The sequence below is a fragment of the Pongo abelii genome, chromosome 7 (genome assembly GCF_028885655.2).
Source record: "Pongo abelii isolate AG06213 chromosome 7, NHGRI_mPonAbe1-v2.0_pri, whole genome shotgun sequence".
NCBI classification, from domain to species: Eukaryota; Metazoa; Chordata; class Mammalia; order Primates; family Hominidae; genus Pongo; species Pongo abelii.
In genome coordinates, this window is record NC_071992.2 from 110,709,566 (window position 1) to 110,852,462 (window position 142,897).

At 41.8% G+C, this 142,897-nt stretch overlaps 4 protein-coding genes, 1 non-coding gene and 1 pseudogene across 23 annotated transcripts; 3 read left to right on the forward strand and 3 right to left on the reverse strand.

The window, feature by feature from the left end:
* The first annotated feature begins 8,429 nt into the window (after positions 1-8,429).
* Positions 8,430-65,616, forward strand: INTS8 (integrator complex subunit 8). Of its 4 annotated transcripts, none has more exons than XM_009243963.4 (27): positions 8,430-8,748; positions 10,099-10,273; positions 12,493-12,633; positions 12,952-13,023; positions 14,204-14,255; positions 17,244-17,426; positions 21,776-21,883; positions 23,704-23,859; positions 26,733-26,833; positions 27,550-27,691; positions 34,680-34,750; positions 35,145-35,320; positions 36,798-36,931; positions 39,045-39,155; positions 42,019-42,220; positions 44,766-44,887; positions 50,767-50,951; positions 51,414-51,447; positions 52,385-52,441; positions 52,524-52,585; positions 57,149-57,267; positions 58,651-58,754; positions 59,835-59,885; positions 61,370-61,443; positions 61,517-61,581; positions 61,737-61,780; positions 65,420-65,616. In XM_009243963.4, exons 1-27 carry the CDS (start codon positions 8,619-8,621, stop codon positions 65,534-65,536), a joined length of 2,988 nt encoding a protein of 995 aa, XP_009242238.2. In that variant the 5' UTR covers positions 8,430-8,618; the 3' UTR covers positions 65,537-65,616. The 4 variants fall into 4 exon arrangements, 3 of the variants coding, with proteins under 3 accessions (XP_009242238.2, XP_063582801.1, XP_063582802.1); XM_063726732.1 differs by having other exon boundaries at positions 8,457-8,488; XM_063726731.1 differs by lacking the exons at positions 50,767-50,951; positions 51,414-51,447 and having other exon boundaries at positions 8,447-8,748.
* On the reverse strand, positions 65,531-81,987 carry CCNE2 (cyclin E2). 15 transcript variants are annotated; one of them, XM_054518681.2, is made up of 13 exons: positions 81,741-81,987; positions 79,494-79,533; positions 79,309-79,405; positions 79,177-79,230; positions 78,988-79,053; positions 78,101-78,252; positions 75,703-75,838; positions 73,243-73,389; positions 70,776-70,871; positions 70,384-70,518; positions 68,092-68,203; positions 67,444-67,601; positions 65,531-67,055 (listed from the first exon to the last, which is right to left on the reverse strand). In XM_054518681.2, exons 2-13 carry the CDS (start codon positions 79,505-79,507, stop codon positions 66,942-66,944), a joined length of 1,281 nt encoding a protein of 426 aa, XP_054374656.1. In that variant the 5' UTR covers positions 79,508-79,533; positions 81,741-81,987; the 3' UTR covers positions 65,531-66,941. The 15 variants fall into 15 exon arrangements, with proteins under 15 accessions (XP_054374656.1, XP_054374655.1, XP_024106575.1 ...); XM_054518680.2 differs by lacking the exon at positions 81,741-81,987 and adding an exon at positions 81,399-81,556; XM_024250807.3 differs by lacking the exon at positions 81,741-81,987 and adding an exon at positions 80,458-80,554.
* Positions 75,834-78,107, forward strand: LOC129047486 (large ribosomal subunit protein uL22-like; annotated as a pseudogene).
* LOC134761815 (uncharacterized) lies at positions 80,256-87,576 on the forward strand. Its single transcript, XM_063726389.1, has 4 exons — positions 80,256-80,399; positions 80,575-80,721; positions 80,983-81,216; positions 81,697-87,576. The coding sequence occupies exons 1-4, from the start codon at positions 80,256-80,258 to the stop codon at positions 82,312-82,314; spliced, it is 1,143 nt and encodes a 380-aa protein (XP_063582459.1). The 3' UTR covers positions 82,315-87,576.
* Positions 87,577-91,267: 3,691 nt separating this feature from the next.
* LOC112134824 (small nucleolar RNA U13) lies at positions 91,268-91,370 on the reverse strand. Its single transcript, XR_002916174.1, has one exon. It is a non-coding gene; the product is annotated as a small nucleolar RNA U13 (small nucleolar RNA).
* Positions 91,371-111,292: 19,922 nt separating this feature from the next.
* On the reverse strand, positions 111,293-134,798 carry TP53INP1 (tumor protein p53 inducible nuclear protein 1). 2 transcript variants are annotated; one of them, XM_002819295.4, is made up of 4 exons: positions 134,566-134,798; positions 126,244-126,505; positions 125,285-125,645; positions 111,293-116,095 (listed from the first exon to the last, which is right to left on the reverse strand). In XM_002819295.4, exons 2-4 carry the CDS (start codon positions 126,353-126,355, stop codon positions 115,846-115,848), a joined length of 723 nt encoding a protein of 240 aa, XP_002819341.1. In that variant the 5' UTR covers positions 126,356-126,505; positions 134,566-134,798; the 3' UTR covers positions 111,293-115,845. The 2 variants fall into 2 exon arrangements, with proteins under 2 accessions (XP_002819341.1, XP_009242239.1); XM_009243964.3 differs by lacking the exon at positions 134,566-134,798 and adding an exon at positions 117,470-117,507 and having other exon boundaries at positions 115,936-116,095.
* Positions 134,799-142,897: the final 8,099 nt, after the last annotated feature.

Genomic DNA, 142,897 nt, shown 5'->3' on the forward strand with positions numbered 1-142,897 from the left:
CCTCCAAAATTCATGTGTTGGAGACGTAATTATTCTTATGCAACAGTATTGGGAGGTGAGGCCTTTTGGGAGGTGTTTAGGTTGTGAGGACTCTGCCCTTATAAAGTATGAATGCTGCTATAAAAAAGGGCTTGCAGCAGTGGTTAGTTCTCCCTTGTTCTTCTGCCTTTCTGCTGTGTGAGGACACAGCAGTCCTCTCTGTAGGATGCAGCAACAAGGTGACATCTCAGAACCAGAGGCTAAACCTTGATCTTGGACTTCCCAGCCTCTAGAAATGTGAGAAATAAATTTCTGTTCCTTAGAAATTACCCAGTCTCAGGTATTCCATTATAGCAGCACAAAATGGACTAAGACAGTTGGTCACTCTACCCAGTATACAAGGAAGTAGGGAGCTGTTGTGGAGAGAGCGTGAGAGGAAGTATGGTAAAATATTAACAATTGACACATTTGGGTGAAGGGGATAGCAGAGTTCTTTATACTGTTCTTAATTTTTTCATGTATTTACAACTATTTTTAAAAATGAACAAAAAAACCGGCTGGACACAGTGGCTCTTGCCTGTAATCCCAGCACTTTGGGAGGCCAAGGAGGGCGGATGACCTGAGGTTAGGAGCTTGAGACTAGCCTGTCCAACATGGTGAAACCCCATCTCTACTCAAAATACAAAAATTAGCCGGGCATGGTGGTTAGTCCCAGCTACTTGGGAGGCTGAGGCAGTAGAATTGCTTGAACCTGGGAGGCAGAGTTTGCAGTGAGCCGAGATTATGCCACTGCACTCCAGCCTGGGTGACAGAGCAAGACTCTGTCTTAAAAAAATAATAAATAAGTAAATAAACAAATAGCATACAAATTTGATGGAACTTTTATTATCATTTCACTGAATCTGTAGATAAATTTGAGAATACAGTAATCAGCCTCCCTCTCTAGGAGCAGAATTTTTCTCTCCATTTATTTAGATCCTTCATGTTTTTGAATAACATTTTTATTATTTTCTCCATATAGGTCTTCCACATGCGATCTTGCCCTCATGATCTAATCACTTCCCAAAGGAGGCCCCTCCCTTCTAACCTTGGGGGTTAGTTTTCTTTCCTTTTTCTTTTCTTTTTTTTGAGATGGAATCTCACTCTTGTCGCCCAGGCAAGAGTGCAGTGGTGCGATTTCGGCTCACTGCAATGTCCGCCTCCTGGGTTCAAGCGATTCTTATTACTCAGCCTCCCAAGTAGCTGGGATTACAGGCGCCCGCGCCCACGCCCACGCCTGGCTGATAGTTGTATTTTTAGTAGACAGGGTTTCACCATGTTGGCCAGGCTGGTCTCGAACTCCTTACCTCAGGTGATCCACCCGCCTCGGCCTCCCAAAGTGCTGGGATTACAGGCGTGAGCCACCACGCACGGTCTAGTTTTCAACACATGAATTTGGGGGGGACACAAACATTCAGACCATAGCAGTGGTTCAATTTAACGAAGGTCATATCAGGGACCAAACCCTGGTTCTAACATTTATTCTCTGGGAGACTTTGAGGAAGCTACTTATCTACTTATTCTTCTCCTAGATAAGGAGTCTCATTACTGTATTATCAAATTTATCTATAGATTTGGTGCAATTATAATAAAAGTTCCACCAAATTTGTGTGCTATTGATTTTTTGTTTTTTAAATAGTTGTAAATCCACAGAAAAAAAATTAAGAACAATAACTTCTCTGATCCTCAGCTTCTTCAGCTGTAAGGTGAGCTCATAATGCCTACTTTCTAGGATGTTGAAAGATCAAATGAGAAAACGAGAATATAAAGGCCCTAATTTGGGTCATGGTATGTAACAAATGCTCCATAATAGTTTGTTTCTATGAGCCCATAGAATTTTTCATGGGTTTTGAGGAAATATCAGGGACTTTAAAAGCATCAATATATGGCTGGGCACAGTGGCTTACACCTGTAATTCCAGCACTTTGGGAGGCCAACGTGGGAGGATCACTGGAGCCCAGGAGCTCCAGATCAGCCTGGGTGGGCAACATAGCAAGACCCTATCTCTGCAAAAAAATAAATAAATTAGCTGGGCATGGTGTATTCGTCTGTGGTCCCAGCTACTCAGGAGGCTGAGGCAGAAGGATCATTTGACCCAGGATGTCAAGGAGGCAGTGAGCTAAATGCCACTGCACTCCAGCCTGGGCAACAGAAAGAGACCATCACAAAAAAAACAAAAACAAAAACAAACCAAAAAACCAGAACGGGGTGCGGTGGCTCACGCCTGTAATCCCAGCACTTTGGGAGGCTGAGGCGGGTAGATCACCTGAGGTCAGGAGTTCGAGACCAGCCCGGTCAACATAGTGAAATCTGTCTCTACTAAAAATACAAAAATTAGCCAGGCATGGTGGCATGCCTGTAATCCCAGCTACTCTGGAGGCTGAGGTAGGAGAATCACTTGAACCTGGGAGGTGGAGGTTGCAGTGAGCCAAGATCACACCATTGCACTCCAGCACGGGCAACAGAGTGAGACTCTGTCTCAAAAAAAAAAAAAAAAATACAGATAAAGTTGAAGTACCTGTGACCCCCTCCCCCACTCCTTCCCCCCATTCACCTCTCCTCTCCCCTTCCCTAACCTACCCCTGTTGTATCCTCCTTCCCCCTTCTCTTCAGAGCCAAACACAGAAGGATTTTGATGTGCATGCCTCAATAAAATAGTTTCTCAGACTTTTTAGTCTCAGGGCCCTATTACACCAAAAAATTATTAAGCACTTAAAAGAGTCTTTGTTTATATTTACCATATTGAAAATTAACACTGAGAAGTTTTAAAAATATTTATTTAAATTAAAATAAAATAATCATATAAAAATAAAAATAACAATCCTATTACATGCTGACAAATACAATTTTATATAAAATAACTATTTTCATTTTAAAAACTAGAAGAGTGGCATTGCTCACGTAGATGAGTAGTTAAAAAAAGTATTTCATATCTTTTCAGATAATTATGGATTTTCTTCACCAAAACCTGAGAAAGTGGTTGTTTCTTAAAGATTAGTTACAATTTGAAATCTGAAATCATACCAATTAACTTTTCAAATTCCGTTCCATTACAATTCATCAGTCTGTCTTGAAATTTTTTGTTTTGTTTTGTTTTGAGATGGAGTCTTGCTCTGTCGCCCAGGCTGGAGTACAGTGATGCGATTTCTGCTCACTGCAACCTCTGCCTCCCGGGTTCAAGCTATTCTCCTGCTTCAGACTCCTGAATAGCTAGGATTACAGGCACCTGCCACCATGCCAGCTAATTTTTGTATTTTTAGTAGAGACGGGGTTTGACCATGTTGGCCAGGCTGGTTCAAACTCCTGACCTCGTGATCCGCCCACCTCGGCCTCCCAAAGTGCTGGGATTACAGGCAAGAGCCACCTTGCCCAGCCGAAATTTTTTATTTATTTACTTTTAAGAGGTAGGGTCTCGCTCTGTCACCCAGACTGGAGTACAGTGGCATGATCATAGCTTGCTGCAGTCTCCAACTCCTGGCTTCAAGTGATCATCCTGCCCCTGCCTCTCAAAGTGTTGGGATTACAGGCATGAGCCACTGTGCTCGGCTTGTCTTGGAATTTAAATAAATCTTTTAGCCATATATTAGGAAAATATTGATTGGTTTGTTAAGTTGTGATGATCATCTGAAAGTTGACACATTTAAATATACAACATTTGTTAATATCGCCATTGGTGTCATCAGAAAAGTCTTGTCAAGTATTGGGAAGCTGCCAAGTTTACAGTTTTCTAAAGTTCTAATTTTACTTAAAAAGTTGAATGTTGGCCAGGAGCGGTGGCTCATGTCTGTAATCCCAGCACTTTGGGAGGCTGAGGTGGGAGGATCACTTGAGGTCAGGAGTTCAAGACCAGTCTGGCCAACATGGTGAAACCCCATCTCTACTAAAAATACAAAAATTAGCTGGGTGTGGTGGTGGCAGTGCCTGTAATCCCAGCTATTCGGGAGGCTGAGGCAGGAGAATCGCTTGAACCCGAGAGGTGGAGGTTGCAGTGAGCGGTGATAGCACCATTGCACTCCAGCCTGGGCAGCAAGAGCGAAACTCCATCTCAAAAAAAAAAAAAAAATTTGAATGTTATTATTGGCCACAAATGGTGTTAGTTGTTTTCCATAAAGTGACATGACAGGCTCACTTTGTTCAAGAAAGTGTTTGCTAAATACCCAAGTCTGAATGACCACAGTCTGTTCTCATTCTTTCTTTCTTTCTTTTTTTTTTTTTTGAGACAGGGTCTCACTCTGTCACCCACCTGAGTGCAGTGGTGCAATCTCGGCTCACTGTAGCCACATCCTCTTGGGCTCAAGCAATCCTCTCACCTCAGTTTCCCACATAGCCAGGACTACAGACACACACCACCATCCCTGGCTTACTTTTTATTTTGATTTTTTTGTAGAGACAGAAGTCTCACTATGTCCCCCAGATACGTCTTGAATTCCTGGACTCTCCCACCTCAGCCTCCCAAAGTGCTGGGATTACAGGTGTGAGCCACTGCACCCAGCCAGCTTCTGTTGTTTTAAACCACAAAGTTTGTGGTAATTTGTTACAGCAGCCACTTGAAACAGATACAATGAGTATGTCACATTTTGTTTGTCTATTCACCAGGTGATAGACCTTGGTTTCTACTTTTAGGCTACTGTAGATACTGCTGTTCTAAACATTCAAGTCTTTGTGTGGGTACATTTTCTCCTTTCTCTTGGATACATACCTAGAAGGGGAATTGCTGAGTCGTCTGGTAAGCCTATTTTTAATATATATATTTTTTTGAGACAGAGTTTTGTTCTTGTCGCCCAGGCTGGAGTGCAATGGCGCGATCTCGGCTCACCACAACCTCCGCCTCCCAGGTTCAAGCGATTCTCCTGCCTCAGCCTCCCGAGTAGCTGGGATTACAGGCATGTGCCACCACGCCTGGCTAATTTTGTATTTTTTAGTAGAGACAGGGTTTCTCCATGTTGGTCAGGCTGGTCTCGAACTCCCGACCTCAGGTGATCCGCCCGCCTTGGCCTCCCAAAGTGCTGGGATTACAGGCGTGAGCCACCGTGCCCGGCCTATTTTTAACATTTTGAGAAACTGCCAAACTGGTTTCAAAAGTGGCTGTAGCATTTTACATTTGACATGTATGGAGGTTCTAATTTCATATCATCACCAATACTTATTATTTTTGTCTTTTTGATCATAGCCATTTTAGTGGGTGTGAAATGGTATTTCACACAGTTTTGTTTTGCTTTATTTATTTATGTATTTATTTGAGACAAAGTCTCGCTCTGTCACCCAGCCCAGAGTGCAGTGGCATAATCATAGCTCACTGCAGCCTGCTTCCCAGGCTCAAGCCATCCTCCCACCTCAGTCCCCCAGGGTAGCTGGGACCACAGGCATGTATCGCCGTGCCTGGCTAATTTTTGTGTTTTTTTGTAGAGATGGGGTCTCACGTTGTTGCCAAGGCTAGTGATTTGCATTTCTTTTCTTTTCTTTCCTTTTTTTTTGAGACAGTCTCACTCTGTCACCCAGGCTGGAGTGCAATGGCACGATCTCAGCTCATTGCAACCTCCACCTCCTGGGTTCAAGTGATTCTCTGTCTCAGCCTCCCGAGTAGCTGGGATTACAGATGCATCACCGCCACGCCCGGCTAATTTTTGTATTTTTAGTAGAGACAGGGTTTCACCATCTTGGCCAGGCTGGTCTTGAACTCCTGACCTTGTGATCCACCCACCTCGGCCTCCTAAAGTGATGGGATCACAGGCGTGAGCCACCGCACCTGGCCGATGATTTGTGTTTCTTTAACGACTAATGATATTGAGCATTTTCATGTGCATATTGCCCATTTGTAATATCTTCTTTGGAGAATGATCAATTCAAATCCTTTTTTTGCTTTTTGTTTTTTTTTGAGATGGAGTCTCCGTTTGTCGGAGTCTCACTCTGTCGCCCAGGCTGGAGTGCAGTGGCACAATCTCAGCTCACTGCAACCTCTGCCTCGTGGGTTCAAGCAATTCTCCTGCCTCAGCCTCTCAAGTAGCTGCGATTACAGGTGCCCGCCACCATGCCAGGCTAATTTTTGTATTTTTAGTAGAGATGAGGTTTCACCATGTTGGCCAGGCTAGTCTTGAACTCCTGACCTCAGGTGATCCGCCCACCTCGGCCTCCCAAAGTGCTGGGATTACAGGTGTGAGCCACCGCACCTGGCCAATTCAAATCCTTTACTCACTGTGTTGTTGCTGGGTTGTAAGAGTTCTTTACGTATTCTGGATGTAAATCCCTTATCAGACACATGATTTGCAAATATTTTCTTCTAGTCTGTGGGTTGTCATTCCACTTTCCTGATGGTATCTTTCCAAGTGTATTATTTTTTAAATCAAAATTTTAAATATTTCTTTGCCTCTGTTGTTTCTGAGAGCCAAAGACATAGTAAGTTGAAGAAGCCTTGGCTTTCTGACATTCTGGGACACCTTTCAAGAATGCTCAACCCACACCAGGATTGTCACACTGACAGGGAAAGATGTGTCACTCCAGACCCAGGCAAGCAAACTTGGCCACAGCTGGGATATGTGTCTTGCATCAAAGCAGAAGCAACTGGTAGTTTTGAGGGTCTTCTGACAGACACCCTACAAACATACTGCTCAGAAGTGAGGTAGGAGGTGAGATGCGACCCTGGAGTCAGGGTTTGGACACCGGACCAAACTAAGGACTAGCTAAAACAGGGATGGGGCGGAAGCAGCTTTCCATAAGACATGCTCAACGGTATGCCATGTCAGTTTACCATTGCCATGGCAACACCTGGGCATTGCCACCCCATTCCATGGTAATGACCCGATGACCCAGAAGTTACCACCCTTTTCCTAGAAATTTCTGCATAAACTTCCCCTTAATCTGCATGCAATTAAAAATGGGTGTAAATATGCCTGCAGAACCACCCTGAGCTGGTATTCTCAGCGCACTGCCTGTGGGGTAGCCCTGCTCTGCAGGGGCAGTCACAGAGCTGTAACACTGCCACTTCAGTAAAGCTGTTCTCTTCTACCACTGGTTCACACTTGAATACTTTCCTGGACAAAGCAAAGAACTCTCTGGGGCGAAGTTCCAATTTGTGGTCACCTGCCCTGCATTAGCGGGACAAGAGTCCCTGGCTGGAAGCTTGAGTTCATTAGACTCTTCCAATGTTGATGAAGTCTTAAGTTATGACTCCCTCTAAGAGATGGTCTCTAAGTTTAATAAACTTCAAGATCTCTGTCAACCTTCAAGTATTCAATTACCCACTCTGAAAAGGGGAGTTCAGTGCTGTAACACTTTTTTTTTTTAACCTGTAACACTTTTATGGCAAGACATTTTTGAGTCTAAATAAAACACCTTGGGACTTGAAATATATAATGTTGTTATTGTATTAGATGATAGTGGAATAATGAACTCTTCCTTAATTAAAACTTATTTTTACATATGTAATACAAATGTCAAAAAAAATGTCAAAAAAAATTTCCTTTTTTTTCTTTTTTTTTTTTTCTCGTTGTGAGACAGGGTCTCACTCTGTTGCCCAGGCTGGAGTGTAGTGGTACAATCACAGCTCACTGCAACCTCAATCTCTTAGGCTTAGGTGATCCTCCCGCCTCAGCTTCCTGAGTAGCTGGGACCACAGGTGTGTGTCACCACACCCGGCTAATTAAATTTTTTTTTTTTTGAGACGGAGTTTCGCTCTGTTGCCCAGGCTGGAGTGCAATGGAGCGATCTCGGTTCACTGCAACCTCCGCCTCGCGGGTTCAAGCGATTCTCCTGCCTCAGCCTCCAGAGTAGCTGGGATTACAGGCCCCTGCCACCAAGCCGGGCTAATTTTTGTATTTTTAGTAGAGACGGGGTTTCATCATATTGGTCAGGCTGACCTTGTATTCACGATCTATGAATGCATCTTTTTTCAGTTTTAATCGTTAATGAAAAATACAAGAACATCACAGAACGGAGGTAAATGTATAGGGTTAACAGAGCCTCTAGCGGGGATATCGAAAGGATCAACTAGGCTCTAAGTATCGGGAGCTAGCAGCAAGGGCTGCTCACCGTATGCTGCCATCCGTCCAGGAAGCGGGTGGGAAGCTGGTGTTCTCGGCAGGACGGCGGGAGCATCTGAGGAGAGGACCCAGGTGCCAGGAAATCTCAGAAATGGGAACAGGGAAATTGAAAGCACAGGAGATAAACTTTGCTTGGGTCACAACTAGAACCCTTCGCTTCGCCTTTACGAAAATATTGAGGCCCGTTGCAACCCTAGATGAGGTTGTCTCATTTTCTCGCTGGAGAACTATCAGGGAACAGGGAAAACCCACCCGCGACCCGGCTTCATGCGGCGCCGTCTCCTATGGCAACCGGGAGGAGGCGTGGTTCGAAGGTTAGTCACGCCCCTTTCCTTCCAACCCGAACAACGATTGGTCCGAAGGCGCGGCTGTGGCGCGGGGAGGCGGATCCAGGATCGCAGCTCCGGCTGGCTCGCGCCGCCATTTTGGATTGTGTGAGTTTCCGGGACGTTCCGAGCGTGGCCTCTCTCCCACCGGGTTCCGCATACCCCAGGCCCCGGCCCGCATCCAAGTGTCAGGTTGGAGCCAGGAAGCGGCCCTGGTGGTAGCGGCGGCGGGGGCAGGATGAGCGCGGAGGCGGCGGACCGGGAGGCGGCCACCTCCAGCCGGCCCTGCACCCCGCCGCAGACCTGCTGGTTTGAGTTCCTGCTGGAGGAGTCACTGTTGGAGAAACATCTGCGCAAGCCCTGTCCGGGTGAGCGCGGCGCCTGCACCTGGGGAGCGGGACACCGCCACCGGCGCTGTCCGCCCGGCTTCCCTCCGCTCCCCGCCTTCTCGGTCACCGAAGCTGCGGCCTGGGAGGCGCGCACAGGAGCCCAGCTCCGACCGGGCTCCTCGCTTGCCTTAAACATGCCCGGGTGGAGGGTCAAAGAAAAGCTCGAAACAAAGGCTCTCCTACCCCCGGAGGGGAGGGCTTGGTGCTGTCATCCCAAACCCTTTGGTCCTTTTTACGATTTACCTTTTTACTGTTGGGGTTTTAGAGGCTGCGAGGCGGGTCTTGTGGTTGCTTGGGTCGGGGAGGCTGACCAGACCCCTCCTTCAACCCCAAGCTGAATAAATTCAGGGAGCTGGGGAGAAACCAGCTGTTGGGTGTTGATCCTGACGCTAGTTATTATCTTAGGTTTTATTTAAACATTTTGTTATTCAGTGAGGGAATTTTATTGACTCTTATTCCAAAGTTGGGCTGTAAGTTAAAATCTTTGAAAGCAGGAACTGCTGCACATTTGCAAGATGGCTTTGTATAGTGATGATAATGATTAATAGCCCAGTTAAATGGGTGTGATTGAGGGGGGAGGAGGAAAACTCCAGGCATTCTCAAAAAAGGTATTGGCACAAAAAGGTAAGTTCCTCGGATAGCATTTCTCGAAATTCAAATCTATATATGGCTTGTTCAGTCTCATAGACTGGCCTTAACTGATAGAGACCACTGTGTAAGAAGTTAGTGTACTTAGGCAGTTTTGGCACCTGTATAATGTCCTTAATTCATTCCTTTTGAAAGATAATTTGTTGAGTGCTTTCCGGGTGCCATGCACTGTGCTTAATTGTTCACATCTGTTACCTCCTTTAATTTAATCTTCATAATGATCCTGTGAGGTAGGTGATATTATCGTCTATTTTGCATTGGAGGAAACAGGTGCAGAGAGGTCACTTGATGGAGGTCCCCCTAATTAAGTGTCAAAATAATAGTTTTAATGTTTGTATCTCATTCTTCTAATTGGCAGTGGTTATTTGCAGAACCAGAAATCTATGACTGTTATGTTCTTCCCCGTAAGGTGTTTTTTTTTTTGCTTTCTTCCACTCTAATCTGTTACCCTTCCTCCTTACCACTCTTCCGCATCTCCTTTAACTCCCAGGCACACTTCTTACATACGTATTCCTTAGTCATCATTTTAACAGCACAGCTGTTTGGATTCCTTTTGTGGCAAAAAAAACCCAACCCCCCCCCCCCCCCCCGCAAAAAGAAAAAAACAAACCAATAGTGAATCCTTTTGTATCTTCAGAATTAAAACTTAAATTTAAGAATTTATTTTCTTTTAAACCCTAGATCCTGCACCAGTTCAACTTATAGTTCAGTTTTTGGAACAGGCTTCCAAACCTTCAGTTAATGAACAAAACCAAGTTCAACCTCCGCCTGATAACAAGAGAAATCGTATTTTAAAACTACTTGCTCTTAAAGTTGCTGCACATTTGAAGTGGGACTTAGACATATTAGAGAAAAGGTATCCAAGATTTCAGTGAAATTTCATTTGAAGTACTATTTAGATATCTTGGTTTATTTCTATATATGCCTTTATGATATCGGCTCTTAAAAATTACGTGCTGGGCGCCGTGGCTCACGCCTATAATAATCCCGGCACTTTGGGAGGCCAAGGCTGGCAGATTACTTGAGGTCAGGAGTTTGAGACCAGCCTGGCCATCATGGTGAAACCTCATCTCTAGCCGGGCATGGTGGCGGGCGCCTGTAATTTCAGTTACTTGGAAGGCTGAGGCATGAGAATCGCTTGAACCCGGGAGGCTGAGGTTGCAGTGAGCCGAGATGGGGCTACTGCGTTCCAGCCTGGGCGATAGAGTAAGACTCGGAAAAAAAAAAAAATAAAATAAATATTATATATTCTTGATAAAATATGCAAATATAACATTACTTTTGATGTGGTAACTAGAGAAAATCCACACCTAAACTGTTGTAAATTTCTCAAGTGACTTTTACATATCTGAAGAAAATGAATAAAAATTAATGATAGATGTTGTGTAATATTATGGATGATTTGCTATTGAATAATTGAGTTGATTTTACTGGTCATACATCACTATCTCCTATTAAAACAGCTGATTAGAGTCAGTGCTTATTTGCTTAAATATAAATACTTTCAAGGCTGTTATTAGAAAATGATTTATTATCATCCCCTTCTTATCACAATTTTAAAAATCCCTTATAGGAAGTTGGGAAAAATTAAAAAAATAGGAAATAATTGGGGAGGAGAGAGTATTTTTTTGACATTTTCATGTAATTTTCGTTCTTTGTTCTCCATAGGCTTAAAGTTGTGATCATACCCTATGTACTGTTTTGATTTCTGGTTTTTTCACCTAGCAGTATCATGAACATTTCCCCTTTTTTATTTTTTTGGAGAGAATTCCATTGTATGGATAATTTATTAACTGTTCCTTAATTGACAGTCATTTAGTTTATTTCTAGTTTTTCACTGATATAAATCACAGGGCCTTAAATATCTTTGCTCATAAAATAAATTTATCTGTATTTTGAGTTGTATTCTTAGGATAGCTCCTTAAATTGCTGGATCATGCAGTATAAACATTGTTAAGACACATGAATATTGCCGGATTGCATTCCAAAAAAGTTTGTACTCTCACCAGTAGTATTCAAAAACCCTCTTTCTAACCACATTCTTCAGCATTAAATATTAGAATTTTTAAAGTGTATTTTTTTTTTTTTGAGACGGAGTCTCGCTCTGTCACCCAGGCTGGAGTGCAGAGGCGTGATAGCCGCTCACTGCAAGCTCCGCCTCCTTGACAGGAGAATGGTTGACGCCGTTCTCCTGCCTCAGCCTCCCGAATAGCTGGGACTACAGGCGCCCGCCACCATAAAGTGTGTTTTTAATCTGAGCAGGGGAAGCTGTACGTTATAGACTGAAGAGACATCTACAGATAGCAATGGGTACAAAGAAGTATGACATATATGAGGCAGCTGGAAAATTGAACACTGATAGGCTGTTTGACAGTAAGCAACTCTAAATTCTTTAGATGTGAAATTAATATTGTGATTATGTTGAGTTAATTTTTTGAGATATATTCTGAAATATTTATGGACGAAATGATTTGGGAAGTGGGGAAGAATAGAGATGAAGTAAGATTGGCCATCAGATGATAATTGCTAGATGATGGTACATAGGGGTTCATTATATCCTGTCTACTTTTATGTTTTACGTTTTTTCATAATAAAAAGTTTTAAAAATCTTTTCGCATTTAGGCCGGGCACGGTGGCTCACGCCTGTAATCCCAGCACTGTGGGAGGCCGAGGCAGGCAGATCACAAGGTCAGGAGATCGAGACCATCCTGGCTAACACGGTGAAACCCCATCTCTACTAAAAACACAAAAAATTAGCCAGGTGTGGTGGCAGGCGCCTGTAGTCCCAGCTACTTGGGAAGCTGAGGCAGGAGAATGGCATGAACCCGGGAGGTGGAGATTGCAGTGAGCCCAGATCGTGCCACTGCACTCCAGCCTGGGCGACAGAGCGAGACTCCATCTCAAAAAAAAAAAAAAAAAAAAAAAAAAAAAAAAATCTTTTCGCATTTGATAGCTAAACCCAGAGATGTGGTTCCTTTACAATGTAGGTATTTTCAGCGAGGATACGGAATTTTGTATGTATTTTGTGTTTCTTTCACAATTAATGTGCAAACATATACGTTTTGCTTCTTCAAGTTTGTCTGTTCCAGTGTTGAATATGCTACTAAATGAACTACTCTGCATCAGTAAAGTTCCTCCTGGAACAAAGCATGTAGACATGGATCTGGCCACTTTACCTCCGACCACTGCCATGGCTGTACTTCTCTATAATAGATGGTAAATGTTTTCATAAACTCAGAATGCGTTGGGCAACCTCTGTTTTATTGCACTGTGGCTTTCAAGGATATGCTTTTAATGGACCCATTCTGCTGCAGGGATTTTTCAAGTCTTGGGAACTGTGAGTCTGATGGTGGAGAAAATTTGTGACTGCATAGATGAAAAGCAATCTGATAAAAATGTGGATGACTTATGCAGGATTTACCACGTGTCAATTAATGCTTCATATAATTTATATAAACCTAAGGAGTACTTGAAAAAATAATTGAGATGACATTTATAATGTATGAAATTTTCTTTTTCCTGTCTTTTCTTCAGGGCAATTAGGACAATTGTTCAAAGTAGTTTTCCAGTCAAACAGGCAAAACCTGGACCCCCTCAGTTAAGTGTGTAAGTTGGTGGCTATGACCTTTACTTGGCTTTTTTTTCATTAGAGTTTTAAAAATGTTTGCAAGTTTTTAATAACCTCTGTTATAGAAGAAGTAGAGCAGGAATAGGAGGGCAGAAGGCCTGTGTGAAGGTTTGTTTGAAGGAGTTAGAGGGGCTGGAGAGTCAGGTAATGTGCTAGATACAGAGTTCTAAGAAGGGAAGTGCTTTGGGAATTGTGCCATTTATCTGAAAGCAGTCATTTTTTTTTTGTTTTTTTTTTGAGATGGAGACTCACTCTGTCGCCCAGGCTGGAATGCAGTGGTGTGATCTCGGCTCACTGCAGCCTCCACCTCCTGGGTTCAAGTGATTCTCCCACCTCAGCCTCCCAAGTAGCTGGGATTGCAGGTGTGTGCCACCACGCCCGGCTAATTTTTGCATTTTTTAGTAGAGACAGGGTTTCACCATGTAGGCCAGGCTGGTGTCGAACTCCTGACCTCAAGTGATCCACCCACCTTGGTCTTCCAAAGTGCTGAGATTACAGGTGTGAGCCACGGCACCCAGCCTGATATTTTTTTCATTTAATTAAATTGTCTTGAAAAAGATTTGCATGTGGGGAAATTAATATATGTCAATATTAAAGTACAATATGAAAGTTGATCGTATCTGGAGGTTTTCTTTTTTTAAATTTTTTATTTTTAAGGCTTGTCAAGTGAAGCAGCAGGAGTGGAGGATGGAGTTTTAAACCTAATTCTTAATTTCCACATGGCAGCGTACCCAAATTTGGAGCTAGAAATCATAGTTTCTAACTTGATACAAATGAGCTTTTGTTGTAAGTTTTGCTCTTCAGTTGAGTAAATGAGGCTGGGTGCTGTGGCTCACACCTGTAATCCTAACACTTTGGGAGATTGAGGTGGGAGGATTACTTGAAGCCAGGAGGTTGAGGCTGCCACTGCACTCCAATCTGGGTGACAGGTTTTCTCAAAAACAAACAAAAAACCCAAACAAAGTAAATGAGAAAATACTGGTACGTTAATAAGCATCATAATAGTTGAGGGTTTTGTTTTTTCAAACATGAAAATAAATAACATTAAAAACACTCTTAAATTGAACCTGACTTTCAAGAATGATGCTCTTAAGTTTTGAATTTTTTGGTCTTGAGAGTAACTTTTGATACCTTTGTTTTCAATTGTTTCTCTTTTAGTATGAATCAAATGCAACAGGAAAAAGAGCTAACAGAAAACATTTTGAAAGTGGTAAGTATTGGCATCAGTTACACAGTAACATTTCAGGAACAACTTTAGAGCAGCAGTTCCCAAGGTTTTTGGCACCAGGGACTGGTTTTGTGGAAGGCAATTTCCAGGAAACTGGATGTGGTGTGGGGGGCGGGGGGCAAGGATGGTTTCAGGATGATTCAAGCACGTTACATTTATTGTGTACTTTATTTCCATTATTATTACATTGTAATATATATGGAAATAATTATCCAACTCACCATAATTTAGAATCAACCGGAGCCCTGAGCTTGTTTTCCTGCAACTAGATGGTCCCATTTGGGGGTGATGAGAGACAGTGACAGATCATCAGGCATTAATTCTCACAAGGAGGACACAACATGGATCCCTTGCGTGTGTAGTTCACGATAGGGTTTGCGCTCCTATGTGAATCTAATGCCCCCATTGATGTGACAGGAGGTGGAGCTCAGGCCATAATGCGAGCGATGGGGAGCGGCTGTAAATACAGATGAAGCTTCTTTTGCTCACCTGCTGCTCACTTCCTGCTGTGCAGCCTGGTTCCTGGTACCAGTCCATGGCCTGGGGGTTGGGGACCCCTGCCTTTATAGCATGTATAGATGTGTCTTCTAATCTTGGGGACATGAGAGTTGTGAAGGTCTAAGTGCCGTGACATTAAGGTTTTTACTGTTAGGATATAGGTAATATTCTAAATCACACATAGTCTTTCAGTTTTAATAGTAGAGTACTTTACTACTGATTGATTCTATTTTTGACTATTTCATGATATATTAGTAGATATGAGAAACTGATTTTACAGGTGATGTCTTTATATTTTGTGTTTTCCAAAAACTCTATGACAAACATGTATAGTTTATATTTTAAAATTTCTTCTATAATTACAGCAGTTTATTTTTTATTTTTTATTTTTTTGAGACAGAGTCTTGCTCTGTTGCCCAGGCCGGAGTGCAGTGGCATGATCTCAGCTCACTGCAACCTCGCCTCCCGGCTTCAAGCAATTTTCCTGCCTCAGCCTCCTGAATAGCTGGGATTACAGGCGCTTGCCACCAGGCCCAGCTAATTTTTTTGTATTTTTAGTAGAGACGGGTTTCACCGTGTCGGCCAGGCTGGTCTCGAACTCCTGACCTCAAGTGATCCACCCACCTTGGCCTTCCAAAGTGCTGGGATGACAGGTGTGAGCCACTGTGCCTGGCCTAGCAGTTATTTTTTAATTGATCTACATAATGGAAAATTAGAAACCTGACAGTTTCTGTAATTTAGAAATGATTTCTGTAATTAACACCTACAATGTTCCATATTACCATGTGAGGTGTAGGGGCTGGGTGAGGAGAGAAAAAGGTAAGAAACGATCTGTATCTCACTATAGCAAATACGCTGTAGTATTTTGAATGTGGAAGCCAAAGCCTGCATCATTTCATTGTTGTTATCTAGTTCCTAATAAAATGGCTGGCACATTGAAGTATACAGATATTTCTTGAATAAATCAAGTGGAACAGTGCAAATTTTTTCTTTTTTAGACAGGGTCTGACTCTGTTGCCCAGGCTACAGTGCAGTAGCCTGATCTTGGCTCATTGCAGCCTCCACCTCCCAGCCTCAAGCGATCCTCCCACCTCAGTGTTGCCAGTAGCTGGGACTACAGACATGTGCCACCACATTTAGGCTAATTTTTGTATTTTTTGTAGAGATGGGATTTTGCCTGTTGTTCAGTCTGGTCTTGAACTTCTGGACTCAAGTGATCCACCCACTTCAGACCCCCAAAGTGCTGGTATTACATACATGAGTCACTGTGTCCAGCTAAATCTTTTTTTTTTTTTTTTTGAGATGGAGTCTTGCTCTGTTGCCCAGGCTGGAGTGCAATGGTGTGATCTCAGCTCACTGCAACCTCCGCCTCCCGGGTTCAAGCGATTGTTCTGCCTCAGTCTCCCAGGTAGCTGGGATTATAGGCGTGCTCCATCATGCCTGGCTAATTTTTGTATTTTTAGTAGAGACGGGGTTTCACCATGTTGGTCAAGCTGGTCTCGAACTCCTGACCTCGTGATCTGCCCATCTCAGCCTCCTAAAGTGCTGGGATTACAGGTGTGAGCCACCGTGCCCGGCCACCAGCTACATCTTTAAAGCATTAACTTTTCTTTTTTAGACAATATTATTCTGTCACCCAGGCTGGAGTGCAGTGGCATGATCTCAGTTCACTGCAACCTCTGTCTCCTAGGTTCAAGCAATTCTTGTGCCTCAGCCTCCCGAGTAGCTGGGATTACAAGTGTATGCTACCATGGCCAGCTAATTTTTGTAGTTTTAGTAGAAACAGGATTTCTCCACGTTGGCCAGGCAGGTCTCGAACCCCTGGCCGCAGAAGATCCTCCAGCCTCGCTTGTCCTCCCAGTGTTGGGATTACGGTTGTGAGCCACTGCCCCTGGCCTAAAGTATCAACTTTTCTACAGAAAAAAGATACCAGTCTTTCCTGTTTTTTGTATTGTCTTTTTCTTTTTTCTTTTTTTTTCTTGAGATGGAGTTTTGCTCTGTCATCCAGGCCGGAGTGCAGTGGCACGATCTTGGCTCACTGCAACCTCCACCTCCCGTGTTCAAGCAAGTCTCCTGCCTCAGCTTCCTGAGTAGCTGGGATTACAGGCGTGTGCCACCATGCCCGGCTAATTTTTGTATTTTTAGCAGAGATGAGGTTTCACCCTGTTGGTCAGGCTGGTCTCAAACTCCTGATCTCGTGATCTGCCCGCCTCGGCCTCCCAAAGTGCTGAGATTATAGGCGTGAGCCACCATGCCTGGCCCTCCTGTTTTTCATATTTTCTAACCTCACAATAGGAACTTATTTTCTTTCATTTAAGGTAACTTTATTTCAACAAATTTAATTGTACTCTTGCTGTGTTAAAAATTTTTTTAATAGCTTAGTGTACTGAGTTACTAAATAGACTGTAAGTATTTTTGGTTATTATAATCAGTTGCTATTTTTGTATTTTTTTTGTTTATTGATTTCTGTAGCTCAAAGAACAAGCTGCTGATTCTATTTTGGTACTAGAAGCAGCCCTAAAATTAAACAAGGATCTTTATGTCCATACGATGAGAACTCTAGATTTATTGGCCATGGAACCAGGCATGGTAAATGGAGAAACTGAGAGTTCTACTGCTGGACTGAAAGTCAAAACTGAAGAAATGCAGTGCCAGGTATTCATTTGATACTTAATTTACGTAGGGCAATTTTTTGGAAAATCTTAATATGAGATCATCCTCCTATTTTTAATTAGAATTTATTTCTGCCTTTGTCTCTTAAGATGCTATTAAAACTGCATTGTATTTAATTTATACATTTTTAAGATTTGACATTTTTCTAAAAGAAATGGAAGAAATTTTATGTCATCTGTTGTCTCTGAAATAGTTTCCAGATTGTATTTAGGAGACAGTTTAAGTACTGAGAATACAGTTATATGTAATTGATTTACAGTTCTTTCATATTACTACAAATCTGATCAGACCAAAAGAAAATAAAAACTAATATTGTGCTAGACTTTGAAAAATCTAGACCTCAAGAGAGAGTGTCTAGCTTTTCAGGGATCTTAAGTTTGCCCTCTTTCTGTAACTCTGGGCCCCTCGTTCCTTTCACAGCTTTCAGTTGCTGCTTGTTGTCAGGTATTGTTTTTGTTTTGTTTTTTTTTTTTTTTGAGACGGAGTCTCACTCTGTCACCCAGGCTGGAGTGCAGTGGCGCGATCTCGGCTCACTGCAAGCTCTGCCTCCCGGGTTCATGCCATTCTCCTGCCTGAGCCTCCCGAGTAGCTGGGACTACAGGTGCTTGCCACCACACCCGGCTAATTTTTTGTATTTTTAGTAGAGACGGGGTTTCACCGTGTTGGCCAGGATGGTCTAGATCTCCTGACCTGGTGATCCGCCCGCCTCGGCCTCCCAAAGTGCTGGGATTACAGGTGTGAGCCACCACACCCGGCCATTGTCAGATATTATTTTATGTGTTTATGTCTTCTTTTTCCCTACTGGATTATAAACTCTTTGATGTCTCTCTTTTTTTTTTTTTTTAAATATGTTCTGCGTCTTACTTTCCAGAATAGGACCTTGAGTAAAATAGAAATTTTAAAGTATTCAGCGATTGTCTAGAGAGGGCTACTAGGATTGTACCTTCTAAACTGTGTTGTCTTTCCTTATTCGTATGAGTTGGCATGGCTTCTTTTATCACTAATTCCTTTTCTGGAAAGGGATAAAAATAGTTATGACAGTTTTGGAAAGGTGCCTTTTCAGATTAGCTGTTTCCAGAGCTGAAGGTAATCATTTATTCAAGGCCTGATGAGCTGGAGTTTGCAGCAGGAGTAGGAGTTAATGAAGTATTGATACTTGGTAACCCTTTTTTTAAAAAAAAAAAATTTAATTTTTTTTTTTTTATAGAGACAGGGTCTCCCTATGTTGCCCAGGCTGGTCTCGGAACTCCTGGGCTCAAGGGATCCTCCCACCTTGGCCTCCCAAAGTGCTGGGATTACAGGATACTTGTTAACATTTTAAAATCACTGATGAAACTTGCATATAGGAGTGTTACTGGTATGTAGTATCTCATAATCTTTCAGAACCCGTCTAAAAGTTGTTGATGACACTTCTGATTTTCGCAATATGGTGGATGATACAACCTTAAAACAAAACTCCTGTAAAACATCTGTATGTGCTAGGCAAACTATCAAATGTTCTTTTACTTACATAGCTGAGTGACAATTCCTGTTTTTTGAAAGGCAAATTAGTGGTAACACTCATTTCCTGTCATGACAGTGTTTTTCTTTTTTGAGACAGAGTTTTGCTCTTGTTGCCCAGGCTAGAGTGCAATGTCGTGATCTCAGCTCACTGCAACCTCCGCCTCCCGGGTTCAAGCGATTCTCCTGCCTCAGCCTCCCAAGTAGCTGGGATTACAGGCATGCACCACCTCACCTGGCTAATTTTTGTATTTTTAGTAGAGATGGGGTTTCTCCATGTTGGTCAGGCTGGTCTCAAACTCCCGACTTCCAGTGATCCGCCCGCCTCGGCCTCCCAAAGTGCTGGGATTACAGGTGTGAACCACCAGATCATATCTAAAGTAGGTTCTTTACATTACTAAAATTTACCTTAGACTTGAAAAATTGTTATTTTTTTCCGCAATAAAACCAGGCCTTAATGCGCTTCAGGGCAGCTTCATTATCAGGCTTTTTTGTTTTTACAGTAAATCTGTTGACCACCTCTTAACCTCTAAACTCATTGTAATGGCTAGTCAGTTGCTAGAATAATACTTGAAAATATCTTTTTGGTATTTTGCTGTCTATCTTTGCCTAGAAAGGAGAATTATATATAACTGTAGTAAGTATGCATATATGTGCATGGGGGTGTGTGTGTGTGTGTGTGTGTGTGTGTGTGTGTGTGTGTATGTTTTGCTCTTTTAGTATCCCTTTACTCCAGATAGGAGGAACTCTCTAGAATGAGAATCAGCCAAGGGAGGCCGAGATGAGCAGATCACCTGAGGTCAGAAGTTCTAGACCAGCCTGGCTAACGTGGCAAAATCCTGTTTCTACGAAAAACACAAAAATTATCTAGGCATTGTGGCAGGTGCCTGTGATCCCAGCTACTCGGGAGGCTGAGGCAGGAGAATCGCTTGAACCCGGAAGAGGAGATTGCAGTGAGCCGAGATCACACCATTGCATTCCAGCCTGGGCGACAGGAGTGAAACTCCATCTCAAAAAAAAAAAAAAAAAAAGTCAACCAAACATGTAGTGTGGACTAAATAGTGCAAAGCAATGTTGTAGAGGCTAAGGAGAATTAACCTGGATTCTTTGAATTGGACAGAACCATATTTATAAAGCTTATCAGTGAAGAGTGGTTTCATGTTGAATACCAGGCATGATTATAGCTTAGGAGTTTGGAAGAGGAATAAGTATCTGTTGCCAAAGGTTGGTTTGGTGGTATAAAAGTAGTAAGGGGTGTGGAATGAAGCATATTTCTAGGATCTCATGTGAATGGGGCTTGAGAAGACTGGTGTGATTAAAATAGAGCACAGTGGAGAGGTTTGGAAAGAGAGATTAGGCCACAGTCTGAGATCCTTACAGATCAGGCCAAGGAGTTTGAACTTTCTTCTGTTTTGGGGAATAATTGAAGACTTCTTGAGTCAGTCAGATCAAGAAGACTTGATCTGTCAGCCATGTGTAGAATAAATTTGAGTCAGAATATTATGAGCTTAGGAATCTGAATTCAAACTTTGGCTCTGCCACTACTTGGTTATATGCTTTTCATGTCACTTTCTGGGCGTTTGTATTCTTATCCATAAAATGACCAAGTTGAACTAAATAATCTGAGTCTTTTTTGAGTTTTGCCTTTAGTAATTCCAGGTGTCAATATAAGCTTTTTGAAAAACATACAAATTATTTTCTTTTTTGCCTAGTGTCCACATCTTACATACAAATTCTGTCATAGAAACATACTACTGGAAACGTTTTATAGTTAGCATACATTTCTCACTTAGGTAGACGTGCACCACCTTCACTTTTGAGGGGCTCCCCAGCGTTTTTTCCCTCTCCTGTGTTAGAAGAATTCCCGATCTTTTCAGACTTGTAGGAGGCAGAGCCTGCTGCTGCTTTTTTTTTTTTTTGAGACAGAGTCTCACCCTGTCACCCAGGTTGGAATGCAGTGGTGCATTCTTGGCTCACTGCAACCTCTGCCTCCGGGTTCAAGCACTTCTCCTGCCCCAGCCTCCCAAGTAGCTGGGATTACAGGCACGCGCCACTACGCCTAGCTAATTTTTGTATTTTTAGTAGAGACGGGGTTTCACTATGTTGGTCAGGCTGGTCTCGAACTCTTGACCTCGTGATCCGCCCGCCTCAGCCTCCCAAAGTGCTGGGATTACAGGTGTGAGCCACCGCGCCCAGCCAGCCTTCTTCTTATAGAATAAACTAAAAACTCCCAATACTAGCTTTCTCTAGCCTTATCTGGCTTGAGGGCAGGCATATCACGTAAGTTTTACAGATAGGTATGCTTCTTTTAGACTGAATCACGAGCTAGTCCTAGTAAGTCATAGCATTGAGGGTGTTGGAGAATCCATTGTGGTGGTGGGTAGTGGCAACAGCGACAGTAAAATCTAGTTTCCAGGGACAGCACTTGCAGGAGTGTAGCTGCTGCTTTCAGGGTCTGGTCCTGGTCCTGGTGGCTACGGGTGACAGGAGCTGTGGAATCTACTGTTGAGATTCTTTCACTAGACTAGTGTTGGCTCTCATCCTGACTGCATGCCTCCTTTGCCCTTTTTTCTAGTCAAATTCTTTAGCCTTTTTAATAATTCTGTAGGTGACCTAAACTCTACTCAGTAAATCAGTATTCTGCTTAAATTGACCAGAGTTGATTTATGTTGCTTGTGACTAAGAACACTGGTGGTAGCACCGCTCCTTGGAATATGTGTTTTTTTATATCTTTTTTTCTGTGTTTTCCTGAGATAAAGACAGTTTTCATTCTGTCAGCTCTTAAGTACCTGAGAAATTGTTAAGCAAATTGGTGTTCATTATTATTTCAGGTGTGCTATGATTTGGGCGCAGCATACTTCCAGCAAGGCTCCACAAATTCAGCTGTCTATGAAAATGCCAGGGAAAAATTTTTTAGAACCAAAGAACTAATTGCAGAGGTAAATCCAGTCATAATAGGAACTTAATATTCAGTTCTTTAAAACATCTATACATTTTTTGGCTTTGATTTTTCTGATGATAAAAACGTGTTCATTATTATAAATGTGTGATGTTCAAGAAAGTACCAAAACTGGTTTTTAAAAATCTGTAGTAATATAACCTGGAAATATAACCCCTTTTATAAATCTAGTAAATTTTCTTCCAGTTTTTTTCTCTATGTTTTTATACAGTTAAGCTCATATTGTAAATACTCTGTATCTTGCTTAAATCTTTGCCTAGGCATTATAAATGTATCATATTATGTGGAAGTACTCTGATTTACTTCATTTCCCTTATGTTTGGGCATTTAGGTTTATTATACAGCTGCAATATTTGTATCTGCAAGCCTAAATTTTTCTTCAGATTTCAGATATGTTTAAGTTCCTACAATTATTACCATGTCAATGGTTATGTATTTTTCTGAGGCTATAATTTGTCAAACCACATTACTTTCCAGGTACATTTCTCACAGAGCACTTCAGTTAGCAGTGAGTGTTTAACAATTTTTTTTTTTTTTTTTTTTTGCTAACTTGATGGGTGAAATATAGTATCTTTTATAAACTTGGCTTTCATTAATTCCTAATATGGGTAAACATTTTTACTGTGTTTATCATTTGCATTTTTCTTTTTATGATTCATATGACTGAATTGTAAAGTATATCTATAACTAGGTTTTTGTATGGCTGGTGCCTGGAAAAATTCCCACTTCAATCTGCTGTCCTTAGTAGAGATATTGATTAAATGCCCTAGAGGTTTAAATGCTCTGGCTATTCCAGATAGACTCATTAGAAATATTCATTTTACTTTGCTAGGAAATTAATCTGGTTTCTAATTTTATGGTATTTCAGGTATAGTAATTTAAAACAAATATTTTTTCAAACTTTTTTTTTTTTTAAATCCTATTTGGGTAGAAGCATTTCTATTCTTTCCAATTGAGTGATGATTATGCTGTTTGCTCTCTCCTTTAAATCTCTGCTGGTATGTGTCTTTTAAAACCTTTAAGTTTGTTTTTCATTTTAACACTGTTTGCTCTTTGTTAATGTCTTGTCATACATATTTGGTATGATAATGATGTCCACCTTTTGTATGTTGGCCTGAAAACTCTAAGCTTCAGCAAACTTTCTTTGTAAAGGGCCAGTTAGCAAATATTCTAGGCTTTCTGGGCCACATTCACTCTCTATTGCATATTCTTACCATTTTTTTGGTCCCCTTTGCGTAGTTTACAGCCCACAAAAATTGTCCTTAGCTCAAGGGACAAACAAAAACAGACCATAGGCTGGATCTGGCATATGAGCAATAGTTTTTTGACACCCCTGTTCTAATTTTAACCTTTTTGTTTTTTGATTCCTCCAGTTTTAAATTTTTCTTTTCTTTTTTTTCCGGAGACGGAGTCTTGCTTTGTCACCCAGGCTGGAGTGCAGTGGCGCCATCTCGGCTCACTGCAACCTCCACCTCCCCTCCCGGGCTCAAGCCATTCTCCTGCCTCAGCCTCCCGAGTAGCTGGGACTACAGGTGTCTGCCACCACGCCTGGCTAATTTTTGTATTTTTAGTAGATACAGGGTTTCACCATCTTGGCCAGGCTGGTCTCGAACTCCTGACCTTGTGATCTGCCAGTCTCGGCCTCCCAAAGTGCTGGGATTACAGGCGTGAACCACTGTGCCCAGCCCAGCTTGAATTTTTCAGTAGCATTTCCTTGTACTGTTAAAACATGCTAAGGGGGTGCTAGACTATTGTTTATATTACATGAATGGATAATGGTGTATACCTCTTACTTTACAGATAGGTTCATTATCTCTTCATTGTACCATAGATGAGAAGCGGTTAGCTGGCTATTGTCAAGCATGTGATGTTCTTGTACCTTCTTCTGATAGTACATCTCAACAGTTGACTCCATACAGTCAAGTCCATATTTGTTTGAGATCTGGCAACTATCAGGTAAGGTGTATGAGGGGGATGCAGTGAAGTTTTGGAAGCCAGACAAAACTAAGTTCAAATCCTTGCACCTTCCATTTACCAGTTACGCGTTTTGGGGCAAGTCATTTACACTGTCATACTGGCCTGTAACATAATGGTAATAATTATCCCATTTCCTAAGATTCTTACGAGAATCTAGTGAGAACTTATAGTGCACAAATTCTAAGGCAAAGCATTATACAGATGTTACTTCATCATTGCTGTTATCTTAAAGGTATAGAGTTGGCCTATCTTAAATAAATTTTGTAAGAAATGTTTGTAAGCAGAACTTTTAACATTTAAAAATTGCAGGTAGACAGCTTTTAGTTGTGTGTGTGTGCATTTGTTTAGCAGCTGGGATTATTGGCTGCTGAGATATTCATAGCTTTTAGTTTTACAAAACATTAAGTCTTATGTCTTTTGGATGTGTGGCTTGTAGCCCAGCTTTATTAGCCCTTCCAAATAGTAAGACTGAAGGAGAAAGGGAGCACAGTGAACACGGCAGTTGTTCTGGTGGGTTTGGATGGTCTGTTAGAAACAGAGCCCACCTGCTCTTGAGCCTGCTTACCATCTTGGTTTGGTTCATGAAAACGCCTTAGTGAGTCTCTTGAGACTTTTATTGTGTATGCCCCTGCCCCCCCCACCAACACACACACACCTCTGGATGTTTATCTTCAGTTTTGTTATGAAAATAACTGGAAATTAGAATTGTGCTTTTAAGGTCTTTATTGGAAAGCCTCCATTCTAGAGAATAAACAGTGCATTCATTCATGTTTAACTCAAAATAGGAATCATGAAATGATAAAGCCATAACTTAGTTTTTGTGTCTCCAATTGGGTATTATTCCAGCTTTATAGTTCTCTTACCTAGGGGTTTTTTTGTTTTTCACAGAAAATAGATGAAGAGAGGAAACAAGATGGCACTTCTTTCCCCTATCTTTGGCCCTTTTTAAAAGTATTGCTTTGTCCTAGGAAAGAAAATTAAACTTTCTTGAAGTTTAATTACCGATACAGGTGAATTTAATAAAGACTAGAGCTCTCTCAGTTATAGCTCCCTAGTAAAGGTTTATGAAGGGTGAGATCAATTATCATAAAATACAGATTCTTTAACAAGTTGGCTGGGCATGGTGGCTCACACCTGTAATCCCAGCACTTGGGAGGCCAAGATGGGAGGATCGCTTGAGCCCAGGAGTTCAAGGTTGCAGTGAGCTATGATAGCACTGCTGCACTCCAACTTGGGTGACAGAGCAAGACCCTGCCTCAAAAACAAAAAAACCCAAAAAACGAAAAAACCTCTCTGGAGTGGTAAGACCTGTGCCAACAAGACCTTAGGAATATCACCCAGAGACAAGTACATGTTACTGTGACTGTAATAAAGTTCCAAAATACGAAAATCAGAAAATAGTGTAATGGGTAGCTAAGAAGGGGAAAATAGTAATTTTGTTGCATCTTTGAGATTCATTACTTATACATGCAGGGCTATCTTAGAAATTGTATTTCTTCGAATGGGATTGTGTTTTTATGAACTATGTGGGTTTTGTTTAGTGCTGATGAAGTAGGAGTTGAGCAGCTGTAACAGGTGTGTCTTCTCACACTTGGGAAGCTGCTGTGTTGCTCCTGTGGAGCCCTGCCTTGCTCATGTTTTGTTATGGAGGTGAAGCTAGTGGTTGCTCCATATTTTTGAAACCACTTATGTCAGTACTTTTCTGGTAGTGGCTGATTAGTTTAATTTTCAGAAATCTCCTTTCCCCCTCCTCTCACTAACACCCTTTCTTTCTTTCCTGCTCTTCCATTCTTGAGAAGTAGCTAAGAAAAAGTCTGTATGTAATAATCTGGGTATTTTTTGTAGTTCACAGATAATATATTTTAAATCATTTAAATTTATTATAATCACTTGTTAGCATGTTTTTTCAGCTGAATTTTTTAATTAGTTTTTTTTTTTTTGAGACGGAGTCTCACTCTGTTGCCCAGGCTGGAGTGCAGTGGCGCGATCTTGGTTCACTGTAACCTCTGCTCCCCGGGTCCAAGCGATTCTCTTGCCTCAGCCTCCCGAGTAGCTGGGATTACAGGCGCCTGCCAATGTGCCTGGCTAATTTTTGTAGTTTTTAGTAGAGACGGCGTTTCACTGTCTTGACCAGACTGGTCTTGAATTCCTGACCTCGTGATCCACCTGCCTTGGCCTTCCAAAGTGCTGGGATTACAGGCATGAGCCACCGTGTCTGGCCATTTAATTAGTATTTTTTTAGTTTGTTTTATGAACTTGTGTTCAGAGAGAATAATAATTTTTTTTTTTTTTTGAGATGGAGCATCGCTCTGTCGCCCAGGCTGGAGTGCAGTGGCGCCATCTCGGCTCAAAGCAACCTCTGCCTCCTGAGTTCAAGCAGTTCTCCTTCCTCAGCCTCTCCAGTAGCTGGGATTACATGCAAGCGCCATGATACCTGGCTAATTTTTGTATTTTTAGTAGAGACGGGATTTCACCATGTTGGCCAGGCTGGTCTTAAATTCCCTACCTCATGATCCACCTGCCTTGGCCTCCCAAAGTCCTGGGATTACAAGTGTGAGCCACCACGCCTGGCCTAAAATTTTTTTCTAATAACGTAGCTGGATTGCTTCTCATTGATTGATTCCTTTCTTACCTCTCATTTTTGGTCTGTGATCTTCAATTTTAAAAAAGGGGTAGCGGGGCTGTTTTTGCCCTTAATCAAATTTTAGAATTTTAGGAAAAAAAGGTTTTCATAGTAAGATATTTTTGTGATTTTTTTCAACTTGTATTTTCCATTATAGAAAGACTTGTTTAAAGTAAAAAAACTTTACCATGATTTTTGAAATGGGTGCAACTTTATGTGTGTGTTCTAGGAGGTAATACAGATTTTCATTGAAGACAACTTAACCTTGAGTTTACCTGTCCAGTTCCGACAATCAGTCCTAAGAGAACTCTTTCAGAAAGCTCAACAGGGGTAAGTAAGTTGAAAAATTACTTTTTGATTTTTGAATAAAACAGCAAGTGCATTCTGGTTTATCAAAACCACATTTTCAAATTACCTGTGGCTCTGTGACATTATTTTCATATTGTTAATATAAGGGAAATTAACATAGAACACTCTGGTGTTCCTCCGTCTAGTCTGTTTTAAAAGTGCTTGCAGGGCTGGGCGAGGTGGCGCAGGGCTGGGCGAGGTGGCTCATGCCTGTAATCCCAGCACTTTGAGAGGCTGAGGTGGGTGGATCACTTGAGGTCAGGAGTTTGAGACTAGTCTGGCCGACATGGTGAAACCCCATCTCTACCAAAAAATAGAAAAATTAGCTGGGCGTGGTGGTGCACACCTGTAGTCCCAGCCACTCAGGAGGCTGAGGCACGAGAATCGCTTGAACCCAGGAGGTGGAGGTTGCAGTGAGCCGAGATTGCGCCACTGTACTCCAGCCTGAGTGACAAAGCAAGACTCCGTCTCAAAAAAAAAAAAAAAAACAACTCCTTGGGGGAAAAATTATACATAGCAAAATTTTATTCTGTTGTCTAATGTGTAACTAAATTGTCCCTTGATAAATTCAAAACCTATTCTGCTTTCTTTCTCCCCATGATTTGGTATATATTTATTGGTATGCTTGAATATTCTAAAATCTTACCTCTTAAGAACAGAAAAAATAACATTAGTTGATCTACTTTTGTATTCTACAGAAATGAAGCTCTAGATGAAATCTGTTTTAAAGTTTGTGCCTGTAATACAGTCCGTGATATACTGGAAGGCAGAACAATTAGTGTTCAATTTAACCAGCTATTTCTTAGACCAAATAAAGAGAAAATAGACTTTCTTCTTGAGGTATGACATGTTTTTCTTTCCTCTTTTGATTTATAATTTGCTTTAAGCTTACCAGTGACCTCTTAATTGCCAAATCCAGTTCCTTTTTTCCTGTCTGCCTTGCCTTTCTGTGCCTGACAATTGGCGCTTTTGACAGACTATGCCCTTCTGCCTGGTCTTCTGCTGTAGCTCTTTTTCTGGTTCTCCACCATGTTTCTTCAGCATCTTTATTGGATTCTCCTTAGTCCTTCATTGACTTCTCTGTTGCTCTTCCTTTAGTATTTCTGTTTATAGAACTTTTGTCCTTGGCTCACTCATCATTTTTTATTTACTTCCAAAGCTTCACTCATCTGTTTCATCACCTGTTTACTAAGAACTCCCAAATCAAACCTCTTGTCTGTCATGTGTGCTGTGGAATCTGTGTTTCTACTGGATCACTCTACTTCTTTCTTAACAGTCTTAATGTTAGAGACATTGAGAGAAGTACATAAAGCACAGATAATACCACTTACTTCCAAAAATACAACATTGCCAGCACTCTAGAAGCCTTTGTTGTGGTCTTTACAACCTCTTCTACCTTCCCTTGAGGTAGCTACTGCCCCGGCTTTTGTGATCATAATTTTCTTGCTTTCTTTTATATTTGTATCACCTCTGTATGCATCCTTAAAGAACATTCTTTAATTTGCCTATTTTGAACTTCATATAAATGGAATCATACAATATGTATTCATCATCTTCTTTCACTAAAGAGATTTATTTGTGAGATTTATTCAAGTTGTATATAAATAACAATTTTTTTCATTGCTTTAAGGTGTTAGAGGCTGGGTGCAGTGGCTCACACCTGTAATATCAGCACTTTGGGAGGCCAAGGCGAGTGGATCACAAGGTCAGGAGTTCAAGACCAGCCTGGTCAACATAGTGAAACCCCGTCTCTACTAAAAATACAAAAAATTAGCTGAGCGTGCTGGCAAGCGCCTGTAATCCCAGCTACTTGGGAGGCTGAGGCAGGAGAATCGCTTGAACCTGGGAGGCAGAGGTTTCAGTGAGTGGAGATCACGCCACTGCACTCCAGCCTGGGCAACAGTGAGAGACTCCATCTCAAAAAAAAAAAAAAGTTAGAATATTATATGGACCACGCCACAATTTCTTCAGTCTTATGATGGGGGACATTTGTGTTTTGTATAGTTTTTGGCTATATATACATATGATGAGGGACATTTGTGTTGTTTATAGTTTTTGCCACTTGGAACATACTTGTACATATATCTAGGTGTGCATACATACCAGTTTATGTTATATATCTAGGGAATAACATATCTGCAACGTTAATTTTTAAAAACCAAGTGGCTTATAACCACCAGCATGCCTGAGTGTTCTCATCAGTCAATATCCTTGTTAACATTTAATATTGTCAGATCGCCTGTGAGGTGGTTGTATAACAGTACCTCATTGAGGTTTTCATTTCTACAACTCTTCATTTAATTTTTACTCATGGATTTTGTTTTTTGAGTTATCTTTTCCAAGTGTTATGCCTCTTTTTTTTTTTTTTTGAGATGGAGTTCTGCTTTTTTATTTTTATTTTTTTATTTTTTGAGATGGGGCCCCCTCTGTTGCCTGGCCAGGCTTTAGTGCAGTGGCGTGATCTTGGCTCACTGCAACCTTCGCCTCCCAGGTTCAAGCAATTCTCTTGCCTCAGCCTCCTGAGTAGCTGGGACTACAGGCGTGCACTACCACGCCTGGCTAATTTTTCTATTTTTAGTAGAGACAGGGTTTTGTCATGTTGGCCTGGCTGGGCTCAAACTCCTGACCTCAGGTTATCTGCCTGCCTTGGCCTTCCGAAGTGACAGGATTACAGGTGTGAGCCACCGTGTCCGGCCAGAGTTCTGCTCTTGTCGCCCAGGCTGGAGTGCAGTGGTACAATCTCAGCTCACTGCAACCTCTGCCTCCCAGTTTCAAGTGATTCTCCAGCCTCAGCCTCCGGAGTAGCTGGGATTACAGGTGCCCACCACTATGCCCTGCTAATTTTTGTATTTTTAGTAGAGACGGGGTTTTGCCATTTTGGCCAGGCTGGTCTTGAACTCCTGACCTCAAGTGATCCACCCACTTTGGCCTCCCAAAGTCCTGGGATTACAGGCATGAGCCATGCCCGGCCATGTTATGTCTCATTTTTCTATTATATTGTCTGTTCTTTGGAAGGAGCTTTCTTTTTTGTAGGAGATCTGTATATGTTCTCTTTTTTACCAATTTTAAATATTGCAGATATCTTCACTGAGTTTGACTTTTAGTTTTTCTTTTTTTTTTGTTTGAGATGGGTCTCACTCTGTCACCCAGGTTGGAGTGCAGTGCTGTGATCTCAGCTCACTGTAACCTCCACCTCCTGGGTTCAAGCCATCCTCCCACCTCAGCCTCCTGAGTAGCTGGGACTACAGGCACGTGCCACCACGCCTGGCTAATTTTTTTTATTTTTGGTAAAGATGGGGTTTTGTCATGTTGTCCAGGCTGGTCTCGAACTGTTGAGCTCAGGTGATCCACTCACCTCGGCTTCCCAAAGTGCTGTGATTACAGGCATGAGCCACCACGCCAAGCTTAATTTTCTTTATATTGTTCCAAAGCTCCTAAATTTAATATCAAATTTACCGATTTTTTCCATTGTAGTGATTTCTGTGTGTTGTTTAAGAAAGCTTTTTCCTATTGTGTCATGAAGATATTCTTCTATTATATCTTCTAAAAGCTTTATAGCATAGCCTTCCTTTCACGTTTAGGTCTTTGATCAACCTACAGTTGATTTTTGTGTGAAGTAGGAAGTGTGCCAGCACCATTTACTGAAAGGTTAATTTTTTTCCCACCAATCTCTAGGGCCACCTCTATTGTATGCCGGGTGTTTATACATGTATGGGCCTGTTTCTGAGCCATTTTATACCACTTCTCTATTTGTCTATCCATACCTCATTATGTCCATGTCCTGATACCATCGAGAGAAAGTTCTACCTTGTTTTCAAGGTTGTATTGGTTATTCTTGTCCCTCATTCTGTTGCCCAGGCTGGAGTGCAGTGGCACAATCTTGGCTCACTGCAACCTCCGCCTCCTGCGTTCAAGCGACTCTTCTTTGTCAGCCTCCCGAGTAGCTGGGACTACAGGCACGCGCCACCATGCCTGGCATATTTTTGTATTTTTAGTAGAGACGGGGTTTTACCATATTGGCCAGGCTGGTCTCAAACTCCTGACCTCATGATCTGCCCGCCTCGGCCTCCCAAAGTGCTGGGATTACAGGTGTGAGCTACCACGCCCGGCAGTCCTTTGCATTTTTATGTGTAAACATTAGACTCAGATTGTCAAGTTCCACAAATCTGTTGGATTTTTGTTTGGAATTACATTAAATTTAGAAGCCAGTTTAGAAAGAAATTATGTCTCTTTTCTTTATTAGAAAAAAATTTATGGGCAGCCTCCTAAGCCAAAGTATGCTTAGGGAGACCCCTAAGAATTTACATGTTTACATTATTGGGTGTCCTAATCCATGAACGGGTATGATGGCTCTTGATTTCTTTAGGCAGTCTTTAGTGTCCTTTAGAACTTCCTAATTTTTCCATAGAAGTCTTAAATTTTTATATAGTTCTTAAAATGTAGACTTGAAAATAGTTTATGCATTGATACAGAGGTATAATTTAACTTTCTAATAATTTTGTATCCAACAACTTTGGATACAAAACTTTGCTTAGCTTTTAAAAATTCTATTCATATTTTTTCCCATTTTTCTATGTATGCAGTCATCTGTGAAGAATGCATTTTGTTTATTCCTTTTCTGATCTTTTAATTTTGATTTACTTTTACTTTTTTTTTTTTGAGATGGAGTTTCTTTCTCGTTGCCCAGGCTGGAGTGCAATGGCGTGATCTCTGCTTAGCGCAACCTCTGCATCCCAGGTTCAAGTAATTCTCCTGCCTCAGCCTCCTGAGTAGCTGGGACTACAGGCATGTGCCACCACGCCCGGCTAATTTTGTATTTTTAGTAGAGATGGGGTTTCTCCATGTTGGTCAGGCAGGTCTCAAACTCCTGACCCCAGGTGATCCACCCGCCTCGGCCTCCCAAATTACTGGGATTGCAGGTGTGAGCCACCGTGCCCGGCCTCTTTTTACTTATTCTTAATGTGCTGGCTATTACCTCCAGTACAGTGTTCAGTAGAAGTGGGAATAGAGAACTGCCTCGTCTCACTCCCAGTCTCAGAAAGCAAGCTTGCACTGTTTCACCATTTAGAATTATGTTTATTGTAGGTTTTTGTTGCTATTCCTTATCTGATTAAGGAAGTTCCCTTCTCTCCTTAGTTCACTGAAGGTCCTGTTTTTAAAATAATGAATTATTTTTAGATTGTATTAAATGCTTCTGTGTCTGTTGAAATGATCACATAATTTCTCTCCTTACCTGTTCATGTGATAAAGTATAATTGATTTTCAAGTGTTAAACCACCTTTGCATGTCTGGAATAGACCCAACTAGGTCATGATATTTTTTTAATAGAAATTGCTGAACTTGGTTTGCCAATATATGAAGATTTTTTTTTTCTACATTCATGTATGAGATTGATGCACATATTTTTATTTTTTTTTTTTTTGAGACGAAGTCTTACTGTGTCAGCCAAACTGGAGTGCAGTGGCACAATCTTGGCTCACCGCAACTTCTCTCTCTGGGTTCAAGTGATTCTCCTGCCTCAGCCTCCACAGTAGCTGAGATTACAGGCACCCGCCACCATGCCCAGCTAATTTTTTTGTATTTTTAATAGAGACGGGGTTTTACCATGTTGGCTGGGCTGGTTTCAAACTCCTGACCTCAAGTGATCCTCCCACTTCTGCCTCCCAAAGTGCCTGGATTACAGGTGTGAGCCATGACACCCGGCCGATGCACGCATTTTTTTTTTTTCTTGTCCTGCCTTTGATTTTCGTGTCAAGGTCATGCTTGCCTTATAAATAAGTTGAGGCATCTGTCTTTTTTATTGTCTGGAAAAGTTTATGTAAAAATGAAGTCATTGCTTCTTTTAGTGTTGGGTAGAATTTACCAGTAAAGTCTGGGCCTGGGTAATTTTTTTGTGGGAAGGTTTTTGATCAGTGATCATAGAACTATATTCTCGTTTTTCTACAGTTCGTTATAAGAAGTTATTTTCTAAGGATTTGTCCATTTCATCTTAAGTTTATTAGTATTAAAATTTATTATTTTAATATTAAAGCATCTACAGAGATGCCCACTAGTTTGAGTTTTTCTTTTTTTAAATTGAAGTGCATGAAATTCACATAACATGATCTGTTAGGTTTGCTTATCAGAAGTTACATGTTCCCTACATTGTTCCATGACACATGTACAAAGCTTCTCACTATGTGAATAAATAATCTGTTGTAAAAGGAGACTCAGATATTTATTACTCACCATAAGATATTTACATATGGCAGCAAAGAAACAAAGTTATTAGAATGTAAGTGTATAATACATACTCCAAGATGCTCAGATGTTATTTACTGATAGGTTAATTTGTTAATCAGAAAATGGTATTTGAACATAGTACTTTTAAAACACTGCTTTTTTTTTTTTTTTTTTTTGAGATGGAGTCTCTCTCTGTTGCCCAGGCTGGAGGGCAGTGGCCTGATCTCCACTCACTGCAACCTCTGCCTCCTGGGTTGAAGTGATTCTCCTGCCTCAGCCTCCCCAAGTAGCTGGGACTACAGGCCCGCACCACCATGCCCACGTAATTTTTTTTGTATTTTTAGTAGAGACGAGGTTTCACCATGTTGGCCAGGCTGATCTCGAACTCTTGACCTCAGGTGATCCACCTGTCTCAGTCTTCCAAAGTGCTGGGATTAGAGGCAGGAGCCACTGCACCCAGCCTGTTTTTTTAATAACAGTTTCATCAACATATAATTCACATACCATACAGTTCATGCATTTAAAGTGTATAAGTCAGTGCGTTTTAGTGTATTCCTAGAGTTGTGCAACTATCACTTCACTTCCTTTTTTCACCCCAAAAAGATAATCTCTTATTCATTACCTGTCACTCTTCATTTTCCCTCAATCTCGCACCACCTGAGGCAACTACTAATCTACTTTCTCTATAGATTTATCTGTTCTGGATATTTTATGTAAATGGAACTATGAAATAGGTGATCTTTTGTAACTGGCTTCTTAGCACGTTTTCAATATTGTAGCAAGTATCAGTACTTCACTTTTTATGGCTGAATAATACTTAATGGATATATACTGTATTTTGTGTGTTTATTCATCAGTTGGTAGACTGCAGGTTACTTCCACTTTTCGGCTACTGTGATTAATACTACTATGAACATTCTATTTTTTGCATGTGTCAATGTAAAAAATATTTAGCAATTTCTTGAGATTATGGACTTTTACACTAGTTATATTTTATTTTGGCTTCTTATAAATAATATATGAGGAGGAACCCTAATCTAATGAATAAATTCAACATAATATGAAAATATTATTTGTAGATAACTAATATGACCATAACTAGTTTCTATTCTTTGTTTGCATTGTTTACTTTTTAAACCTTGGTTACCTTTTTAACTATTCATGAATAGCTCATGAATATAGAACCATTAGTTCTATATTCGTGACAAATCAGTTATTCTTTTCAATTATTTTCTTTTTGGTTTTAAAATTTTTTTATTTTTTTAACTCTTTTCTGACAGGAGCTATTGATTTCTATGGTTTATCACTTAATATAATTTGGCAACATACTTGATAAATTCTGTGAGAACTGTATAGCATGGTAACTAAGTTATTCTTTGCTACATGTATACACCTGCACTTATTAAAATGGTCACATTCCATTCCCTCTTTGTGATGGATTGTTATTCCTTGGTCTGGTCTCTTCTGTTAAGTTACTTAACTAAATCTGTGATTGGTACATTGTTGAAAAAGGAAAATTCAGTTGTTTTTAAATCCAACCTTTTCAAATTATAATTTACATTTTTATAAGTACCCATATTCAAATGAAAATTACTCAAATTCCTAGGTATGTTCAAGATCAGTAAATTTAGAAAAAGCTTCAGAGTCTTTGAAAGGAAACATGGCTGCTTTTCTAAAGTAAGTACCTTTCTTTTCTTTTTTCTTTCCTTTTTTTTTTTTTTTTTAACTTTGAACTTAGTCCTGTGAACAAAATATCTGTATTATCTTTTATTTTTGTCTTGGGTATCTTTTAACCAGGCAGTAACTGGTGTTTGAGAACCCATTAAGTTCAAATTTGTATAGCCACGTGAGACGTTAGGATTATATAGTTACCTTTTTTTAATATTGTGGCATTGACATCACAATTTTAAATAAGGACCAAAGGGAAATTTTAAAATCTATTTTAAAATATCATTATACAGTTTATGTAATGGTGACTTTTTAAATGGCTTATTAAAATTGGTTGATATGATTGTTTTTCTCAAACTAAATTATACACTTTCTTGTTTTACAATATTTCTTACTGATCTAGGAATGTGTGTCTGGGGTTGGAAGATCTGCAGTATGTTTTCATGATTTCTTCACATGAGCTTTTCATTACATTGTTGAAAGATGAAGAACGAAAGCTACTTGTTGATCAGATGAGGAAGAGATCCCCTAGAGTAAATCTGTGCATTAAACCTGTAACTTCATTTTATGATATCCCAGGTTAGCTCTCTAGTCTGCCAGCCAAAATGTTGGCATGTTTTGCCCCTCTATTCAAATTAACCTTGAAATATATTTGAGGATTCTCTCTTACTTGTTTTAATTAACACTTATGTTGGTAATTAATAGAAATTCACCTGTCTTCTGTATCAGATTTCTGTATAAGCAGTTATGCTCTAGAGCTCTGCCAAGCCAATGATTAGTGCAGATTCAGGCCTAGATACATGAAAGATTTTAGCTGGGGAAGGCCGGGCGCGGTGGCTCACGCCTGTAATCCCAGCACTTTGGGAGGCCGAGACGGGCGGATCTCGAGGTCAGCAGATAGAGACCGTCCTGGCTAACACGGTGAAACTCCGCCTCTACTAAAAATACAAAAAATTAGCCAGGCATGGTGGTGGGTGCCTGTAGTCTCAGCTACTCCGGAGGCTGAGGCAGGAGAATGGCGTGAACCGGGGAGGCGGAGCTTGCAGTGAGCCAAGATCACGCCACTGCACTCCAGCCTGGGTGACACAGCGAGACTCCGACTCAAAAAAAAAAAAAAAAAAGATTTTCGCTGGAGAAATAGACCAAGGTAACACTGCTGCCAATTTGTTCATGGAGGTAAAAACAGAAAGGGGGAGAGGAGTAGTGAGAGATGCTGGGACCAAAAAGAGGACAGATTTTCATGCGTGTCAGTCTATATCACTGTGCTAGTATCTGCTGACTGAACAGCTTTGGCAGTATTGCCATTTTTGCCTTGTTTGATTTTTTTTTCCATTTTTGCCCTTACAAATATAAGTAGAAAATACAATGCTGTTTTTAAATAAGAAACATAAACTTCAACGTTTAATATAGATGAGAGAGAATTCAATTGGTTTAACAAAAGCAAACTTTTAGCTTCTTTGACCTTCACTAGATTTAAACTGGTTGAATGTGCAGTTGTAAAGGAAAAGGGTAAGGTTAACACAGAAATGCTGGAAATGCATTATTGAAGACTGTATCTGATATCTGAGCTGTAATTAGGGATTTTGGTAATCATTTTTGGTTCTCTGGGAAGAGCATGCCCCCTTCTCTCATAAAACACGTGCTTAATGTTTATTACTCAAAATTAACATTTTATATATGCTTCTGTTAACACATTATATTCAAAAGTAGTGTATAAGTTAAGTAGTATATAAGTCTGTGTGTAAGTTAATTATTTTCATATATTCCACATAGTTCTTTGCATGAAATAAATATTGATTTTTATCTCGTTTATATTTTCATTATCTTTATTTTTAAAATGCATTCATTTATTAAATGTAGATATAGTAAAATTTTGTTAGGTTTTCTGTGTGAGGATGAAGTTAATGTGTAATTTATACAATGTTGAATGAATCAGTTCTCAAGATGATAGCAGCTTTTAATTTATAGATATAATACAAAATACATAATTTTAAGTAAATTGTCATTCTCGTGTATATCTTTGAATTAAATCATTGAAATGTAAATCTTTTTTTAGCTTCAGCAAGTGTCAACATTGGTCAGTTAGAGCATCAACTTATATTGTCAGTGGATCCTTGGAGGATTAGACAAATTTTAATTGAATTACATGGTATGACTTCAGAGCGCCAATTCTGGACAGTGTCTAATAAGGTAAACCCTATGTCAAGAACAGATAAGAAAATTGCCCTTGTTTTCTGAGGTAATTTAATAGAAAAGCTGTTCCCTGACCTTTTTGATAATAAGGACTTCTTAACAGTTTTAAGACCTTCATATGATCATAATTGCATTTTTAACATCCATTGACAGAGAAAATAGGAAATGTCAGAAACAAAAAGATACCATTAAATGAGTAACATCTAAAAATGAGTTTTTCCATTTGTTGACAAAATATATGCATTTTATTTCATTTATTTATTTTTTGAGACAGAATCTCACTCTGTCACTCAGGCTGGAGTGCAGTGGTGCAATCTTGGTTCACTGCAACCTCTGCCTCCCAGATTCAGGTGATTCTCCTGCCTCAGCCTCCCTGGTAGCTGGGATTACAGGTACCTGTCACCATGCCCGGCTAATTTTTGTATTTTTAGTAGAGATGGGGTTTCACCATGTTGGCCAGGATGGTCTCGAACTCCTGACCACAAGTGATCTACCCGCCTCTGCCTCCCCAAGTGTTGGGATTACAGGTGTGAGCCACCACGTCTGGCTGCATTTTAAATGTAGTTGTAAATATATGTAAATGGTATATTATTTATGCATTCTGTAGCATAATACTTCATTATGGAACATTTTTGGCTTTAAATGTTCCTTTAAAAACTCCAGCTAATACATTTACCTGTTTCTGAGTCTATCTATTAGAAAGGTTTCCTGCATAGAAAGTGCAAATGAAAATAGCTTTTAAAACACCATTTCAGTGGAATGTAGCTTAGAGATCCAAGGGAAGTAATCAACAGATACAGGAGAAATTAAAGCAATATGGTAATGCTCCTAACTACCTACATACTTACTCCTCCCCTGTTGAAGATGTAGTAAAAAGGCAGCCAGAAATGTATGGTGTGTTTTTTTTTTTTTGCGACGGAGTTTCACTATTGTTGCCCAGGCTGGAGTGCAATGGTGCGATCTTGGCTCACTGCAACCTCCGCCTCCCGGGTTCAAGCGATTCTCCTGCCTCAGCCTCCCGAGTAGCTGGGATTACAGGCATGCCCCACCATGCCTGACGAATTTTGTATTTTTAATAGAGACGGGTTTCTCCATGTTGTTCTCCATGTTGGTCAGGCTGGTCTCGAACTCCTGACCTCCTGACCTCAGGTGATCTGCCTGCCTCAGCCTCCCAAAGTGCTGGGATTATAGGCATGAGCCACTGCACCCGACCTGTATTTTTAAAAATTGGGTTTAAACATACTAGTAGAGAGAAAAGAAAAAATTGCTCTAAAAATTAGTTGGGCTTTTTTTTTTTTAGCATTGATGCTATTTATTAGTGTGAATTTTTAAGATGAAGGCCAGGTGCAGTGGCTCATGCCTGTAATCCCGCACTTTGGGGAGCTGAGGTGGGTGGATCACTTGAGGCCAGGAGTTCAAGACCAGCCTAGCTAACATAGTGAAACCCTGTCTCTACTAAAAATACAAAAATTAGCCGGGCATGGTGGCATGCACCTGTATTTCCAGCTACTCGGGAGGCTGAGGCAGGAGAATCACTTGAATGTGGGAGGCAGAGATTGCAGTGAGCAGAGATCACGCCACTGCACTCCAGCCTGGGCGATGGAGCGAGACTCTATCTCAAAAATCAAGAACAAACCAAAAATTTTTAAGATGAACAAGTATAGCATAATAGTTATGATAGGGGATTCTGGGACTAACCGCCTGCTTGAACTTGAATGCCAGCTTCATACTTAAATAGCCGTATAATCTTGAACAAGTTATTTAACTTTGTGTTGCAGTTTTCTCATTTGCAAAATGACAGTAGTAGCATAATAGTACTTACCCTGATATTGTTGTGAGGATTACCTGAATTAATATATATAAAACTCCTAGTCTTTGTGTGCCTTTTTTTCCTAATAGTAATCCCGGTCCATTATTTATTACTTGTTGATTGTAGCAAATGTGTTCATTTTCGTTAGTGTTATATTATGGCTGTCATTTTCCTTTCTCTTTAAGAGACGACCTGTGAATTATTTTTTTAAATGCGATTGAAGATTATTGAAAGATTCTTATCTGGATTTGGCTTCCTCTATGTGTGCATATATATATATGTATTTTTTGTTTCTTTTAGTGGGAAGTACCTTCTGTCTATAGTGGTGTTATCTTGGGAATTAAAGACAATTTAACAAGAGATTTGGTTTATATTCTTATGGCCAAAGGTTTGCACTGCAGTACTGTTAAGGTGAGTAAAAGTGTGTATCAAACACTTGTTAAGAATATGCTTTATGGTCAGGTGCCGTGGCTCACACCTGTAATCCCAGCACTTTGGGGGTCTGAGGTGGGCAGATCAACTGAGGTCAAGACCAGCCAGGCCAACATGGTGAAACCTTCTCTCTACTAAAAATACAAAAATTAGCTGGGTGGCTGTAATCTCAGCTACTCTGGAGTCTGAGGCAGGAGAATCTCATGGGAGGTGGAGGTTGGAGTGAGCTGAAATTGCATCATTGCACTCCAGCCTGGGTGACAGAGTGATAGTCCATCTCGAAAAAAAAAAAAAAAAAAGAATATGCTTTACTAATTTTAGCAGGAAGTCAGGGACCAGAACTTACCTTTTCCTAATCTTTAAAGTCACAGTCATAGGCCTAAAAGGATATTTGAAAAGGCATTTTGGTTTGTTCTTTTTGCTTTACCGTTGTTATTATACTAAAATGGTCTTGATCAAATGAATACTGCTCTGTGCCTTTTTAAAAGTTTAGAGAACATGCAAAGATATTGTTTGTATTCTTTAGGATTCAGCTAGTAAAGATTGTGTACCAAGATTAAAAAACAAACTTTTAAAAAATATACTACTTTTGTAGTGTATTTTACATGAGTTTGCAGTCTGGGATGTTGAGACATAAGTGGAATGTTAAATCACATAAGATAGTGCAGTTGCATGACTGATCATACTCTGAGTTCTTTAGGAAGGTTAAAGGCAGCATTTGGAAGGCAGAAATGAACTAAAATTGAGGCTTAAATAAGTTAACTACATCCCCACACCAGCATCTGTGACATTTGGGAACTTTTTGTTTGAGACAGGGTGTTGCTGTGTCACCCATACCGGGGTGCAGTGGCGTGATCATGGCTCACTGCAGCCTCGACTTCCTGGGCTCAAGCAGTTCTCCCATCTCAGCCCCCTAAGTAGCTGGAACCACAGGCATGTGCCACCATGCCTAGCTTATTTGAAAGAATTTTTTTTTTTTTTTTTTTGCAGAGACAGCATCTCCTTATATTGCCCAGGCTGATCTTAACTCCTGGGCTCAAACAATCCTTCCACATCAGCCTCCCAAAGTGCTGGCATTACAGGCATGAGCCACTGCATGTGGCTGGAACTTGCTGGAAATAAAAATTCTGGGGCTCTGTCCTAGACCTAATGGATCAGAAATTCTGGGTTGGGGCCCAACATCTTTTTAAGTAAGCCCTCAAAGTAATTCTGTTGCATTCTAAAGTTGGAGAACTGCTGCTCTAGACCATCATTGTCCAGTGGAAACATAGTGTAGGCCACATATGTAATCTGTAATTTCATAAAAAAGTGTAGTTGATTGAAATGATTTATTTAACTCAATATGTCTAATTTCAATGTGTAATCGATATAAAAAGTTGGGATGTTTTGCATTCTTTTGAAAATGTATGTGCTAAGTCTTCAAAATCTGGTAGATATTTTATAGAATCTCTCAATTTGGACTAGTCACATTTCACATGCTCAGTAGCCACATCTTATCTAGTGGCTGCCATATTAGACAATGCATCTTGAGAAAATTGTAAGCCATTGAAAAGTTTTAATAGGAGGAATGTAGTTAGTAGCCTTATCTCCTTCTACACCTAACATAACATTTACTGGGCACAGAGACTGTTCTGAAATTTCATATACATTTATTGTTTCATTTATTCACAAAAAGTTTGTGGAAGGTATTATCTCATCTTTAAAGGTATTAAATTGTCCAAGGGCACACAGCTAGTAAGTGTCACAAGTGTTACAAGGGATAGAGAGAAGAGAACATATTAGAGAAATATTTAGGAGGTAAAATCTGGAAGCAGTTGGCAACTGACTTAATGTGGAAGGCAAGAGAGGGAGAAAGAATTGAACACGATGCTCAGACTTCTGGTTTGAGAGTCAGAGAACAAGTGGCAATACCAGCAAATGAATGTGCAGAAACACATTTTTGCAGGGCAGATTATGAGTTTATTTTTACAATTTTAATTTGAAGCTACAGTTGGAAACAGCCTAAAGCTTGGAGAATGGTCTGGACTGGAGTTACAGATTTGGGAATTACCAAAATCACCCAGAGAGAACATAAAGAGCGTGAGACCCTAGGGAATGCAATACTAGGTCCAAGAAATAGTGGTGTGATGGGTGTGAGGACCAGACAAATGTAGAAGGTGTAATAGCTAGGGGAAAAGAAAATGTCAAGAAAAGGGCAATACATAGCACTGAGTTGCAGCCCCTAATTCCTGTAAGATAACAGTGTTCAGTAGATTGGACAATTAAAAGATCTTTGGCTTGTGAGAGCTATTTCTTTGTAATGATGGGGGTAGAAGCCAGATTATGGGGGTAAATGAAATATGTGGGGCAATAGAATATAGTCTTTAGAAACATAAGCGATGCATAGGAAAGGACTTGGATCATAGCTGATTTATTTCATTTTATTTGTTAGCCAATTTTATTGTCTAGTATGGTGGTGTGCAAAGATTTTGGAATGTGTAACCCTTGAATGGTCTAAGGTCTAATTCTGAATATGTTGGATGGAGGAGGGTGCTTGTAATAGAATTTTACACCTGTGTAATACAGAAGTTTTCGGTTATTTTATAACTTTTATAAAAGTTGCATAATAATATATAGGTATTTTATATTGTTTATTGGATTTTTTAAAATTACAAAGGTATTAAATATTTTTTGGAATAAATCAACAATACAGAGATGAAAAGACTATCTAGCCTCACTCCCTGAGAAAAGCAACGTTAACCATTTGAACTAATCCTTCTCCTCTTTGCTCTGTCAACATAAAGGCACACATTTTTTGGCGCCAAAGGAAAGGTGACCCAGGCTATTCTTTTTCTTTTCACAGGACTTTTCCCATGCTAAACAGCTCTTTGCTGCTTGTTTGGAGTTGGTAACAGAGTTCTCACCGAAGCTTCGTCAGGTCATGCTGAATGAGATGTTGCTTTTGGATATTCATACACATGAAGCTGGGACAGGGCAGGCAGGAGAGAGACCGCCATCCGACCTTATAAGTAGGGTACGAGGCTATCTGGAAATGAGGCTTCCTGGTAAGACTGGTTCACAAAGACAAATTTCAGAAACTCAGTACTGAGATAATTGTGAGAAAATTTAAAAGCAGATTTATTTGAGTTTGTAATCATCTTTTTTTTTTGAGATGGAGTGTGGCTCTGTCACCCAGGCTGGAGTGTAATGGCGCGATCTCGGCCCACTGCAGTCTCTGCCTCCCGGGTTAAAGTGACTCTCCTGCCTCAGCCTCCTCAGTTGCTGGGATTACAGGAACCCACCGTCATGCCCGGCTAATTTTTGTATTTTTGTAGAGTTGGGGTTTCACTATGTTGGCCAGGCTGGTTTTGAACTCCTGACCTCAGGTGATCCACCCTCCTCGCCCTCCCAAAGTGCTGGGATTAGAGGCATGAGCCACCATGCCTGGCTGAGTTCTTATCATCTTTGAAAAAAGTTATTTCACTCCTAAAACAGAATTTGGGTTTGGTGTTCACTTGAGAACATTGGGAAAAATGAAGGAAACTGTTCGTTTCTGGGATTTCTGTAACAAGGTACCACAAACTGGGTGACTTAAAACAATAGAAATATATTATCTCCCAGTTCTGGAGGCCGGATGTCTGAAGTCAGGATGTCTGCAGGGCTGTGCTGCCCCCAAAGGCTCCAAGACTCTTTCCTTGCGTCTTCCTAGCTTCTGGTGACCCAGCAATCTTTGGCTTGTGGCTGCATTGCTCCAGTCTCTGCTGCTATCTTCACATGGCCTTCCCCCGTGTATGTCTGTGTTCTCTTCTTCCAAGGACGCCAGTCATTGGATCTAAGTTCTGCCCTAATCCAGCTGACTTCATCATAGCTAATTACATCTACAAAGACTGTTTCCAAATAAGGTCACGTTCTCAGGTTCCAGATACACATGGATTTTAGGGGATACTTCTACACACTAGAGAAACTATATTGCAATTTTCAGGTGTTTGAAAGAATCAAAATGTCCTTGAGTGTACAGATTGAAGTTTTATTTCCTTGTTACAGCCATAAAATGCCTTCACACTGATTGCCAGTGGGCTAGAAATTCACTTGTGGCTACTTTAGGAACAGATCTTGACTGTTTAATTCTAATTGTAAATGTCTTACTATGAAAAGGGGCTTACCATATAAATGATCATCTATGACACATATAAATCTTTCTTAGTTAAAGCAGTTTCTTATTTTTCTGCTTTAGAAGTATTTAGAGCAATTAAATCATACTGTACACATTTAGTAGTATAAACAGTGGAATTGCATTATAAAGGAAGGTGATAGTAATGTGTCAGAACAGAAGCAAGTGCTACCGTCTTGAGTCCTATGGGTTAATTTAATTTCTAATTAAAGTCTAATTTCCAGCAGGGGCATGCAGTTATAGATCATAACTTTTTAGTACCCTATAGAGAGAATGCCTTTGAGCTTTAACACATCATTGCTCTTAAATATTGTAATGTCTTCATGAGGATTGATCTAATAATATGCTGGCACTAAAGGATGCATGCTGCTGTATACATGTTTACTTTTTAAAAGTGAGAGGTAGGTTTTCCATACATGGTTTTCTAAAATGAGAAAGAATGTTTAAACCCTAATGTTTATTGAGTGCTAACTGCGTGTCAGGCATTGTTCTATGCTTCAGGTGCATAACTCATTTAGTCCTCATAGCAGCTCTGTGAAGTAGCTACTGTTTCCTTATCCCCATTTTGTAACTAAGAAACCGAGGTGCAGAGAGGTTGAGGAATTTGCCCACAGTCACACAGGAAGAGACAGAGTTCTGTCCAGCTTCAAAGCCTGTGCTTTTTTTTACTCCAGCCCAGCTTCAAAGCCTGTGCTCTTACTCTTTGAAATGGGTGAAAGTTCCTTTAAATCATTAGTCTCTTTGGGCTACGTTTTTGGCTTAACAGTTTGTAGTTCACATCACTTTTTTGGGGATAGGGAGGGTAAAGGACTGATAGCTCTGCATATAATTTTTGTAAACTCCTAACTTATTAAATGTTCAGCAACTTGTCCTATAGCTTGTGCTTATAAACAGTATTTAAAATAAGAAGGAGGCTGGGCATGGTGGCTCATGCCTATAATCCCAGCACTTTGGGAGGCCGAGGCAGGCAGATCACTGGAGTCCAGGAGTTCGGGACCAGCCTGGACAACATAGTGAGACCCCATCTCTACAAAAATGCAAAAATTGGCCAGGTGTGGTAGCATTAGCCAGGTGTGGTGGGACCTGTGGTCCCAGCTACTTGGGGAGGTTGAGGTGGAAGGATCGCTTGAGCCTGGGAGCTCAAGGCTGCAGTGAGCCATGATCACACCACTGCACTCTATCCTGGGTGACAGAGCGAGACCCTGTCTCTACAAAATTTTATTTTTGAGACAAGGTCTCACTCTTTTGCCCAGGCTGGTCTCGAACTCCTGGCCTCAAGTGATCCTCCTGCCTTGGCCTCCCAAAGTGTTGGGATTATAGGTGTGAGCCACCATACCCGTCCTGTTTTTTTATTCAATTGAAATCTGAGCAAGTATTTGCTTTGTTCTTATTTTAATGTTTTGATGGTAATTCCAACTGTTTTCTGCTTTGCTTTTTAGATATTCCTCTTCGTCAAGTTATAGCTGAGGAATGTGTTGCCTTTATGTTAAACTGGAGGGAAAATGAATACCTTACACTCCAAGTTCCTGCATTTTTGCTTCAGAGTAATCCATATGTAAAGGTAGTTAATGTTTAAATAAAAGGATTGTTAGGATGGTATTATTATACTTGTTTCTTTAACTTTATACTACTTTGGGAACTTGTCTAATTTCTGTGATACAAATGTTTGGACAAATGCTTGTTGATTTATAGTTAAAGGATAGTTTTTGATAATTCATGCACTTGACATTGTTCTAATATTTCTTTCTAATGCCCTATAATTCATGAGCATGTAGTCACAGATTATTTAGTTAACAGATAACACATTGGTGTAATCCTAAGTAATGAGAGATTTGCTTTCTTTGCTTTGGTTGCTCTAATCACACTCTAGAACTGATGGAGTCCGTCAGGGATGCACTTCTCCTTGTTTCCATTTGAACACTTTATTCTTCTTTAGAATTTTACCCTTCTAAGTTTGCTGTGTCTGAATCTCTAATAGGTTTGCTATTAGTAATTATTCCCCTAGTGAAAGAATTTATTCAGTAAATTGGCAGTAAGTTATTTTGTTGTCTTAATTATATCCTTTGCAACCTAAAATGCTTCTGAGTACAGAAAATATCAAAACTAATAAGAAACTGGAGGTTTTTTCTAAGATTATATCTTTCGTGTGTTAATATTATACACACTCTGAGTAAGTAGTGGGTTTTTCTCACTTTCTGGTCTTACAGTTAAAAAAAAAAAACAAAGTAGGCTGGGCGCGGTGGCTCACGCCTGTAATCCCAGCACTTTTGGGAGGCCAAGACATGTGGATCACAAGGTCAGGAGTTCCAGACCAGCCTGGCCAATATGGTGAAACCCTGTCTCTACTAAAAATACAAAAATTGGCCGGGTGTGATGGCAGGCCCCTGTAGTCCTAGCTACTCAGGAGGCTTAGGCAGGAGAATAGCTTGAACCCGGGAGGCAGAGTTTGCCGTGAGCTGAGATGGCGCCATTGCACTCCAGGCTGGGCAACAAGAGCGAAACTCCATCTCAAAAAAAAAAAAAGAAAACCCAAAAAACAAAGTAAAACATGTAGTGATTTAACATTATAAGTCCCTGTCTCCTTTTTGGGTATATTTGGTGCTTCAGATTTTCTCATTATTTTTAATTGTTGCTATTACCTTTTGTTATTCTTTGTTTGTCCTAACTTGTCTTTAGTAATACAAATCCTTTAAATCGGCTGGGTGCAGTGGCTCACGCCTGTAATCCCAGCACTTTGGGAGGCCGAGACGGGCAGATCACGAGGTCAGGAGATCGAGACCATCCTGGCTAACACGGTGAAACCCCGTCCTTACTAAAAATACAAAAAAAATTAGCCGGGCGTAGTGGCGGGCGCCTGTAGTCCCAGCTACTCGGGAGGCTGAGGCAGGAGAATGGCGTGAACCCGGGAGGCGGAGCTTGCAGTGAGCGGAGATAGCGCCACTTGCCCTCCAGCCTGGGCGACAGAGCGAGACTCTGTCTCAAAAAAAAAAAAAAAAAAATCCTTTAAATCTGTGTTTATCTGGGAACTCTTGTGAAACTGTGCCACTTTGTAACATTTGTGTTTGGTTACTTGTTTCTTCCTTCATATTTCATGTATGTCCTTTTAAAAACTGAGCTCATTTCATTTTAACCCTTTCAGGATTTATTGAGAGTCTATTGATTTCTTCAGTTTTTCCCCCCTTTTTGTTATCTTTTTTTTTTTTTTTTTTTTTTTTTGAGACGAAGTCTTGCTCTGTCGCCCAGGCTGGAGTTCAGTGGCGCGATCTCAGCTCACTGCAAGCTCCGCCTCCTGGGTTCACACCATTCTCCTGCCTCAGCCTCCCGAGTAGCTGGGACTACAGGCGCCCACCACCACACCCGGCTAATTTTTTGTATTTTTAGTGTAGACGGGGTTTCACCGTGTTAGCCAGGATGGTCTCAATCTCCTGACCTCGTGATCTGCCCGCCTCGGCCTCCCAAAGTGCTGGGATTACAGGCGTGAGCCATTGAGCCCAGCCCTTTTTTTTTTTTTGAGATGGAGTTTCGCTCTTGTTGCCCAGGCTGGCGTGCAGTGGCACAATCTCGGCTCACCGCAACCTCCGCCTCCCGGATTCAAGCAATTCTCCTGCCTCAGCCCCCCGAGTAGCTGGGATTACAGGCACGCACCACCACGCCTGGCTAATTTTGTATTTTTAGTAGAGATGAGGTTTCTCCATGTTAGTCAGGGGGTCTCAACTCCCGACCTCAGGTGATCCGCCCACCTCGGCCTCCCAAAGTGCTGGGATTACAGGCATGAGCCACCGCTCCCGGCCCTTTTTGTTATCTTTACACTTGCTCGTGAAAATTGCCATACTTGAATTATCCTTTTCTTTGAAATTTCAGACATTGAATCGTATCTATCTTCTTTTTTTTTGGAGACTGAGTCCCCCTCTTTCGCCCAGGCTGGAGTGCAGTGGCACAATCTCGGCTCATTGCAATCTCTCCCTCCCAGTTTCAACCCATTCTTGTGCCTCAGCCTCCCAAGTAGCTGGGATTACAGGCGTGCACCACCACACCCGGGTAGTTTTTTTTTTGTTTTGTATTTTTAATAGAGACGGGGTTTTGCCATGGCTAGTCTAGAACTCCTGACCTCAGGTGCTCCACCCGCCTAGGCCTCCCAAAGTGCTGGGATTACAGGCATAAGCCATCGCACCCGGCCTGAATCATTTCTGTCTCTTTAGTGAACTTTCTGGCATGTGAGTTCTTAATATATTGGGCACTTGTCTCATTATGCACACCAGTATTTTCTTAGCCTTTAAGAAAATCAGATGAGGGAACCATTGTGTTCCAAGGTTACTGTCATTTACACTTAGAATCATAGCTTTGTCACTGAGTGCAAAGACAGCATAGTAACTCTTCTCTTTACCTCTGGCAGTGAATTCTGTGGAGCTGTGCACCAGGAGAGATAGGCATGTGTTTGTGTAATGAATGCTTGAGGGTCTGCAATGTGTAAGGACACAGGAAATTGTTTTGTTGGTTGCCTAACTCTGGGAGAGGCTGTCTCACTGCTTCCTGCAGTTCCCCTGATCTGGTCCAAAAGGAGAAAGGATGTGTGGTGACTTTGCGAAAGAATTGTCACTTGGGTGTCTCCTCATATGTCATCTGGTGGTTAGGGTTTTGTGTGCCACCTTCCATACATAATCGGCTTCTCACTGCCTTGTTAATGTCAAGGAAAAAAGAATTAGAGAAAGAAGTTTAGAATGAAGGATTGTGTTTTGAAAAAAATACAATCTGAATCAGTTTCCACACTTCCAATCTGGTGTGGAATACACCACACACACACATGCACACACGTGTAGGAAAAAGTCTGAAAGGATATTAATAGCCATTATCTCTGGATAATGGGATATTAGGTGATTTTAATGTTTTCTCTTCTGTTACATAGGAACATATTTTCCTACTCTCATATTACGTAATCACAAATAGGAACAGAAAATTCTTAAGCATGTCACTAAAATATACCCTTTTGCAATAATATAAAACTGTCTAGTCTGCCCCTTGGATCAGAGTGGGTGGCAATGTCACATAATGGAAAGGGCACAGGTTATAGGCACTTGGATGATAAGAGCCTAGGTAGTGGGGGGGGGGGGGTTGGCAGCCACAGTGGTGCTAGTATAGGCTAAAACCTTACGTTGTTATGTGGCCTACCAGGCTTCTTAAGGTGTGCATGCTTCTCCTCCTCCAGGAGCAGCTCCCCTGCCCCTTGGCATTCCAGCCCTGTGCTGGCAGCACCAGCGTGCCCACGCCATATTTCCATTCTGCACCTGTGCACACGCTGTTTGTCACATTAGCCAGGATGTCCTTCCCAGCTTTGCGTGTTTGCGTGATTTCTCTGATGCTTTCCCATATTCTTTTCTCTGTAAATGAGTAAATCACTTCCTCTTCCTGCTTCCTTTGTACTGTTGTACTGATCCTGCTACTGTTGTACTGTTGACTTACTTCTTTTGTTGTGTTTATGCTGAATAATAAGTTATTTATCTACTTGTCTTCTCTATAAGACAATGAACTGCTTCAGGGCAGTTAATTTTTATGTTGTGCTTTCCATGATGCCCACCACATAGTAGGTGCTCAAGAATGTTTGTGGAATTCAATTGATTTGAGGCCTTAGACTTTGAAAATTTTTAAAATTAAATTTATGTAATAAATTCAGTGACCTAAAGCATATGATCCCTGACAACAGAAGATGAATTTGAGCTAAGAGCTACAGTAGCCCTGGCATTACACTGCAGTGAATAGCTGCATGTATTGTGATTCCATTTGTCAGAGAAGAGTATTTTAGGTAAGCTTGCAGGATGAAATATCCTGCTAGGCCATTGGTCCATGTCCATTCACCTAGTATAGGTAGGGTTTTTATGTTATTCTCACGAGCTTTGGAAAGCCACAGTACTCTTGTTAATTTTCCTAGGCATGATCGCAGAGTTGTGGTTATGGAGAAGAATGTCATCGCCCTTAGAAGATGTATGTAGAAGTATTTAGGGATGAAATATTGTGTCTAACTTAGTTTAATATGGTTTAACAAAACAATTTATGTAGATATATAAAGCAAACATGGCAGAATAGTCACAATGTGTCAGGTATTTATTGAACTATTTTTTTATTTTTCTGTTTGAAATTTTTCGTAACAAAAAAATGTAGAGAAAAACCACCAATTTTTGTCTTTGTCACAATCTTGCCATCTCCTTAAAAAAGCCGCCTTAAGCAGTAGGGACCCCTAGAAAATTGTCTAGGTCTATTTTAAGTAGAAACCAGGGGTTCCTGATGGATTTGAAATTATCCTTGCTACTGCACCCTCTACAAGAGCCATGGAGTATAAAAGTTAATATGAACAAGGATAAAGGGGCCCAGTTCTGAATTTGGCCAGATGCTGTGGCTCACGCCTGTAATCTCAGCACTTTGGGACGCCAAGGCAGATAGATCACTTGAGGCCAGGAGTTCGAGACCAGCCTGGCCAACATGGTGAAACCCCATCTCTACTAAAAATACAGAAATTAGCCGGGCATGGTGACACATGCCTGTAATTCCAGCTACTCAGGAGGCTGAGGCACAAGAATCATTTGAGCCTGGGAGGCGGAGGTTGCAGTGAGCCAAGATTACACCACTGCACTCCAGCCTGGGTGCAGAGCAAGACCCTGCCTCCAAAAAGAAAAGAAATTCTGAATTTATTGTAAGTCACTCTTTCTCTGTCTTTTGCTTTTAGCTTTTCCACTCTTTATTTCTGGGTCCTCCCTACATCTTAGGTCATTGAGGCTGCTTTTATTCATACCAGTCACTTTGTGTAACCTGTCCTGCCTTAATTCTACCTCCTCAGATGAGCAGTAGCTCCATTCCCAGTTGCTACCAATTTTCGAGAAAAATTGCTTTAAATCTGTATCCCTTAATTCTGCCAACTTCAGTTTCCTTATTCCTTTCCTTATTTTTTTCATTGAAACAATTTTTTTTTTTTAGTGATTAAAAGTTGTATGTGTGTGTATGTGCACGAGGGAGAGAGAGAAATCTGAGCGCTATTTTAATCTCACCCCCTGGGCTTTTACTACAGTTAATATCTTGGTGTATGCCTTCCATTACACTTTTTTTTTCCCTATGTAACGTGGGATCATACTATGTGTATTTAGCAACTCGGTTTTTTTTCCACTTAATAAATCACCTGTCTCTGCGTTGTCTCATTTTCGTTTTCACTAGACTATAATTGTTCAGAGACAAAGTTCATATGCTCGAACCAGAGGATCTTTCTCAGATTCAGATCTGTCAGTACACAATGAGCCCTAAATTCCTCAAAGGTTGTACAGAGTGCACAGCATAAAATAACTGTGCTTAGTATGTTTCGGCAGTCATTCCATCTTTCCTCCAGTGTGCCTTGATAATAGAACTAATGTGCACGACATTACAGATTATCTTTTGTGTATTTTGTTTTTCATGTTATAGCTTGGACAGCTTTTAGCAGCTACATGCAAAGAACTTCCAGGCCCTAAAGAAAGTAGACGGACTGCCAAAGACCTTTGGGAAGTTGTTGTTCAAATCTGTAGTGTGTCCAGTCAGCACAAACGAGGAAATGATGGCAGAGTTAGTTTAATAAAACAGAGGGAATCTACGTTAGGTATCATGTATCGGTATGTATTGGTATGTTTCTGTCAGTTGTGTTTGAGTTCTTAATATTTATCCTATTTATACTATTAACCTATTAAAGGTTGATTTCAAGAACATCAGCTTTTATTCTGTATATCATAAAGTTGGACAGTCTTACAAGTTCTGTAGTACTCATCTGTGATGAACCTGTCTGCCTTGGCCACCTTTGGAAAGATCTTTTGTTTATATGTCATTTTAAGAAACTATTAATCATTTAATCAGCTGGAATTCAAAATCAGTAGTATTTAAGGTTGGATAGTATTGAAGATTTCACATGTGATTAAAACAGGGAAGAAATGTTATTAGGTTAGTATAACAATAGAATATTACTTTCCTTTTCACACTTGCAGAATTGGAGCATTAAGAATAAACCTTCACCTATAATTTACTTTCTTTATTTTTTATTTCTAATATTAAATGTGTATTCAAAAATTTTTGTTTTGTAGGAGTGAACTGCTTTCTTTTATCAAAAAATTACGAGTAAGTTTATTAAAAATTGCTCTAATTACTATTGCTGGTTTTTGTAGAATATGACTTAAAATTATTGGGTACTTCAAATACTGACTAAATTATTATTTGTTTTTTAAGGGACAGGGTCTTGATCTGTCACCCAAGCTGGAGTGCTGAGGTGTGATTGTAACTCACTGCATCTTCTAATTGAGGTTAAGCAGTCCTCCTGCCTCAGCTTTCTGAGGAACTGGGACTACAGGCACATGTCACCATGCCCAGCTAATTTTTTGTAGAGATGAGGTCTCCTCTTGTTGCCCAGGCTAGTTTCTAACTCCTGGTCTCAAATTATCCTCCCTTCTTGGCCCCTCACAGTGCTGGGATTACAGGTGTTAGCCACCTTGCCTGGCCTCTGGTTAAATTATTGAAGTGACCTGTTAATGTGCTTTTCTTCAGTGATCATTATTGGTGGGTGGGATATTCTGATTGGAAAAGTTTGTTTTGCATTTACTTTACCATGTTTTAGTGAATGGAGCAGGTATTTCTTTAAATTGTAAAGAAGTCTTCATAATAGGGGCTAGATGTGTGAAGCCTGGCTTTAATTTTTGCTTAGTAGGATCAATGTCATATTTATTTATTGGACATAACCTAGGTTTCACTCTTTGAACATTATTTTAAGGGATAAAAAGTTACTTGAGAGTCATGTGAGGAGTTGAGCTTGGAGATAGCACCATAAGCCAAACATTTATGCTAATTTTATGTAAATTATGTGCTATGGTCCACGCCCTGCCCCCACATGCGATTAAAAACTTGATTTTTAGTGTGCTAAAGCACATGCTAAAACAGATGCTAAATTTTAAAAAGGCAAGGGTCTTTTAAAATGCTTGATGTCTGTGAGGTTGACAGGAGAAATATTAAATAAATAAAAATACACACACTGTTTAAGGATTCTGTGTTTTCTTTCTCATAGGAACCACTCGTTTTGACTATTATTTTATCACTCTTTGTGAAACTTCACAATGTTCGGGTAAGTATTTCATAATTTCATTTAGAAAAATTTAAAAGAAATTTCTTTGTAAATCACACCTTTTTTCTTTTTCTTTTTAAAGGAGGACATTGTGAATGATATTACAGCTGAACACATTTCTATTTGGCCATCTTCCATTCCCAAGTAAGTAGTGGTATAGCTTTTATTTTATTAATTGAGTTATGTATTTGGAAACCATTCTGACTAGTATAGATACCCTTAGATAATTTTATTAAAGGGCCAGAAATCTAAGATTCTATAGTCTTTGTGTTTCTCTATTATGATAATGATAATTATCTTCCTATAAATTGTGGATAAGGCGTAACCCTTTTTTTTTTTTTTTTTTTTTTTTTGAGGCAGAGTCTCACTCTGTTGCCCAGGCTGGAATGCAGTGGTACAGTCTCTGCTCACTGCAACCTCTGCCTCTCAGGTTCAAGCGATTCTCATGCCTCAGCCTCCCAAATAGCTGGGATTACAGGCACCTGCCACCATGCCTGTCTAATTTTTGTATTTTCAGTAGAGACGTGGTTTTGCCATGTTGGCCAGGCTGGTCCCGAACTCCTGACCTCAAGTGATCTGCTTGCCTCAGCCTCCCAAAGTGCTGGCATTACAGGCAGGAGCTACCACACCTGGCCCAGCATAACTCTTAAGTAGGAGTTAAGATTTATCAGCCTTGGAACAGAAGATATAAGTGGTCCTGATTGTCAGTAGAATTGGAAAATTGGGACCAATGAAAGAATGACTTTCTATCAGGTTTCCAGCATCTTATTTCTTTTACAAGTATCCATTTGAAAGTGATTTGTTTTTTCATAATTTTTTGTATGTCTCATCTAATGCTGCAGTTATCAAAAGGCTCCCAATCTCTTTTAGTTGCTGTAGGAACTAAACTAAACTTCTTTAATTACTTTGAGAAATATTCCCTTTTGCATGCACTACCTGAGAATCACAATAAGATGATGGGGACTTTTTTTAGGGGAGGAAAAAGGGTTCATTTACTTGAAGAAATCATGTACATTTTTCTTTTCCCACACATAGCAACTTCTCATGTGGGGGAATCCACTTGTTTCCTCACAAATGTTTTTCCTCCCTGCCCTCCCTCTCAGTCTTCTTAGTTTGTGCTTTTCCAAGCCTTATGTTATTGCTTTTAGTGGCATCTTTGAAGAAGGAAAGATTTCGGTACATAGGCAAGCTGATAATAGAATAATAGTAAAGAATTTGTTTCCATCTCAATCTTAGAGATTGGAAAAGCTCTCTGTCTCATCCAGGGATTTGGAGGGTCAGAGCAGGTGAGTGCCCCTGCCCTCCACTTACTGAGGCTTGTTTCCCAAGGGAGCACCATGCTGCATGAAGCACATGTGCATGCTCCACAGCATTTGAACTGCAGAGTCCGTCATCCTGTGTTTCTGATTTTTATATAAAATCTGTTGTTAGATACCAATTCAAGAATCAGGTAGAGACAGTTTTTCTTTTCTTTTCTCTTTTTTTTAGACATCGCGTTGCTTTGTCGCCCAGGCTGGAGTGCAGTGGCGAGGTCTCAGCTTATTGCAACCTACGCCTGCAAGGTCCAAGCGATTCTCATGCCTCAGCCTCCCAAGTATCTGGGATTACAGGTGCATGCCACCACCTCTAGCTATTTATTTGTATTTTTAGTAGAGATGGGGTTTCACCATGTTTCCCAGGCTGGTCTTGAACCCCTAGCCTCTAGAGGTCCGCCCACCTTGGCCTCCTAGAGCTCTGGAATTATAGGCGTGAGCCACCATGCCCACCCAGTTTTGGATTTTTTTTTTTTTTGAGGCAGAGTTTCACTTTTGTTGCCCAGGCTGGAGTGCAGTGGCGCAATCTTGGCTCACCACAACCTCTGCCTCCCCGGTTCAAGCGATTCTCCTGCCTCAGGCTCCCAAGTACCTGGGATTACAGGCATGTGCCACCACACTCAGTGAATTTTGTATTTTTAGTAGAGACGGATTTCTCCATGTTGGTCAGGCTGGTCCCAAACTCCTGACCTCAGGTGATCTGCACACCTCAGCCTCCCAAAGTGCTAGGATTACAGGCGTGAGCCACTGTGGCCAGCCCAGTTTTGCATTTTTTAATTGGTGGTTTCAGTGGTTGTGTTTTTGTTTTTTTGGGGTTTTTTTTTGAGACAAAGTCTCACTCTGTCACCCAAGCTGGAGTGCAGTGGTACGATCTCGGCTTACTGCAACCTCCACCTTCTGGGTTTGAGCAGTTCTCCAGCCTTAGCCTCCTGAGTGGCTGGGACTACAGGCATGTGCCACCACACCTGGCTAATTTTTATTTTTATTTATTTATTTATTTATTTTTATTTTTATTTTTTGAGACGGAGTCTCGCTCTGTTGCCCAGGCTGGAGTACAGCGGCATGATCTCAGCTCACTGCAACCTCCGCCTCCCGGGTTCAAGCAATTCTCCTGCCTCAGCCTCCTGAGTAGCTGGGATTACAGGCACGTGCCACCACACACAGCTAATTTTTGTATTTTTAGTAGAGATGAGGTTTCACCATGTTGGTCAGGCTGGTCTCAAACTCCTGACCTTGTGATCTGCCTGCCTCGGCCTCCCAAAGTGCTGGGTTTACAGGCATGAGCCACTGCGCCCCACCTAATGGTTGTGTTTTTTAGCCTCTGTAGTATTACCTCTGTGGCCTAAGTTTAGACTGTAATGATTGGTTTCCAGTGTGTTTATAAATGAGGCAAAAGAATTGTTTACCCTAGGGGCTCTCGGTCAGACTCACGGGGTTTGAGCCCCAGCCTTTTCACTTAGAGGTATATGACCTTCAATAAGTTGCTTTCTGTGCCATGTTTCCCATCTCTAAAATAGTACCTGCCTCAGAATTGTGAGGATGAAATAATATATTTTTATTTATTTATTTATTTTTTTTTGAGGTGGAGTCTTGCTATGTCACCCAGGCTGGAGTGCAGTAGCGCGATCTTGGCTCACTGCAAGCTCTACCTCCCGGGTTCATGCCATTCTCCTGCCTTAGCCTCCTGAGTAGCTGGGACTACAGGCGCCCACCACCATGCCCGGCTACTTTTTGTATTTTTAGTAGAGATGGGGTTTCACCATGTTAGCCAGGATGATCTTGATCTCCTGACCTCGTGATCCGCCCGCCTCGGCCTACCAAAGTACTTGTATTACAGGCGTGAGCCACTGCACCTGGCCTGAAATAATACATTTTCTAAGCTAGATATTTAGAATAAAGACTGGTACATAGTAGGCTTAACTATTATCTTCATGATGAAAATACTTTAAATTGACCCAGAGAAAACAAAATATGACTAAATGTTTGACTAGAGAAAAGTATTTCTCCTGAGTGGGACTCTTTATTGATTCCAAGAATAGTGGGAATGGCACTGGATTGAAGATTATGTTTTTAAAACCAACTACTTGATATATAGAATTCTTACACTTGTAACATTTTGTAAATGTCTGTAAAATTGTAAGCCAATCTAACTTATATAACTATTTAAGTTTAAATAAATAATTGACTATTTGCTAATAATCCCACAATTCGTTTTCCACTGTACTGGGCACTGGTGAGTTAGGGTAAACTGTAACCCCTCAGGACAACAGAAGTACCTTGTCTAAATTCACCTTGTAAATGATAGAGCCATGTGTCTGAATCCACAGCCTGTATTCTTTACCCTTGTGCTTTACTGCTCTTAGGAGGTGGGAGCAGTTAGCAGTTTTTTGGGTGCCGGCCTCGCTTTTCTCTTCACAGTTCCATCTTCTGACTCTGGACCTGAAGGTGTCCACATTTAGCCAGGCTCACAATACTCTTTTCTTGATTCTTGGGGGCTGCCAGATACACTGATGTGATATACTTGGACATCCAGCCCCTGACCCCATTAGGCCCCTGAAATATCTTGAGGGGAGTCAGTAACTCTTGGAAGAAGGCTTAAGGTGGATGTAAGGCCACATGGCAACATTGTCAGTATCTGAGTCCTTGATTTTTATGTAACTTCTCATAGGTAACAGAACTTAAAAATCATTTGGGGGCCAGGTGCGGTGGCTCAGGACTGTAATCCCCAGCACGGGGAGGCTGAGATGGGCAGATCGGCTGAGGCCAGGAGTTTGAGACCAGCCTGGCCAACATGGTGAAACCCCGTCTCTACTAAAAATACAAAAAAAAAAAAGAATTAGCTGGGTGTGGTGGTGAGCGCCTGTAATCCCAGCTACTCAAGAGGCCGAGGCAGAGGAGTCGCTTGAACCCGGGAGGCGGAGGTTGCAGTGAGCTGAGATCGTGCCACCGCACTCCAACCTGGGCGACAGAGTGAGACTCTGTCTCAAAAAAAAAATGATAATAATAATTTGGGGTAATTTTATGAGTCTCTTTCGTTGCCCATAAATTGTGCTAAAAGCAGAGGTAAGGGTTTTATCTTACTACTTCTATATGTTTTAAACATTTGTAAAAGAGGCAAATACACTTTCTTGGTGCAGCCTTGTCTACCTTTGACATTTTGAAGAAAAGAGAACAAAAATCAGATTGTTTTCAACCCCTGATAAAAAGTTAACCCATCACACTTTCTTAGACTTAGTTGTGTTGATAGTTCTTATAATACATTTACTCCTAGTATTTAGCATTATATTTATGTTCACCTAAATCTTGGCTGAGTTTTTGTTTTTAATAAATACATGCATGGAATTTAAAGTTGACTTTTAAAATAGAGATTAATGTTATGTGTCTTTCCTTTTAGCCTCCAGTCTGTGGACTTTGAAGCTGTGGCAATCACAGTGAAAGAGCTAGTTCGATATACACTCAGTATAAATCCAAATAACCATTCCTGGTTAATTATCCAGGCAGATATTTACTTTGGTAAGTGAGATGTTTGGTTGCTTTGTGTTTTGTTTTTATAGCACTTTTTGAAGTGAAAGTAAATATATAACCTATTTTATTTCAATACTTGCTAAGTTTTGTTGAGATTTACTTGTCTTTAGTAAAATTAAAGCAGTAAAAGTATTTGTACTTTTTTTTAGTGTAGAACCTTTGGTTCAGATGCTTTTAACTTTATGTTGACTACCTTTATTCTCGTTTTTAAAAAAATAGTGAATTTTTTTTGTGTGTGTGATGGAGTCTTGTTCTGTTGCCCAGGCTGGAGTGAAGTGGCACGATCTTGGCTCACTGCGACCTCCGCCTCCCGGGTTCAAGCGATTCTCCTGCCTCAGCCTCCCAAGTAGCTGGGATTATAGGCACCCACCACCACGCGTGGCTAATTTTTGTATTTTTAGTAGATACGGGTTTTCGCCATGTTGGCCAGGCTGATCTTGAACTCCTGACCTCAGGTGATCTGCCCGCCTTGGCCTCCCAAAGTGTTAGGATTACAAGCGTGAGCCCCTGTGCCCAGCATGAATTTTTAAAATCTAATTAATTGGTAAAACATCTTTAAGGAGAATGAGGTTTTCTTTTTAAAATGCTTTTTAAAGATTCTAAAATCTCTGCAGGTATAGTTGATCATTATTTTTATTCTTGGAGATAGATCCTAACTCTCCCCATTACTCATCTGCTGGGTTATATGTGATAAGGTTTTCCGACATGATACGAAACTTTCAATGCTTCTATTACTCTACAGATCGAATAAAATTTCTGACTAGAATCATTTCAGAATCTGTGTTTTAGGAGTTGGTTTTTAATTTTTAAGATTTTTTCCTATCATGCTTGTTTCCTAATGAGTTGAATTTTTTAAAGGGAAAGTTCAAGATATGAAGATAAAAGGGATAGTGTGCTGAACACCCATGGGTCTACCACCCAGCTACTAATTAACAGTAATTAGCTCATGGCCAGTCTTGTTTCACGTGTCCACTTTCCCACATCATTCCTCTCTCCTCTGGATTATTTTGATGCAAATGCTGATTTTAATGCTTGTTTCCACCCCAGCCCCCAAAAGAAGCTATCAGGTTCTCGATATCTATCAAGTTCAAGATATCAGCTTGATAGCTGTCAATTTCTTGATACACCAATTCTGAACTACTTCACAAAATTATAATTTGTTTCTAGTTTGGACATTTGGGAAATAAAATCTCCAGATACTAAATTCTGTATTAGGACATTTGGCAAGAAATATGAACTAACATTTTATTTCTAGTTCTGTGGTTTGAATCTGCTTTTGTTAACTTACGAAGTTACACCTGACTCTTCACAAAGGAATCCCTGTTTTTCAACTGTTACCTCTAATGCTTTATGTCTGTTTTTCTGTTTCAGCAACGAATCAGTATTCAGCAGCTCTTCACTATTACCTCCAGGCAGGAGCTGTGTGTTCTGACTTCTTTAACAAGGCTGTGCCCCCTGATGTTTATACAGACCAGGTAAATTGTTTTCATGGGCTGGCTGGCTTCTTGCCTACCTGTATATGTTCTTCCTGGGCCCCCTTTTGGCTGAACTTACCCATTTCCTTGTAATGTGATCGTAAGTCCCAGGTTCATGGCTCTAGAACACATTGCTCTGCGTATTTTCATTGTCCTTACTTCTAGCACCTATTGCTGTCTTGATTCCCCCAAAACACCTCAAATTCAACTTGTCCAAACTGATTTGTGTCTGTCTTTACCATAAAGTAATACACTCCTAATACACTCCTAATAAATTCACCTGCCCTTTCAAAAAAAAAAACAAAAAACAAAAAACAAAACTGCAAAATACCAAACATTTTTGTTTAACCATTTGAGTTGTTCAAGCCCAAACCCTGACCATCATTTTTGGCTTTTTTCTTTACTGACCCTCCTGCCACCATCCAGTTAGCTCTCAAATCATATGGATTTTATCTCCTAAATCCCTATTTTTTTTCCTAATTTCTTGGGTATATATTTAAGATATACAGAATAATGTTTTAATATACACAGTGAGATGATTACTACAGTCAAACAAACAAAAAAATCCATTGCCTTCCTTAGTTACCATTTTTTGTGATAAGAGCACCTAAAATCTACTCTCAGCAATTTTTTAGTATACATTACGGTATAATGAATTCTAGTCCTCATACTGTATATCAGCTTGCTAGACTTTTTCTCTCTAATTGCAAATTTGTGCCCTTTGACCTACTTCTTCCCATTTCCTCCCCATTCCTGCACTGGTGTCAAATTTTGTCCATTTTTTTTTGATATGCGTTGCTCTTTCCTCTGATGTAGGCTACCAGTATCATAACTTAAATGATATTTTTAAAATACTTATAATGGCTTTCGAAATAAGATTGAACATTTATTAGATTTTTGGTTTATTTTTTACAGCAATTTTAAGTTCGCAGCAAAATTGAATAAAAGGTACAGAGTTCCCATATACCCCCCGTTCCTCCACACACAGCTTCCTCTTTTGACATCCCATACCAGAGTGGCACATTTGTTACAATCCATGTTAGCTGGTTTTTGAAAATAATGAGAATTTTGCTTTTGTAGGTAATAAAACGAATGATAAAATGTTGTTCTTTGCTGAATTGCCACACACAGGTTAGTTTATAATATTATGAAGTTGTTTTATTTTTAAGTGTGTTAGAGTTTATAATAAATATAAAGCATTGAACTGGAAATTAGCTTTTATTTTCCATATCAAAATCATTTAGGGTATGTAAGAGTTTGGCATATTCTTTAAATTTTTTAAAATAGTTTATAGAATGTCAACTAAAATGAAAGTATGAATTAAAAACATTGACCTTTAAACCTCCTAAGTGGAAAAAAGCATTTTTCAAGTTTTTAAAGATACTTTAGAAATGTGCATTAGTCATTAGGGAAATGCAAATCAAAACCATGAGATACCACTTCCTACCCACTGGGATGGCTGTAATCTAAAGACGTTTAAAAACAAATGTTGGTGAGGATGTAGGGAAATTGGCACCCTCATATGTTGCTGGTGGGAATATAAAATGGTGTAGCATCAAAATGGTGTAGACTCAGGAAAACAGTTTCCCAGTTCCTCAAAAAGGTAAACATAAGAATTACTATATGACCCAGCAGTTTCACTCCTAGGTGTATACCCAAGACAATTGAAAACATAATGTCCACAGAAAAAGTTGTACACAAGTTCATAGCAGCATCATTCATAATAGCCAAAAAGTAGAAACAACCCTAATGCCCATCAAATGATGAATGACTGAACACAATGCAGCATATCTATGCAGTGAAATATTATTCAGCCATAGAAAGGAATGAGTTACTGTTAACGTGGTACAGCATGGCTGAACCTTGAAAGATTATGCTAAGTGAAAGAAGCTAGACACAAAAGGCTACATAGTCTATGATTCCATTCATGTGAAATGTTCAGAGTAGGCAAATGTATGGAGACAAAGTAAATTAGTGGTTATCAGAGGCTTGAGGTGAGAGGGAATGGAGAGTGACTGCTAATGGCCTTTTTTGGGGGAAATAATGAAAATGTTTTGAAATTACATAGTGGTGATGGTTGTACAACTTGGTGAATATACTAAAAACCACCAGATTGGGTACTTTAAGAGGGTAACTTTTATGGTTTCTGAATTAAATCAATAAAAACTATTTTTTAAAGAGATGGACATTATGACCTGAGTGAAATGTTTTCTATGTTAAGCAGATTGGCAGCCCAAATTTTTCCAAAATGAGCGTCTATACTTGCCAGCTATGAAAGGTTTAATTGCACGCTCTGTATGTCCTTGAATGTCATGACACTTTTGCTTGGCAGTTTTCCACCCCCTTCAGTTTTCTGAACTGGCTTTTTGCCAGCTTCTCATTCAAACCTCTAAAAATTTGTGGTTGAGGTCACTGATGAAGAGAATATTGGTCAGACAGACATGTGTATAAAGGTTTTTGAAATTACAATTGGATGGAATCCATAAATATGAGCTGATTCAATGTGATCCATAAGGCTTCTTAAAGAATATATTCTTTATATGAGTAATTCAAGATCACCCTGTAAAACCAAGCTTTCATTACATGAAACCATTTTCAAATCTTTGTTAATGTAGGTGGCCATTTTATGTCAGTTCCTCAGAGAAATTGACTACAAAACAGCGTTTAAATCTCTGCAAGAACAAAACAGGTATGAATAATTTTTTAAAAATAACGAGGTCAACATTTTTCTGCTTAAGAAATAACTGAATTCTGTCTTTCAGTCATGATGCTATGGACTCCTACTACGACTACATATGGGATGTTACCATTTTGGAATACTTGACTTGTATCCTTTCATCAATGTGTGTGATGTTAGAATGATCCATTTTTATAAATTAAAGGAATATTTAATATTGTATATTTTCCAAATCAAAACTGAAAATGAGATTCTCTCATTATATTTAATACTATCAGATTTATTTTCCTTAAGTGATTCATTAGATCTTCATCATAAAAGAGGAGAAACAGATAAAAGACAAATTGCAGTAAGTTACCTTATGCCTTTCTTCAGTGGTATAGTTTCCAGAATATTAAACAATTAAGATGTGAACCAACAAAAAATAGATTTTGTGTACCTAGTTACTGCCAGAATTTTATTATCAGTGTTTACTTTATAAAAGATCCTTTTTTGATAATTTTAACTGTTCCATGTCATTATATATTATTTTAAAATGTTAGATCATGTCATTTCTCAGTCCCAAACCTTCCAATGGCTTCTCATCTCACACAAAGTTAAAAGTCTTACAATGGCTTTATAAGGCTATATACAACTTGACCTCTAGCCTGTCCGTCTGACTTTTCCTCCTTGCTAATTTCTGCTACACCAGTACCCCTCCTGTTCTTTCAACAAACCAAGAACATTCACCACCTAAGAAGGGCCTTTGAAATTTTCTCTTCCAAGAACATCCAGCTTCCCTCAGATCTCTCGTCAATCATCCTTTCCTGATCATCTTATAAAGTAACAATTTCTGCTTGCCTTTTCCCTCCAGTGCTCTTACTCTCATTTCTTTTTACGTTTTTCTCCGGAACACTTACCAACATCCAACATACTGTATATTTTCCTAATATCTATTTCCCCAGGAGGGTAAGGACTTGTTTTGTCATAGTTGGTCCCTAGAATGGTGCCTGGCACATATTAGGTGCCCCAGAATCACTGATTAGATGAACTCTTTATCTAAATTTGATGTATGGGCCAAAATATTTTAAATTGTATGGCCATATTTACTTGTCTAACATTTACTGCAGCAGTATCACCACAGATCTTTTCTTTGCTCTTTCACTTATATTAATTTAAAAAAATGCTATTAAGGGTCTTTTAAACTTTGTACTTGGACTAAAATGTATGCCCATTGTTTAGAAGAAACAGAATAATAACAGCACTTAAAAAAAAAAAAAGGAAAAAGAACGTGAAGGCCAGTTCCACTTGATTGGAGGCAATTCATTCTCCCTTTTCTAATTTACCTGGGGCTGGAAGGCAATATTGAAAAATTTTCCTAGCTCCTTTTTGCTATTTCCAAACCACTTCTACTTGTATCATTTTTTGAGACCCTTATCCTTCATAACTTAGCTTACTTCCTTACTAGCTCACGTAAGCATCTGGTTGTTCCTCTACATGTGTCAAAAGACGTGATGAATTTACCTGTCACCCTGAGCTTTACAAGTCCTTGCCAGCCTCAGATCTGTGGAGTGTTATTTTTATTCTGTACCAGCCATTCACACCCAAAGCCATGTCTTACTGTCAGGCACAATTGTTCTACGTTAGATCTTATATTGCAACCCACTCTCTGCCCATAACCTATCCTTGTCTTACTTCCTTGCTCCTGAGCCCCTCACGATCAGTGGGATGTTGAGGTTTGTGATATTTTTTTCCCAGTCATTCCCTTCCATCTTCCCTTCTCTACTCATCTCAAGTACAACAAATACTATTCTGCACACTGAGAGATACCGATACAGTTGGTCTGAAGTGGGACCCTGGAATCCAATTTTTAAGTTTCCCGGGTAGTCTGGTGAGGAACCAGGTTTGGGAACCCCTGCTGTGATAGAACTACTCTTGATCAATATTTTTAGCGTCTTCACTTTATCCTTTACCTCACCTGGGAAAGCCCTAGCCCTGCATAAGTCCAGAAACTTACGTGTTTTATTTTCTTGGGCCACTGAGACTATTGGAAAAAGTCCTACAGCTGGTGCCACTGCCAAACAAGTCTCCAACCTTAGTTGGCCCGTCAGCTTTTTTGTTTTACCTGCCACTAGTTCAGTGGTCCACATTCTCTTCGTGGACTCTAATTTTTAGACTTTCCTGTTTAAGCCCCTGTCCTCTCTCTACTTTTTCCATACTCAGTAACTTCTTTACCTCTTCTATGCTTGAGATATACCAGTGAAGACTGGCCAGGCTCTATCCTCATGGATGTTAAGAGTCTTGGGAATGGTGACCTTGTGAGTGCTAGCTTAAAATTCCTATTTCATTCGCTGCTTCCTGCCTTTAAAATAATCTACAGCTGTACTCATTGTTAAGCCCACTATGCAGCCCATAAGAGGTTATACTACTCTTTGATGAAGGCAAATTTTTATGCTTTGAATTCTCTCCCCCTCAATAACCTTTTAATGAGTTATTTGATTTCCTGTATAGTCAACCTCTCCCACAGTCTATAAAATATTTCATCCTAATACAAGTTTTTGTTGTCTATGCCTCCACCTCCAGCCCCCTTATCCCTCTCTGCCTAGCTTTTGAAGCTCTTCAAGCCAGCAATTTGACTTCTGCCATCACCGCTCTTACTTTTCTCTCAAGAGCCACCAAATGCCAGATCGAGTGGATACTTTTCAGTCCTTTTCCTGATTACATCTCCTTCCTTCTTAAAAGTCTTTATTCCTTTGGCTTCCCTGACATCATTTTTATTGGATTACTTTCTCTATTTCTTCCTTTCTTTGTTGTGGGTGTCTCCTTCTGCCTACTCCTTAAACTTGGTTTTCTCAAGAAGTTAGTCCTTGGGTTATTCTTCTGTAACCCTACATTCTCCCTAGGTAATTTAATCCACTCTCGGTTTTGATTACTGTCCACATGGGGTGTATTACTACTCTCAAATATCTGGCTCCTATTCCAACTTCTGTCTCACACTTCGGGTTTTTATAGCCAGTTATCTTTGGGATACCTGTTTGAAACAACTCTAGTTATACTCTACTACCAATTTTTGCCACATGCATTCCTTCATGTTGAAATGGCATCATCCAGCAATTTCTCCTATTCCCTAACTTCCCATACCTGACGATCATATCTGAATAGTCATCTCTCTCTTCAAGCCACATATCAGAAGTCTTATTGTTTAAAGAAATTATAGGCCGGGTGCAGTGGCTCACGCCTGTAATCCCACCACTTTGGGAGGCTGAGGTGGCACATCACCTGAGGTCAGGAGTTTGAGAGCAGCCTGGCCAACGTGGTGAAACCCCGTCTCTACTAAAAAATACAAAAATTAGACGGACGAGATGGCGGGCGTCTGTAATCCCAGCTACTTGGGAGGCTGAGGCAGGAGAATCACTTGAACCCGGGAGGCAGAGGCTGCAGTGAGCTGAGATCACGCCATTGCACTCCAACCTGGGCGACAAGAATGAAGCTCCGTCTCAAAAAAAAAAAAAAGGTTTTTTTTTTTTTGTTTTTTTTTTAATCTATAGATTTTAAGGTCCTAAACACTCCATAGCAAAAAACTAGTGTGTATATTTAGTTGGTTGAGGCACTTCTTTCTAATCATGAGAAGTTGGGCCACTATATGCTACTATAGTGCTGAGCCAATAGTTATTTTTGCACATTAACAAGTGGAGCCCTAGTTTAACTCTAAAAATCACCATGTAGAGCTTACTTATACTTTCAAATAAATTTAAATGAATTTACTTAATATATTAAAATGCCACTTAAGTAATTCCATAAACTATGGCTCAGCAATCCATCTTTCCTTGAGAGTGGCCCTGGTTAATCTTTGTTAATTTTTTTCCAAGACTCCTGGGTTTTACAATTAGAGGTTCAGTTAATCATTAAACTTTATCATTGTTAGCATGTAGGTAGCTTTATATTACTTGTACCAACAAAACTTAATTTTTGACACACCTCTAATAACATCACTTTTCTGTTTTGGAAGATCAAAGCCATCGGCCAGACAGAGTTGAATGCAAGCAATCCAGAAGAAGTGTTACAGCTGGCAGCGCAGAGAAGGAAAAAAAAGTTTCTCCAAGCAATGGCAAAACTTTACTTTTAAGCAGTTAAATTTTTTTAACTTTTATTTTTTAAACAATGGGCTAAAAATAAACAGTATTAAAAGGTTAAGTTTATATAATACATATGTACACAATTAGTGGTGTTTTCTTTTCAGACAAAATACTAAAACAAATATTAGTTTAAAAACAAACTATACAGAAGACTTCATACCATAACAATAGCTTAAATTTATAATTTCTTCAAAGGGAGAAGAGATTCACATATCTGATAACAAAATAAACTAGCAATCTAGTTTTCTAATCTACTTTATGAGGCTGGATTTTTTTTTTTTAAACTAATTTAAAATATTTAGAAATAGCTAGCCTATGTACAGCAAGTTTTTGTGTCTTTTTTTAATAAATAGATTTCTAGGAGTCAGTATATATTTAATACTCTTCTTCCTTAAGAAAATAGAAGTTTAGGTCAAGTGTTAAGCTTTATCACTTTGACACTGTCCTTATCTCACAATGGAGGAATTTAGAAAGGACCTTAACAGTTTCACAAACATAAATAAAGCCTTAGTCACACTAAATTTAAAAAAAAATTCCTTAGGGATATCTTAGAGTAGTAAAGTGACTTCCTCATATAAATAGTTTGAAAGGGTACTTAAGTTTTTCACCCAAATTGTGATATACAAAAAAGGTTATTACCAAGCAACCTACATGTCAAGAAAGCCCCAGTTAGGAAGGAGCCACAGCATTTATCTTGTTTATAATTTCTTTGGTACTCCCAGTGTTTAGAGCACAGGTTGAACACCATGTTCATCTAAGCCTTATTAGTTAAAAAATGTGTTATGGCAAGGCAAATAAACTAGTTTAAAAAACATTAAATTTCACCATTTGTAGAAATTCAAGTTTTATAATAGCTTGCTATAGCAGCTATAGATAAATTAGTCACCTTATTACAAAACTAAACCTTTGTAAACAAGTTTAAATTTAATTTTCAAGAACCAAATTGCACTAGTCAAGAGTGTAGGAATTTTGAGAATCTAACAACTAGATTCAAAGTACTATATATCACTTAGTATACCCTTTAAGGTAGCACTTATCCAGTCCAAAACTCCAGTGACAAAATTCCTAGTTTATCAAGATAAACACAGTAACACTGGATTAAAGGAAAAACATTGCTATGGTATAGACTGTGGTTGGCTTCTATCCAGTAACCTTGGGAATGAAGACATCTTTGTAAACAAGTCCTGCTGTTTCTTTAACAGCTAACATAGGAAATAATTAAATGTATTCTTTAGTGCCAATTGTAAGTTTTAAAATCAAAGAATGGCAGTGTAACTTCTGAATTGGCTAGGACAATCAATCACAGCACTATTTTCCTGTAAAACTTTAGTAGTTCAGTGATACCAGTTCTACCCAATCTTGGTGAATTCCAACTTGTTTGCTTAGTTATCTTCTTTAGTGTTTTCCTGGTGGTTTTTCGGTGCTCTTCGGTGGTGTCATAATGCCTCCATTGCACACTGGTGACAACTGTCCCCCTTTTCTGAAGGTGTTTATGTAATTTACTTCTTCCTATACATGGGAAGAAATCATGCACTGATTTCATAAATCAAAGTCAAACCAGACTTCTGGGTACTTATTTGAGATTATTTAGGCCTAATTTTAATAGTCTTTTTATGTCTTTGCAAGTGTGAAGGGTCATATTCTAAAAGTTTCTGTAACGTTATATATATTTTTTAAACTCTTTATCTAGACTGTTGGCATTGATCTTGAGACACTTCACAAATCTTGCTTTGATTTCAAAGTAATTTTATTAACTTTTCTACATTTTGAAATCAGTGTGCCCATTAGAACTTTCTTTCCCCTGAAACTGCCTGAAGGAGTACTCTATTCCTACCATCAGTTTCGGTGACTCACTAGATTCAGATAGCAAAGCCAAAAAACTCACAAAAAAACATACCAGCATAGCCAAATAGTTTGTATGTGTCTGGATATTATGTCTGTCTTCCATAGGAATCTTCTTAAAAGTCTTCAGCTTCACTGGACTAGTACTTTTTACTACATTGACAAAAGGTACCATCCAATCTACACATTCTGAAATACTGTCCCACTCCAAACCTAGATAGAAAAAAGTTAGAAAAGCATGAAGGTTGTACATCAGAAACTATCTTACATATGTCTGATGTACTTGTTGCTGTTTTTGAGATATTTTAAAAAGAAACCAAATCATAACCAACAAGTTTAGCATGTCAAAACAGATTATCACTCTCAAACTATTTACATGACTATGTTGAAGGGAAAAAGGACTTCAGAACTTCTTAACCAGTACCTTCTACATATGAAATTGAAATGGTCAAATCCCAAAGAACTCTTAAAGCAGAACTATAATGTTGATTCGTTTCCACTGTATTTAAATTCCATTTGGTCTTTTTGTTGATACACATTCAGGATTGGAAAGTTCTTCTAACAGAAAGATAATCACTGAACAGCTAATTATTTTTTTTTGCCAAAGTTTTAAATGCATGTTTAGCAGAATGTTAAAGTTCAGAGACTGTAGTCCCATTAGAAGTTGTGAAAAGGTAAGAAGACAACAAATAGAGAGTCTTACCTGAGGCTTTCTTAACCACTTCAACGGAGGTAAAATGGCACAAAGCAGCAGCAGTCAGTATTCTGTACTGGAACTCTAATGAATCAATGGCTAGAATACACAGATCTAAAAGCTAACAAAGGAAAAACAAAAGTACAAGCAATTTAGGAGAAAGATGAGTACTAAATGTCTTTTGCTAAAACCTTAGGGATCTAGAGATAAATGAGCCACCACCCGGCCTGGCGCAGTGGCTCACGCCTGTAATCCCAGCACTTTGGGAGGCCGAGGCAGGTGGATCACAAGGTCAGGAGATCGAGACCATCCTGGCTAACACGGTGAAACCTTGCCTCTACTAAAAAATACAAAAAATTAGCCGGGTGTGGTGGCACGCGCCTGTAGTCCCAGCTACTCGGGAGGCTGAGGCAGGAGAACGGCGTGAACCCGGGAGGCGAAGCTTGCAGTGAGCAGAGGTCGCGCCACTGCGCTCCAGCCTGGGCGAAAGAGCGAGACTCCATCTCAAAAAAAAAAAAAAAAAAAAAAGCCACCAACCTGAAGGAAGTAGACAAGGAAGGACTGTTGCAATACAGTGTGACATGTACTAGCAGGAAGGGCACCTAATCCAGATTGGAAAACATAGTGATGGCCTCAAATTGCCATAAATGGGTCTTAAAAGATAAGGGAGCCAGGAAGAGTAGGAGGCAGAGAATATTCTAGGTATAGGAACATCACTTGGAACTCAGTTCACAGTTCAGAACTCCTAAGGTGAAAAATAAATAAGGAGTACCTTTCCTTCATTTCTTATCAAGAAAGATGAGGGGTGGTGGCTAGAAAGAGGCATGGTCTAGATTGGATCACAAAGGGTCTTTAAGAAGTCAGAATTTTATAGGCTGATTCTTGAAGCTACTGGAAGATTTTTAAATCAAAGTTCCATTTTAAGAAAGATACCTTAGAATGCAGTGAAGCAGACAGACTAGAAGAAAACATGTTTATTAAGCAGTGAGATTAGTTAAAAGGCTGTATAATCTAGGCAATAAGAGCTGAACAAGTAGCAGTGGAATGGTATAGTGTAAAAGGGGTAGATTTCACAGATTTGAGAAGATCCTTGTGCAGTGGAATTAAACTTCAATTCTGTTTGTCCTCATTGGTCCAGAAGGTAGGAGAAATGGGAGAAGAGCTGGGAATTGGAAGTGAAATATTACTGTTATATACCTCTAGAAACTACATTGTTTATCGGCTTATCAAAGATTTACCATCACTATCAGAAGGGTATAGCTGCCTAGGACAATTAGGGATGCTAGGAATTCTGGATGAAAAAATTAAGCTTTTAATAAAAAGTTTTATAAAATAAACCAATTTCAGTATACTTAGTGGTTATCCAATTTGAGTATTCATAATGTGCTAGATTTAAGCACCACTGCCCACAAATTTTAACCTAGGTGACTTAATAATTATCCCCAAATGTCTTCCATATGTTAGATTTTCACATCCCACATAGAATAAGAAGGTAGATTTTCTTCACTTTTGTTATATGGCAGATACAGCAGCCTTAAGATTACTTACGAGAAGCAAGAAAGAATGGGATCTCCTCTTTTTTTTTTTTTTCAATTTTTTGAGATGGAGTCTTGCTCTGTTGCTCAGGCTGGAGTGCAGTAGTGCGATCTCGGCTCACTGCAACCTCCACCTCCCAGGTTCAAGCGATTCTCCTGCCTCAGTCTCCCAAGTAACATGTTGCCTAGGCTGCCTCAGCCGCCCAAACTCCTGACCTCAAGTGATCTGCCTGCCTGCCTCAGCCGCCCAAAGTGCTGGGATTAGAGACCTGAGCCACAGCGCCCGGCCAGATCTTCCTCCTCCTCTACTTACTTACTTTGTTAAATATGCTAGCCTGGAAAAGTTTACTTCGAATTTATGTTCTAAAAAATTTTTTTAACAAAGTAATTTTAATTCTGATATTTAACTTGATAGGCACTCTGTGTATCCAAATATAAAGACATCATACAGAATAATTCTATGCCATTATAAAGCTTAAACACAACTGGCGAAAAAAATGCTTTTCCCCATTTTATATCAAAAAGAGATACTTTAGTTTGGACTCCTAAAGAATGAAAGTACTCAGAAAAGTGTAAGGACTTTGTTTTTCTAGAAATATTAAGCAACATAAACACTGGGGACAGAACTTTATGCGTCAAAAGTTTTGTTCTAGAATTAAGGAGTGAAGTCAATATGTCATTTTGTGGTATAGCCTATTTAAGACTATATATACACTAAAACCTGTAATTAATAACATTACCATTGAATCAATAAAAATGTCAGTACCTGAGCTATTTGAATGAATGTTTCCTGAGAATACTGAGGTAGAAGAACTTTAGGAGCATCTTTAAGAGCATCCACTTGGAGAAAGAGATTTAGCCAGGAGATGATTGTTACAGGACAAAGTTCCCATTTTAAAGCCTGTTAAACAAAATTTAAAAATGCCTGTTAATGAATGTAGACACATACACCACATTATACAGTAGAGCTTAGAGGTTAAGTAAATTCCCCATCCAACCATAACCATTGTCAATATTTTGATACATTAACCTCTTAGAACTGGATCCTAATACCTCAGTTTTGACTTTTTACATTGTAGTATTTGAGATTCAGTTATAACTATGTTACTTAGTAACATGGTTTCTTTTTTGCAACTAGGAAAACATAATTATTATTACCTTTAATATAATGAGTTCCATCCTTAAGATATCCTCTTCACTGCAAGCACCATCAGTGACATAAGCAAACTCTTGGAGTTTAGGAGCATAGATTTCCTTTAAATTGTAATATTTTTATTGAGTACAATTGAGATCGAAATTAATTACAAATGTTCCTCAGTCTACAATGGGGTTACATCCCAATAAACCAAAATATCGTTTAAGTAGAAAGTGCATTTTCATTTTCTTGGAGAAATAAGCAAAGGCAAAAAGTACATTTTCTTTCTTTTTTTTTTTTTTTGAGGCAGAGTCTCACTCTGTCACTCAGGCTGGAGTGCAGTAGTGCAATCTTGGCTCACTGCAACTTCCACCTTCCAGGCTCAAGTGATTCTTGTGTCTCAGCCTCCCCAATAGCTAGGGTTACAGGTGTGTGCCACTATGCCCAGCTATTTTTTGCATTTTCAGGAGAGAGAGGGTTTCACCATGTAGGCCAGGTTGGTTTCAAACTCCTGACTGTAAATGATTTGCCTGCCTTGGCCTCCCAAAGTGCTGGGATTAACCACCGCACCTGGCCAGAAAGTGCACTTTCAACTTACAGTATTTTCAACCTAAGCAGACATAGCCCTGTTGTATGTCAAGGGGCAAAATTAATGCAGGTTGTTTTCAACCACCATAAAGTCAAAACATCGTAGGTCAAACCATGGTAAGTAGGGGACCATCTATATACAAATCACACACAGGCTTCAGATTTAAGGACAGCTTCACTAACTATAAATCTCAGTAAAATAATTCTGTAGTCAAAACAAAGTAAGATATTTTCATATCTAGGTATCTAGTAACTATATTGATTATCAAGACTTCTTTTCATAGAATTGACTTTGAATTTTCATTAATACAACTAGAATATCTTATGTCATTTCAGTTAAAGAACAACAGCCAAACTTGTTTGAAGATTGCCTGATATGGTTAGTCAGATCAAAAGGAGATGCCCTGCCGGGTGCAGTGCAGCAGCTCACACCTATAATCCCAGCACTTTGGGAGGTCGAGGTAGGAGGATCACCTGAGCCCAGGAGTTTAAGACAAGCGTGAGCAACAAAGAGAAACGCTGTCTCTACAAGAAAAAATAGCCAGGCATGGTGGTGGATCCCTGTAGTCTCAGCTATTCCAGAGGCTGAGGTGGGAGGATCGCTGTAGCCTGGGAGGTCGAGGCTGTACTGAGCTGCAATAGTGCCACTGCATCCAGCCTGTGTGACAGCAAGACCCTGTCTCAAAAAACAAAAGCAAAGCACCCAACAAATAAGGTCTAGAAACTAAAAACATTTCCTTTACCTTAGTACAAAAATATGGTTCATCAAAAAATACTTCGTGCAGTTTGGCTAACAGCTCTGTTTTAGCACTCCAGAGAAGAATTAGAATCATCAAAGGATTAGGTGTCTCCCACATAGAAGAACAGGCTAAAAGATCAGCATTTCAGTCTAGAAAGTTGTCTAAAACAGTATAATTTCAAGTAAGGATAGACTGCCAAATTCAGCAGAATTTGGGGATGGCTCTTAAAGCTCAAAAGACATTTACAAGAAAAAGGAAAACACTTAAAAAATTAATATATGATCACAATCCCTCTTCTCTCAAAATGATACCAGCTATAAAAGTCTTAGATGAAAGTATTGATGATATCCATCATGTATTAAGAAAAGTAAATTGAGCTTATGTGAAGGAAAATCTTAAGAAAGGAGGTGCCTTCTATTAGGGCAGCACCATCAGATACAAAAATATTAGGCTGGCCGGGTGCGGTGGCTCATGCCTGTAGTCCCAGCACGTTATGAGGCCGAGGCGGGTGGGTCGCCTGAGTCAGGAGTTCAAGACCAGCCTGGCCAACATGGTGAAACCCCATCTCTACTAAAAATACAAAAATCAGCTGGGCGTGGTGGCAAGCGCCTGTAATCCCAGCTACTTGGGAGGCTTAGGCAGGAGAATCGCTTGAACCTGGGAGGCGGAGGTTGCAGAGAGCCGAGATTGCGCCATTGCATTCCAGCCTGAGCAAAAGAGTGAGACTTCGTCTCAAAAAAAGAAAAAAGAAAAAAAAAAGGCTGGATAAACCATTATTCTAACCCAACACAGTATTCATTTCATTTCATTTTATTAGCTGTTTAGTTTTCAAAGGTCATTCTGTTGAATACAAATGCTATAATTATGTATATAAATAGAGCATCAATATGTTTCGTTTGGCAGAATGAGCCATGGGACATTTCACTTAGATACTAATCCCAGAATCTAAACTAGAGATTTATAATAAGGCTCAGACATTACAGAGGGAACTATGATAATTTATCATTCATCCCTGTGGTAATGTTCAGAAAATGTACTGAGAAACAAAAACATTCACTTTTCTAAGGAGTTAATATAAAACATAGTATTCTTTGGGATTAATATGTTGATTTTTAAAAAAGTTTGGGATAAATATATCTAAGGATAAACTTTGAGAACTTACCTCAAGTTTGGAAGCAATGAATAATGAGGTAATTCCAATGAGTTGAAGCATATTTTTATTTATATCCTTTTGTGTCAACATAAATCTATCAAAAAAGTCTTGTGCAAGATAAAATGTTTCCCTATGAAGTGTGTATACTTCACATACCTAGAGAAGAATCCAAACATTTAAATATTATCCTCTGAATTTCTCCAAATTAGAAAGTCATCTCTTAGCATATCAGACTTCAAAATATGTTTAAGCCAAACTGATAGCAAAGCTAAGATAGGAAAGGAAAAAAAGAAACTAAGATGTACTATTAGGATAAACAAATCTATTACTATCCACATTTACTAGTTTTATAGTTTTTCTTACCTCATTTATTTTTCATATTTTACTGCACTGTTAAAAATTATCAAAGGATACTGAATGGTTAACATTGGTGATAAACAAAATCTTATCCCTTGTTTCTGACTTTAATAGGAATTGCCCTGATGTTTCACTATTGTTATTAATAATAATAAATAGTATCTGTCATTTCTACACTTTTAGGGAAAGCTTTTAATTCTCACAGTAACTCCATAAGTAGGTACCATTATCCCCATTTCGGAGGTGAGGAAATAGAGATATATACCAGAGTTTTTTTTTTTTGACAGGGTCTCACTTTGTCACCGAGGCTGGAGTGCAGTGGCTCACTGCAACCTCTGCCTCCCAGGTTCAGGCGATCCTCCTACCTCAGCCTCCTGAGTAGCTGAGATTACAGGTATGTGCCACCATGCCCAGCTAATTTTTTGTATTTTTAGTAGAGATGGGATTTTGCCATGTTGGCCAGGCTGGTCTTGAACTCCTGGCTTCAACTGATCTGCCTGCCTCAGTCTCCCAAAGTGCTGGCATTACAGGTATGAGCCACCACACCTGGCCACATGAGTTTCTAATAATGAGTTAAGAAAATCTCTTTTGCTGGCCGAGTGCGGTGGCTCACACCTGTAATCCCAGCACTCTGGGAGGCCAAGGTGGGCAGATCACTTGAGGTCAGGAGTTCAAGACCAGCCTGGCCAACACGGTGAAACCCGTCTCTATTAAAAATACAAAATTTAGCCAGGTGTGGTGGCTGTAATCCCAGCTATGTAGGTGGCTGAGACAGAGAGTCACTTGAACCCGAGATGCAGAGGTTGCAGTGAGCTGAGATCGTGCCATTCCATTCCGGCCTGGGTGACAACAGCGAGGCTCCGTCTCAAAAAAAAAGAATGTCGAATTTCAAAAAATGTCTTTTGCATCTATTAAGATCTTAGCATTTTTCTTATTTACTGTTAAGGTAATAAATTAATAGATTTTCAAATTTGAATCAAGTTTGCATTCCTAGACTGAAGAATATACTAAGACAGAGTTTAACACTGGCGGATTTGATATATTCTGAATGCTGTTGCATACATAATCATATTTAGGTAAAAACAGGAATAAATTGAATTGGATAACCACTGGATGAATATCAGTATAACAAAAAGGAAAAAAATTAAAAATTAACATAATTGTGCTTAAGTTGATTCCATGATCACTAGACAGTCAGAAAAAGTCAAAACCCAATGCCTTCTTGTGCCCACAATTAAAATACAATCTTTCCTTCTAGTCAGAATAAGGAAAAAGATGACCTGATGCAAAAGGATAACATTTTAGTCTTAAAAACTGTTCTGATAGCTTCTGCCATGTGTTCCTCCTCCAAAAAGTCTATGGTCTTTTTCCCTTAGAATGCTTCATCTCTGTCTTAAAGACAGACTACAGAGCAAATATGCAAGAGTTGGAGGAAAAATCAGTTTGTCATCAACATAAGTAATCATTTCCTTAATAATAATTTTAGAAACTTTTTTAGAGCTATTATCCAGAGAAAGGGAATGGACCTAAACAAGAGAGAAAAATCTGGCACAACTCTATAGGGGCTTCAGGATCACTATTCCTTTAAATTAATGGTATATTTCGGAAAAGAATAGAAGAATATAATAAAGAGAAAGTATCTGGACAATAGAGGGCTTAGAGCTTCCAGATATCCATAGTCTCATTATGGTTTAGGATATAGAAATCAGGATTCCTCATCATCAGGATTTTGTTAATACAGAAAAAGACTTCGGAGGGCCTGAAGCCTAGTTCTAGTTCTTCACTTTGTATAGCATAATTCAAAATCTAATCAACTATATGTTCCATTCACCTTGAGTATCTGTGGCACCCAGAAAGTGGCTGGTACACAGCAGTATCCACAGATAACAGGAATTCTGAATTGGGTTTAGTTATATGTAGTAGCTTTGTCATGATTTTACTCTTATAGAGTCACTTGCCACTTTGGGTGCAATCAACTACAGTAAGTACCTCAAAAAAGACAGCTTCCTGGGGATGAACAATAAACTCTTGAGAGTACATGGAAAGCACATTTACAGCTAAATATTTTTCCATCATACAGAGACAAAGGAAATTTGTATTGCTGTAACATACCTCTAAAAGCCAGTCTAGAAGTATGGACCTCATCTGTGGTTCCAAGTCAGAATGCAGAACTTCAAAATGTTTGTCATGAACATATCTACTCTCCTTTTTTAACATGTTTAGCCAGACTTCTTTTGAACATCCCCAGCTATGGAAAGAGAGGAAAAAACCATAATTTTTTTTTTTTTTTTGAGACAGAGTCTCACTCTGTGGCCCAGGCTAGAGTGCAGCAGCACAATCTTGGCTCACTATAATCTCCACCTTGAACCCATCATGCTTGAACTGCATGATGGGTTCAAGCGATTCTTGTGCCTCAGCCTCCTAAGTAGCTGGGAGTTACAGGTGCCTGCCACCAAGCCTGGCTAGTTTTTGTATTTTTAGTAGAGATGGGGTTTCACCATGTTGGCTGGGCTAGTCTCGAACTCCTGACCTCAAGTGATCCACCTGCCTCAGCCTCTCAAAGTGCTGGGATTACAGGCGTGACCCACCATGCCCGGCTAAAAACCATAATTTAAATTGTGCAATCCATGTAATATACAAACTCTGTTTCACATAGATAAAATTCAACTTTCAGATATTGAAATGCAACTTTTAATTAGAATTTGGAAGAAGCTCTTAAATTAGAAAAAAAACTTCTACCTTAATTTTTGGAAACAATTTCCTTTGCATGAATAAATAGAAGCCTGAAGTAACACAGTGGGAACCTGGACTATGATCATCCAAACCTGCAGATTTCAAGGGAGTGCTTTCTAGTCCCACTTATTTGTATTTTACAAAGGTTGCTGTTAAAAGATAACCATGTTGCTTTTCCCATAAGTGGTCTGAGGTAATCTGTGAAAATGGTTGGCTATTCACTTGACCTGGAAAACCCCACAAAATCATGCAAATCAAGAGGTTCAAATCTTTGTGTTCACTGTAAGAACACTCGTGAAACTGCCCAGGCTATCAAGGGTATGCATATATGAAAAACCACAAAGTGGCTGGCACAGTGGCTCACACTTGTAATCCCTGCACTTTGGGAGGCCAAGGCGGGTGGATCACCTAAGGTCAGGAGTTCGAGACCAGCCTGGCCAACATGGTGAAACCCCGTCTCTACTAAAAATACAAAAAATTAGCTGGGAGTGGTGGCACGCCTGTAATCCCAGCTACTCAGGAGGCTGAGGAAGGAGAATCACTTCCACCCAGGAGGTGGAGGTTGCAGTGAGCCGAGATCGCACCACTGCACTCCAGCCTGGGCGACAACAGCAAAGCTCCGTCTCCAAAAAAAAAAAAAAAAAGAAACACCATGAAGTATTTTTAAAATGTCACTTTACAGAAACAGCGTGTACCATTCTGACATTATATTGGTGGAGTTGGTAGGTGTACCCAGGCCAAGCAGTGGGACTGGACACAAGGTTGGTGGCCCAAAAAGAGTGCTGAATTTTTGCCGCACATGCTTAAAAATGCAGAGAGTAATGCTGAACTTAAGAGTTTAGACGCAGATTCTCTGGTCATTGAGCATCTCCAAGTGAACAAAGCACCTACGATGTGCCAACGGACCTACAGAGCTCATGGTCGAATTAACTCATACATGATCTCTCCCTGCCGCATCGAAATGACCTTTAGTGAAAAGGAACAAATTGTTCCTAAACCAGAAGAGGCGGTTGCCCAGAAGAAAAAGATACCCCAGAAGCAACTGAAGAAACAAAAACTTATGGCACAGGAGTAAATTCAGCACTAAAATAAATGCAATTAAAAGTGAAAAAAAATGTTTTCTCGAGAGCAATACAAAAAAGTTAAACACCTAAGGCATGTGATCACAGTCAAGAGAAGTCTCAATCACCTCTAGATCATCTATAGCAGGATCACCTATGGGGTGGGTAAGCTGGGACAGAGTGCAGGGAAAGGGGGATTGGTGAGTTTAAGTGTCTGATTCCATTAAATTGCTTATTAAGGCCAATCATAAATTAATGCAGTACATGTTTTGTATAAGCTGTACCTCTTATACTCATGGACTAGAAAAAAGAATTAAGTATAGACCTTATTAAGTTTGGTAAGAAATAAACAGGGTTGATACATCAATTGAAAAAGCTTCCTTTGAGTTGAAGCTGCAAGAAACACGAATAAAAATTTTAAAGGAAAATACTGTACACGTAAAAATGTTTCTATCCTAACAAAAAACTAATTCAGTCCTGTTAAGTCTTTATAGTACTCAGCAAGCAAATGAAAATAATTTTATAGAATCAGTGTTTTAAATACCCATATCATTTGCAAACAGCACTACTCTCAGATAAAATGACATATGATTAAATATTAGTAAACAATTTTTACAAGTTTTTCTACTTTATGACAGCAAAAGACAAAATAGTGCCATGTATTAAATCAGCACAACTTTATATCTTTGAAATAAAATTACTGAAATTTTTCTTACCTTAAATCAGGCAAAGGCGAAGGATTAATAAAAAGATTTTTAAATCTGTAATTTGTAAATCTGGAGAAATCACTTGTTCCTATTTCTTTGTGAGGTGTTTCAATGATAAGGCAAGGACTGATCCCCCCAGATAATACAGGTGGCCAACAATTCTGTCATTAAAAAAAAGAAAAATATCAATTTGTGCAAGGAAAACCTTAGTTTTTGTAACGGATCTTTCATAAATGAAAGCTAATATGTCTAAAGAATCATCATTTTAGCTAACATAGATGGCAATATAGCTAATTTGACATTCATATTTTATAAACAAGCCATATAGCTCATGTTGATTTTTATAAAGAGTAATAGGATGTTTTAGACAACAAAATGCAAGTCTGGTAATAGAAGACACTAGGTGTTGAAGGAGGACAGTAATAACAAAATGCATCTGCAGTCTAAAATACTAATCACATTCAAGATCACAGAATCGTAGTTCTCTGTATCTAGCAATAGTAGCAGGGACTTTTTTTTTTTTTTTTCAAATAAGCTTTTTTTAAAAAAAGTGTGCTCTGATACTTTTGAATATTTGAAAGCAAAACCTTAAGAATGGAATCAATTACTTAAACGATCCTTTTCCCAATAATGCTGGTTTCAAACGCAATCACTATCTCCAAAGTGCTGCTTTCTGTAAAACACATAGGAAGAAGAGGTACCAAAGGGCTGCGTGCCAGGCTGTCAGTGATCTCACATCCTATTTATGCCCAAGAAGCAGCTATTAGGACCGTCTACTAGAGTCTGCGAGGGAACAAAGAGCAGTATATTGGACAGATTAGGCGGGCCCTGGTGCACCAGGCAGTTCCAAGAGGGAGGGATTTACAAAAAGGAACCAGCTGCTTGAAGGCACTTACTCTGCAGCTGTAGTAGGATTCGGGCACATAGAAACCACCCAAAGATAAGCGCCTTCCTGCTGACCTCTAGGGGCATTAAAAGTAAAAGTGTCAGAGGAATCTATTGCAAAGCAATAAACACATAATTCTATTCTTATTCATCTGTCCTCCATTTTTCCCCCAAACCCACCCAGCCCAGTTCTGCATTACCCTAATTTCATACTGATGTTTCTTGGTGACCTCCTCTCTTCTTTTTTTGACATCCTGGAAAATAGAAAAGACCCTTGGTAAACTAAAGTCCCAGCATGGAATTTCGTTCCTCCCTCTTTCTCCTTAAATCACCTGGGTAGTTTTCCTCTTCTTGGCCTGGATTATCTGGGCTTCTTGGGGGGATTCCGTCTGGCTGGGCTGGGGCTGCTGCTTAGCTTGTAAACGGCTACTGTGGTGAATTTTTAAAAAGGAAGTGTAATTAGTAAGTTAAAGGCAGCAACTAATTTGAAACATGTCTCTAAGACAGATAATGTTACCTTCGTCTTGACATTCTCTTCTTTCAGGTGTGTAAAACCTCTGAAGGGGGAGAGGAAAAGCCGCAGTCAAGTACATTGTAATTCACATTCTCCAAGTGCCAGTAAGACGCTGATTCGGAGGTGAAAGCTCAGTCCCTCCGAAGGGGGCCTGGGCCCTGTGACCCTGCCATCTTCTGAGCTATGTTAGCTAGCTCATGGTAATTCATTTTGGATACACGACTGCATTTCCTCAACTGAATGTACAGCTGAAACGCGGGTGTCCAAAAATTTACCAAGCACTCCTGACACCTTGAACGCGCAGGCAGGCACATCTTCTTCAAACGGGTTTTTCTGGGTTCTCCACCCTCTCCCCCGTACACCAGGAGTGGGGCTTGGGCAGCACCCCCACGTCCCGCCTCCCTCCTGGACCAGCGCGGAGAGGGGGGTGTGGAGGCGAAATGCTGTGGAGAAGCCGGTTCCGCGCCAATTTGGAGAGCGGCGGTGGCGGGGAAGCAGGGGGCGGAGGAACCAAGACTGGTGTCACGGCCTCCAGTCTCCTTTCCCTCCTTCCCGGCCCCGCCGCCCTACCGCCGCTCGGAGGGGCGCCGGGACCCCAACTCCAGATGGGAAGCGGAGGGCGGGGGGGAGGGCAGGAAAAGGAGCTAAAGAAAGGGGAGACTGGGCTGGCTGGGAACTTTTCTCCCCATGGAGGGGACCCGGCCTCCCATCCTCTCTCCCACGGGATAGCTCCCCAAATGAGGGTGGGATAGAGAAGCCCCTAGAATGAGGGGCGGCTCTCCATGCCCAGCCGCTTCCCGGTCCCCTGCCAAGGTTCCTGACAGGGACGGAACGCGGGAACCCATGACCGACCCCCAGTCGTCTAGTTCTCAGCCCTCCCGATTTTCCTCCCTGAGGCTCCCGCCTGTGGTAAGTGATCGGCCCAACTGGGCTTTCTTTCCTCCCGCATCCCCCCTACGCGCAGCACCTCCTCACCGCCAGACCAGCTACCGCTCGGCTCAGCTGGCGCCGGCGCCAACCCAATATATAGGCCGGGCCGGTCCCGCCCCGCACGCATGCGCCTCAGACTGACACCTCCGGACAGCGCGCTCCCCTCTCCCGCCCGTCCGCCCGCGCGCCCGCGCGCCGCGCCCTGTTCTCAGTGCGCGCCCGCCACCCGGAGCGGCCGTGGCGTCCACTCTCCCAGGCCTTCGGCCCGCGTCCACCGCGCTCCACGCTGCGGCCGGCGGCGGTAGGGAAACTCTCAAGGGCTCCTTCTCCGCTGCTGGTCTCCCCGCCGCCTGGCTCCCGCATCTCCCGCCAGTTTGCTTTTGCTCCCACCCACTGCAACTCCTAGATTTCGGGGGTGTCAGCCTGAGGCTCAGCCCGGGCGCATAACAGGGGGACACGACTCGGGCGACCATAGGGTGGCTGGGAAGTGACCGTCCAGGGGCGCGCCCTAGGTGTCCCGCCAAGGCCTCAGGGAACCCAGGTCTTTCCTGAGCGACGCTAGGACCCGAGGGCCCGCCCCTCGGGGAGGAGCAAAGCGTTGGCTGAAGAGCTGGCCAATGGAAGGCGCAGGCGGCAGCACAACGTGGAGTGGCTGCAGAATGTAAACACCACTCAGCCGCGCGCCGGGCCAAGTGCAGCTCTGCTCTTCCCAGTCCCGGTCCGCGACCACCCGGAGCCCGCTCCGCCGGCCCTGCGCTGCGCGCCCAGGGAAGGCATTTCCAGCCCGCCCACCCAGGTATGTATCAACCCTGTTTTCCGGCTCCCTGCTCCCCCTACCGGGTTTCCCTCCCCATGGGTCGGTCGCTCCCCCAGCCCGCCGCCCTGCCCCTGCAGTGGCCACCAGCTGCCACCCCGCAGTCCCCGCGCAGGAAACGCTCGCGCCATGCCGCGCCCCCCCTTGCTTCCTCTCTTCCCCACCTCCAATTCCGGGGTCCCCGAGAGTAAACCCCCTCTCCGGAGCGGGGCCCCGGAACGGCATTCCTCCTCCCCGTGAGCGCGGTGGTCCCCGGGGACCTGGCCGGGTGGGAAGAACGGTCGCCACCACGTGCAGGCCCCGGGCCCGCCGGCCGCGCCCCGCCCCGCCACCGCCGCCAGCGCGCCCTGCGGAGCCCGCGCGAGCCGGCAGCGCGGGAGGGCGCCGTTCGCGCCCGAGCGCTATTGGGAGGAGGCGGGCCCGACGCTCTTCCTTTACCCTTCCCCGGGTGTTTAAACTTAGGGGTCCCTTCGCTGCCTCTATGAATGCCCCCACAACTGGCGCACCGCAAAACTGCACATCGTCAAGTCAGACGTGCGGCGGGTATTCCGCAAACAGGTTTTGCGGCGGGAGCAGCGAGGCGGGGAACAGCTCCGGGAACAAAGATCCCCCGGGTGGAGGAGCAGTGCGAAGGCGTCTCGGAACCCGCGGCAGCTCGGGCGGGCCGCGTCTGCCCCGGCCCTGAGCGAGCGGGAGTGCGAGCGGGCCGCGCCGGGGAGACGGAGCCGCGCGGGCGGGAGCCCTTCCCGAGATGCACCGGGAGGCGGCGCCCGGCCTTTTGTGCTGCACCGCTCGAGCGCGCTTGAGGCCCGGGAAATAGCTGCCGCCGGACGGCCGCTTTGGGGCGAGCGAAGTCCTTTTTCACACTTTTTCGATTCTTCGTCTCGTGACGCCGGCAAAATAATTGTTTCTCACCCGAATTTACTTGTAGGAGCTTTGCCCAAGGTGACAGCATCAGGAGAAACCCATGCCTTGTCAGTCCCAAGAAACTTTCTGCCATTTCTAACGCTTAGGATGGCTCTCGGCGGGGCAGAAGTTGCCTTCCTTTTGCAGTCACTCAAAACGCAGTTAGCGGTATAGCTAGCTTAAATGTCTAACAGCATGATGTCAAGAAAAGGGGTCAGGGGTCTCCCAACAAGGGTCACCTGATCGTAAGCAGAACTGGTGGCCCTCGTGGTTGAATTTGATAAAATATACTGAAAACCAGTATGTCGAGTAATGTTTGTGGGAATCATCTTTGAATGATGAATGTATGCTCAGTACTGAGTTAACTAGTAAATTGATTTTAAAAGACACTGCTCTTATAAATGTCCTTTGCCATACCCTTGACTATTATATGAACAGAATGCAATCATAGTAAAGGAGAAATTAGAAAATTCCAAGACATCTTTGTGTGGAAAGGAATAGAGTGAATTCTCCCATATTACAGATACCTGGTCAGTAGACAAGTGGGTCTGTTAAAAAAAGAGAAAATAAAGGGTAAGGGGGCGGGTATGTTTGTTTTTAGCATGCTCTTTTCCTACTTATCCGGTTTAAAATTCACCTAAAGTATATTTCCCCCATTGTACATGTAAAGTTAAAACACCATGGTAAATAAACTGTTGGCCTCTACCATGCTTCTTTGGGGTAACTATTTTGATTGCTCCGACATTCATTTTCAGGAGGAAAAAACCCCAGAAGATTCTTGGAGGCACAGGCTTAAAAAAAAAAAAAATTCAGGCTTAGCCCACCCATTTCTTTATTCTGTGCCTTTTTTTTTTTTTTTTTTTTGTATATCTCCTCTGTCGAAGCTTCACAGATCCTTTTCCCTGTGCTACAGTTATGCTCATCTTACAGGACAAAAATTACTTATTTAAATGTCTTTTATTTCCAACTAGACCTCGGAAATTGTTTTGTTCATCTTTTTATAGCCAGTATTCAGCAGTTCAAAGGCATATATAGTAGGACTTGGGTAAATGCTGATTTGAATTGTGTGTAGGATATCCCATTATAGAATTTTAGGTCTCTAAGTTACCATGATGGATGATAGACGGATGGTGGAATTATTCCCAATAAATACCAGGCTTTTAAAAACATTAATAGACTTTATTTTTTAGAACAGTTTTAAAGAAAAATTGAGCAGGTGGAACAGGACTTCCATATACTCATTCCCCTCTCCCACCCACCACACATGCACAGTTTCCCCTGTTATTGACATCTTATAGTATGACATATTTATTACTCTATGATGTGTTTGCTATTAATGAATCAATGTCGATGTGTTATTATTAACTAAAGTCCATACTTTATTCCTATGTCTTTAGTTTTTACCTAATATCTTTTTATTGCTCTAGGATCTCGTCCAGGATACCCATCATATTTAGATATCATGTCTTAGGTTCCTCTTGGCCATGGCAGTTTCTCAGACTTTTCTTGTTTTGATGACCTTGACAGTTTTGAGGAGTGCTGGTCAAGTATTTTGTAGGCTAACCATGAGATAAAAACATCAGATGAATTCCGGTAGACGAGTTGACTGGGGTTATGGGTTTGGGGAGGAAGATCATAGAGATAAAGTACCATTTTCATCACATCATACTAAGGGTTCATACTGACATCATGATTTGTAACTATTGATGTTGATCTTGACCACCTGGCTGAGGTAATGTTTGTCAGATTTCTCCATTGTAAAATTACTCTTTTTCCTCCCTTTCCATACTGTGCTCTTTGGAAGGAAGTCACTGTGTGCAGCCCACACCTAAGGAGTGAGGAGTGATCTTTTTTTAGGGTGAAGTATCTGTATTATTTTAATTTATTCTGCATTAGAGATTTGTCTCTTTTCCCCCATTCATTAACTTAGTCATTTATTCCTATCAGTATGCACTCATGGATATTCGTTTTGTAATTTGAATTATAATTCAATTATCTTGTTGGTCAGATTGTTCAAAACTTTCACCAAGGTATTTTTCATACGTTTTTATTATCATGAGACTCATTTGAAGCTAAGCAAAAATGAATGGTGCTTAATGATAATCAGTATTTCTCACGTAACAAGAAAGGAATAAAACATTTTCTTCCCATTTAATGAAACTTGCTTATCCTTCATGCTTATCTAAAACATATCTAAAGGAAAAAAAATCTTTGTATTTTAGTAGAGACGAGGTTTCACCATGTTGGTCAGGCTGGTCTTGAACTCCTGACCTCAAATCATCCGCCCGCCTCGGCCTCCCAAAGTGCTGGGATTACAGGCATGAGCCACTGCACCCGGCCAATTTTTTAAATTAGAATCAGGTGAGATGCAGTTTTAAAAACAATTTTATTGTTAAACAAATACATTTTACTATAAGATAGTTTTGACTTCACATTCTACTTTGAAGGGTCATTGGGACCTCTAGATGTCCACAGAACACACTTTGAGAACTGCATACATAGTTGCCCAAACCAGAATCCTGGAAGTGAACTTAGTCATTCCTTTCTTCTTTTTTTCTGAGCTTCATAATCATAGTTAATATTTCCTGGGTAAGATAATGTGCTAGGCTGTACCCCAAGCCTTCACATACTATTAACTCCTTCAATCTTCCACCAACACTATGAGACAGGTGCTAATGACTGTCATTCCTGGTTTATAAATGAGGAAGCTGAGGCACAAGTGTAGTTTGCCTAAGATCCACAGTAGAGTCTGACTCCAGCTCACCTGTGCTGTGCTGCCTCCATTTATCACCAAATTCCTTTCTCTTCTGTTCCCAAGTCATTTCCACATTCGTGCATTATTTCTCTCTGCCTTAGTTCAGGACACCATTCTCTCTTCAGTGCAATACTCTTCTAACTGGTTTTCCTGACATGCATTGCTCCTTGCGTCTGCCTTCCAACCTGTTGCCAAACTGCCCTTCCAAAGCACAGATGCCACTCCTTAAAACCTTTCTGCACCTCCGCTTGGATTAACAGTCAAACCCCAAAACTTAAACACAAGACCTCTTGCGCCCAGGAGATCCCCCCACATGGAGCTGTCCACATCCCCTGTCCTTCTCACCTTGGGACCTTGGCACCTGCACCTCATTCTCCCCACCTCCATTGCCTTTCCCCAGCTAGATCCCATTTATTCATTAATACTCAAACACTGCCTTTTCTAGGAAGCTGTCTTGCCCTGTTCTGAAGTAGGACTTTCCTTTATAGCACCTCTTCTCCAACTTATGCTTGCCTCTACCCCTGCTTGTCTCTGCCAGGCTGTAGGGAGCCCCTGGGGGCAGGTGCTGTCTCTTTCAGGGCTGGCCTGGGGCCTGGTGGACCCCAATCCTCTTTGTGGGATAAATGGAGGGGAGGGGGCAGAGGTGTGCTCTTGGGGAGGGGCCCTTGGAACCTGACTCCAAGGAACAGTCCCTTGAAAGAGCTTCGCAGCTGGCACCTTGGAGGGCTCAGCAGGGTGGCAGCAGAGCACTGCCCTCTGCTCCTGAGCTGTGAGGACACCAGAGGCACCAGGGAGTCTAGGTAGATGGGCCTCTATTAAGCGCTTGGCTGCCACCTCAGAGGGAGGGCCCTTAAGAAGGAAGGCACTGTAGATTGTGAGATGTAGACAGCACACCTCAGAGATGGTCAGTTCAGCTCCTTCATGATTCCTGAAACTCCACAGTGAGGAGAGAGAACAGAAAAGTCGGGCAGTGATGGAAATCCAGAAGCTCTGGGAGGTTGGAATAGGTGGGAGGGCACAGAGTACTCTGGGCGGGGCCCTGCTCTCCACTGAGGAGGATATGGAAGTCACCAAGAAACACTGTTCTTTGTCCCCAGAGCTTGAGTTCTGTTGGACTGGGGAACAGAGGATAAATGTGGAACGGATAACTATTGTTAAGCATGATGCAAAAGATAAGATGATATGGCAGAGGGGACTGCAGGGGCAGGGAGTGATCTGGGGAGGACTCACAGAGGAGGTGACATTTTATTTAGTTCATTCATTAACTCAACAACACTAGGGCACAGTAAAGCAAACAATTCCTGCCCCTTAGGTCTTAAATCTAGTGTAAGGGAGGGGGAATGTCATAGAAACTAGTAAATGTGTCAGATAGTAATAACTAAGATGAAAAATAAGAGCAGGGTAAGAGAACAGGAGGTGCTATGTTAGCTGTTCAGGGAAGGCCTCCTGGTGAGACATTTGAGCAGAGAACTATGAAGAGAGAATAAGCCATACAAATAGGAAGGAAGAACATCCTAAGCAGAGGAACAGAAAGCCCAGAGGACCTTGGCATATTTAGTGCACAAGGAGGTTCGTATGGCTGGAATGTAGTGAGCAAGGGAGTGATGGGAAGGAGATGCAGTGAGAATGTTTTAAAAGCATCCAGCTGGCTGCTATGTGAAGCGTAGACTCCTGCAGGGGAAAAGAGTAGAAGCAGGGAGACTGGATAGGAGATGGGTACAATGCAGGGAAGGGGATGGTTTGTGGGAGCAGGCTGGGTGGTGGAGATTGGGAGAAGCACACTCAGGATATACACTGAAAGTAGAGCTGTGCTGATGAATAGACTGAGGCAACTGAGAGACAAGTAAAAGGCAAGCAACTAGATGGATGAATGGCTGTCACTCAGAGGAACAGCTATGGGGTAGGACAGAATCAGGAGTTGGTTTTGGACAGGTTAAATGTTTTTAAATTTCCTCTACATTTTATTATTATTTTGAGACAGAATCTTGCCCTGTCACCCAGGCTGCAGTGCAGTGGCGCGATCTCAGCTCACTGCAACCTCCACCTCCCAGGTTCAAGCGATTCTTATGCCTCAGCCTCCCAAGTAGCTGGTATTACAGGCATGCGTCACCATTCCTGGCTAAGTTTTTTTGTATTTTTTGTAGAGTCAGGGTTTCGCCATGTTGGCCAGGCTGGTCTCCAACTCCTGGCCTCAAGTGACCCGCTGGCCTCAGCCTCCCAAAGTGCTGGGATTGCAGGCAAAAGCCACTGTGCCTAGCTTTTTATGAAAATTTTTAAACATTCAGCAAAGTTGAAAGGATTTTATAATGAACACCCATATGCCATACTACCTGTATTCCACTATCAACATTTTGCTGTGCTTACTTCATCACAGATCTCTCTCTCTATCCATCCATCATTCCATCTTATTTTCTGGTGCATTTCAAAAAGAAAAAAAAAAGGAGGTATCAGTACACATCTCCCTAAGTACTTTAGCATGCATAGCATTAACAGTTCAATATGAAACGTATAGCCCGGGCATGGTGGCTCCCACCTGTAATACCAGCACTTTGAGAGGCCAAGGCAGGTGGATCACTTGAGACCAGGAGTTCAAAACCAGCCTGGCCAACATGATGAAACTCTATCTAAAAAACAAAAAACAAAAAAAACAAAAACAAAAATTAGCTCGGTGTGGTGACCCATGCCTGTAATTCCAGTCACTCCGGAAGCTAAGGCACAAGAATTGCTTGAACCCAGGAGGTGGACATTGCAGTGAGGCCAGATCATGCCATTGCACTCCAGCCTGGGTGACAGATTGAGGCCCTGTCTCAAAAAAAGAAAAGATATAAATCTCAGGTATATAAACTTAATAAATAGACTTGTGTAACCCAAACTCTTGTCAAGTTGTGGAACATTACCATCACAGTGTTTTTTAATTTCATTCATGTTGTTGAATGTATCAGTACTTTGCTCCTTTTTGTTGCTTAGTATTCCATTGTATGGATATGCTACACTTTGTTATTTTTTAATTATTAGCTATTGTGAATAAAGGCACCGTGAACATTCTTGTATGTCCACAAGGAAGTCTTTTTGTGGACATACTTTTTTTTTTTTTGAGATGGAGTCTCACTTTGTCACCCAGGCTGGAGTGCAGGGGCACTGTGTCAGCTCACTGCAACCTCCGTCTCCTGGGTTCAAGCAATTCTCCTGCCTCAGCCTCCCGAGTAGTTGGGATTACAGGCACCCACCACCACGCCCAGCTAATTTTTATAGTTTTAGTAGAGACTACTAAATGACGTTTCACCATGTTGGCCAGGCTGGTCTCGAACTCCTGACATCAGGTGATCCACCCGCCTCAGCCTCAAAGTGCTGGGATTACAGGCGTGAGCCACTGTGCCCAGCCCGTATTCATTTCTTTTGAACATATACCTAAGAGTGGAATTGTGAGGTCACAGGGTAGGTATATATTTTATTTTGAGAACTAATAGGGGCTGGGTGCAGTGGCTCACACTTATAATCCCAGCACTTTGGGAGGTGGAGATGGGAGGATCGCTTGAGCCTAGGAGTTCGAGACCACCCTGGGCAACCCTGGCTCCACAAAAAATAAAGAAGTTAGCTGGGTGTGGTGGTGTGTCCCTGTGGCCCTAGCTACTCAGGAGGCTCAGGTGGGAGGATCACTTGAGCCTAGGAAGTTGAGGCTGCAGTGAGCTGAGATTGCACCACTGCACTCTAGCCTGGGCAACAGAGAGAGACCCTGTCTCGAAAAAAACAAAGAAAAGAACAACAGAACTGTCATAGTTACAATGAAGTACAGCCATGTGTGTCAACCAGGATAAATCTCAGAAACAATGTTTTTCAAAAACAAAAGCAAATTATAGGTCACATTCAATATGATACCTTTATATAAAATTTGAAAGCATGTGATACAAATTACAGTAGTTGTAGATACGTACTTACACAGTAATAGCATAAAAGCATGCTTCACCAAAGTAGTCATCAATTTCAGGACAGTGGCATCTTGGGTGGGGGGGAATTTATAATAGGCTTCAGCTATATCTGTAACATTTGTATTTCCTTAAAAGCATCTGAAACAAGTAGGGTGAAATGTTAATAGTTAATAAACTGAGTGATGGATGCACAGAGATTAATCTCTACTTTTTGATTCTCTAGTTGGTAACTTGTTAGTTTTTAAGGCACTGTTTCTGAACTATTTACTTACTCCTCCCCACCCTGCCAGTCCCTGCTTCTGTAGGTAATTGATGCTGGGCTGAACCAGGGTGTGTAGGGCAGGCAGCACTGTCCTTTCCCACTCCTGTGCCTCCCTCTTCTTAGAGACCCAGGGCAGAGGGGTCCTGTGGACAAAGAGCACCTCTGACCTGCCCCTGGCTCCCTAGCCTTGAGATAACTTCCAGGCCTTCTTTCCCCTTTTGGTTCCTAAATCTAGGTCTGTGAACTGGGCCAAGCTGTCCTTCCAATCCCAGTTCCAAACCCTACTTAAAATTGAACCATGTTTTTTTTTGTTTTTGTTTTTGTGTTTTTTTTTTTTTTTTTTTTTTTTGAGATGGAGTCTCACTTAGTTGCCCAGGCTGGAGTGCAGTGGCGCGATCTCGGCTCACTGCAACCTCCGCCTCGCGGGTTCACGCCATTCTCCTGCCTCAGCCTCCCGAGTAGCTGGGACTGCAGGCGCCCACCACCACGCCTGGCTAATTTTTTTGCATTTTTTTTTTTTTTTTTTGGTAGAGACAGGGTTTCACCGTGTTAGCCAGGATGGTCTCGATCTCCTGACCTCGTGATCTGCCCGCCTCGGCCTCCCAAAGTGCTGGGATTACAGGCGTGAGCCACTGCGCTTGGCCTGAACCATGTTTTAAAATAACTTGTTCTGTTCCATTGTTTTTCTTCAGAGACTCTAACTTTATGCAGTTTCATTTGCCTGTCAATTCTCTAATGATTTTAAGTTTCTATTTTTTACTTTTCTTGATTCTGTTCTTTATGTCTTCCACAGTATCTTTTTCACAGTAATGTCTTCTTCTCCCTTGTGTTCCTTATCATTTGTTTTTTTTTTTTTTGTTTCAGTGTTTCTGTATTTCTTTCTCGTTTCTTTCCTAAAGCAGTTTTTAATGTGCCGGCTCCTTTTTCATGCACTCCTGTGGTTTGTCACCTTCTGCTGCCTGACCACCCCTTCCTTGAGTTCTTTATTTCTGCTTTGTCATCTTCCTGCATAACTGTCATTGCCTTATTACATTTAAAAAAAAATCATAATAGAATATTGGGTTAAAATTTTCTTCTTCTGGCCAGGCGCGGTGGCTCACGCCTGTAATCCCAGCACTTTGGGAGGCCAAGGTGGGCGGATTACCTGAGGTTAGGAGTTCGAGACCAGTCTGGCCAACATGGTGAAACCCTGTCTCTACTAAAAACATAAAAATTATCTGGGCCTGGTGATGCATACCTGTAATCCTAGCTACTTGGGAGGTTGAGGCAGGAGAATTGCTTGACTCTAGGAGGCAGAGGCTGCAGTGAGCTGAGATTGCGGCATTGCACTCTAGCCCAACTAAGGGAGACTACGTCTCAAGAAAAAAAACTTTTTTTCTTCTTCTTTGTGGCAGGATTTTTTGAATGAGTTTTCTTTCTGCAGGGGGGACGTTTTGCCACTCCTTTTCAGATTTTTTTTTTTTTTTCTGGGAGAACCTTTTGTGGATTTTAAAAATCATTTATTTTTTGACGGGTTGGATTTTTCTGAGGCAACAGTTAGCAAGTGAGTCCTGTGATGTGAGAGGGGAGGCAGCTTTCCTTGATTCTCAGCTCGAGGGCTCCCTTCTCTGTTGTAGTGAGAGGCCTACTGTTTCCTGAATGGCACCTCTGTGTAGCCAGCCAGACCTCCTCTGACTTTAGGATCCTAACCTCACTTGGGTGGGTTTCACCAAGCCCAGAGCTTCCCTGGTCCTTCCCCAGCCACTGATTCGGAGGCATCCTGCCCCTTCCTGCCAAGGTACTCCTCTGTCTATTGGAAGCTGCACTTCCCAAAGCTACCTGGGTGTCCTCTAGGCACTCTGGTGATTTCCTTCTTCCTCTCCTAGTGTTCTTGCCCTCTTCCTTCTTGGTCCTGCTCACAGTGGTTCTCATCCAGGGTGAGTCTTCTCCTCTTGGGGTTGAATTTCCCTGGGGATGGCTGGAATCCACCACCAGCTGGACTGCTGTGCAGTTTCTGGTGTTTCCTATGGCACCTGCCCACACATTGTAGATTACTGTGCTGGTTTGGGGGTGACGCCACACACAATGTGAAATTTATAAACTTTGTCACTTCCTCATTTCACTGAAGATACAGTTTGTAGGTGTTTCACACTTTCATTCTTGTTGCTCTGTAGATTTTTTAAAAAATTATTTATATTTTTTTCACGTCAGATAGGTAATGTACCAGCATCATAACAAGGTTCAAGGGTGGCACATCTCACACATGCATGTGAACACCTGGTCATCATGTTTATGAACTCCAAAGGATTGCCCTACAGATTCTGAGCAAAGCTGTCACCGTGCTCCCATCAGGCTGCTATAGAGTCCTTAGCAGGTATTCAAGGCCCTCCACAGTCTGCCCTGCCCTCTTTGGTTCTTCTCTGTGCTCTTAGGTATGACCACTGCTCCAGCTGAACTAATCTATTCACCATCCCAGGAACTCATCCCACACATCCCTTTCCCTGTGTCCCTGCCGTTCCCATAACTGCACTGTCACTTCAGGGCTTCCATGTGGTAGCTGTTGTTTGTGGTGACCCCATATGTATTTCTCCCCTCTCTCTTTCTGCTGGTATAAGAACCTAACCCACTACTCACCAGCAGGGCTAGGTGTGTAAACCCAGTTTGTTGATGTGGTGCCCTTTCCCTTGGCAACGGGGATTGTTTCAGGAAAGGACAAATGTTCCAAGCAGGGCCAAAGTCCTTCCCTCCACGTGAGCTAGCCAAGAAGCCTGCCTCTTGCCTCTAGGGTCACTGTGTCAAAGAATGTTCACCTGGGGGACCTCCCATCTGCAGCACTAAAGGACATGCTGACACAGAGCAGAGGGAGTGTCCTGGTTTAAGTCGTGGATCCACCTTGGTGGTTCCTAGTAATGAAAGCCAGTCCATCACATTTTAGCTTAAGATTATTTTGAGTCAGTTTTATTGTGTGCAACTGAGAGGATCATGACAAATACACTTGACTTGTTCTGCCGTTGCCCCTGTGCTTCATCTATTTGTATACGTTACGCTATAGGGTAGTTGTAATTGCCTGTTTATTTGTCTGTGTCTCCCACTAGAAGTTCTTAATTGCACCATCACCATCATGTATCCAGCACCTAGCATTGTACCTGGCCAGTGTTGGACAGTAAATGAAAATTCAGTTGAAACTACATGTCTGCCTTACCAAATTCTTCCTCAGGGTCTTAGACTACCAAGTCCTTCATGAAGCCTTCCTGGCAAGTGAGAGAATGTATGTAAAATGTCTCGCAGTGTGGCCAGCACAAAACAGTCTCTCACAAGAGCTGTATCCTTCTCTCCTGCAGTTACTCTAGCCAGAAGTGATGTCTTTCTCCTTGTAGCTCCTATATCTCATTTAATCAAATGCATCAACTCATACTGTCTAATACTAGAGTTTGCGTTTCTCTTAAGTTTTCAATGTGAATATAAATGCCAGGTAGCAAGGACCTTGCACAGTGCATCATACTAAAGAATCTGCAGTTGTTGGATACACTGCTGAATGCATATGTGAGCAATAGTTAGAGGTTAGATGGAGGCTAGTAATCCATTATTGGCTGCAGGAGTCCTCGTGCTGTGTGAGACACAGATAGATTCAAAGGACCCTAGAAAAGGGTAGAGCTCAGTCATACATTTGCAGAATATATGAATGGTGTTTGAAAATCTAAAGCCATAACAGCTTACCATAGCTGAAACATAGCTGTGATTATCCCATATACCCAAACATCTCACTCCTTGGTAAAAGCTGCTACTTGTCCAAGCTGAATAATTGGAATGAGAAATGAGGTGAGCAAGTCAGAGTTCATCATAACTTCAGTTCTGATAAGGGGAACTGAGTACTACCAAGAGAAGAGGCCAGAAGCTCTGGGTCCAGAACTTTGTCTCATAATTTTCACATCAGCCTCATACTTTTCTTTGCCTGTATCTTCCATATGTAATTAGTAATAGTCTGGCTGATTCAACCTTTCTTTTTTTTTTAGTCCTGTGACACATCCCTCAGGAGGTCCTGAGAACATATGCCTGTGATTCAGCCTTTTTAATAGAATGTAAGCTCCAGAAGGCCAGGGACTTGGTCTGCTTTGTTCATTGCGGAATCTCCAGTACCTAAAATAGTGGCTGGCCCCTATGTATTGGGTCATAGCAGGTACTACATTCACCTCTGTACTATGTTGAATACAGTTTATTTCCCTTGTGTGTGCCTTGCTAAAATATTTATGTTTAAATTTCTGTATTTGATACACATTGTGAAAGGACATTTTCAAGTCTAAGTCCCATGACTTGGAGTTTGCCTGTGTCTCCCACTAAAAGCTCTCAATTACACCATTGTGTGCCCAGTACCTCGCATTGTGCCTGGCCAGTGTTGGACAGTAAATAAAAATTCAGTGTCTTATTCACTGAGGTATAGTGCCTAAAACAGAAGACTTTCCATAAATATTTGTGGAATGAATGACTTAAATATTTGATTAATGAAGTTTAAGTTGAGCAAAGAAAGGAGAACTAGTAGCTTAGATTTACTAAGAATACTATGCCACATTTATTTGTTTATTTTTAGAGACAGTCTTACTCTGTTGCCCATGCTGGAGTACAGTTGTATGATCATAGCTCACTATGGACTCAACCTCCTGGGCTCAAGCAATCCTCCCACCTCAGCCTCCCAAGTAGCTGGGACTACAGGAATGCACCCTCTTCCCTGGCTGATTTTTAAATTTCCTGTAGAGATGGGGTCTTGCTGTGTTGCCCAGGCTGTCCTCAAACTCCTGGCCTCAAGTAATCCTCCCATCTCAGCCTCCCAAAGTGCTGGAAGTACAGATGTGAGCCACCGCTCCTGGCCTATGCTACATTTATTTTAACGTCTTTATCGTTCACAAGTTATTTCACAGGTATCCCCTTACTTGAGTCTTGCAACAACCCTATGAGGTTTATTTTGCCAGATTTATAACTGAGGAATAAGACTCAGAGGAGTCAGAGGGCTTCTCTAAGATTATTTAGCTTGCAGATTGGAACTTGAACCCAAGCCTTGACTCCTAATTTTATATTTGTATGAATTCATACAAATGTCATAGGAAATTATCCACATTTTATAACTAGAATTATAGAATCTGAGAATTAGAAGTGGCCTCACACATCACAAATCCTGAACCCCTCACTCATTTTTCAAAAGTGGAAAATAAGAATTGGAAAGTTTATATATGTATCCAAAGGTACACATCCAGTTTAGGAGTTTCAAAAAGCTGGCCAGGCACAGTGGCACATACCTGTAATTCCAGGAGTTTGGGAGCCCGAGGTGGGTGGATCACCTGAGGTCAGGAGTTGGAGACCAGCCTGACCAACATGGTGAAACCCCATCTCTACTAAAAATATAAAACTAGCCAGGTGTGGTGGTGCACACCTGTAATCCCAGCTACTTGGGAGGCGGAGGCAGGAGAATCGCTTGAACCTGGGAGGCGGAGATTGCAGTGAGCTGAGATGGCACCACTGCACTCCAGCCTGGACGACAGAGGGAGACTCCGTCTCAAAAAAAAAAAAAAAAAAAAAAAAAAGCACTTTGGGAGGCCAAGGCAGGCAGATCACAAGGTCAGGAGTTCAAGACCAGCCTGGTCAACATAGTGAAACCCCGTCTCTACTAAAAATACAAAAAATTAGCCGGGTGTGGTAGTGGGCACCTGTAATCCTAGTTACTTGGGAGGCTGAGGCAGGAGAATCGCTTGAACCTAGGAGGCCGAGGTTGCAGTGAGCTGAGATCGCGCTACTGCACTCCAGCCTGGCGACAGAGTGAGACTCCATCTCAAAAACAAAAAAAAATTTTTTTTCAAAAAGCTGGCCGGGCGTGGTGGCTCCTAGCGTTTTGGGAGGCCAAGGTGGGTGGGTCACTTCGCCCAGGAGTTTGAGACTAGCCTAGGCAACATAGTGAGACCTCATCTCTAAAATAAATAAATAAAAATTATATATGTATATATATACACATATACACACACACACACACACACACACACACACACACACACACACACACACACACACACACACACACACACACACACACACACACACACACGAATTACAAAAAGCTGGCTTCTCCAGCCAGTGCCTCTGTGTGTTACCTGGTTTCACTCAGCCTGAGAGTGTGCATTGAGCTTGTGAGAGACCAAGTTGCCCTCTGCTTTGTCTGCATCAGAGGCCCCTGAAAACTAGGCCCCTTTCTGACAGGAGCATGGCCCTTCTTGTAGGAAACTCATGTTCTCTCCTTCATTTTTTTTTCCTTCTCTTTTGTATACCTTGCATAGGGGTAAGGTGGGTGGGACTTGTGGAAAAGGTAACCCAGCCAGGGTTCCCTACTCCTGCCCATTTAGGAACTTTTTTTTGTTTGGTTTTTTAGTGTTTTTTTTTTTTGGAGATGGAGTCGCTCTGTTGCCTAGGCTGTAGTACAGTGTGCAAGCTTGGCTCATTGCAACCTCTGTCTCCCGGGTTCAAACAATTCTCGTATGTCAGCCTCCCAAGTAGCTGGGATTACAGGCATGTGCCACCATGCCCAGCTAATTTTTGTATTTTTAGTAGAGACAGAGTTTCACCATGTTGGCCAGGCTGGTCTCAAACTCCTGACCTTGGGTGAACCACCTGCATTGGCCTCCCAAAGTGCTGGGATTACAGGTGTGAGCCACCGTGCCTGGCCTGAACTGGTCTTGATAGAGGCCTCTGAGCTTGAAAGTTAATAAAATAATAACCCATTTCTTTCTCTGATACCTCCTCGTGTAGACCCTACCCCTACTAAGAGTTCACATTGCACAGAATCTAAAAGAATCTTGCCTTCTGTCCAGTGGGAATGACTTTACTAGGACTGTCGGGAAGATGAATTCCATTGTTTGGCCTTGCATATCTCTATGAGTCAAAACCTGACAATAGGAACAGCTCAGTCTTAAAAAGTTCAGAGATTACATTCAGTAATATCACTTTTCATTTAGTTTATGAAAATCAAGGTCCCAATTTGTAAGAATATATGTTCAAGAAAGTTTACTATAGCTTTATTTGTAATAGCAAAAACCTAGAGATAATTTGAATTTTATCAGGAAGTGTTTTAAAAAGTATGGTTCATCTATAATATAGAATATATCATGCAATTTTTTTTTAAATGAGTTGAGATTACCTATGTGGACTTGAAAAGCTGTGATACATTCGTAAGTGATAAACATTGCAGAGTGATGTTAATGGAAAATGTTAAAGTAAGATCTTACTTTGGAGAAAAATAAGGAAATCTTCATATGTGTGTATACATGATTATATGAGCCTGGAGAAAGAAGTGGCAAGATGCCACCTCAGCTATTAAAATTTGTTACCGTGAGAGCAGATTTGGGCTGGGGGAGGAGATATTAACACGTCTGTATTTGACTTTTACAGCAAGCATGTATTGATATTGTGATTCTTCAATAAAGTGAAAATTTTGAGGAACATGGGTTTGAGATAAACAGATGGATTATAAGCTAGTTTTTATCACTTAATATTCGTGAGAGGTTTGGAATTAATAAATTACCTAACCTCAGTCTTCATCTATAAAAAGGGAATAACACCTACCTCACAGTATATAATTAAAGGAAGTATACGAAGCTTGTAACATTATCCTTTTATAAATGTTACTTTCTTTTTCCTTCCACATAAGTGATTTGGAGTAGAATATTAAAATAAATGCGGAATGCGTTGGCTCCGCTTCTGGTGTGTGTTCTCTTCATGTTCTCAACTTGGCCTTGGCCTTCCAAAGAGGTGGATTAGTGTCTCCACAAAGATCCAGCAGATAATCACTATTTCTCCCTTTAATCCTTTTAGAGACAAAGTAAGAATAATATACAATGGTACCTTGGCCCTCCAGGGGTTGGTTACCTGGTACCTCAGTGATTACTAACCCAGCTGAAAAGCAGGAAGGAAGGAGATAGGCTTTTGAACAGCCAAAACAGATGTCTAAAGTCAAGCTCTCCTGGATCATTTATTCTTAACTTAGACAACAAAATGAGGTTTTTCCAGCTTTGGCACGTTAGTGGGGATGCTATGGCAGGTTCCCTGAGAGGAGCCAGAAGTGATAGCCTGGTTTGAGCTGAGGGGTCTGTGGAATACTGATACTCAAACACAAGAGCTCAAGAAGCCGGATGGTCTGGGCCCACACGCGGTTTTCACAGTGAATAACTGCTGTTCGTAGTGACAATGCTGCATTATTAGAGAGTAATTAATTCATTTTTCGTATAATCTTGCAAAGGCTCTTAGAGTGTGACATCATTTAGGAGGTATTACCACCAGATATGATTAAACTCCCTCAGTTTTTCTGCTAAGTTTTGTTTTCATATCAGTGTCAGAATTTTAACAGTGGTCTCCATCCTACAAGGGAAAGATAGAGTAGCTGCCTTTAGTTAGAAATATACATAACCAAGAGTGACAGGCATTAGGAATTGTTCAAAAAGGATCTTAACCTGGAACAGTGGAATGATTTCCTACAAGTGCATTATTTGCCTTTTGAGTAAAATAAGGTCCACTATCTATTATCCATCTTTGCGGCCTGATGAGTTTTAGAATTCAGAGCTTTTCAGATTTTTTGAAAGGAAATATGTATGTATACAATAACCACACATCACATAAAAGCCCTGGCAGGGTCTAAGGTAACACACTAGAAAAAGCATTAATATTTCTGCAGTGAAATGTACGAAGAACTAATTAGGACAAACTGTGTAGTTTATTTAAATAATAAACCAGTAGGCTGTGTGCGGTGGCTCATGCCTGTAATCCCAGCACTTTGGGAGGCCAAGGTTGGCAGATCACGAGGTCAAGTGATTGAGACCATTTTGGCTAATACAGTGAAACCCTGTCTCTACTGAAAAAAAATATAAAAAAATACAAAAAATTAGCTGGGCGTGGTGGCGGGCACCTGTAGTCCCAGCTACTGGGGAGGCTGAGGCAGGAGAATGGCATGAACCCGGGAGGCGGAGATTGCAGTGAGCCGAGATCATGCCACTGCACTTCAGCCTGGGCGACAGAGCGAGACTCCGTCTCAAAAAAAAATTAGCTGGGCGTGGTGGCACATGCCTGTAGTCCCAGCTACTCTGGAGGCTGAGGCAGGAGAATCACTTGAACCTGGGAGGGGGAGGTTGCAGTGAGCCCACATCACACCACTGCACTCCAGCCTGGCGACAGAGCGAGACTCCATCTCAATCAATCAATAGATAATAAACCAGTCAATGAAAGAGTGGAACAAATATAGATTGTAAGTACTCTAGTAGTCATTTTTCTAAGGAAAACATTTTATAACTCTTTTAATATATACAGGTTCAAATTCGGCTAACTATTCCTGTGCATACACAAAGGATGAACATGTGTAACCTCTGGTGTTTGTACATCCTAGAGGAGAGTAACATCAGTGCCTGTCCCAGCAGTAGGCTGGCAGGGGACATCTGATGCCAGCAGGAGCAGGATTAAATGCAGCACTCCAGCAGGTGCCCCTTTTAAGGACTCCTTGCCACCCATGTCATAATGGTTCATTAATCTGGGTTTCCATCTCTTCCTTTTTAATTATGAAAACTGCCATAAACTCATGTTCGCTGATAAATGTACATGGCTCAAAGCCCACCATTGACTGATCACACATTTTCACCATATCATCTAGTGATCATTGTTCTACCCATGTTTATAATTTCCTCTTCATCATCACTATAACCCTCATGATTATCTGTATTTAAAACCATTTCTGGGCCAGGTGCAGTGGCCATGCCGGTAATCCCAACACTTTGGGAGTCCAAAGCATTAGGATTGCTTGAGGCCAGGGGTTCAGGACTAGCCTGGACAACATTGCAAGACCTCATCTCTATGAAACAGTTTTAAAAATCAGCTTAGCATTCTGGTATGCACCTGTAGTCCCAGCTACTCGGGAGGCTAAGGTGGGAAGATAGCTTGAGCCCAAGAATTTGAGGCTTCAGTAAGCTCCCATCACATCCTTGCACTCCAGTCTTGGTGACAGAGCGAGACCTTGTCTCTTTTTTTCTCAAGACCAAGTCTTACTCTGTCATCCAGGCTGGAGTGCAGTGGCGCAATCTCAGCTCACTGCAGCCTCTGCCTCCTGAGCTTAAGCGATTCTCCTGCCTCAGCCTCCTGAGTAGCTGAGACTACAGGTATGCGCCACCACGCCCAGCTAATTTTTGTATTTTTAATAGAGACAGGGTATTGCAATATTGGCCAGGCTGGTCTTGAACTCCTAACCTCAAGTGATCTGCCTGCTTTGGCCTCCTAGAGTTGGGATTACAGGCGTGAGCCACCGCGCCCGGCCTGAGACCTTACCTCTTAAAATTTTTTTTTTTTTTTTCAGTGGTTTCTCTGCTTAAGACAGGCACATCAGGGTCTTCACTGTCAATGTGGAATATTTATTTGATGTTGGTTTTATAGTTTTAGTGGATAAACTTTGGGAATAAGGTAGTCTTCTTATTAGTGAAATAAAATCCTTTGAAGTCTTCATCTGTAGATTTGGTTTCAAACATCTCTGTAAGCCAGCATCCATGCCACTGCAGGGAACTCACGCAGCTGCTATGGAGTAGTTATTGACCAGCCAGAAAGTACTTACCTGGTTACTCATGTTTTGTTTGCATAGTAAGGCCTGGGTGAGTTACATGTACCTCTGAAACATTTTAGATGTTGCTCTTTCCAGCCACCGCCAGTTTTATCTCATGTGGCCAACAATAGTGGCACACCCCAGAACAGTCAGCCAGTTCCTCAAAGCCTATGGTTGCTCACTCACTAGCATTGTGAAATGTTTTTCCAGAATATGCCACCAGGAAAGAGCTGTTTCTTCAGCACTGTTGATTTGCTCAAGACTAAGGTTCTTGGCTGGGCACGGTGGCTCACGCCTATAATCCCAGCACTTTGGGAAGCCAAGGCAGGTGGATCACGGGAGTTCGAGACCAGCCTGGCCAACATGGTGAAACCCCGTCTCTACTAAAAATACAAAAATTAGCCGGGCATGGTGACGCACACCTGTAATCCCAGCTACCTGGGAGGCGGAGGCGTCTCGAAAAAAAAAATACAAAAGTGAGTAACGTGGAACCACATATACGTAGAGGTCCACAGCTCAGAGCTTACAATTTATGTTTTATTATTGCTATTTATTTATTTTAGCTTCATCGGGCACATGTGCAGGTTTGTTACATGGATATATTATGTGATGCTGCGGTTTGGGCTTTGATTGAACTCATCACCGAAATAGTGAACACAGTACCCAATAGGTCATTTTGCAACACTTTTCCCCTATTCCCCCCTCCCCGCTTTTGGAGTCCCCAGTGTCTGTTGTTCGCATCTTAAATTTTTTTTTTTTTTAAGAGACGGGGTCTCCCTGTGTTGCCCAGGCTAGTATTGAACTGCCGAGCTCAAGTGATCCTCTCACCTCAGCCTCCCAAAGTGCTGGGATTACAGGTGTAAGTGACTGCCCCCAGCCAATTGTTCTCATCTTTCTGTCCATCTTTACCCAGTGTTTAGCTCTCACTTATGAGTGAGAACACCTGATACTTGGTTTTCTGTTTCTGCATTAATTTACTTAGAATGACGGCCTCCAGCTACAATCATGTTGCTGCAAAGAACATATTTTTGTTCTTTGTTATGGCTATGTAGTGTTCTGTGGTATATGTGTACCACGTTTTTAAAATTCAGTCCACTTTTGACGGGCATCTAGATTGATTCTGTACTTTTGCTGTTGTGTATAGTGCTGTGATGAACATGCGAGTGCAGGTGTTGTTTTGGTAGAACAATTTATTTTCCTTTGCGTGTATACCCAGTATTGGGATTGTTGGGTCGAATGGTAATTCTGTTTTTACTTCTTTGAAATATCTCCAAACTGCTTTTCACAGGGGCTGAACTAATTTACAATCCCACCAACTGTGTGTCAGTGTTTCCTCTTCTCTGCATCCTTGTCAGCATCTGTTACTTTCAGGGCTTACAATTCAGAATGAGACCAGAACAGGTACACAGATCATATACTTACAAGGGGCTTCAGAGAAATGAGTGGTTAAGTTTCTGTCTAGGAATTGGGGAACAAATAGGAGGACTACAGAATAAGTGATACTGTACCAGACCTCGTAGGATAGGTGGAATTGTATTGGGTGGTGGGAGAGATTGTGAGGATATCCCTCCTTTGATATCTGTGTTCTCCTTCTTTATTAGCAATAGAACCCCTAATTTAGCTGAAATAAAAATTAAATTTCCCTTTCTCCCTTGAAGCTAGGAGAGGCCATTGAATGAGTTACGGTCAGTGCAATTTAAGCAAAATGGTGTGTACTTTAGGCAGTGAGGCATAAAGTGTGAGGAGTTGTAAGGTTGTTGGGTAGCTGGGGGAAGTAGCAAGATAGCATAGAAAAGAAAAAAACGAAGTTCATGCAATTTCTTACAGCCTGATGCAATACCTTTCCATCTGTTGTTTCTCAGTAGCACATTCAACATGGAATCGGAGGTGGTCCTGACAAAACAACAGAGGCAAGCCATGCCCTTGTCCCATGGGATTAGTGCCAGCCAGCAATAAGAAATTTCCTGCAATAGGACTATTGTCCACTAGTCTATCAGTCTGAAGGGGTAAAGGTCAGTGCTGTGGCTTTAACACCTCATAAATGACCCATCCCGGCTGTCATCCTAAGTGTTAGCCACTAAAGTTTACTTAGTATTTACATTTAAAGGAATTACTATAAAGTAAGCCAAATTTTAGCTTATTCCACCTATTAAAAAACAAAAATGGGCCGGGTGCAGTGGCTCATGCCTATAATCCCAACACTTTGGGAGGCCGAGGCGGGTGGATCACCTGATGTCAGGAGTTCGAGACCAACCTGGCCAATATGGCAAAACCCCTTCTCTACTAAAAATACAAAAATCACCTGGGTGTGGTGGCACGTGCCTAAATTCCAGCTATTCGGGAGGCTGAAGCAGGAGAATTGCTTGAACCCGGGAGGCAGAGGTTGCAGTGAGCAGAAATCGCATCACTGCACTCCAGCCTGGGTGACAGACAGAGTGAGACTCCATCTCAAAAAAAAAAAAAAAAGGCCGGGCGTGCTGGCTCACACCTGTAATCTCAGCACTTTGGGAGGCCAAGGCGGGCGGATCACGAGGTCAGGAGATCGAGACCATCCTGGCTAATATGGTGAAATCCCATCTCTACTAAAAATACAAAAAATTAGCCGGGCATGGTGGCGGTCACCTGTAGTCCCAGCTACTCAGGAGGCTAAAGCAGAGAATCCTCTACCCGGGAGGCAGAGCTGGCAGTGAGCCGAGACCACGCCTCTGCACTCCAGCCTGGGTGACAGAGTGAGACTCCATCTCAAAAAAAAAAGAAAAAAAGCCACAAATAATAAACTTGGAAGACCAATGGTTAAACAGTGTATGTCAACGTAGAAGGTTCTATAATAAAAAGTAACCCTACTTCAATAACCTAAGGATTTTAGTCCTCTTGTTTTTACCTATTCCAGCCTGTCTTGTGAGAGCTGCAGAGGCATTTACAAATATCTTTGCATTAACCTGAAATCAGCAAGGTAGTCTAACATACTTACTGGAATTCATACTATAACACACATACTGCTGTGGAATACAACTAGAATCCACATTTCTCAGACTAATATATTTACCTCCTAATATAACAATTGCAAAATAGAAATTAATGTAAGTTCTGCCAAAGTTGACAGTAAGATATACAAAACTTTGGGTCCAAAATGAATTCTTTTTGTGTAATGATCAGATGGTTGAATTACCAATGTGTGTTGGCAATGGCATCCCCCAAAATTGGTTTTAAAATAGAAGAATCTCTCAGTCTTAGAAAAAATTTAGTGCATCAACACTATAGAGCTTATAGAAAATGTCAAAGAAATGTACAAATTCTATTAAAAAAATAGGGCAAACATTTTAGTTGGAACATTAATGTCATCATGCTCTTTGTCAAATCCTCCCCTAAATGTTATGAACACATGCATTAGTGTTTTTCCAAGCCCATTTTATAACAAGATGTACAAGTGATAATTCTTAAGTTTATTCAGTTTGCTTTAAGAATATAAAATACATCAATCTCTTCATCATGTTTGCTTCTTATGTGCAAGAATATTAGTGGAAGCCTCTTTATGCTCATGGTCTCTCAGGTATTTCTGCAGATCTCTGGGGGCTGTGAATTGATATTCTGCAGCACGTTGCCAAGTGCCTGTTTTGTCAAGTTTCTTTTTTGATCAGCGAAACTTTGTAAGTTGTTTCTTAGTTCCAAGACTTTCTAACTTGCTCTGGATTTCTGGGTAAATATTTGTAATTTTTTTTTTTCCAGAATGAAATTTTGCCTGACTTTTAAAACTCAAACTTCTAAGTGCACCGACCTGACCAATCTGCCTCCCTTCCTGATCAGTGCCATGGAAGCAGTCCAGGCACACCAGAGACAGAAAACCAGCCTCAAAGAATCACAGCTACACTCCGAGTAGCTGGGAGTACATCTAAACACAGAGGGGCTCGTGTCCCCTAGGGCCCAGACTTGGTTTGAAGCAGAGAACCCTGGCCTGCACTTCCCAGGGTTTCCAGAGGTGATAGTGCAGAGTAGGCCCTGGGATACTGGTGGAGAAATAAGCTGCCAGGGAAGCCACCACTTCAGACTCTGTTAATGTTATTTCAGAGGCTGGGATGATCACAGACAATCCTGGTCAGCTCTTTAATTACTAACCCATTTTTCACCTTGCAGACTTCTCTAGAGGCTATTGTTAGCCTGTGAGATTAGCTATATCATTTCATTGATTTCTATGTTATGACATACTCTTGAATACAGTTGTCAAATGTTTCTTTGACAGGAATAATTTTATTCCTGTAATTTGGCATTAGAGAGCACCCCACATGGGGATACATAAGCCAGAGTGTTCTGTCTGTATCCCCAGGTTCACCCAAACTGGAAATCTCCCATCCTTTGCTTCCTCCTCCTTTTGCCCTCTTCCCCTGCACCCCAATCACACTCGTCAATTCTGTGTTCACAGTATCTCCAACATCTTTCTCTTTCCAACCCATTCCCTGTGTTTTACCCTTGGGAGGTGTTTAGTAAATGCTGACCAACTGATAGAATTCATTTCCCTTTTTATTCCTTGCATTTGGATATGACACTAGTTTTAATTTAGTTAAGTGTTAAGTTTTATTTAAAACCTTTAGGCCACGGTGTATTGAAGCAACTTTGGGACACATTCTCTTTAGCCAGATAATTCAATGGCAAAAAAACTTGAAAAACTTAAGTTTTATTCTTGTTACAGAAGAAGCAAATTCCTCACTTCTTTTAGGACTATCTTTTGAAATACATGTTATTTCCAGCTTAAAGAACTTAGAAATAAAATCTTAGCCCAATAGATGCCTAGATGTGCCAGTGTAATTATTTGAAAGTACTTTTAAGTGGTTATTACTTCACTTTTTTTTTTTCCTTTTTTAGATAGGGTCTTGCTCTGTCACCCAGGTTGAAGTGCAGAGGCACAATCACAGCTCACTTCAGCCTTGATCGCCCAGGCTCAACCAGTCCTCCCACCTCAGCCTCCGGAGTAGCTGGGAGTACAGGTGTGAGCTCCTGTGCCTGTGATTACTTTACTTTTTTATTGAATGTACCCCATAATTACTGGTTCTTGTTTATTTTTTCTTTATTTTTCTTTTTATCAGGCAGCTACCTGAGCCAGAGTAGGCTCAGAGAGACTCCTAGTTCACTTGTTTATTCTCAAGTAAGAAGTCAAACAGTTTAGAATGTCATTCATTTTATGCAGTTCCCATGATTTGCTCTGTCATTTTCAGAGCTACCAGGAATACATAGCGTTGAGTCTGCCCACTTGCTTTTGGCTACACTTGTTCCATCCCAGGGACAGAGAGGATGCTCCAAGCCCTCTAGAGTGATAGCCACTCCTCCCAGGCCACACTGGAACCCCCTGGTGGCACTGAACATTACTATCCTGTCTCCTGGAAACAGGTCAATATCTGCATCTGTAACGTGCAGCAGGAGAGCCCTGATGTTCTCAATGCTGACCTGAAAGTCAGGAATTCCAGGTGCTCTGTATTATCTGAATTTGTCATCCAAATCAACATTGTAAACCAGGCAAGTTAGCAACAAGGGCTAAAGCATTGCAGTGACAAATTAAGAAATCCACACTTGGACCTAAATGTTAGGTCACAAAATTTCAAAATTAAAGTGGAGCAGATTCAGGAAGGCTCTGTGGGATTTTTTTTTTAACATAGAATTTCCTATAATCTGTTCACTTTGGCAGGTCACACTTCATGTTAAAATACTCTTCTTGGAGGATGTGACCTCCAAAAGAAAATGTTAAAAGGGGGTAGAGATGGCTGCTGTAACAGTTTGATATATAACGATAACACTACATGGATAAGATGATAATAGTAAGTGTGTGTGTGTATATCTATACATATAGTGATAACACTATATAAGAACCATCTGGATATAACTCAGTGTCTTGGATCACAGATTGAAAGATCCTAACTAGATGTCTTAGTTCATTCCTGCCCTATAACACAATAGACTGGTAATTTATAAATACAAATATATTTCTCACAGTTCTGGAGGCTGTGAAGTTCGATTTCAAGGTGCAGGCAGATTTGGTGTCTGGCAAAGTCTCACTCTACCTTCAAGATGGCTACTCTTGCAGTATCCTCACATGGCAGAAGGAGGGGAGGACCAAGCAGTTCTCTGAAGCCTCTTTTATAAGGACATTAATCTCATTCGTAAGGGCAGAGCACTTAGGGCCTAATCACTGGAGCAGTGATTGCAGTCCCTGCATGTCCCCCACCCAGGGTGGTACATGAACCCCAGTATGCAGTAGAAGGGAACAAGGGGAGGGCTGGGGTTTGAGTCCCACTGCTTTCCATCATGGCTGCTGTAGCCCAGTGTTGTTGCAGAATGTCTGCCCAGGCATGGGTGCTTCAGGATGCCACTCCAGAGCCCTATTATACTTGACCCTCCACCCCCAGCCCCAGCTTGCTCCTGGAAAGCTGCACACTGCTTGCAGGCTGTGTTGCCAACCAGCCGCTATGAGCATCCCGCAGCTGCCTCCCATTTGGGGGTTCTGCATTCAGCTGCAGCTGAGCCTCTGAAGAAATGAAAGCCTTGAATTCCCATCCCTGCTCATAGTTTTTAGCTGCCTATTAGGACCAATCTCCACACTTAAAGCATTCACCTTCATCCTCTCCAGCTCTGGGAACACCTTGCTTAATCCTCTTCAATAAGGCTAGAATTAGCCTTAAGAAAATTTAAGAAAAAGCTCTTAAAGTCCTTTACTGGCTGCCAATGAGACATACAAACAGCCTACTCACAAGTGAGAGAAACCCAACCCAAACTAGCTTAAGGAAAAAGGAATTTTATCTCACATAATAGTCCAAGGGTAGAGCTTGATCAAGATATTAAATTATGTCACTATGGCAAGTCATCTCTCCTTCTGTCCTTCTTGCACATTGGCTGTATCTCTGTCAACTTCCCCCACTTGTGAAGCAAGATAGTTGCCATAGTTCTCGAATCTTCAAGTGTTTCTTGACCGAAGTCAAGTGGAGATGAGTCTCGCTTCTCTCGGCAGTCCCAGAAAGCCTCAGTGTATCTTATTAGCTTTGACTGGGGCATAGGGGCATAGTCCTATCCTTGGCCAGGGGGAATGCATATCTGATTGGCCAGGCCTGATTCATATGCTTACTCCTGGAGCTGGGAATAGTGAATGCCATCTGAAACTAACCTCGATTCTGGAGAAAGAAATAGATCCCTAGAAGAAAATTGGGATACTGTTATCAGAAGGGAAATGGATGCAGAATGTTCACAAATACATCCCTTCTTTACTCAATGTTTTTCTTAATTACAAATAAATTCTTCGGGCCAATGCTCTATACAATTCCTTCTCTACTCTCTTCAAGATCCGTAACACAGTGCTTATCAAACTTTAAAATGCAAAGAAACCATCTGGGGAATCCTACTAAAAATGCAGATTAACATCCTTCAGTAGTGTGATGATGGCTGAAATATGGGAAGAGCAGGTGTCACAGGAGCTCAAATAGGCCTGCTCACTCATTAGCCTCAATTGCCTCTGTGAAATAGGAGGCAGAAGGCCAGCAGTGGTTTAGGGCAATGGTCTCAAAGTGTGTTCCCTGGAATAGTAGTGGCAGCATGACCTGGGAATTTATTAGAAACACACATTCTCGGCTCTATCCTGGATTTACTGAGTTAGAAACTTCAGAAATGAGGTCCAGCAATCTGTGTTTTTTTGTTTTTTTTTGAGACAGAGTCTCACTCTGTCGCCCAGGTTGGAGTGCAGTAACATCATCTCGGCTCACTGCAACCTCCATCTCCACCTCCCGGGTTCAAGCGATTCTCCTGCCTCAGCCTCCCAAGTAGCTGGGACTACAGGCTCGTGCCACCACACCCGGCTAATTTTTTATATTTTTTAAAGTAGAGACAGGGTTTCACCGTGTTAGCCAGGATGGTCTCAATCTCCTGACCTTGTGATCCGCCCGCCTTGGACTCCCAAAGTGCTGGAATTACAGGCATGGACCACCGAGTCCGGCCAAATCCATGTTTCAATAAGCCCTGCAGGAAATTGTGCACACTGAAGTTGGAGAACCACTGGGTTAGGGCCTTGCTGCTCATGGCTCTTGAGCTAGCAGCATGCGTATCATGCTAGAAAGGCAGAATCTCTGGCCCCATACACAACAGACCTACTGGATTAGAATCTGCATTTTTTTTTTTTTTTTTTTTTGAGGCGGAGTCTCACTCTGTCACCCAGGCTGGAGTGCAGTGGTGTAATCTTGGCTCACTGCAACCTCCGCCTCCCGGGTTCAAGCAATTCTCCTGCCTCAGCCTCCAGAGTAGCTGGGATTACAGGCGCCCGGCACCACACCCAACTAATTTTTGTGTTTTTAGTAGAGATGGGCTTTCACCACATTGGCCAGGCTGGTCTCGAACTCCTGACCTCAGGTGATCCACCCACCTCGGCCTCCCAAAGTGCTGGGATTACAGGCGTGTGCCACTGCGCTGGCTGAATCTGCATTTTTAACAAGATCCCCCAGATGATTTGTTTACATTTTAAAGTTTGATAAGCACTATGTTAGGGATCTTGAAGAGAGTAGAGAAGGAATCGTATAGAGAATTGACCAGTTGCACACAAAATTGCCAAAATGGCACTTGAGCTTGTACCCCCTTCCATGTCTCATGGCCGTGATCCCCACAAGAGTCATTTTTTTTTTTCCAGTTGCTCTTAGGCAGCTCAAATGTAGAAGCAAGCCTTGCATTCAGATTGACTTGTAGTTGGAGGTTAGCAGAACAGGCATGTCGGAAAGAGAAATGATTGAAAGTTGACATGCGACCATGAGAATGGCCAAAGTCGTGCAGATGGGAGTCTGTAGGCTGGATGGGAGGGAGGGTGGCCATGAAGAAAGGTGGTGACAACCTGAATGTTTCTGATAGCATGAAGCAGGTAAGGTGTGAGAAAAAGTTAGCAGAGTAGTGGTCCAAGATTGCTATATAGAGTCTGTGGAACTGTGGATAGGTCCAGAGAAAACTGTCCAACAGAACCTTTTGGATGATGGAAATGTTCTCTATCTGCACTGTCCAGTATGGTAGCCGCTAGCCACATGTGGCTGTGGAGCACTTGAAATACTACTAGTATGACTGAAGAACTGTTGGAAACATTACTAATAGTTCTAAAGGCCAAAGCTATACAAATAGATTCTCAAAGAAATGTTGCTCTCTTCTCATCCCCACTAACCTATTTCAATTCCTGTCTTCTATTCCAACCTTTTTGTCCACCCTCTGTAAGTAACCACTCCTTCATTTCTGGCTTTTTCTTCCTGTATTTCTTTTGCATAATGAGCTGATAGTGGTGTGTTTTCTTATATTCCCTTCTTACGTGAAGTGTAGCTTACAACAGATACTCTGAATTTTACTTTTTTTTTTTGAGACAGAGTCTCGCTCTGTCGCCCAGTCTGGAGTGCAGTGAGGGGATCTCGGCTTACTTCAGCCTCCACCTCCTGGGTTCAAGCAATTCTTCTGCCTCAGCCTCCCGAGTGGCTGGGACTACAGGTGCCCGCCACCACACCCAGCTAATTTTCTTTTTCTGTATTTTTAGTATAGACCGGGTTTCACCATGCTGGCCAGGCTGGTCTCAAACTCCTGACCTTGTGATCCACCCGCCTTGGCCTCCTAAAGTGCTGGGATTACAGGTGTGAGCCACTGCGTCCAGCCTGAATTTTGCTTTTTTCAGTTGAGTATGTTTAGAAATCAACCAGTTCATAAAGCTCTTCCTCAGTTGTTTTTTTTTTTTTTTTGAGACGTAGTCTCGCTCTGTCACCCAGGCTGGTGTGCAGTGGTAGTACGATCTTGGCTCACTACAACCTCCGCCTCCCGGGTTCAAGCGATTCTTCTGCCTCAGCCTCCTGAGTAGCTGGGATTAACAGGTGCACGCCACCACGCCCGGCTAATTTTTGTATTTTTAGTAGAGACGGTTTCACTGTGTTAGCCAGGATGGTCTCGATTTCCTGACCTTGTGATCCGCCTGCCTCGGCCTCCCAAAATGCTAGGATTACAGGCATGAGCCACCGCACCCGGCCCCTTCCTCAGTTTTTAAAAAAGCTGCATTGACCTCTATTGTGGGGATGTGTTATAATATATTCAACTAATCTACGCATAGCATTTAGGTTTTTCAATTTTGCATTTACAGCAGACAGTGTTTCAATGAATAACCTTGTGGTCTGTACAAATTTACAGCAAAGGAGCAAGATAATCTTAGGCCACATATCAAACCATGATGCCTTGATGTGCCCATCCCCACAAGCTACCTTCATGTTTGACTACCCACTTCTAGACTCCATACAGTCACTGCCTTGAGACCTGATCAAGCTGTTAGATTCCCTGGACACTCTGTAAGTGGGCCTAGCAATAGTCTTCTCAGCAGCAGCCATTCCCCTGCCATTCCAGAGTAGGATTGGTTTTTTTTGTTTTGTTTTGTTTTTTGAGACAGAGTCTCACTCTGTTGTCCAGGCTGGAGTGCAGTGGCATGATCTTGGCTCACTGCAACCTCCACATCCTGGGTTCAAGCAATTCTCCCGCCTCAGCCTCCCGAGGAGCTGGGATTACAGGCGTGCGCCACCATGCCTGGCTCATTTTTGTATTTTTAGTAGAGACAGGGTTTTGCCATGTTGGCCAGGTTGATCTTGAATTCCTGACCTCAGGTGACCCACTTGCCTCAACTTCTCAAAGTGCTGGCATTACAGGCACGAGCCATCATGCCCGGCCCAAAGTGGGGCTTTCATTTCAACTTGCTGCTTCTCAAGTCAACGTTCATGACCTTATTTTCATCTTTGGGTTACTCCTTACCCCTGGCACCCAATCTTTTCATCTCAGCAGACTCAGATAATAAAAATCTGACTTTAAATAAGCTACAGTTGTAGAATGCTGATCTGCCCCAAACATTCATTCACATGAGAGTTAGTCTTTGGGCTTCCTGTTCCATTATTCTGAATGTTTACTGGCCTATTGAAACTAGAGCTCCACAATAGGGGCATCAATGGCATCAGGGAAGGCCATATTGTCCTAAAACACTTCTGTAAGATTCCATCTCCATTCATTTGGGAGAAGATCCATTGGGAATTCATCCACCTGGCTTTAAAAAGGCTAAAGCCAGTGTATTACATTCTATATTTTTAAACACTGATTGGAGGGAAAGGTACTGGTTGGGGATCACCCTCCAATTCCTGTTCACTTAAGTGATTCCTCATTTTAGGTTAAAAAAAAAAAAATCCTTTTTTTTTTTTTTTTTTTTTTGAGACAGAGTCTTGCTCTGTTGCCCAGGCTGCGCAATCTCAGCTCACTGCAACCTCCGCCTCCCAGGTTCAAGGGATTCTCCTGCCTCAGCCTCCCAAGTAGCTGAGACTACAAGTGCACACCACCATGCTCAGCTAATTTTCGTATTTTTAGTAGAGACAGGGTTTTGCCCTGTTGGCCAGGCTGGTCTCGAACTTCTGGCCTCAAGCAATGTGCCTGCCTTGGCCTTCCAAATTGCTGGGATTACAGGCATGAGCCACCGCGCCCAGCCTTAATATATACAAGCTTTTAAAAACATATTTAAAATGCGTATTAAATACATCTTTTGGACAAACAAAACTAAACAGTAAGTTGTACCTCCTTTTAATATTAATGAGTATAAAGATAAAAGAATCTGACAAGTGTGAAGTTAAAGGACATTTTATTTACTGACAGATTGAAAACTGTAACTCCTGGTAGTGCAAAATGCACCACAACCCAATTACAAAGAACAGGTGTTAACACACAATGTTTAAACAATGCTACACTCATTTTTGGCAAAGTGCTGTATTGTTCAGTCTGTGTACAAAACTGACCATCTATGAACCAATCAGTATAAAAAATTTCTATAAAAACAAAAAATTGAGACAGTGGCTCAAGAAAACAAGCTGCCATTTATGCATAGATTGATGTACAGTAACCTAACCAAATGTCCCTTTTGAATTTTCAAGTTAATGAAAAAAAATGTGTCGAGAAACACATTAAGAAGGCACATGTACAGTCTACAATACTCTTCAGTCTCCCTAACTCATGCCCTGCCCCTATAAAGAAAATATGTTCACAATTGTACTTGAGAAAAAAAAACAAAGCCACTTAAAAAAAAAAAAACACACACGCAATTATTAAAGTTCAAAATCTCTGGCGGAAAACACAACCAAAACACAAGCAAAACCACTCATACACTCCAAGCCTGAAACACACATCTAACCTCCCCAGAAACACACATCTAACCTCCCCAGGTACTGGTTTGGTTTTCAGAGGTCCACCTAGAAAACAAATACTAAAACTTCAGGCAAAACAGAGCAAAACTGGACATTTAACAATTACACAATTTTTAAAAGTGTCGTAAAATTCTCAATGATATACAAAACATTGTCCACTTAAGCTGCCTGCCTTTCAAGAGTAACTCTCCTCCCATGCAAAGGATACTGTTGCACATAAAAAATATCCTCATCTGCATGTTTTCCAGTACCTCTTTCTCCACCCTAAACAATTGAAATTTAATTGGTCTCAAATTTCAAGTGAAATTGATACATGGCAAGGCTGACACCACTGTATCATGTAGGTTTTCTAAATAAAGCATTTTATGTATAATTTTAAGCATTAAAATAAGTAGATAGGGATGCCATTTCTAATATATTAGCATGGCTGATGGCAGTGAAACCATCCAAGATAGAAGCCCCACTTTTAACAGAGTTTAACCAGTATTTATGGACCTTATAAAATAAAAAGATAATTTTAAAGTAGCATTACAAACATATACTACTAGTGTCTCCCAGTACAAGGAGCAGTCTCTCAATTGACTGAAAAAATGAAAACTAAAAGGTAGAAACTCTTAAACTTTTCCCACTAATCTATTTAAATGTAAATATCTATCTTCTAGTTGGAGTCCTTCATGTTTTTGTTTCCAACTCAGAGAAAATGAGAATGATGAAGATACTCTTCCTTGCTCGTTTTTCTTAAGAGTACATAAAGATAATATATAATGTATTTCATTGAGGAGGAAGAGAAGTAGCAAGGATTTCAGTGAAGACATACTGATTACAAACCAGTGTACTATACAGATTTCAGAAGTAAAAACAATGCTGAACAGCCTGCTCAAGTTTTAAATAAACTGTCTTCTCACTCAAAGTACTGATAGAACAGAGAAGGTATGTAAACAGGAACAGTTTGCATGGGGATTGGAAAAATGTACAGGAAATTAATATTTCTTAAAAGGTCCCTGCGATAGGAAGTCGAAAACCCAATCACTTTGCATCTTTCTGCAAAAAATTCCCCACCCAATCAACCATATAAATGCATTGCCACAGAAGATAAATAATGGATGGCTAATTTTCAACTTACAGTGCAGTACACAGTTAGTTGCGGAAAAAAAGATAAACATAAGATATATATTATAAAATGTTTTGTCAACAAAAACAAACTTTGAGAAACATGGTGCACTATAAAAGCTAAGAAACTCATTCACGAAGCACTGCTTGTGTACACCACATATTCCAGACTTTTTCCAAGTAACATTCTATGTTAACAGTTTAGAGCTACTAATTCAGAGGGGTCTTATTTCTCACTGCTTGCATTTTAAAGAAATAATAATGTCTAAAGCACATTGTAAACCACTAATATTTACAATAGCAAAAAAAAAAAAAAGCTCATAAAATGCATTTTGGCCATGTTTCAGAGAATACTTAACAGGTCAACATTGTTCTGTGTTGTGGTTGGCCTTGTGTCTTACATACAGGAGATGCCTAACATCTAATAACCAAGAGTTTCAACTGAATTATATAACCATTTTCTTCAATACTTACATGTGCCAATTTTAGGCAGAAACCACAGTATGATATTCCAGGTGGTGTGGTAATCCCAACCTTGAAAAAAAGCCCAATGAATGTAATTTTTTGTTTTCTAGGTACAAAGCATAAAAAACTAGCCCCAGATAAGGCAAACAAAAAGTCAATAAGGAAATCTGGAAAAAAGGCCATTGCAGTTATACACAAATCTGTTCATGTTGCCAAACAAAATCTCATGGCTGAACTTCTGTAGCTTGTGAGGTACTAACAACTTACATGCAATGTATGAAAAAGAGACGCCGTGTATTCAGAGGTTTACATCCTGAAGACATTAAGCTGGTCGATTTTCAAGTTACCAATGCATGGCCCTATAACAAACATCATATAAAACATACCTTCATGGAAACTATCTTATCTCCCAACTCTGGTAAACACAAATAGTAAGAGAAAACAACTTCTAACTCACTTTGACAAAACTTTACAGACTTGGCCCCTAATTAGACAACAAATAAATAAAGGGGAAGTCAAAACGGAAGGGGCAATAAGGAGAAAGGGGGAATCTAGACTCTTGTTCTAAAGAGACATTCTGGCACTTCATCACAGCCGTAGAAGAACAATGTAAAACCTCCATCTCACTACACATTTGACCTCTTCCACTCCAAATGCTCTAGTCTAGTCAGGAAAGAGCACAGCTCTTCGCTGAAAGTCTTCCAGGGTTCCCTGCATCAAGCCACTATAGGGTTATTGAAAAATATAATACTTCACGTAAGGATATGCTGCTTTTCTCCTTGAAAACATTTTGTAGACCTGTACTCATTTAATTAGGGTTGCAGAGGAGATGGAAAAACAAGCTGTTTGATTATGAAGGCAACGCTTCTGTCAGTAGAATTGCTTTGGATTGTAAATATGTTTACTTCAGAGGAAATCAGTCAGAGTGGATGGCTCAGCAAAACCCATCACAACTGCGGAAAAAGGAAGTGACTGGCTAGAGGTAAGGAAATAGATTTTCTCTCAGTTAACTGGCCTACGTGTGAATCGAACCCTGCACCCTGGCCTCATTAGCACCAACACTGTGAAGAACAGCTGTGGCAGAGAAAGTGCCACGGCCCCACCCCATCACCAGATTCAGTAGAAAGGCCCTCGGAATTTCCTACAAGGTTCAGTTCTGAACAGCTCCACTTCAAATCAGTATAGAATCCTCACAGTGACTCTGTGAGGGAGGTAAATGTCACTGCTCCCCGTTGGTGGGGGAAACAGAGGCCAGAGTGGTTAAAGATTTTGCCTGAAGTTAAAACAAAAAATGAAAAGTCACTTGTACTGCAGGGAAGAATACTTACAATACAAGGCAAAAAAAAAAAAAAAAGAAAAAAGTTGAGCCAACCTGTCACTCTTCACTCAGATGCCATGAAAGACATCATCATCAGACAGTCCCCCCACACTCTTGCTTGCCACTTGGCAGAACAGGCTCCATGACAGAGGATTTTTCACTCTATGTGGAAATATAAAGCCTATCTCTTTTCCCGTGGGCAGAGAGAAATAGGAAGTCGCTCGAGTGCCTGGACAAGTACTTCCAAATTTACAGCTGATGCAAGGTGAGGAGTGGGCAGAATTGGCAGGAAGGAATCGTAACAAATTAAATACTGCACTAATGGGTTAGTTACAGACATGAATTTTTCCAAATATAATTTCACAGGTCTAATTTAATCCCTCTGCATGAGACAAGTGCCTCTGTCTACAACACCTGTAATGTCTGTACCACATCATGCAGTCACATTGGAATTACTGAATGCACTCTTCACTAAAGCTTAATGTACCTGAATTCCAAATGAACTGCATGACTAATCGAGAAAAACCATACACACAGAATACATTAAGTTTTCTTTCAAAAGAAAGTCCAGCCATAATTCCATTATATCCATGGCAACTATCACCTGTTAATGCTAATGTTAGTGTGTAAAAATGTATTCATCATATACAGAGAGATTATCAAGTACTGGTCAATAAAGTGTACAGCTGACCCTGAGAATAAATTTTTGCTTGCTCAAAAGATTAATACAAAATAAAATGAAAATGAAAGATGCCTATTCTCGTACTTGGGAAGAAATGTCTTTAAAATGCTGACTAATGTATACCCTAATATATTTAAAGACACCCCCAAACACTGTAATTATACTGATATGTTTCCAGAAATAATCTGAAAAAGTGTACAAAAAAGTAAATGTTAAAGGCAAGGCATTATGTGATACACAGCATATAAATCTGATTTTCAAGATAGTGTCTAAATACACTGATAAAACTAAGTGATTGGTTATCAATTGGTTGTAAAGAGACAACATTTTCATTGTACATATACACACATCCATACACATAAGCACAAACCAAGAGAAACCAACCAACAAAACTTGAAACTATTAGTAATTGTACTGACGCGGGCAGGGCTGATGAACAACCCAGCCATTGTGCTTGACTTGCCGAGGGTGGCAATCCCTGGTAAGATTTTGGCGACGAAGGCTATTTCTGTTAAGAGACTGTCTTTCACTATGTTCTTTTATCCACTGGGAAGGGCGAAAGCTCTTGGGTTGTTCCAGAAAAGTTGTATGAGCAGCAAGAGCTGCAACATAACAATGAATATGCTGCCCCATTTCATTTTGAGCTTCCACTCTGAAACAGAAAAAAGTGGGGATGTATTAAATAACAGAGTATGTTATTAACGAAACTGGAAAAGTTACTTAGCAATTCAATTTGCCGCGCTAATTTGTTTATGGCTGAATGAGAGCTTGTGTTTCATGGCTGACAGACAAGTTTATTATGCTGTGACCCCACTGACTGATAGTGGTGGAAAGGAGAGCCAACTGTTACTAGAAAGATGCCATGTAAGCCCCAGATGGCTCACTAAGTAGACTGTTTTCTAAAAATACACTTTAAACTTTGAATTTCATTTACGGAGCACACACATTTATATAAGTTTGTCTGGGAGGGCAGCTAACATTTATTGAATATCTGCATTTGCCAATTCTTTTGCAAATATATATTTTAATCCTCACCATAATCTTAAAAGGAAAATATTTTAATTCCCAAATTTTACTGATCAGAAAGCAGTGTGCTCACAATACTTTCACAAGACATTTCCTGTCTATAAGTAAAATGTTCCAGGAAACATGCTTTAAATCTTTATTTAATAGAAATTTGCATATGGAAATTCTACTCATTTACCATTTTTCTAGATAAGAAATTTTTTATAAGCTTAATAGCTTAATAAATAAATCTATTAATAGCTTAATAGAATAAATCTCTTAAGTTTTTATCTCACAACAGGGCACATTTTGAGATGGTATTTACATGGCAATATTATAAGACTCTTGAATAACACAATCTTAAAATTGGCTACACACAGTATGATTATGTTTTCCATATAAAAAAGCTAATCAAGTAGGATTGCTGTAAACTATGTCAACACGTAACATGAAGAGCTATACGATTTTTAAGGGTTATTTTACACAGGAAGGGCAGTGACACATTCTGCCTAAAATCACTTGAGGAAACACACATATTACACACACACATATATATATATGTAAAATTTTTTTAAAGTAGAATTTTAAGAGGCCACATTAAGAAACTAATAGAAAAAAGTTAATATAAAGAAAGTTATTTTTAGGCCGGGCGCTGTGGCTCACTCTTGTAATCCCAACACTTTGGGAGGCCGAGGCAGGTGGATCACTTTAATAGAGTTCAAGACCAGCCTGGCCAACATGGTGAAACCCCATCTCTACTAAAAATACAAAAATTAGCCAGGTGTGGTGATGCAAAGCCTGTAATCCCAGCTACTTGGGAGGCTGAGACAAGAGAATCACTTGAATTTGGGGGGTGGAGGCTGCTGTGAGCCAATATCACACCATTGCACTCCAGCCTGATTGACAGAGTGAGACTCCATCTCAGAAAAAGAAAGAAAGTCATTTTTAAAAGGTCAGCATTTGGGTCCTTCGCCTCCCTATGCATACATATATCACACAGTCTCAAAGTGAATATACTTACTCTGTGCCCGTGAGTCTTATAAGCAGCTTTTCCTGGCCCTACAAATGTTAAATGGTGAACTATTAAATCACTAGTAAGATTTAAAATGCTATTGTAACTTTACTATTAGGACGTGGTCAACTTTTATTAAAACTGGTTTACTATGTGCCATTAAAGGCACGTACATGTACTTAAGATAACATGTAAAACCTTCAAAAACAATATTTATAAAGGCTAAAATGCAATGAAATGTATACCCTGAAACCCACTGTAATTACAAAGCATCTCAATTTTCTGTGCTTTATGGTAATATCCCCAATGATAGACACAATGGAAGCAATTTGACTTCTGAAAGACAGAAGATTTATTTCCTGCTAAGAAAATAGATATTTACTACAAAGCTAGCCTAATTTTGGTAACACCTGATTTCCATCTTGATTTAGCAAGACTTCCTTATAAGAATTTCAAATCCCGGCCGGGCACGATGGCTCACGCCTGTAATCCCAGCACTTTGGGAGGCTGAGGCGGGCGGATCGCGAGGTCAGGAGATCGAGACCATCCTGGCTAACACAGTGAAACCCCGTCTCTACTAAAAATACAAAAAATTAGCCGGGCGCGGTGGTGGGCGCCTGTAGTGGCAGCTACTCCGGAGGCCGAGGCAGGAGAATGGCGTGAACCCAGGAGGCGGAGCTTGCAGTGAGCCGAGATAGCGCCACTGCACTCCAGCCTGGGCGAGACTCCATCTCAAAAATAAAAAAAAAAAAGAATTTCAAATCCCAAAATAAGGATGTTAAAAAAATTATAGTTACTATTTTAAAACTAATAATTTACAGGAGTTTCCTGTGTACAAAAAGGATTCACATAAAATTCAGTGCATTCTGGCCGGGCACAATGGCTCATGCTTGTAATCCCAGAACTTTGGGAGGTCAAGGTGGGCGGATCACTTGAGGTCAGGAGTTTGAGACCAGCCTGGCCAATATGGTGAAACCCCATCTTTACTTAAAATACAAAAAATTAGCTGGAGATGGTGGCATGTGCCTGTAATCCCAGTTACTCGGCAGGATGAGGCAGGAGAATCACTTGAACCCAGTGCGGAGGTTGCAGTGAGCCGAGATCACGCCGCTGCAATCCAGCCTGGGCAACAGTGAGACTCCGTGTTAAAATACATAAATAAAATTCAGTGCCTTCTTTTGATCCTTTATATATGGAAAAGTATGTATTTGTTTTACTATCCCTATATAACTATCATATATGAATGCAAAAACAAACAAGATATAAAAACAACATTCTCACTGTACCAAAACTAGAAAACCGTAACAACCTTGAAAAAGAAGGAAGGAAGAAGATGGAAGAAAGAAGAAGAAATCTACTGAAACAAAATGGTGGAGATCATTGCCTAAATAAGTAGTTTATAAAATAGTATATCTGGGCCGGGCACAGTGGCTCATACCTGTAATCCTAGCACTTTGGAAGGCCAAGGCAGGTGGCTTACCTGAGGTCAGGAGTTTGAGAGCAGCCTAGTCAACATGGTGAAACCCTGTTTCTACTAAAAACAATTAGCCAGGTGTGGTAGTGCACGCCTGTAGTCCCAGCTAATCGGGAGGGTGAGGCATGAGAATTGCTTGCATCTGGGAGGCAGAGGTTGCAGTGAGCCGAGATCGCGCCACTGCACTCCAGCCTGGGTGACAGAGTAAGACGCTGTCTCAAAAAAAAAAAACTATACGGCTGGGCATGGTGGCTCATGCCTGTAATCCCAGCACTTTGGGAGGGGGGGGTGGATCACGAGGTCAGGAGTTCAAGACCAGCCTGGCCAACGTGGTGAAACCCCGTCTCTACTAAAAATACAAAAATTAGCTGGGCGTGGTGGCGGTGGCACATGCCTGTAATCCCAGCTACTTGGGAGGCTGAGGCAGGAGAATTGCTTGAACCCGGGAGGCGGAGGTTGCAGTGAGCTGAGATTGCACCATTGTACTCCAGCCTGGGCAACAAGAGTGAAACTCTGTCTCAAAAAAAAAAAAAAAGCATATATGGCATGTTGCCATTTAGGTTAAAAGTTTATGTGTACGTACAGGCACAGAAAAAAAAACACAATCTGGAAGGATATACTCTTAGGATGTTAAAAGTATTCATCTCTGGGTCATGAAAATATCATTTCCAATTTTTGCATATTTGTATTTTCTAATTTTTTACACTGCATTTGTACTGTTTCTGTAGTAAATTCTTTTGCAAAGCTGCTGACTACACACACACACACTCACACACACACCACTGAAAAGTAAACACAAATGCCAGTAAGTTTAAAGTGACTATTAATTATAAATTCTATTTTTTTTTTTTTGAGACAGAGCCGTGCTTTGTCACCCAGGCTGGAGTGCAATGGCATGATCTCAGCTCACTGCAACCTCTGCCTCCCAGGTTCAAGCAATTCTCCTGCCTCAGCCTCCCTAGTAGCTGGGAGTACAGGTGCCCACCAGCACGCCTGGCTAATTTTTGTATTTTTAAGATGGGGTTTTGCCATGTTGTCCAGGCTGGTTCGAACTCCTGACCTTGTGATCGGCCCACCCCAGCCTCCCAAAGTGCTTGGATTGCAGGTGTAAGCCACTGCGCCTGGCCTAATTATAAATTCTTGAGTGGCATTCCTCAGAGGTAAAATCAGAATCAGAACGGAAGAATTTTCAAGAAATGAATCTGAAGCAACTCTAAAGCAATTAACAGCAATTCCAAAAAGTTATATTTTAAATTTTTGTTGGAATGCCTGAAACACCTCTTAATAAACTTGTAGCACTGAATAAAGTGCCAGTTAAAGAAACATTCCCCACCCATGACCTTACCTAGGATATAGCCTGGCATCATGTAACATATAAGAAAGTTGTTTTCATTTTGGTACAAGCAAAATGAAATGAAATATGTTTAGCCTCATAAAAAATCATCTACAGTATTGAGACTTGAGAGTATGGCAAACTCTGGTAAAGTTAACAAATTAATGTGCTGCCTAGGGTTTGTTTATATCTGGAAAACAGGAAACGGTAGGTAGGTAGGTAGATAGATAGATAGATAGATAGATGATAGATGATTGATAGATATAGATAGATAGATAGACAGATAGATAGATAGATATAATAGATACAATACTTTTCTTAGTAGAGTCAGAGCCTGGACATGACAACACTAACAATAGGGATATTCTGAACTGCTCCAAGGATCCAAATCCACCTGGACCCTCAGCCTAAGAGAGGGAATGCCAACATTCCCAAAATACTTTAACAGGAAACATTCCACTAAGGTACATGATAGAACAGTGTGACTTCCAGCTAATTAACAGGGTAATGGGGTTTACTTTAGTGGGTGGGAGCAATCTCAGATATTTCCTGGATATATTCTCTGGACAAAGGTCACATAATGTCTGTAAATTCAGGGAAACTTAAAAAGCCAGAAGGCAGAGATTACAAGAAAAGTGACCAACAATTGCTTGGGGCAATAGATTGATTAATCAAGATAATGACTGACAACTGGGCAAGGATCTATTTCTCAGTCTCTGCTGGGAACCAAAGGCCTCTCCTACACAAGTGGGTAAAATGGTCGGGGTGGTGAGGATAAATTCCTGGGACTCCTTGGTATGGGAGCTCCATGTGCTGTGGTATCAAGATCTATTGGTAAAGCCCTGATTCAGGCTACAATTAGATTGGAGAACATAAAAACGCAAAGGTTGATAGAATTATGAAAGTTAGGATGTTTAAGTGAGCTTTACGTAAAGAAGTTATATCCCCTTTACCTAAATGTTTTATGAGAATGGATATGTCTGGCTGGAGACACACTTCCCCTACCTAGTACTGTAAAACAAAAGGCATGTAAATCTGCCCTTCATGACAATATTAACTAGACATGCTAAATGGGGACCAACAGCACTGCCCAGGCCCAATGGTGTATAGTAGAAGCTGGAGTGGTGGTAGGGACAAATTATCTGTCTGATAGTCTTATGTGGAAGGGAAACTGGCACTTACGGCAAAAGACTGTGAGCATCTCCCAGTAACAACTACTGGCACTTTGGACTAGAGAATTTCCACATGAGAGGCATTTACTCCCTTGCCATAGGACATTAATTGAAGCTACCCCTATGATTGAAGGACATAAAATGACCTTGAAACCTGAAATACCCATGCTGTCTCTGGTGATGTCAGAAAAACACTAATTGGGAGGGCAGTGCCCAGAAGAGTTCCATAATAAATGGAAATGGTTTATACAGGATCATGTTATGTAGGGAATGTAAGGAGGACACACCCACAAGCAGGGAGCCTCTCTCCACCTTGGACTGACTCTGGAACTGTGTGAGGAGCTGGATTCCACACTGCCAATAGCTCTCAACTGACTGACAAAGAGCTGCTTGGTTGTGGATGGCAGTTTCACGGTGAACAGACAGCATCTTGTTTGGAAGGATGCTACTTTGATCAAAGAAGGTAAAAACAAATTGGCTCTGTGGGCTGAACTGCACGCTGTTTTCCTAGCGATGATGGAATCCCCTACGTTTGGGTTTTTACTGAATCATGGGCAGTGACCAATGGACATGGTCAGGCAGAATCACAGTGAAAACCTGGACTTTTAAAGGGATGGCTTCCATAGGGAGCACAATCCCATGGAAATTTGAGGGGTACCTTAGGACATGCCAATGGCCATCAGAAGAACTCCCTTCCAGGCCTGGAAGGTGACTGGGACTGGAAGCAGATATATCCCCATGTGCTCCCTGGAGGTGCCATCCTGGGTTCATTAAATGAGTGGTGCAGGCAGTGCAGAGACGGGCTGCATCTAGACATTCCTCTTCTACCCTCTCAGGCACAAATACCAATGAGAACCGTTCTGCCAGTCAGCAAAAGAGACAGACCACTGATAAGGGGCAGATTCCCTGGTGGGAAGGCCCTGAGCATAGCTGCAAGTGAGACTGGTGCTGGTAGCCCTGGGGAGCTACAAATGGGTCTTGAGAAGAAGAGACAGTCTCTGGAGTGGGCTTTACTTACCCAATGGAAGATGCAAATGCTCAGTGTGCCAAAAAAACCTAGAACAGAAGATACTGCCTGGATGTGGATAGTTAACTGTCATTTCTTCAGACCAAAGGACACACTATACAGCCTATAATGCCCAAAAACACTTTGGGAGGCAGAGGCGGTGGATCACCAAAGGTCAGGAGTTCGAGACTAGCCTGGCCAATGTGGTGAAAACCCCTTTCTACTAAAAGTACAAATATTACCCAGGTATGGTGGCGGGCGCCTGTAATCCCAGCTACTTGGGAGGCTGAGAAAGGAGAATCACTTGAACCCGGGAGGCAAAGGTTGCACTGAGCCAAGATCCTGCCACTGCACTCCAGCCTGGGCGACAGAGTGAGACTCCATTTCAAAAAAACAAACAAACAAAAAAAAACCCAAAAACAAAATGGGATAAAAGCATGAAGGGCTGGCTGTCCCCACAAGATTTTCCTGTTTTTCTAGTGATCTGAGGAAGAAGGGATGGGGAGGAGGATGCTGGCATGACATGCAATTCTAGCCAAGGGTTGAGTATGCTAGTATAATGACTTTAACTTTTTATTTCTTTCCCCCATCACCTCATTTTTTTTTCCTCTACTGGATGCAATGGTCCTAGGACCAGGGCTGTAACTACAAGTACTGGAAGCAGGGATGGTTCCTGAGCAAGAAGCTGTAACTATGTTTTTAAACCTTATGTCAAAATTCCTAAGGGCCTTATGGGGGTTACCTATACCCCATCTTGCAAAATTGGAGTCAACAACGAACGCAGCTATATTGTCTGGTGGTAAAAACAGCCCACTAATTTTGTACCTATGTCACCTTACCCTATCTGAATGGGAGTGGACTGAGGGAGAGGTACTTGCTAAACTAGTATTGCTACCTGCAGTCTAGACCAGCACAGTGGCTAAAGCTAACGTCCCTTCCAGAGATGGAAAAGTTTGGGTATAAATGAAGAGAAAGAAGATAAAAGAATGAATAAATAGGTTATGAATTGGGATCAATTCATTATATTAATACCTTGAAACAGGCTCAGAGAAAAAGATGACATTGTCTCAAAGCTCAGGTATACCAGATGCCTGAAAGGGTGAAGTTACATGTTTGTCAAAACCATTTCTGCTTTTGGAAACCAACAAGATCAATAAACCTGCAAACCTGAGTGGCCTCGCCCTGGGAGACATGCTCATACAGTACGATGATGGATGGAATGAATTACTGTCTGAATGGGATTCTGGTGTTGTGCCAGTATTTTTTGAGTTCCATATCCTTTTGTTGTAAGGAATCCAAGTTTGAAGACTGAGGCTGGACTGTGATACTGTAAAATATATATTCGGTCTTGTCAGTCTCCTGGCATACCACTCCTAAAATCCTTGGAACCTCCAGCGTGGAAAGTGTATGCTAATTAGTTGACTGGTACTTGGCAGCAACTAGGCAGCTTCAGGATGGGATTTGGTCACTAGAAAGACCAAATTAGAGTTGGGACTTTTAGCCCCACCCCTCAAACTCCAGAGAGGGGAGAGGGTCTGAAGGTTAAGCCAATCACCAATGGCCAATGATTTAATCAATTATGCCTATGTACTGATGCCTCCATAAGACCCCAAAAGTACTGGGTTCAGGGAGCCTCTGGAGAGCTGAACATGTGGAGGTTCCCGGAGGGAGGGGTGTACAGAGAGCATGGGCCTTGCCTTATGCATCCCTTCATCTGTATCCTTTATAATAAACTGGTAAACATGTTCCCCCAAGTTCTATAAGATGCTCTAGCAAATTAATCAAACCCAAGGAAGGGGTCGTGGGAACACCAGTTTACAGCTGGTTGGTCAGAAGCATAAGTAAAACCTGGGGCTTGAGATTGGCATCAGAAATGGGAGGCAGTCTTTTGGGACTAAGCCTTTAACCTATGGGATCTGATGCCATCTCCAGGTAGACAGTGTCAGAGTTGAATTGAATCAGAGGACACTAGAGGGTGTCCACTGCTGGAGGACTGTTTGCTTGGTGTGTGGAAAAAACCCACACGTCTGGTGTCAGAAGCACTGGGTGACTGTACAGTGTGAGTATTGCAGGAAGAAACTGAGTTTGTTAAATTCTCAGACAAGGTTTTCAAGGTTACATCATTTGATACGATGTAGCTAGAAATACTTGGAAGAAAATAAATTTTAAGACATGATATTCTTAAATATCAAATAGTTGAATTTGATACCCTAAATAATCCAGTCTATAAAGTCAGAGTTATGTTCTAAGATACTTAGCAGAAATGCCAGTCTTATTTCTAATCAGTAGCAGAATTTTGTAAATGAGAATGCTATTATATAACTGGGGCCATGCTACATCTAACTTTCTTTAAAAATCTAAAATGAAGAAGTTTTTGTTTTTGAGACAAGAGTCTCGCTCTGTCACCCAGGCTGATGTGCAGTGGCACAATCTTGGCTCAATGCAACCTCTGCCTCCTGGTTCAAGCCATCCTCCCACCTCAGCCTCCTGAGTAGCTGGGACTACAGGTGTGCACCACCACACCTGGCTAATTTTTTGTTATTTTTTTGTATAACAAAAAATAGACAGGGTTTCGCCACATTGCCCAGGGTGGTCTTGAACTCCTGAGCTCAAGTGATCTGCCTGCCTTGGCCTCCCAAAGTGCTGGGATTACAGGTGTGAGACACCGTGACTGGTCAACAAGTTATCTTATGGACCACCTTGTGTACTATGCACATGCTTTCATAAATCTCTAACAAAATTAGTTTTGCATCTTCTAATAACTTAGCTTTGAATTATAGTAGAGACAAAATGCATGCTCAGTGGACTGCCTACAGAGAGTAAAATACTTGTAACATACCTGGGACTACTTGGGCTATGTAATTCATCAGTCCCACGGGTGGCCTCACTGAGACCAGGGCAGGAGTTATGCACAGCATAGACAGACATGCTGGGATGTTCAATGAGAAGGTTTTCCATAGGACTTGTTTCCACCTTGATAGTGGTTAATCCACCTGCAGTAAAACATGGGGGTGGGGTGATAAACCAGCTCTCCTCCATTGGACATGACTCAAACTGGAGGAAGCAGGAATCACTTGTATCAGCCAAGCACTCAAGAGATGCCGGTAAACAGGAAAAGACTGAAGGGTGCTCAGTAGGTGACTCTTCACTGATGTCCTCCTCTTCTTCTTCTTCTTCTGCTGAGAAACCAGTGCAAGTATCTAGATCATAGTCCACATTGCAGTCCGCATGTGTTGTTGAAGAGTCCCACAGGAGGATGATTATCACATTGGGCAGTCATTATAAAGTCACCCATCAAATTCACAGCACAGAAAAAGAAGAGATGATACTATTAGCTGATGCTCACATATCTTCTTTTATTTAGTTCAGAAACCCATTTATATTCATCTATATGACTATAAAATTATTTCTGAGCACAGAAATTGTGTGTGTGTGTGTGTCACTATATGGGATGGATTATGTTGGCTTTGCAGGAGTGATTTTAAGACTGTTTCTATTCTGCTGAATAACTATGTAATGAGACATATGGGTTACTACTTGTCTAATACAAGGGTCTTCTACTGAAGTGCCCTTGATCTAATCAATCTGTAAGAGTTGCAAAACTAAAAAGTCTGATGTCAGTCAATTTCACTGACATTATCTAGCACAGGTGGTTTCCTGCAATTTTTTAAAGACAAACTCCTGCTTACTTTTAAAGCTGAAAACCCCTCAGTTATTGGTTTCCTTATGCAAAAACTGTGATGCAAGTTTCCATTTTTACTGTGAAGATGAACCACCAAGTAACCAAGTGTACCTTACCTATGAAGTCAACAAGAATCCATTCATCATCTTCTTTCTCACTGAATTCTGGTTCTTGGTTGGAGGAAGAACTGACTTCACCCACAAACATTTTATTCAGCCTCTGGAACATTGTTAAGGCAAGACTGAGAGTTTGGCTGGATGTCTTTTATAGCTGAGATTTCAAAACCTTGTCTTTAGTTGGCCCAATGGTACTGACAGGAGATTAAAGTGCACAGGGTGCTTATTCAACTTAGGTGAAAAGCAAGAAGAGTCATCATCCCTAAAATAAAACAGAGAAAGAAAGTTATTTCAAATCAGCATACACATATATACGTAAGTACATACACATACACACATACCCTTAGAAGAAAGCATACGCCTTGGCCTACATTCTACAGCTATTCTCTTTCTGCAGGAGTCAAACACAAGAAATGCAACATAATGTTTTGTAAATACTCTTACTCAAATTCAACCTATAAATATCTTAAAATGTGAAATAAAAGGGAAAGAGTTGGTTCTTTTTCATATCTATGCTTTTATAATAAGGGATGAATTTGAATAATATCCTTCAAACTTTTCTGCAAGCAGATGAGCAAATTCTAGATATTAACAGTCTTGCTATATGTTATTCAACTGCCCAGAAGTCCCAGCAACAGTGCCTGGTGACCACCATTATACCAGGCCCTCACCCTCCTCTGGCTCATTTTCTCTTCTACTCTGTACTTCTTGTCTATAACTGTAAGCACACCTGATTACACTTAAAATCTATAAGCCCAGCAAGCATACTTTGACCTTCTAAACAATTCCTACAGCTGGCATGAAGAAATTTACACTGTAGGAAACTGAGCTTGGCCGAACCTAGAACTGGAAACACCCTTTCTGTGTAGCAGCTCAGCAGGTGGGTGCTGGGTCAGCCACCTGCATTCAAACCCTGGCCGGCTGCTCACTTGCTGTGTGTTAGGAAGTTATGTGACTTCAACTGGCAACAGCTTCTACCCTAGGGAGTTCTGAAGAACTCCAGGCTTGCTTGATCTTGGAATATTTATCCATTTCTACCTGGCTACCTGATGGGCATATCAAACCAAACACATACCAAAGATAGGTTTCTTTCCCCCACAAACTTATTCATATACACTGCCCTTCATCCCTTTCTCAGGAAGCAGCAGCAGCTGGCAGTTACTCAGGCCAACACCCTAGCAGTCACCCTTCACGCTTTTTTTTGAGATGGAGTCTTGGTCTGTTGCCCAGGCTGGAGTGCAGTGAGGCGATCTTGGCTCACTGCAAGCTCTGCCTCCTGGGTTCATGCCATTCTCCTGCCTCAGCCTCCTGAGTAGCTGGGACTACAGGCGCCCGCCACCATACCCGGCTAATTTCTTTTTTTGTATTTTTTAGTAGAGACAGGGTTTCACCGTGTTAGCCAGGATGCTCTCGATCTCCTGACCTCGTGATCCGCCCGCCTTGGCCTCCCAAAGTGCTGGGATTACAGGTGTGAGCTACCGCACCTGCACACCTTTTGCTCCCTCCTACTCACCCCTCATCCCAACCATCAGCAAGTCCCGTCAACCCCAGGAGCAGAGGCAGCTCGAATCTGCCTGCTTCCCTCTACCATTCTCGTCCTAGTTTAAGCCAAACTGTTGTCTCTGAGACTTTGCCAAAACTGCCTACTAGACAGTCTCCCTGATCCTACTGTTGCTAAAGGCAATGGACTTAGCAAAATACTGCGAATAAAGTCCTCAGTCCAGGTCAACTATTATTCTACATGTATTTACTGAGCACCTGTTATGCATCAGGTGCAGTGCTGGGCACAGGGGAGATGGCTGTGAACAGGGCCCTCCCACAAGTTTAACAATCCAGTGTGATGAATGCCATGGAAGAAGTATTTGGTGTTCTCCAGGCTACCTGGGTACACTCCTGCAATAAATGACTTTACTCTTGAGTGGCTGAGGTCAGTAATGGAGGAAGGGGGCAAAGGAACACTATGGAAGCCTGTGCATGAGTGAGAATGTGGCACCTTCAGTACCGCTCAAGGTCCAGAGGGAGGGTCACCATAGCAGGCTAGGAGAGCTGAGCAGGAACCAGGTCCTGCAGGGCCTTGTAAGCCCGGAAAAGGGGAAGGGAAAAGTCAAACACTCAGGTTTCTGGCTTGGCCAACTAAGGGAATGGTGGAACCATTTAGGGAAATAGGAATGAATCCTGCAGAAAGTACAGGTTAGGCATTTCGAACATGGTAAATTGGGGGAATATGCAAAATAATGCAGTTGGAGATGTCCAGCAGGCAGCGGGATATAGAGCTTTGGAGCTCAGGAGTGTGGTCTCAGCTAGGGGCACAGATTTGGGAGCTGATGACACAAAGACGGTGATAAAAAGCATAGGAATGGATGAGGCTAGGTGTGGAGGCTCATGTCTGCAATCCTAGCATTTTGGGAGGCCGAGGCCAGAGGAATGCTTGAGCCTAGGAGTTGGAGACCAGCCTGGGCAACAAAATAAGAACCTGTTTCTACAAAAACATTTTAAAAAATTAGCGAGGTGCAGTGGTGTGCACCTGTAGTCCTAGCTACTTGGGAGGCTGAGGTGGGAGGATCCCTTGAGTCCAGGTTCAAGGATGCAGTAAGCTATGATTGTGCCACTGTACTCCAGTGTGAGTGACACAGCGAGACTTTGTCTCAAAAAAAAGTTATATATATGGATGAGATCACCCAGGGCTGAAGAAATGCACCTCACTAATCACCACCTCTTTTTATCACAAGCATCAGCCTTGAATCTACAACTTCAGGCTCCTGACAGTTCACTTTCAAAATAATCTTTAGCTGTAAAAGTAGTTGGGATCTGTAGCTAATGAGATTCCTGGTTCAGTTCCTTGTGTGTAAACTGGACTGCTACAGTTGTTTGGCACACTACTACACAAGTAAAACATTTCAAATAAATAACATTAGAACACTTTGTGGTCACAATTCATCTTCTTCAGCCATTAATTATTAAAAATAGGTAAACAGGAAGTGTCACTTGCATAACCAGTCTTTCTGAAACCTTCTGGAAAGCAGCACGGCCAAATCATGAAGGCTGGAGCTGTAGCAGATTTCAAAGTCAGCTTTATGCTCTATGTAAGAAAAATTAGAAGAAAAGTGTAGTTTGTTTGTTTGACCTGCTGTGGTGTGATAGTTATATTCCAAAATAAGTTATCATAAGGTCTGATGTAAATAAAGATTTTTGAGGATACATGCTTGGAGGGAAAAACATATTTTCAAAATCCTTCCTCCATTTATTTTAAATTGTGGAGGCAGATATTGGCCCCACGTACAATTCTGTGTCTGCTGAACCAGTTGAGAGAATAAGCCCAATTCTGCAGAGCATGGTGCTGGACTCTAGCCCTGAATCAGCTAAAGCCACTGGGAGGGCAGAACCACACAGGGCAACCTCTGCTTGTCCTGAACGAATGCCTTGTCCCCAACCTGTGATGCTGCATGAGAGTAAGGCACTGGGGCCCAGGTCAGATAACTGGCAGCTATAAGGCCAAAAAACATTGCTGGGGCCACTGCAGTTGTGACAGCTGCTGGGTTCCCACATGCAAATTGCCCCCTCTGGCCACAGGTCCAAACCCAGGAAGGCAGCTTCTGCCTGGAATATATGCAAGTAGCAAGTCAGATACAGGAAAGGCTTCTCTGGAGGAGCTTTCTAGGGAGCAGTACAAGTCAGTGCTCTTTTGGTTTCCCAAAGTCAGAGGCTGCCTCCAGATGTCCCATATCTCTGCAAGGACAACCAACCTTGGGCAATAGAGTGCTCAGAAGCCCAGCCAAGTGAGGGAGGAGCTCATCCTTCATCTCACTCAAGCCACTGCTGGTGTTTACATGGCACATCTGCTGACACCCGTGGGAAGAACACAGAATGGAGTTCCTGGGGAGGGTTAAAGGGGCCTGGCCATCCACAGCAGCAGTTCTGGCTGTGGCTCTACTACAGATGGCTGGAGCTAAATTGGCCCTTCTGAGCTGCAGTCTCACTGTTGGGAAAATGGGGAGACTGCGCTGAATCACCTCGTCACTCTCTTTCCCCACAAACTTCTAGCACAAAAAAGTGAGGCTGGTTTAACTAGCAAAGCCAAGTTCCTTTGGCCCTGCTTTCTGCAGGTGTCACAAAAGGCAAGGAGCTATTGGAGAGACCCTCCCCCCATTGCTAAAACTGTCCACTGAGGTAGCCACCAGGCACACTGTGCACATGAACACTTGAAATGTGACTAGTATCATCAAGAAACTGCATTTTTCATTTTACTATTTAATCCATTTACTAAGTTTAATCCAGTTAAACTTAAAAGCTGATAATTTAGTTTTTTGAAAACTTTCAAGTATGTTTGGAACAGTTAGGGTATGTTAATTTACTTTTTCACCTATAAATTTTATGAAGTCTAAATATAGATCAAGTACTTCCAATAAAAACTTTGTATCTGAATTGAGATGTGCTGTATGTGTAAAATACACACTAGAGTGTATTTCAAAGACTTAGTACCCCCCAAAATGCAAAACAGTTTTTATATTGATTACATGTTGAAAAAATAATTTTAGTATATTAAATACATTAATAAAATTCACCAGTTTCTTTTTCCTTTTTAAATATGGCTACTAGAAAATTCAAACATACATTTGGCTCACATTATCTATTTCTGTTGAACAGGGCTGTTATAGAAAAAGTCTTAAAGGCCTGCCCTCCTACTGATGACCCAGAGACTGTCCCTGCCCAGTCACTGCTACTGTTGACCTTGGCTCCTGCCCAGGGATGGAGGCTCTCAATTGGGCTGGTTCTATGTGGAGGTAAATGGAAAAGTAGAGCTTTAGACTCCTTTCCTCCCCAGATCATCACTAATATTCACAATGCTAGGGCAATCATAGAACGAAAATAAAAATTCCAGAGAAAGCATGTGTCCTAAGAGGACAAACTTACAAATACAGTTCTGGAATTCAGCAAAGAGGTGAAGCAAAGGTTAGGTGAAGTAGCGCTGTTGTTCTTTGAGGTACCTGCAAGCTTTCAGCTTTAACCAGCCTCAGTCCAGCAGTTTCCCCGACAGAGAAAAGAGCCCCTCAATACAGAAAAGAAACAAAGTGTCTGGGCCCTAGCATTTCAAGAAGGCAGCTTTGTCCTTGTTCTGCTTGGCTCAAAAGACCTCCATCCCTCCCTTTAAAAAATAAATTATGTCTTTTTAATTATAAACTGAACAAAACCACATTATAAAAAGTCTAGAAAATAAGGAAAATAAGTATTATTCCATTGCCTTGTTCCCATCACTTAACATATTGGTGCCTTTTCTTCTGTTTTTTTCTTCTACACATAAAGCTTCTTTTTATCATAGTTATAGTCTTGTGAATGCACTGTTTTGTATCTCACTGTTACTTAACATTTTATCATCAACGGTTTTCATATTATTACATGAGTAGAGATGCTTTGTAGGCAGAGAAAGGTGGCTGACTGAGTCTAATACTCATGGGGAAGAGCATTCTAGTTTGACCACTTAGAAAAGGAACTGCTAATTTGGAAGATCTTGTTAGCATAATTTATTTTGTCACTTTTAAGACAGCCCACCAAGAGGCAGTATATTGTGGTACTTAAAGACTGGCTCTGAGGCTAGGCGCAGTGGCTCATGTCTATAATCCCAGTGCTTTGGGATGCCAAGGCAGGAGGATCACTTTAAGCCAGGAGTCAAGACCAGCCTGGGCAACAAAGCAAGACCCCATCTCTACAAAAAATAAATTAGCTGGGTGTGGTGGTATGTGCATGTAGTCCCAGCTACCAGGGAGGCTGAGGTAGGAGGATCGCTTGAGCCCATGAGTTTGAAGCTGCAGTGAGTTGTGATCCCACTACACTCCAGCCTGGTCAACAGAGTAAGACCCTGTCTCCAAAAAAAAAAAAAAAAAAAAAAAAAGGCCCTAGAGTTTGCCTGCTCCGTTTGAAATCTTGGCTCTGCTACTTGCAACCTACGTGAATTCAGGATATTTACTAACATCTTGGTGTCTCTGTTTTCTCATCCTTAACATGGGAATGATAGTTGTAATACCTACTTCACAGTGCCAGTGTAAGGATTAAGTGTATATACTACTTAGAATAGCAGACCTCGGTAAATATTAACTACAAGTTTATTCAAAGCCAGTTGTGAGACTGTCAACAAGTCATTTAGCATCGCTGCATTTGAGTTTCTTTATCCATAAAATGTCTACTTAATAATCAGAGCTACAATTTACAGAATGCTTATTGTATGTAACGGGGCCTTGAAGTACTTATTTGTCCCATTTTACTGATGAGGAAACCGAGGCTGAGGAATTAACTAACTTGTTCAAAAGTGACAGAGTTGGGTGGGGTGGAGTCAGCATTAGGGCAAAAAATCCATCTGATTCCAATTCCTTGTTTTCCCTATACATGCTCTTTTAGGCTCCCAGTCTCAACTGTGGGTCTATGAACTTCAGAAAACAGCCATTTTCCGTTAGTTTTGGCTGCCAGTAGGCGGCTCCAAAAAACATTAAAAAAAAAAAAAAAAAAAAAAAGCCCGCAAGTTTGATGATCTAACTTCTAAATCTGTGTACAGTTGTGGCTCCTTCACAGTTTCAGGAAATCAGGTGGCTAAACGTACCATCATTGAAAAGCAGCTTCAGAATTATGCTTTTTATCCCACCCTCTTCCACTACTTTAAAAACGTGCAGATTCTAGTAATTTAAAATGGGTTTTGAACTGGAGAAAAACCAAGCCAAGAAAGTTATCTCTGCTTGTTCCACTTATATGAAGACTAGATTCAAGTAATTTAAAATGGATTTTGAACTGCAGAAAATACCAAGCCAAAAAACTTGTCTTTGCTTGTTCCACTTATATGAAGACTGTTCAACTAGTGTGCAAGGGAGGTTATTCCCCCAGGGATCCACCCGTCTGCCCCTAAGGCTGAAAGACAGTGGACAAAGACAAGAGTTAAGTGGTAATTCACAGCCTGATAATCTTGAATTTTGAAAGCAGACATCAGAGGAAGCAATGGCAGAAAAGAACAAAAGATAGGATGAGAAAACAAGACCTTGGTCACAGAAATTAGTAAGGTCCTGGTTCCAGGCAGGGGCCTTTTAAAATTATGCTGCCAGTTCAGAATTACATTGATTGCGACTTAAAAGCTTCCCAGTGCTTTTCACATCTGCAAATGAAAATGTATTTCAATTACCAGGCTGGTGATTTCAGTATCTTGGGGGAACTCATTATGACTTTTGTTCAGTGACCCCAAGGGTCACATTGTTCCCCCTTTTCCCAAAACTATTGTGCATTGAGAAAAGGCTCTTTTAGCAACAGATGCCCAAGTCCTTGGGAATCATAGTTGTAAAGAGGCTCTTCCTTAATCCACTCTGTATTGGAATTAACCTACTGAGCAGATATAATCAGGAAATACAAGCAAAACAGACTCTCCAGGTAAAATTCGGCTGCCACTTTGAAATACAAACACCATTTCCTTTTATTAATTGGCTCTGTGGCCTTGAGCAACTTAATCTCTCTGTGCCTCAGGTTTCCTATGTGTAAGATAGCCGGGCCTATTTCATATAGGGTTATTATGAGAATCAACTGGGGCGATAAAGCAAAGCCCCCAGCATAGTATATGGCACATACTCAGCGCTCAGTAAGCGTGAGCGATCCAAAGGATCTCAATGTTGAGGGCCAAGGAGAGCGCTCTTTCCACAGGTGCAAAGTCAGGTAGCGAAGAGTGAGTGCAAGCCAGGTCAAGGGACAGGCCGCGGACAGGCGGGGGCCGGTGGCCGGGTCACGGAGCAGGTTCCCCGTAGCCGCAGGGCCTCCGGAACTCGGAGGGCAGGCGCAGGGGGCGGGATCGCAGGGCCGGGACAGAGCGCCGGGCCACAAGCCCAAGCGCCGCTGTCTTCGGAGATGCGTCCCGGGGGTGGCCGCAGGAGCCCCGACGCCGAGTCCCGAGCAGGCGGTCCCATCCAACGGCCGAGAGCAGGCGGAGGAGGAGGAGTGAGAGGAGGAGGTCCCGCCGCGGCCAAGAAAACAGGCCACGCTCGGGGGAGGAGGCAGAGACCAAACACCCAACCGCCGCCCAGCGCCGGGGCCAGGCCGGGCCCTTGTCCGCGCCGCCGCCGCCTCTGTCAGCCTCCGTCCGCGCCCTGGGCCCCGGGGGCCGCCGAGGACCGACCCACTGGGTGGGCGGCCGGGCCCGGCGGCGGCGAGGGGAGGCAGCGAGGGGGCTCGGAGAACGCGCAACCGGCGCCCCGAAGGCAGGGCGCGCGGCCAGCCCCGCCGGGCTCAGGAGCGGGCAGCGCTGCCGCCCCAACCGGCAGCGAGGCGGCCCTGGACGCCCGCCCGCCCCCCGGCACTTACGTGGGCCCGGGCCGTGCGGGGCTGCGCGGGGAAGGGGGCGGCCGCCGGCTCGGCGGGGAAGGACGCGGGCGGCGCGGGATTGCTGAGGTAGCTGCGGTGGGGCCGGGCTGCGCTGCACTTCGTTCAGGTTCCCGGACGGCAGGCGCGGGGCCGGCTCCAGCCCTCGGGTCGCTGCGCCCAGGCCGGCCAGTCCAAGTCCTTTTGTTGTTGTGCAGCGCTCGCAACAGCTGATCGGCCGCTCCGCCCGCCGTCGGGCCCCGCTGCCCCGCCCCGGGCCGCGCCAGGCAGGGCCCCACCAATCGGCGGTGCGGGGGCCCCGGGGCCGCCCTGCGAGAGGTTGTCACCAACGCACGTGACCTGGCGCCCGGCCGGCGGCGCGCTCAGCTCCGAAACAAGCCCGGGCAACAAAAACCGGGAGCTGAGCGTGAAGGCCTGGGCGAGCGGAAGGGTGGGAGAGAGGGGCTAGGCCGGGGAGGGAAGCGCTGGGGCCGGGGCCGGCTTCCCAGGAGCCGGTGGGAGCGGGGCGCGTAGGAGGCGGGCGAGGAAGAACCGGCGGGCGACGGGAAGGGCAGAGGTGGAGCTCTCCCTCAGCGACCCCTCTCGCCGAGTGAGGGGTCGAGGGTTTGGGGCACAAAGGGCGCAGAACGTTTTTTCCTGTGAGAGGATCATTAAGAATCCTGGGAGGGCTGGGGCTAACGCCTCCGAGAGCCCCACCTGGCCAGCCTAGGGTTAGACGTGTAGCCAGGGTGCTGGGAGGGGGCCGCTGCTGGGCCCCAGATAGAGGGGTAGAGGCCACTCAATCACGGAGCCGGGCCCCACCTGCTGTAGAAACCGCCACCGAGAGCCGGCCGGGCTTGCTGCACGCTCTGGATTCCGCCTGCCTATAGGCGAGGCACAAGGGACTGCGAGACCAGGCCTGAAGGCAGAGAGGTCAGCAGGCTCGGGGGCCTCTGCTCCAGCGGACAACAAGCTCACCGGGCGGGAATGGCCGCCTCCCCAGGCGCTGCAGCCCAGCTCTCATGTGACCCAGGGAACTTAGCCCGTCTGTTCTGTTTGCATACCTGCAAAGTGTGGGCATTCACGCCGGGCCTGCCAACTCACCAGGTTATTTATAGTGACAAGAGAGTGAGACAGTGGGCTTGAAAGTGTTTTCCAAACCAAGGCTCTGCCCCACATATAGGTGGATTAACTGTCTGGCAAAGGCAGGTGAGTAACGTTGATGCCTATCAGCTCTTATGTGGATACTGTTTGGACTGGGATGTAGTTCTTTGACCCGGGGTGAACTGTATAGCAACCCTCGAGGGATGCCTATCACACATTACAGTATCTGAAAGACACTCACGTTCTGACCCTCACAATGTATTCAGTCCATTTCCAACAATGCTGGTTTTAAAGGATGTAAATTGTAGTGCAGGGAATTGTCAGACACCAAGGAGTAATTACCAAAATATGATGGTCATTGGACCTTATCTTGGGAGAAAGAGCTGAAACTGTGATCTAGATAGTCTCACAGACTTGAACATGCTTTGGATTTTAGGTTTTTGCAAATCAGGCTTGTTCTAATATTTTCTCCCACATGCTGTAGTAGGAGCCCCATGATCTCTTGTTTCTCCCTAGGAATCCATTGAAGAGGCCACCTCCACATTCAGAACCAAGGTATGATGACAATTACAAGGGGCTAATTTTTAAAAAGAAAAAGGCCTACCTTTTTCCGGTTTGATAAGGTTTATCATGGTTAAAGCAACATGTGAAATCAACATCTTGTTATGATAGAAAAATTCAATATGAAGTAAATCATTTTTCCAAAGATGACCACAACAGTATCTCCATCATGAAGTGGGTGTATTTTTCTTCCCTTTGAATCTGGGCTGACCCTGTGATTGCTCTGACCAATAGAATGTGGCAGAAAGAATGTTCCAGGACTTCCAAGCCTCGCCATTAAGCAAAAGCATTAAGCAAACCCCACAGCTTCTGCTTTGTACTCTGGAAAATGCCAGCCGCCCATGAGAAGAGACCACCCTGCTAGCCACAGGGAGAGGCTATGTGAAAAGAAAGAGATGCCTGGCCAGCTCTAGCTCTTCAGCTCATCCCAGCTGAGCTACCAGACACATGAGTGGAAAAGCCCTTAGGAAGTTCCAGCTCCAGCAGACACCATACGGAACAGAGCAGAGATAAGCCATCCCCACGGAGCACTGCCAAAATGACGGCTTTGTGAACAAATAAATGATCATCGTTTTAACGCACTAAATGTTGGGGTAGTTTTTAAAGCAGCGATAACCAAAACACAAAGCTAACAGAAATGCCCATCACAGATCAATGACTCTAAACTCTACCAAAAGTGTTTGTGATGAAAACATCTTATCTCAGGAGTCACTTGCTTTCTGTTTACTCTCTTGCTGATTTATAATCTTCCCACCTGGTGCTTGTTTATCCCAGTGGTGCACCAAGGAGGGAGTGCCTCAGGGCACCATAGGTGAAGTCTGTCCCTAGGAGGGAGGAGTACTTTACCACGACATTGTTTGGAACTGTTAGAGCATAATAATAAAAAGCAAACTGACTTTTAGTCAATTTTATTTTAAAATTCTTTGCAGACACACAAATTTACTGTGTACTGCCTGTATCTGGGGTGGATCACTCCCGCTGCCTCCCTCCCTGGTATGCCACTGGTTTACATAAATGCATGCAGTGAAACTCAGGAGTAATGTCATCTCCATAGCGTAGAGCTGTCCGAACACAACCAAACTGTCAAATTACACAAATGCAAGCAAGCTTTTCATCTCTTCACTGACAAAGACCCAGCCAGGTTCCCTGCCTGGGCAGATCCAGTGAATCCAACCATCCTTTAATTCACAGAATAATTCTTAGCGTGTTGCTATAGTACCCACTTCCAGGCTGACCCCCTGCTGTGAGGGTGACCCTTTCCCCATCTGTCAGAGTCCTCCTGTCTGTTTTCCATGGAGCTCAATACACTCCCTTATCTACCCTAACAAAAGGGATTCAACCTCAAGTTTTGTTTGGAAGACTCACAGTGCAGGACCACATTCACACCAACAAACAGATACAATGCAACTAATGCCTCTGCGTCCTGCTTATGAAAGCAGGCTGTGGCCATAACCCTGCCAGTTGCATCAAGGCTGCTAAAGAATGTTGTTTCCTACCAACCCATAGGATGGCTACTTGGGGCAGCCTCAGAACACAAAGCAACAAGATGTTCGGTATGTACTGAGGAGAATCGCAAAGTGAAGTCCACTTAGGTCGTTTTCTATCTACCCATCAACAGTTAGGATCTGCTGGGCTTCTACCATGGATACAGCATGTTGCCAAGTGTCTGGGAAAGAAAAGAATTTTTTAAAATTGCATTTTAGATAAACAATCACTTAGCATTCCAGTGACATCTATTGTCTTAAGGGAAGAAAGGGTCTATCTGGGTCTCCAGAAAGCCTGGAACAAAGAAGCAAGAGATTCTGTAATTTCTGCTTTCTGAAATAAAAACAGAAAACAGACGTTTAACTGGGCTGCCAGTTACTATCTCAGAAAGGAGTCAAGAATTATTCCAGGGCCATAAGTGTAATAGCTTTTCAAGACCCTGCAACCTTTGTGACTTTTGTATGTTTATCTGTTTGTTTAACCCTTTTCCACATGGTGATTAGAAATAAAATCCTTAAAATAAAAAGGGTCTGTGTGCTGGCTGAGGCAGCAGAAAGGAAAAAGGAGGCGGGCCCTCTTCATTCAGTAACCAGTGCTGGTGGGGAGTCCCCAAGAGCTGGGGTAGCCTGCGCTGGATTGTAACTAATGATCGCTTCAAGCCTAGAGTATTTTCTCTAGTTTCTGGAAAGTCCTTTCAAGGCTTCTTAGTTTCTGGCTGAATGTACAGATAACCCAATTATTTATATTAAAACTTAGAGCAGAGGCTGGGCACGGTGGCTTACGCCTGTAATCCCAGCACTTTGGGAGGCCGAGGCGGGTGGATCACCTGAGGTCGGGAGTTCGAGACCAGCCTGACCAACATGGAGAAACCCCATCTCTACTAAAAATACGAAATTAGCCAGGCATGGTGGTGCATTCCCGTAATCCCAGCTACTCGGGAGGCTGAGGCAGGAGAATCGCTTGAACCGGGGAGGCGGAGGTTGCACGAGCCGAGATCACACCATTGCACTCCAGCCTGGGCAACAAGAGGGGAACTCCATCTCAAAAAATAAATAAATAAATAGATAAAACCTTTGAGCAGAAAGCAAGGTCATCCCTTACTGGATATGGTCTAGAGACATGATACAGAATGGCCCTTCATACACCACCCTAGCTCCAAGGAGCCGTGAAGCTTCAAGAGGCACACTGTGTGGGGCAGATGTGACTCGTTCTTGGGGCGGTTGTCAGAGATTAGTTGAAGTGTGTGAGCAAAGGGCTTTTGTAACTCCCGCTGCCAAAGCGACTTCTTCACTCACTGCTACTTCTGGGCACTGCCCAACAGTCCGCATATGCCAGAGGCAACCTGAGGTGGGTTTGTAACCATGAATTGCTTTGTTAGAATGACAGCTTGAGTACAAGTGCCTTTCTGCTCTTCTCAAAAGGATGCAGACGATATGGTTACTACTTACATAAGCCACACACTGCCTAAGTAATCTACCTATTTAAGGAAAACTCGTTTATTGGATTCTTTTTTTTTTCTTTTTGCATGAATGAACTACCTTAAATATCGATTTCATTTTGCAAGATGAATTTGTGCTTTTAAATGTCCATGTTTCTCATGGCTTTGGCAAAGTCAGGCCTAAACGTTTTGATCATCCGAGGCAAGGTTTTTTGTTTCTATAGTATCCTTTCGGGGCCTCTTTTCCTGCTTTATTCCTCTTTGATAGGAGTAGGCATTTATTTCTCTTAAATATCCGTTACATTTTGCAAGATGAATTTTTTTTGTTTTGTTTTTTGTTTTCTTTTTTTGAGATGGAGTCTCGCTCTGTCACCAGGCTGGAGTGCAGTGGCGTGATCTCCACTCACTACAACGTCTGCCCCCCGGGTTCAAGAGATTCTCCTGCCTCAGCCTCCCGAGTAGCTGGGACTACAGGCGTGTGCCACCACGCCCAGCTAATTTTTGTATTTTTAGTAGAGACAGGGTTTCACCATGTTGGCCAGGATGGGCTCGATCTCTTGACCTCATGATCCGCCCACCTCAGCCTCCCAAAGTGCTGGGATTACAGGCATGAGCCACCACACCTGGCCTATTCAACAATTATTTAATGAGCACTTACTCTATGCCAGGCACCAGGGATACAGCAGTGAACAAAACAGATAAAGTCTTGGCCCTCAAGAACCTTCTATCTGGTAGAGGAGATACAATAAACAAGTAAATATATAATTTAGTGGGTGCTGTGAAGAAAGATAAGCTGGGTAAAGGGTTAGAGAGAAGTTGGTGGGGAGGTAGTGTGGTCAGGAGGGCCTCTCTGAGGAGGTGGCATTTGAGCATTGAGAACCAAAGGGCATAGAAGAGTGGTCCAGGAGCAGGAAAAGCAAGTGCAAAGGCCCGAGGTAGAAGAGTCCTTGCTGTGCTTAAGAGCAGTGCTGTTCTCAGGCTACACAGTGTAACTGAGGATTTGGCATGATCTGGTATCTGATAGTGACCTGACCAGACCCATAGGTTTACAAGCTGAAGAGCCATAGAACTTTGAATTGTTTTGCTGTCTTTTTGGTTTTTCCAACACTTCCAGAAAGGCCCACAGATCTCTGAGAAGTCACTTTTTGTGTTTATTATTATAACGTGGAACTAAATTGTAGAGCCCTGAGAACAGGTCTCACAGAATGGGCCTCAAGTAATCAATTCTGTTGCATGCTGGAGATAAATACACTGTGTGCTGTCTGGTAAGGAAGGAAAGAACAGATAATTATGGAGTTCCTGCTCTGGAATGGGGACAGTTGCTTATCTTCTAAGTGCCTCAGTTTCCTCACCTGTAAAAGAGGGACAATAATACCAGCTCAGAGAGACAATAAAGGCAGAAAGGTGCCTGGCACATGTAGGTCTTTGGTAAGTGTGTGTTCTTACCAGCACATAGACCCTTTTTGTCCTAGTGCATTTTGTGTTGCTGTAACAGAATACCTGAGAATGGATAACTCATAAAGAACAGAGATTTATTTCTTATAGTTGTGGAGTCTAGCAAATCCAAGGTCGACAGACCCGCAGAAAGGCAAGAAAGCATGTGCACACACATGAGAGGAAGGAGGTCAAACTCATCCTTTTTATCAGGCATCCACTCCTGTGATAACTAACCCACTCCTGGGATAACAGCATTAATCCATTTATGAGGCAGAGCCCTCATGACCTAATCACCTCTTAAAGGTCCACCTCTCAACACTGTTGCATTGGGGATTTAGTTTCTAACACATGAACTTTGGGGAACACATTCAAACTATAGTGCTTCTCATTTGAAGTATTTTGTCTCTAATCACCATGTGGAAATAGGATGTTATTTATTTATCTATTTCCCTTTTTTGAACCCCAAATAGATTAAAAGGAAATACGATTTTAAAAGAAAGTAAGAGGAAAAATGCTTAAAAGCTGTAATAACTTCTGAGAACTTGAGCCCCCTCAAACCATAAAATCAACAGCAAAATATCTTCATCTTCTTTAATAAGTCTGTAAGTAGAAACCACAGAGGTGGTCTTGACCTATGCTTGAATTTGTGCCTACCTAACCTGCATTTTGTATTATGTGAATGTTTAAAACCATAGTTTGGAAAAGAAGCCCCTCCCTAGCACACACTGATACACCTGAGTTACTTTACCTGCTCAATCACAAGTGCAATAGAAACCAATCTATCCTGTAAATTAAACTCCTGGAAGCCATATAATCCGTAACTCAGAACAGAATTTAAAGTGAGAAGCAGCTGAATCAGCTGAATGTAATGGTTAAGAGCCCTAATTCTAGAATCAGACCTTAGTGCAAGCTGAATGACTTTAGGCTTGACCTCTCTTAGCCTCCATTTCCTGATGCATAAAATGGGGATGATTAGAATGCCTCCTTCAGTGGTTCCGAGGTTAATGAGATAATGCATGTAAGCATTTAATACAATGCTTGGCACTATAGTAAGAGCTTATTAAAAGGTCGTAAGAGTAACCTGAGTGTGCTGGGTTCTCCAGCGTTTGGGCAAGTGCTGTATGAGCTGGGGGGTCAAGGAAGGCCTCTCCAGAAGGTGAGTTCTGAGCCAAGCCCTGCATGATGAAAGGGGCAAGCAAGCTCTGTGAAGCTCTAATCAGTGACTAGTAGCAGAAGGAACAGTGAGTGTGAAGGTCCCACCACGCCACAGGGGTGCTTAGAGGACCAGCAGTGTGGCCAGAGTGCAGTGAGGGAAAGAGACTGAAGAAGGAGACCAGATCAGAGAGGTGAGCAGGGTCTGGGTCAGGAGGGAACATGCAAACCAGAATGAAAAGTCTAGATTTCATTCAAAATGTGATGGGAAATGAAAGGATTCAATAATTTCAAAAGAATCCCTCTGGCTACTGTGTAGAAAACACTCGTAGTGGGTAAGATGGAAGGCAGGGAAATAAGATGCAGTGATTCAGAGGATGGAGGGTGGGGTTAGGACCAGGATGGCAGCAGTGGAGGGGGAGGTAAATGAATGACTGAGATGAAGATTTATTTTGAAGATAGAGACAATAAGGCTGCTTAGTGGACTGATGTGAAATGTGAGAGAAAGTGAATCAAGGATGGTGCTTGGGGCTCTGATCTCCCACGGTGAACAATGATACTATTAAAGGGAATGGGGGCCGGGCGCAGTGGCTCATGCCTGTAATCACAGCATTTTGTTAGGCTGAGGTTGGCGGATCACTTGAGGTCAGGAGTTCGAGACCAGCCTGGCCAACATGGTGGAACCCCGTCTCTACTAAAAAATACAAAAATTACCCGGGCGGGGTGGCACACACCTGTAATCCCAGCTACATGGGAGGCTGAGGCAGGAGAATCACTTGAACCTGGGAGGCGGGGGTTGCAGTGAGCTAAGATCATGCCACTACACTCCAGCCTGGATGACAAAGTGAGATTCCATCTCAAAAACTAAAAAATGGGGAGAAACAAAGAAAGGATGAGGGAGACACACTGAGCTTGAAATGCTTTTTATATCCAGGTGGAAGTTCCAGGGCAATTGAATATTTGGGTCTGGAGCTCAAAGAGGAGGTGGGAGTGGTGATGTAAATGTGCAACTTATCAGCTTTAGTATTTATAGCCATAGAACTGGATGGAAGGAGCTAGGGAGAGACTATGGACAGAGGAAAGAGCTGAAAGCTGGGCCCAGGGCTCTGACATTTAGAAGAAAGAAGATAAGGGATATCCAGCCAAGAAGAGTGAGAA

What these genes read in the sequence shown, in the direction of transcription:
- INTS8 (XM_009243963.4), top strand. Translation starts at nt 8,619, where the DNA reads ATGAGCGCGGAGGCGGCGGACCGGGAGGCGGCCACCTCCAGCCGGCCC. An exon ending in TGGCCATCTTCCATTCCCAA is followed by an intron (nt 52,586 to 57,148) that starts GTAAGTAGTGGT and finishes CTTTCCTTTTAG; the next exon opens with CCTCCAGTCTGTGGACTTTG. An exon ending in TCTCTGCAAGAACAAAACAG is followed by an intron (nt 61,444 to 61,516) that starts GTATGAATAATT and finishes TCTGTCTTTCAG; the next exon opens with TCATGATGCTATGGACTCCT.
- CCNE2 (XM_054518681.2), bottom strand. An exon ending in AACATCAGTATGAAATTAGG is followed by an intron (nt 79,054 to 79,176) that starts GTAATGCAGAAC and finishes TAATGCCCCTAG; the next exon opens with AGGTCAGCAGGAAGGCGCTT. An exon ending in AGTGGTTAAGAAAGCCTCAG is followed by an intron (nt 67,602 to 68,091) that starts GTAAGACTCTCT and finishes TTTTCTATCTAG; the next exon opens with GTTTGGAGTGGGACAGTATT.
- LOC134761815 (XM_063726389.1), top strand. Translation starts at nt 80,256, where the DNA reads ATGAGGGGCGGCTCTCCATGCCCAGCCGCTTCCCGGTCCCCTGCCAAG. An exon ending in CCACGCTGCGGCCGGCGGCG is followed by an intron (nt 80,722 to 80,982) that starts GTAGGGAAACTC and finishes GAGCGACGCTAG; the next exon opens with GACCCGAGGGCCCGCCCCTC. An exon ending in TTTCCAGCCCGCCCACCCAG is followed by an intron (nt 81,217 to 81,696) that starts GTATGTATCAAC and finishes GTTTAAACTTAG; the next exon opens with GGGTCCCTTCGCTGCCTCTA.
- TP53INP1 (XM_002819295.4), bottom strand. Translation starts at nt 126,355, where the DNA reads ATGTTCCAGAGGCTGAATAAAATGTTTGTGGGTGAAGTCAGTTCTTCC. An exon ending in GATTCTTGTTGACTTCATAG is followed by an intron (nt 125,646 to 126,243) that starts GTAAGGTACACT and finishes ACTATGATCTAG; the next exon opens with ATACTTGCACTGGTTTCTCA. An exon ending in CATAGCCCAAGTAGTCCCAG is followed by an intron (nt 116,096 to 125,284) that starts GTATGTTACAAG and finishes TTTCTGTTTCAG; the next exon opens with AGTGGAAGCTCAAAATGAAA.